The following is a 143,801-nucleotide window of genomic DNA, read 5'->3' on the forward strand; positions in this document are numbered from 1 at the left end:
AAGCTAATTGCAGGTGTAACATTAACATTAACACGTATTCTATGGGAACATGGTCGAGAATATGAAGTAAAATACAGGAAAACAACAGTTTTTAAGTGCTTCACGTAGGTAAGGATTTCCTCGAAACAATAAATGGGAGTGTCAAGGACAATTTAATGATACCATAAGTTTATCTTGGGGCCATTCATCTAAATTAAATCAGTCTTATTTATAAGAAATCATGTTTGAGTTAGCAAATTTTTTCAATACTACAATACCCATGATCCTCAGCCACTGTTGCTATGGAGGAGAAGCCAAACAGGCACGTGGATCAGACTACACCGTCTTCCCTCCACATTTTGTCAAGTAGAATAGCTCATCTTAGAGTTTCATGCCCATCTAAGCCTAGTAAGTGCTCAAGCTGCAAGCTCACATTGTATTCATTCATGTCTATGCTGAAAAATAAAACTGAAACTTCTGCTACTCTTCTGCTTCTATAAACAACAGCTTTGCAAATGCAAATTAAACCATATGTTATAATACATGGAAATAAATAGAAATTGAAGTTTACTATTTTTAAAAAGGTTCCAATGTGTAAGTTTGATTTACTTTGGGTTTTATCAATTTCATCAAATCAATCAGATTTATTAAGTACAAGCCTGGGTGCAAAATTCACTTTTTTTATTAAGATTCATCCTCTGAGGACCATGACCAAATTTCATGGTAACCAAGATATTTCACTACTGACAAAAGTGTTGGATAAGTCATTGCTTTAAAGTAAATATCATAAATTACAATATGAAAAAAAAGTGTAACAGGAAAAGGTCATTTTAAATTTGAAGTTGTTTTGTTTATTTTAACTTTACATGACAGGTATCACGATGCCCCAGAATGGTATGAACTTCATGGGCAGAGGAAGAGAGACGCGTCGCAACACCTGTAGAGCCAATGGTCTGATGAACGGTCATGTCCCAGGCACAGGTTTGGTTAATGGAGCTGCTGTTCACAATGGCTTCCCAGCTGCTGCCACTAGATCCAGTGAGAGCACACCAGCTGGCACACACAACAGTGCCAAACCACAATGCATGGTTAATGGTTATATTAACCATGTGGACAAGGGCAAGAGAACAAAAGCACCACCCCCAAGGACATTCTGGAAACAAAGACGCACAACTGCGGCCACTGCTCATACCTCAGCAGCTGGCAGGGTCTGCAGTGGAGGCACTTCAGGTGGTATCTTGGTAAATGGGGCCACCAGTCTAGACACGTTGCCCAGTCCTGACCAAATGGCATTAGGACCCAGCCTGTCCGCAGCAGCGAAGAACCAGCAGAAGAAGAGGAAATTCAGACATAAGAAGAGGTGTGCCTCCTACCTGACATCTGCTCTGAGTGCAGAAAATGCAAAGTCAGTCATAAGTACTCATCACTGTCAGTTAAATCTCTCCTACGTAACCGAAGTGTGAGCTGTTAAAAGGTAGACAACAGCATTGGTTAAACTGACTGAAAAATGTGTTTGAAATGTTTCAGGCGTGGACAGGACATGACTTGTCGAAGATGAAATACTACCTCTTTATGTTTTTACTGGGCCTGTATCAACTGACAGGAGAGAATATCGAATGCTTAAATAATTTGTGTCTACTACTTTCTCAAGACCTGTTTGCCATTTTGAAAAATATTATTGGCTTTCTTGCTGAGAGTTAGATGAAAAGGTTGATACCACTTTAATTGCTGTTATAATATAAGGCAGCAGCCAATTTAGCTTAGAATAAAGATTAGAAACAGCAAGGCCAGGACAAAGTCCTGCACATAACCACCAATTGTGTTTTAAAAAAATCTGTATACAGATTTAGCAGTCCCGATGAAAAGGAGAAATTTGCCTCATTATGTATCACTGAATATTTGTAATAATCTGACTCCTTTCATAGAGACACTGATTTGGCACATCCTGAGAACTCCACACCCCTACTGATGCCACCACATGAGGAGGAGGACTGGGAAAAAGAGATCCAAGAGATCACCATCACCAACTGGGAAAAGATGTGTTTTGGGGTTCGACCGTATGGTAAATAAAATGTATTTAGCACTCTATTGATATTTCTATGCTGATGCTTGAAATACATATACTAGTTAGTGTATATATATCTATCAGTATTCAGGTTGTATAAATTAACTTGAAGGATAGAGTATTTTCATGGAGGCTATTTTTGGGATTCAGGTCAAGCCAAGTACAGATGTTTTACTGGTTTTCTGCGCCTCTTCCAGGTCCAGAAGACGTGCTTCATTTTGATTTGAGAGATTTGACCCTGAAGCAAAGGGACTCAGTTGACCGACCGGTGACAGCCAATTACAGCCCTTCCGCTCACCACCCACCCCCTCTCAAGTGGTTCTGCTACAGCATTCCCACTGAGCCAGACCAGTTTGCAGACGTTGACTAGTAAGCCATATAGCCACATATGCTCCTGTTTTAGAGAAAAAGTGGAAATTCTGTGTTCATCAATATTAACTGAGGAGTTCTGCTATGAATCTAGTTAGTCGTTAATAGCATTGGGAAGATTTTCTGATTGTTTGACCTAATTAGGGATCCTGGATCAATACAGGTGTTGAGAATATTTGTTTTAATAAGAGATCAGCATCTTTCTTTTTTTCCTCATCTAAAGCATTAGTGGAAGAAATGAAATTTAAAACAGACTCTAATCAAATCCATATCTGTTCATGCAATCATAGGTCAAAGATTCTAGGGAAGTGTCAGGTTGTTTTTTTATCCTAGGTTTTATTTTATATTTTAAATTCAGGTTTTATATTTGTTTTGTATTACGATATATAAATTAGTTAGTCGTGTGATCGCAACAAATGATTTTAGTTAACTGCCATGCTTTGCTGTTGTACTGCTTCACTTACTGTTGATACAGGAAATGGTCACGCATTTACTGTTGCATCTCATGTCAACTTCATTTTGCTAGTCTTTCAAAAATTGAAGTAATAGTTTTAATCCAAAGGTTTGTTTTTGTTTTAAAATACCTCAAATGGGAATTCTGTTGAATATAGAATAATAAGTTTCTCTTTTGTGCTGAACGATCAGTTTTATTGTTCACAACAAGTACATGAAGTAACTAGTTTAATTTCACTCTCATGAGACAGCCAGTCTAAACTAAGAAATTATGGTTTGATTATGTAACAAAAACAAGTCGTTATCTGCCTGTTCAGAACCTCATTTTCATTTTTACAATCACAATAAATCAAATGTTCTTCTAACTTGAGGTCAAACCTTGCATGTCTGTCTGTACCAGTCACTGCTCCAGTCAAAATGAGTTTCACATGTGTAGCAGCACAATCTCACTGCCATCTTACTACATTAAGCAAGTGATTTTCTCATCTCTTACATCTTACTATCTGTTGTCATTGAAGAGAGATTTTCTAAGCAATGACAACTTTTGGCCACTAGATGGTAGAGTCGGTGTAACATTTTATTGTTATTTCCACACACCTTTGGGAGTTCACTGGGTTCATTCCCAAGGACTTGGGAGACAGAGGCACTTACTTGCATACTGTTTAACCCCATTTCTCCCAGTAGTTTTATTTAGAATGTAACGGAAGATGTAGTCGCATGCAACTGTTCCTGCACCGATTAATGTCATCTAATAATACTAAATCATTCATGTACACAGACGCTGTCTGTGTCAATAATAGATTGAGGTTGTAATCTCTGGTATCCACAGTCAATGAGACTTTGTGGTTGAATTTAAGCAGAGTTCTGTTTTCTTTTCTTTCTTTTTTTTTCTTTCTTTTTTTTTTCAAGCAGAAGTATGCATCATCAAATCCATCCCTACCAAAGAGATGAAGCTGCTTTTGAAGTTCCCTAGCCTTTCATTCTATTTCATTGTTAATGTTTTGGGCAAATGTGACTGAAGGAGTGGTGATGACACAGAGACGATGATTTTGTTGTGCCTCTCTGGTACCGGAAGATACTTAAGATGGAGATGGTCTGCTGCATTTTGGATAGAAATTGTTTTTTACAGGAGTTTCAGAGTTAAGGATAGAGTACCAAAAAGAGAAACATGACATGAAGTTGTCTAACATATCATAGGAATGATTCTGTCAGGGTGGAGCATTGTCTCATTAGTTACCATGCTCGCATCACAGCAGGAAGATTGGCATGTCAGCGTGGGTTTTCTCGAGGTCCTGTGAGTGCCCCCCACGGTCTGCAGGCATACACATTTTAGGAATGGAAAATATACAATGTATGTGTGAATGTGGAGCATTTATTTGTGTATCCATGTGAAAGCCTTCTGATAGATTGATGAAGTGTCAAGGGTTTACCCAGCCTCTCTGCCAATGCATGCTGGGATAGCATATAAGTGGCTTATAAGATGCATTTATGGAAGGATGATTGTCTGAATGTTCATTTTACATTGTGTTGAGGGGTTAGTTGCCAGGAATCTGACCCATACCAAATGTCAGTGTTAATTTAGTCTACTCATGATCATTCTTGGCAAACTTGGCTTGCCCTAAAGTTAAAAATCCATTCAAAAGCAGAATTCACAGATGTTATTTATTTGTTTGATCCTCGACAGTTTGATAAATATTTGTGAGCGTGAAGAAGTCTCCCAAAATCCAGACACCAGAAATGTCACATGTCATCACAAAGTCAAATTCTGTAGCTGCTTCTTTGACAGGAAGGTTTGCACTGTCACGGTTTTCACATCCCTGCGACCAGTTTAATTTAGAAATTACTGTAATTCACAAAAAAATGTGCCCATTCCCTCATTTCATGCCCCCCCCCCCCCAACAACCCCATCAATCTGTTCACAGAGTCCATCTGTTATTCATTGTCATTGGAGCAGCTCACATACTAGAGTCCTCTAACTTTTAGCTTTGTGAGAGACTGCTTGACATTCAGAAATCTTAACCAGTTCAGCATCTTTTTTTTTTAAAGCATGTTTGGTTTACGGTGGATTTCCCCTTGAAATGCTGCAGTAACTGCAATTGTCTTGCAGTGCTGTTTTGTGGAGGTGGTGTCAAAGTTACATAGTTAAGAAACAGCATAAGTAACAGCATGTGTCAAACGTGTTGTAATGCTGGGGAGTGATTAATGTTCCATATATGTATGTCCCAATGGATCCTTTCACCACATCCTGTGTTTGGACAAATAAAAAGATATTCTGGATGTCTCTACTGATCAGCCTTGCTCCGTTCCGTGCTTGTAGCTCCTTTTTTAAGTACATTTGCGCAAATTGGAGTGAAATTTGCACCATTTCTACTGGTTCTACACTAATCCACCCTCGTAATAAAGGCCCATCAAGAGATGGGCATTGCAAATGAGCCCAGGCTATAAACGCTGTGGTATGCCAGCAGTGGTTCATGTTATATACTTGTCCATATACTTGTCCCTATACAAATACACATTAAATAAACAGTATCTTATTAGTATCTTATTAACAACAGACCCTTAAGTTACATTTCTCAGGCTTGAGATGACTTTAGGGAACAAGCTCCAGGCCTTCAGGGCCACATGTCTCAGATGTGAATCACTACCAGTTGGTTCATCTGGTTCCAGTGTGACCAGTAATTTAGCATTCAACATCTTTATTGATCTGCCAACATAATGGTTTGTTAGCCTGGCACAGGAAGAGACCCAGGAGGAGATGGGAAGGAGGATTGTGGTCAGCTCAGCCTCCTGCAGCTAAAAAAGCAAACACGTTACAGTAGTGGATAGACATTTGTCCCAAAAATGACAGTTATTCTCACTGTGCGGTCCTAAAACGTTAATCCCTCCTGTTGAGGGAGCAGCCAATTTGCCAGCCCAGTTGTAGGTATAAGTGGTAACTTTGGTCCACTTAAATGATCATTCTAGTTATATTCTACTATTTTTCTTAATATAAAAAAAGACCAAAAACAACATTGAATTGATCCTTTTAACAAGTTATCGGTTGTCCAAAATGATTTTGAAAACTGGTGCTGTAAAAACTTTCTAGAACAACAAACATGTATTTATCTGCCACATAAAATGCACTGTTTACACCTGTTAAAGAAATGTTTGTCAAAAACCAATGCGCCCAGCTGTTTTAGGAAATTAGCAGATTTTTTGTTTTAATTCAAGCAATATTTTCCAGTATACACTCATCATATATACTCATGAAGGAACCAGTGGGCATTGGGGCAAAGTCCACAGAGGGATTGGTGTTAGTCTTTTTATGGAATTTGTTAACAGTAGAACATAATACCTATGTTCTTAATGCTGACTTTCTGTGATGGCAGTTCCAACAAGGTATCAGATTTGAGTTAAAATGTTAACACTGATGCAATATTGACCTATTGTGAGATTCACAAAGCATTTGATTGATTTCAAACACTTGGTAAAGGTAAAATGATTTAATGTGGGATATATTAGATTTAACGTGTAAATGAAGGACTGTTTTTTTCATGGCAGATCTTAAATTTCGTTTCAGCTTATAGTGAAGAAAATGGCCATGACCACAAATAAGCCTAAAACTGAACTGAAACTAAATCTGATAGAAATGCCAGATGTATAGACTTGACAGGGGTAGGTTTAGAGATTGAGAAATATCTCAACTATCTCAATTTGGTACTCTCATTTATATCTCTCTGAGGATGAATTGCAATTCCCTCACTTTCCATAGTCAGATCAAATGTGTCCATTTCTTGGCTATGACTAAATACTTACAAATTACATTTATTTGTGTTTGTATTTAATGTTGATTGTCTGTGTTAGCATGCTAACACACTAAACTAAGATGGTAAACATTATGCCTTGGTAAGAGCTTGTTAGATAAATAATATTGCTGGAGTCATGCATTTGTCCTCCTTTTTTATGCAGTTTGGTTACCATTTGGCAGAGAAATTCCTCTGTTCCTTCTCATTTTTCCATACAAACAGCTTATATTATGTGCTGCATCAATAGGAGCCTGTCCTCCTTCCTCCTTAAAATGACCTCCCGCAGTGCTTGATAAATTGTACACCCAGTTCAGACAGGCGGCTAGCTCTCCATCTCTCCTCTGTGACTCACCTACCAGTCGTGGCTTTTTCATGTCTCTTCAGCATGTCCGGTCATTTTCTGAGCCTTGTCTTGATTGATCTTGTAATGGTATGTTGGCAAATAGAGGAAGACGCCTGTGGTTAGCTAACCGCAGCCAGAGCTAACCAGTACAGAAACATAAATAAATTGGCTGTTTTGGAGAGAAGGTATTCCAGTAAATTAGAACTATTATCTGCAGTCCACTAGTCAAAATTGGTAAAAGATGGAAACTACAAGGCCCTTGGAAAAATTGCCTCACTCAGGCAAGATCCCGCCAGTATTATTTAATTTGGGATTTTTTTTTTTTACAGAAATTTGGCAGCATTAAATTTAATGACTCCCTGGCATCTGAAATTCTCTAAACTTTATGGAAATGGTGGTTAGTATTTAATGGCTTGTTTTAGGCTGTGAGGATGTGAACCCTTCAATTTCTTCTAGTTTCTATAAAGCCATTTGTATTACTCCCAAGAAAAAGTTTACATGGTTTCCTGTCATTGTGACTTGACCCAGTCGGAAGACAGCCAATGTGTAGAGATCTGGGTGACAGACCATCCTGTGGACATAGCTGGCTGGAGGCTACAGTAAAGGTTACGAGCCCTGATGACGATGCACACTGTTTCTTCACTCAGTAATAAATCAAAAATGTTTTGGCTGCGTAATGCTCTTACAGTCCTTCCAACTAGGTTAGCTTGGTACATATCTAAATTCATATCTTAAACTTGGGGGGCTTATATTATTGCTTTGGGGTGGATTGTTCTGTAAGAAATCATTGCCACATCTGGTGAACAGGAAGGGCAAAAGATTTTGCTGAGTCAGAGTGATTGGAATCAGGAGGCATTTGCCTGGAGTGAAATCTTCACCATATGGTGAAACTGGAGCGTTGTATCACTGCTACAAGTGCTACAAGTCTGGTGAATTCACTTCCTGAGCGTCACTGCAATGCAATTCCAAGACATTCTTTCAGTAACATGATTAGCAGCACCCATTTTTATTAGAGGAAATTCATGTTTTAACAGACATTCCTCCCGCAACATATCACAGCTTTGCTAAATGTCAGCCCAGTTTGTATTAGAAAACACAACTGTCGGTAATATAATAAAATGTAATATAAGGTAGGAGTTATAATTAGATTGGGCCATATTTAAATGTTTAAAATCACACATGTCCACAGAGTGTTAATAGAAAAAGGGAAAATGACTGTCGGTGCCTAGTTTATTTTCCAAGGTTTATGTGTTATTAATGTGATATTTAAGAATTTCTGCAGATAGTTTGTCTCCTTTTTATAAAACAAACTACACTTGGTTTGTACAGCTTGAGGTCAGCCTTGCTCTGGTTTAGACTTGTTTATGTTCTTGTCATGGCCTCCCCTGCAACATATGAGTGATCGTTTCTTTTGAATTTGTGCAGTTGGTTATAACAGCTACTGGGGCTGTGTTCAGTCCATACTCGATTCAGTCTATTCTCAATGGTACTACTTTTAGACTGTAAACTACATTATTAGTGAAAGTTCATCTTGAATTATTAAATGTAATGCCTCACACTGAGCTGACTGCCAAGCCCAAAAAGACCTACATGTTTACTATGCTTCACTGAATTCTTCCAGTATCCTGATTAAACCCATATTTCCCATTTTTCTAGATTCTTCTTTTAAGTCTTGGGCAGAACACCCAGTAATTAAAGGGTTATTTGTCTCTATGCAGGCATCATTTAATGCCTGCAGTACTGTGCCAGGCCCAGAAAGAGGCGGTGTTTATCAGCCATGCAGCTACTGACCCTCTGGCCTGTTGGGATGCTGAGCTCTTAGCGCGGGTGCCTGCTACGCACTGGCCTGTGACGACCTGCTTGTCTGGCTGTTTTGCCTACCTGTCTACCTCCTACTTACCCACCTATATCTTTCCTCCTACCTGTTAGCAGTCTTTAACTGACGGCTCTTCTCGTCTGGCTGTCTCAGTACTGCCTCTCTCAACGTCTGCTGTCCGCTTACATTTTTTTCCTTCCCTTACCCATCAGTCTTGCTGCAGCAGCTGCCAGGCTGTCACCCTTCCTTCCTCTCTGGTCGTCTACTGTCTATCTGTCAGCCCGCTTGCTGCCAGTCTGGGTGTCTGGCTTCCCAGCCGAGAGATGTCTGGATTGGTCCTGGTTAACAAGCAACCCTGCAAACCCACCACTCGCATACAAGAACGGAGACAGAGAGGGAGGGAGGGTGAGTGAAAAGGGAGAGGAGGAGGCTGTGATGGATGAAAGAAGAGATAGATTAAAAAAAGGAGGAAAGGAATAGAGAGGGAGAATATACGGTAAGGAGGGGAAGAGGAAGGGTATGGATGAACACATGGAGATAGACATGCGTTTGAGAGGAGCAGGGGGGGATGAGATGAAGGGAGGATGAAGCAGATGTATAGGTGGGAAAGGGGAGTGGAGTGAGTGAAATAAGCAGTGAGAGAAACAAGGCTCACTGCTTATTAAAAGGCTTACACTCGGATGCTATTCCTTTTTATTGAATTGACACACAGACAAACCGTTTGAGGTGCAAAACTGTAACTCTATAGGTACTCCATATGCACGAAAAACACAGACAGTGAGAGTCACAGGCAACCACTTGCACACTCTGTTTCTCTCACACCTTCTCGTATGCATACACTCCAATCCAGGCAGTCATCTAGTTCCTGGCTCTCTGCACACAGTCACTATGATGAGACCTGCATCTGAATTACAGATGAGACCGTCTCATTTGTAAAATTCTGTAGAAGCAGAGCAGAGGTTTCTGACACCACTTCACCTACTTCCAAGGTGCATGAAGAGGGTAAAAATAGGTCAAAAAATACAGAAACACTTGTAGTATATAGAACAACTTTACTGTTAGACCAACATGTTTTGTCTTGTGGCCTTCATCAGCATCATCATGAAACACACTACAAACATTTGAATAAGATAAGTGTGAAGTAAAAAAAGTATAAAAGACAGCTAGTAATCCACACACATTTCAGCCAATGGGGCACCTACAAAGACGGGTTGGGTATATGGACATGTGGCCTCAGGCCAATTGTTGTCCCAGTCTGGCAGAGAGGCAAGGGGAGTGTCCAATAAGGGACATAGCTCACACCATATTTGGTCCAGTGCAACTAAGGGGTGGTACTTGAGTTTGTACAGCAGAGGCCTTAACCCAAAATGTGCCTATTTGATGAAGCATACTTTAAAAAATACTTATTTTTTTAAAACAAAAAACAACAACTTCATGTAAAGTGCTATATAGATTTACAGACAAGCAAAAACCATCATAACAAAATACATAAAACCACTACAAAAGAACATAAGATATGAGATATTTAAGAACCCCTACAAAACCTCTCAATTAATTGAGAAGTCCTCATTCATTCACCTTGGAAATAAACTTATAAAATAGAATATCCAAAATGCTTCTTTGTCTTTACTGGGAAGACTGACATAACCTCCTCTTTAGCTGGACATAATCACTTCTGTGCCTATAAAAATAGAGATGAAATGTCATGTTGCTTTTTGTTCAGATGTCTTGCAACATGCCTTGTTACATCATTCCTCTTAATGGAGCTCCCATGTTCATATGTTGTAAAATACACAACCTTGACTGTACAGTAGTTAAGTTCATCATGCAACATCAGCCTGTAGTCTCTCTTTCTGCATGACACTGTTGCCAAACACTCTTCTCTGACCCCATTTAAAATGAATAGTTTGTCCTTTATGGGCATGCAGTAAGGCTACACAATTAATGTATTAATTGATCCTGTGCAGTCCAACGTGTAACATGCAACATAGTGGTTCTGCAATGTGCCATAGCTTCGAAAAACTAGAAGCACATACAAAAACAGGTGGAACTCATCATTAAAACTTTAGATGTCCAGTTCACATGTTCAGCTACACTCCCACTGTCTTCTCATACAGTGTTGGGTGATTGCTCATAGCATTAGCGTACATGCTATTTGCTGAGCTTGTATTTCTTTGTGTGTATGTGTGTGTGTGTGCGTGCGAGTGTGTGAGTGTGCATGAAAGAGTTCGAAAGAAAGAGGGCTGCTGGATGGTGGGGGATTTTGTATGAGCCTTTCTGTGTGTCTTTGATCGGCAGGGCAGAACCTAGAATCCTCATTCTCCACATTGCTCTGTGGAGCGATAAGAGGAGTTGCAGCTAACTAGCTTATACCTCCCACACCCATTTCTGCAGTACACAAACACACACATACACACACCCTCTGCACACCATATATCACCCAGGAATCTGCCCTTTTAAAAAGATGAATTGCATTCACTCTCCTGTCTCTGTCTGCCTCACCCTCTTTCTCTCTCTCTCTCTCACACACACACACAAACACACAATCTACAAACTAAACAGGCTAACATGTTACCAAATCCGAGTTTCTCAGACCCTCCTGCCGTCCATTCAGAGAAAAATAATCTTTTTTTTCTGCCCTGCCTCGTCGGTCGCAGCCCATGTGTTGTCTTTCCATGCCTTTTGTAGCTGTGGTCAGTGGAGCCATCTTCGCAGCTGTATCCACATTCATAACTAACTTTCCGTAGGGGAAGGCCCATCGGACAGCACATAACAAAGGAATGTGACCTGACTGTCACAGCTGATAGAGATATCTGTGGCCTTGTGTGTTAATTTGCACTCTAGCAGTAGCTGGTGGGGAGTTCAGCTGTTTCTTCCCTTATTGCGGTATCGGGTCAAGCCTTTTAATATTACAGTGGTTGTCCCAGTCAGCCTCCCAGTGTTAGCTAAATTTATTTGTCTGACACATAATCCAAAGTAATATCATGGGCGGCAATTTGGGAAAGTGATGCTCCTAAAAGGTTTTGGAGATGAGAAGTTCCACCTTTCATTTAGCAATGACACACAGAATGCTATATCTCAATATGTCATCTGCTGTGCTGGGATGCAGTTGGAATTTGGTGGTGGCACTTTCTCTTGAAGTAAACATGTCGTGTCATTCATAAAAGTCAAAATCAGTGGCTGTTGACACACCACACATGCTAGTTTTACTAGGTTTGACTCTATTTTTACGAATTACTTCTGTAAAGAACAAAGACAAGACAAATAGAACACTATTAATGTAGAGCTGAAACAATTAGTTAATCAACAGATAATACATTTTGTAATAAATTAATGGTTTTAGTCATTTGTTAATCAAAAATTACCAATAATATCATGCTTATCACTCAGTGGTTACAGCCTCTTATGTAAGGATTGGCTGCCTTTTTCTGTTTTATATCATTGTAAACTAAGTGTGTGTGGACAAAATAAGACCTTCAAAAAAAACCACCTCAGGCTCTCAGAACTCGTGATTAATTGTTTTTTACTTTTTAGAATGATTAAAGATCTCCTAGGATGTATAAAATACTAAGTATAATAGCCACTTTAAAATCTTTAAAATGGCATTTCTTCCTTCTCCCTAAAAAAAGATCCATAACCTATGAATATGTAAGTTTAAATGCTGCACACCTCACTGTAAAATCAATTCTCAGTGTCTATGCGCTAGAGTTTTCAAGTTTTTCACATCCCACTTGTGCAAGTTGAATTTTAGACCAATATTGGCTCCAAACGAGTTGTGATGTCTCGAATAATGATTGTAGGCTCACCTCTTAAAATCAGATTTTCAATGAGCACAGAGAAACATTCCACTTTGAGCAGATACATGTGAGAACAGCTTTTAGTGTTAAACAGTGAAGCTCCAACTGTAGGAACAAGAAGAGTGTAGAGGGGCTTTAATGGAAAAATAATCAAGCGATTAATATACAAATAATTGATGTGATTGAATTGATTTAGTTGTTTCAGTAATATGATTCCTTCATGACTCACAGCACATGAATGTTGAGTTGATACATGGATTTTAATTGGTTATCAATTAGTGGCAGTGATTAGATGTGTAATTGACAGGATTTCCTAAATGATGTCCTCATGTAATGCATACACACTCATTTATTCACAACTCTCTCAAGGATTGGCTCTAGCTCATTCACACTAATTCACTTTGGCAAATGTCCACTTTACCAAAAGCATTCATTCATAATCCAAATCGCTTTCCAGCAATACATCACTGTTGCATATGAAAAGGAAAGATCTCCCAGATACTAATTAACCTGGACATATTTTGTCATAATCCCTGTCAAAAGACCTCTCTTAATGTGCTACACTGACGTAAAACAGAGCAGTCTGCCATTGAATTTTGGCACGGCACGGACAGAAAAATGGGCATCTGGTGGAACAGTACCTCTATGCTCATGGCGGTGTGTTACCTGGCACCGGCTGCATGAGAGATGGCTGCAGGATGGCAGCGTAGCAGGCAGACAAACAGAGGGAGCGGGCACTGTATCCAGGACGAGCAAGGTCGCCGGCAGGTTGATTGAGTGCTTGTATGTGTGGGTGACCTCCTTCGCTTCTCCTCGGTGGCAGAGGAGAGAGGAGAATGAGGGGAGGATGGAGGAGTTAAGAGTGTCTATCGCTGCTGTCTGTTCCAGTTTCCCTCTCCTCCTTTCTCTCTCTATCTTTCTGTCTCTGCCCCTGTAGTCACAGACACATTTGTATTCCCATACAGTCACATATTTACATAGTGTGGTGCAGTATACTTCCACACACAGTTAAATTCACCCTACCTCGCATTCCATTCTTACATAAAATGTACTTGTTGAGTGTACTTTAGTGTGCCTACACACCACATAAACACCTTGGACCATGACTGTTATATAGCATCAAAGCAGCACCCTATGATTTAGAGCCTGCGTTAAGTTAATCGGTGACTTTCTCTTTGTCTCAGCCACTTAATTCGTCTCTGCCAGCCTGTTTTATGCAGGCCATATTATTGTACATTAGCACAGCCATGGTAGCTGCGCAGCATTGATCACACTTAATCACTGTGACAGACGAGCATGTTGGTGAGTCAGCAGGCATGCACGTCCGAGTGTGTCAAGGGGGTCCACCACTGAAATTTAACAGACAGACTTAAAACCTTGCCATCATGTGCAAAGAGCAGGGCTGATCTTGGAGGGCAGGGAGGAAGAAGAAGAAGAAGAAGAGGAGGAAATATTTAAAGTAGTCCTTCGACATGCTGTTCTCCTGGCTGCAGCTTCATATCGAGCAGGGATAAACAATAGAACAAATAAGCATCTTGAACTTTTCCTTTAACAGTGCATCCATTGTTGGAGGTGCTTTTGTTTGATTCTTTCTTCCTTTCCATCCTTGTTCTTCAACCTTTCTCTCTGTCTCTCTCCTCGGGGATCTCTCTCTGTCTTTTTCTCTCTCTCCAGTCTCTCTACCTTCAGGCCTTGGAACAAGTCTTTAAACTCCCACAGCTCAACATTCAGCCTCCATTGCTGTGTTGTGAGTTTGTTTAGCTTGTTTGTTTGTTTTTTGGTGGTTGTTTTTTTTTTTTTTTATCTTCGAACATACAACTTCACAGTGCCATTCAGTCACAAGGGAGTTTTCAGGGCTCCATCATCTGCTGGATTTGGACTATGGCACATATACTAACACCTACCTTCAGGCGTGGTTTTTTAGTACTACGAGAGGGATACATACTTCTTTGTCTGGAATCTGGCCTTCCGGATGTTTCTAACAGGTGCCTTTAGACACCCTGTATCTATGTCTGCTGAGGTATGTAGCTGGGGTGATGTGTGTCCACGTGTGTGTGTGTGTGTGTGTGTGTGTGTGTGTGTGTGTGTGTGTGTGTGTGTATATATATATATGTGTGTGTGTGTGTTTGTGTGTGTGCGCGCGCATGCGTGTTGGCAGTGACTCCTGCATCCTCTGGGGGGTCATCAGGGGCACTCACTGTAAACAGATCTTCATGGACATCAGCAAATCCTCTGACTGAAGCATGTGCTCTTTACCATTCTGTCATTTTCTCTCTCTATCACTCACTCTCACACACACACACACAAACACACACATACACAAGCAAGGACATAAGCACTCCAACTCATGCATTCACACATATTCCTTATCTGTCAACCAGAGGTTTTACTCTCTCTCTCTCTCTGCACCCGCTCAGTCACACAATCTGTCTCTCTCTTTACCCCTTTCCCTGAGAGCGGGGCCTCCTGCTTGCTTTACCGTTTCCAGGAAGCGGGTAAAACCAGTCTTGAGTTTCCCTCCCCTCTGCTCCAAGCTTCCAGGTGGAGAAAATAGACTCCGCTGTCACCCTTGTCCAAATCTGTCCCCACGTTGGAGTGGAAAACAAACAGTGGAGCCGCCTGACAGGTCCAGCGGGACATGAGAACCTGCACACTGTTTGAACGGAGCCCAAAAACGATAAATGTAAAGGTTTTACATTCAAGGTTTTAAAGCTTCACTGCTGCAATTCACCTGGTTCCCTTTCTCCTGCCAATGGCATTCATTTATCACTTCTTTCAACTTCTACCTATTGCCACACAAAGCGTGACTCTGACTCTCTGTCTTACATCACAACCTACTATTACACGTTATTTTGAACTTGCCTTCAGAAATAGTCCATTATGTGCTTGACCAACACAGAGATACCAAGCTGTCAGATCATTATGCTTATTTCAAGGTGTAACCTCTCATGTTGAAAATTATTCTAAATTAAGCTGTGTTGATTCCTAGAAGGAAAGAGATGTTCAGTCACTTCTTAGAAATCTTCGTCAATCATGTCACTGCATTGTCTATCTTCTCTGCGAAGTAGCGCCGACTGCTGCTGAGTCCCGCCTTTTTCCACATCAGGCCACTGTGTCAGCACCACGTAGTGAAGCTGGGCTGCTGCCAGTATGCACAGGCTGCATGTAAATTATATGTTTTAGTATCATTATTATGCAGTTTAATGGCACTAAAGTGGTATCATGTAACCACAAAGTCATTTAAAATGTGTACATAGAACCGGTTATGTTTGATTGATGATTTGGATTAATGACTTTAGGTTGTCAACCACACAACTGCTCCTCCATGACTACTACACTGAAGCATTGATTCTTATAGGTTTCTCCTTTATTTTAGTTGCATATGATTCACAAGAGATTGCAGACCACACTTTCTCATAGAGTTTATTTTGTAACATTGTACGCAGAGTATTTTTTGTGAAGCTGCCAGGCAAAAAAAACAACAGATTCTACGAAAGTCCTCCTAAACTTCTCACACTACAGCTTTCTACCATTTTGGCAGGCCTCTCAGTAAGCAGTGTTTTGGCACGCCTCCCTCATGTGTGTGTGATAGTTGTTTGCTGAGTTTCAGGAAGGCTCACTTTGCCAGCAGGCCTGAAACAATAGAGTATGGTTTTCTCAGCTTGTTGCTGTGCAGCGTAGGCCTTCGCCTGCAAGAGCGAGAGGGAAACTCCAGACTTGCCACCTCCTGCTTCTCCTCCTCCCCCTTCTTCTCTCTTTTCCACCTCCTCCTCTTCTTTCTCCTCCTCTTCCCTCCACCCCCCACTTTGATGACTCAGAGAAATGTGCTTGGCTCAGCTCCCGCTGCCAAAGCGCAAACCGGAGTCTGATGAAAACAGTGAAATTGACAGAAGATTCCTTTATAAGAATTTTGGCTGAATTATGACCTTAAGCTTTTTCAGATGTAGCATGTTCAATAAATGCAATAAAAGAGAAAGATGTGTTGAACATAGATCAAATAGGTTCCTGTTTCTTAACTTATTCCTACATGTTTATGTGCTGTACTGTCGTGCTGGAGCCAGTCGAGGCAGCCAAGTTTCAAGGCTACGTATTCTTGTTGATTTATGTTCTCTTTTGGACATAATGGACATATCAATGCTTGAAATGAATGCCTTTTTGACACGGTGACGTCTGCTTTCAAGTATCAATTCAGGCATTTTACTTTCTATAGAAAGAAGACACCTTTTTTATTACAATTAGTTATCTCACATTAATAAAATACATGTCAAGGCCCAAAATGTCATGCTACTTTTCTTTATATTTGTCTCTACATAAATTATCTCCAAATCCTCAAAAAACGAATCCCATTTTTGAAATTATTATACTTAGTTCATTTAAAATAATTCCCTTTACTTTTTATTCTCATTTTTCATGTAGTATTGTAATCATTGCATGGACCCAGGTAATTAAAAGTGCAAAGGTCTGTTAAAAAAAAGGATCCAAAAAGTCTAAACAATAGAAATTGCAAAATCACCTAAATTAAAAAAAAGAAAGATATGAGATATGATTTTGTGAAGCTTAGTTTTAAAATAGATTTGTTATGCAATAAAACAATAGTCTGTTTAGAGCTGTTCAACAAATCAATATTACTTGAAAAAATACTCTATTAACATTAAAATCAAGTCAGAGTAATTCTGACACTATGTACATTAATACTGTGTCCAGTTGGTAGGTTAGGTACTCTAGGTTTATTACTCCTTTTTTCATTTTGAACATAAAATACTGTAGATAAATATATAAATTAACTATACCACTTATGCTCTTAAAAGTAATAACCAATATATCTCTATATCATACATTTTCCCACATGTGAACCCACATTGGCCACTCTTTTTTACAGTCTCTCCCTCATGTTACTGAGCAACATTTGTTTGTTACCATCAACTCAAATTTAAAACCATGTAAAACCATGCAAACTAAAGCTGGGAAATGATTTGCATCGTCAGTGGGTGTTTTTCTCACAATGAAAAAAATGTCTGCTCCTGAAAATCCAATAAATTAGGGATATGTTTTTTTCTATACAGGCAGGTTTTATATATAGATTAACAGTAGATTTACAGCCATACATTTACTAACTCTTCTTAAAACCATTTAAGATATTAAAAGAGAAGAACTACAATGAAAATTAAATATTTTATCATTTGTAGATTTCCTGTTTGTTACAAGTTGAATTCTTAAAATTCTGTACAGGTTATAAACAAAATGTATTCAGATATTATAATGTATATTCTGCCTAATCAAAGTAAATAATATATCTGTATGAATTTAAGTGTAACGTTGGTAAATATTACGTGGACTTATTGTATGCCAATAGGATGTAAGAATTAATTTCCGAAGTGACTCACTAATGGTTTTCCGGATGACTCTTCATTCTTGCTTCAAGTCTGACCTCTTAGCTTTTCCATTCATATTTTATGTGTTACTGTGGCTAATCTGTCTGGTGGACCTTCCCAACTTCCCCGACTTCCCCATGTTAAATAGCTACGGAATGAAGATTAGAAGAAGTAATTAGTTGTGTGTTTTTGTCCTCAGTATTTAGCTTTAAAAAAGGACGAGGCCTTGACTCAACTTACTGAAAAAGCTCCTCGCCTCATCCATCAGTCTATGTCCCTCTTCCTCCATTTCTGTTATATATAATACACACATATGTATATATATATATACATGTGTGTATGTATATATATATGTGTATGTTTATATATATATATATATATATATATACACATATATATATATATATATATATATATATATATATATATATATATATACACATATATATGTGTGTGTGTATGTATATATATAAATCTGATTCATTATTCCCTTTCTTTCTTTATTCATCACCCACTTCTATATGCCAGAGATCTCACATGAACAACATAACCAAAAGCCCCTGATAGTTTCTGTCAAACTTCTTGTCACGTTCCCTCCTCTCATGAGAGCATAAAATGTTGGACTTACTTTTAGAAATTTGAACAAAAATATCATGTTAGAGACTGTTGCACACAGATGGTTAAATGTGTCGATATCGCAGCAGATTTTCTTGGCAGTGCTTTATAGTGTATTAGGTTTAACTGTTGGCTGTAATATATTTGGCCAACTACAACAGCGCCTCTAAAGCTAGCATTGTTGAGGGGTCCCCCAGGGCTTATATATTGGCCCTGCACAGTTTTCTCCTCTGGAATAACATCTGCTTTGTTCTAGGCTCTCAAGTATCATCCTTCAGATCACATATCTAACCACTGTATGATCTTAATAGCTTGAGCCCACGGCCCTGTCATACGCACACACTGCCAAACACCCACAGAGACACGATCACACAGGCTCACTTGGTCACTCTCACAAAGAGAGCACACACATACGCAGAGTCATGCACAAAGTTAATCGAATGGCTTGTGCAATACTGTTGATAAATCTGTTTAAGGAAATGGCCCACTGTAAAGGAAAGAGCAAGATAACCCTGACTCTTTTGGGTGCTGTTTAAATGTGTGTACGTGAGAAAGAGAATGTACTTGCTTCTTTATCTATGTACTCATTCTGCATTCTTGAGAGTATGTATGATTACACACAATTGTTCATATGCATACTATAAGTGTGTGTGTGACTGTGGCAAGTTATGCAGGGTTTTTTGTTAAAATTGGTGAATCTGATTTGGTCTCTTCATTATATTTGTGCCTTAATGAACATACAGTATATGCAAATGCAATGTAAGCATGTTTGACAAAGCAAAGCGACAACTTGTTTGAAGCCTGCCACAGACACTAGCATCAAACACCACCTCAACTCTTTGCCCTTTAGCCTCTAATCATACACACACACACACACACACACACCTACACACACACACACACTAATACACATATAGTCACACATCCTTGATATATCTCAGACTCTCCCTCCTCCTCTGATTTGCAAACAAAAAGCACACACATCTATTCTGATCTCCTTTTTATAATAGAAAGAGGAAGGCAGAGAAAAAAAATCAAACACACCAGCTTCAGGTATTTTATTATCTCTGCTCTCTCCATCACTGTCAGTTCATCTGTCTTGTACATTTGTCAGACAAGTAAGAAGACACATACACACACACAAACACACACACGCACACACAGGTTGCCTTGTCAATCAAACATCATTGGTTTGTTGAGAATCACATGTTGGTTCCATCTGGACTAAGGTTATAGTTTGTCAGGTCTGGAGAAGAAGGTAGAAGCAGAGTGGAATAAGAACCACTGCTAAGTAATTATTTTTGACATACACGTTTGCTTATATTAATAATTACTCCATAGTCATGCTTAAACAAATAAAGAAACAGATTAAGATTGTTGCTAATGTTGGTTAAGGTGTGGCTTTGGTGCACATGACCTAGATTACAGGATGCTAGATATCTTTATTAGGAAGTTCAACGTAAGAAAGACCGTCTGTGGTTGAAAAATGTCAGGGAAATTCCTTTATGACTCACATTGCATTGGTGTCATCTCGCTCTGAATCAGGGGTTGGTGCAGGGTTTGGTGAAGTCCGCCACCCTCTGGTCTCCTCCTCCTCCTCACCCTGTCTGAGTGTCTAAGGGTGGACTGGCAGTGGGAGAGGGAGAGTGGGCGTTGGGAGACAGGTCTTCACCTCCGCCCTTTTATATTGATATAGAGCCTGGCTGATGACACTGAGTCATCCTTGCTTTGTAAGCGCCCCTCTTTCTTATTAGTATTCTCCATCATATCTCCTGTTCTTTACCACACCCTATCCTTCCACTGTTACACACACTCTACAGAGTGCTGTAGGTTCACACACACACACACACACACGGACACACACACACACACACGCACACACACACGCACAAAATCTGGGTCAGGACCCAATTGTGAGTTAAGGGAAGATTAAAAAGCACCTCTCAAATATTCTGAGAAAATTGGCTTTTTAACAGGGACCCAAAGCCTTCCTGTTTCCCCTCTATGTGAGGATGAAATACACTGTAGCCATCAGAAATGTCATTTTTCATGCTAAGGCAGAGTGTTGCATCATACGCACAGTACAGAACTCCAAATGATGCAACTCATTATACAGATAAGCAAACACAATGGTCTGAAAATACTGTACAATATGGATTCACAAGGAAGAAATGGTTGAAATATGTGCAGGTTGAAATATGTGCACATCTGTCTAACTGTTGACTATTGTCCAAAGTCATTTATACAATTATCATACCTTTTTTTTTTTTTTAAGAGATAGGAATTTATGCGAAGATGTGTGAATTACAGTTAATATGTTACGTTTCGTCCTCATTAATAATTCAGCAATCATTTATCAGTTGCTTCTGCTGTATTTTGATGTTTTTGCTCAGGTGGGAGTGACTATCACACATAAATGTTTTCTTAAATAGTAAAAAGATAAACAAATATATCTGAAAAAACTTCTATTGTGCCAGAAAGACAAAGAAAAATCAAATAGTTTCTGTTAACAAGTGGTTCTAGCCCCAGTTCCCATCTCAACGCAGCATTAAAAATCACATAAAATCAGCCCTTATCCAAGTTAACAGACCTGTACAGCACAATACTGAAAGTACATCAGTATAAATAGATTCAGTCTGTCGCAGGAAACATGCTCCCAGTCACACTGAAATTTTCTCTTCTATCATTTGTCTCTTCTGTCTTTAAACCCTCCACCCTGACAACAATGGATAAATAATGACTTACACCTGCTCAGAGGAGCTATAAATCAACTACATTCAAAATAAGCTACATTTGAACTTAAACATACAGTAACTGGGTCAAATGTCTGCTGTACTCCTGCTACTAGTACAACTTCAGTCCACAGAAACATAAAAACTGTGTTACGTTTTTGGCATGAAAAAATTGTAACATCTGAACTGTATACACACTTCTGGCACATACACTCGTACTCCAACTACAGCATTAAAGGTTAGGTTCACAATTTTTTAGGTCTGGGGAATTTATTTCAAGAATAGGCTTCTAATTAAACTGCCAGCAAAATCCTCCAAATTTCATCAGTTTTATTAGGAATCTAAGAATGAGGGTGAGCCTAATTTATTCTGTGGCTTCCCATCCCAGTTCCCATTTTACTTTTTACTCTTTATGGCACAAATTTGATATTGTAATGACCACCTTAAAGGATAGGTTCATATTTTTTTAAGTCTGTCCTAAAACAATCGTCAGGTACCCATATATAGACAGTCTTACTATTCATACTGACCCTTAGAATATCCCCTCCAAATGCCCTTACAATGTAAGTGACAGGGGTCAAAACCTACAAGCCTTATTTTAAGCAAAAGATTTATTTAACATTTTTAATTGATTTGGGTAATTTAGATTGAAGCTTCATAATAGCTTCAAATAAACTATAAAATGCATTTTTGCACAGATGGAGGACTGAGAACTTTGTAGCCCATCACTTACACTGAAATTGCATTATGAACGGATCCTTTAATGGCCAGTATCAACAGGAAGAATTATTACAACAAGAAAAACATGTCTTCATTTGGGCACCTCACTATTATTTTAGGACTGACTCGAAAAATTGTGAACTAATACTTAAAACTGCCATTCTGACTAGGATCTCCTACAAATAAATATTTAATTGTCAAGAATGAAGAATGCAAACAGTAGAAGTTAGGCGCTTGAGGCAAGAAACATGATGAGGTAAAATGTGCATGTAGCCAATGTAAATATATGTTTGGTGGTATCACAGCAGCTCATAGACCTGAGAGAAATATCTGGAATAACTTTGAGTCACAACCATACTATTAATATATGTAATGGGAATTTTGATTTGCAGTATATGATTTTTTTGATAGGAATATTCAAATCATTTTTTTTTTTTTAAATGTATGTTTTCTCGACAGCAGGTAATGAAGAAACATGCAGAGACAGTTAACCTGCTGGAATTGATGTCAGGAGTAAAGCTTTGTGTAAGTGAATAATTGCCTTATATCTCACAGGTAGAGAGTTTCCCCGAGGGATCACTGCTGCTATCTCCCCGTCCTGCCCTCATCCTCACAATATCAAAGCAAATGTGCTAAATAATTGACTTGCTTTTTGACAGGGAACTTCTCCCTCCCCATCTCCACCTACCTCCCTACTTGCCCGGAGAGAACAATCATGGACAAAAGCCAGCTTTTCCAGGCAAATTAGCTCCAACATTTAGATAAAGCACAAGGTACTTTAGAGGCCTCTTACCTTGACTCCATGTCTTGTTTCATTTTGTTCTGGGCTCTTTCTTGGCTACTTGTGGGAATCTTAGTTAATAGTGACCAGCAAAGACTAAAATTAATGTTACATTCAAAAGTTCAGTGAATAAAAATGACTAAAACTCGTAGCTGCCAGGCGAGTGCCTTCATGTTTAACTCCTGCTTGTGAAAATATTCTCAGAAATGTTTGAACCATAAAAAAAGGCCAAAGATACAGAAGATCACGAGATCAAAAGGCTGTGGTGCGTTGAGCCTCTGTATGAACCTATTATCACAGTCTATAGATGGCATTGACACAAGTGTGTGACTCAAACTCCGTGACCTGCTGAGAGATTTCTCCTATGTCGACCACAAGTGTGAATACTGGCACAGTGCCAGAGAAAACGTGTTTGATACTGTTGTCATGTTACATGGGTTCAGGTAGCAGAGGGGATCGTGAAAGGTCTCTTTAAATCAGCTCACGGATGAGCTGCATGTACATTAATCACTGCCTGAAAGTATTGTATTTAAATATAGTTGTATGGTACCATTTCATGCTGCCATAACTCTGCTCTTGATTTTATTAATTTCATTGGAATTGTTTTATTTTTTTCACTGCTACATTTATTTGAAAAGTTAATATAATAATAATTTACAACTTGTAGTATTTCCTCAAGTAAAGGATCTGAGTCTTGCATGTTGAAACCTCCGATTCAGTTTGTAATACTCAGTTGGTTGCACACAGAGGTCTGTTTAGAATATACACGCAATGAAGATTATAAGAAGAAACAAACCCAGACATCCCTAAATCATTTGGGGATTGCTAATCGGATATTGCTAAAGAAGAATAAACAAATAAGAAAAACTAAGCTGACCAGCCGTTTGTTGGCTAATCCTGGCCACTTGCAGTTGCACTCACTGAATATTTCTCAACCTTGTGAAAAATAAACCAATAAAATGAATAAATCACCCATAATCAGAGTGTAGTTCTGTAAAAAATCCAAAGAAGGAGCGTGATGATGTGTCATGTGGGACAAAAAAAGTAACTGAGGCCTTGTTTAAGGAAGGAAGTCATAGTACTTCAAAATAGATTTGGTTTGCTCGTATGGTTTTTATCTTTTAATCCTGCTTTCTTCTCTCTGCCTCTCTTCACTCGCACACAGACACACACACGCTCATGTGCCAAGGCAGAAGGGTGTGTGATGTGGTGGGAAGACCCCGGGAGGTTTGGCTCCTGATGGTTTCTGGGAGCAGCCCCAAAATGGTGACTTGAGCCACGCTCGGCAACTGGATTGGCTTAATCTAGGCTCACTGCAGCCATGGCGATCTGGTTCTGCCTTGAGATTGAAAGGGGGGGCGTGTAGAAGAAGAGGAGGTGTTTTTATTTGTAAGAGTTAGGCTGGCTAGAGTTGATCGTGTGTGTGTGTGTGTGTGTGTGTGTGTGTGTGTGTTGAATGGGGCTTTTTGTTCCAACGTGACTCACCGTGTTCTAGCCACGGTTGGTGCCTGGAGGGAGAGATGTAGGGAGGGTGAACAGCACAGAAGAGAAAGAGTTGATGTGGTTAAGTCATTAGGAGACTGCATGCTCGCTTTCTATGTCAAGCTTCGGCCTACTTCTCTGATAAATCAATAAGCCAACTGCCTGCGAACGAGACACACAAAGGGTCAGAGTAAATCTATCTTCTGGCCTGCCAAGCTCCACATCATTTTAACTTTTAGTCAACACTGCTACAGATCGTGTGCGTTACAACTGCTAAAAAAGTAACTTCAGTACAACATCAGTCAAACCAGATGTGCATGTGATCGTTTACCGCTGCCTATAGATTTGTCAGCGAAATTCTCTCGAGTCGGCATTCACAATCACTTCTGTCATGGTTCTGATTACTCCATGAAAACATGCATGAAATCAACAAGAATGATTTCTGAGTCATGTTTCTTAGAAACCACTGCTTGTGTTTGTTTACAAGTGTTGGAGCTCAAATAGAAAACAATTTTTTTTCCCACCGCATTTGACTTTTTTTTTTAGTAATATCCATTATGATGAATTACTCCTAAGTTCTTGTTTACCAGAAAATAAGTTCAAGAGCTCTGAAAGAGAAAAAAAGAACACAACCCTGCACTCACTTGTACATTTTTGTAATATACTAATATCTCTGAATTAAAATGTAATTGATTAAATAAATGCCACCTGTTGCTTGCAAACACACATACACACACACACACACACACACATACACACACACACACACAAATCACCAGTTTCTCTTAGACACCCCTCCTTTGTCCCCCAGCACTCATTGTCACCCAAGTGTGAAAGAAACCTCCACTTGAGGCCCACCTATGACCACCTTTCTGGAGCTCTCCAAGACATGGTCACACACTCGTGCCCCCTCCTCCCCTGCACTCCAGCACCGTTTGCCATGGATGTTTCAAAACCATCTGACCTGGCTGTGCTAACGGGGGGCTATTTTGGGAGAGGGATGGCAAAACCGTCTGCTACTCACGACGGCGATCGGAAAAAAAGAGGGATTGCGAAGAGGGAGTGCTCTCTGGGTGAGCTGGTGAAAAGGGAGTCAGGGGTCCTCCTGTGTATGCATGTGTGTGCGTGTGTGTGTGTCCTCACAGCCGACAACGCCAGTGACCAAGTGCAGTGTCGGGGTCATGTGGCGCTGTAGGCCATGGGGATTGCTGTTGAAATCGGAGAGATTTCATCGGTTGCAAAACCCAAACAGACGCTGAAGTTTGTTCTCGGGCAACTCCTTGTTGTCCAGCCTTTCACTCACATCTTTATCAACATTTGTTTTATAAAGGCAAAAGTAGGATGTGTAGCTTGCTGCATAACTAGACCCTGCACATCTTCTGTGGTGATGTCAAATAAGTGTGCTGATGTGCACAAACTTGCCCATGTAGTTTGTTCATGTCTGAGATTTATATGCCCAGCTTATAGAAATTTTAGAATAAATTATGAATTCAGCTTGGGGCAGTTGGCAGACTAAATAGACTAAATCAACTGTGTTTGTTGGCACTGCTAACAAACACAGCCTATAGAGAAATATCCATCATGCTCTTTGAGAAAGAGCCTGATCAACAGGTTGAGCAATGGAACATGTTAGGGTGCCATCTCTATGTGCATGTGAAAGTCATCTACTTGTGTGGTAACTGACTGATGCAAGTAAGAAAACGATGATGGACAAAGATCTGAAACTTTTTAAGTTAACTTGGTTGAAACATTGGGCCCATAGAATAACATTTTAGAATTACTCGAAAGTGCCAAAACTGAATGTGAACTTTTAGCAGAACTGAATAGTGTTAGATTTTCTGATGAGCTTTCAAGGTCTTGGTTTGTGTATTTGAAATCTAAACATCAATCCAACGTATTCAATAGATCTCATTCCACGTCTTTATTAGTTCATCTTACGTGTGTACTTTTAACCTTTGCAAACATGTTGTAATCCCTGACTTGCAATAAGACTTCCTAATTTAAAGATGAGGACATTTTACATTAAACATACACACGCGTGCACAAACACACATACAGTGGGAACTGCTGTGTAGAGTGAGTGGGCCAGTTCCTCCTACTATTTCTCTTAATGTGTCCCTTGTGCTGGAGGTGTGGAGCTGCCAGCATTGTTCACTCGCTACACTGGACGCTAACAGCTGTGTGTATTTACCGATGATAAACACACAAGTTACTGCGGACATTTTAGCCTTGTAGCCACATTTAGTTATTGTTAGCAACGGGTGTTTTTATTGTAGGATATGAAGAACTGTATTCAAAGTTGGAAGGTGCGAGTTTATCTGACTTTGTGCCTTTTGCTGTTTTATCTGTGAGTGTCTGTGTGTATGCTCAGTATCTGGAAGAAATACAGGACAGATAAGGCGTGTCTGCATGTTTGCAAATCCTAGACGGGTCCCACTGGACTATGTAAGCAGTTCCTCCGATGCAGCTCCAGGGTGTGGATACAGCTCCAGGCTGTACGACCAGACCTCCTGATGCAGTTCCTAGGTCAAGCTTGTAGGCATTGTGCATAAGCCTTGGGATGCAGCTCCAGGGCTGGGCTATCTGGCTTTATGAATGGGCCATGTGATGCAGCTACAGGGTGGGGCACGCCACCAGCCTCTCACAGTTAAACTACTTTTCAGATCCATGGCGGAACCACAATTCAACAAACTGGACAAATAGGATAGTTGCCATGTAAAAGATCAGTTTTTCCTTCAGATTCATCAGATGGGTGCTTTCCCACAGTTACATAACTTTCCATGTAGTATATAGTACTGCATACTTGTGATGTGATGAAATTACTGATGTGAAGCAGTGTAACACAAGGAGTCATATGCCCGTTTTAACTCGGAGTGCAGGTCACATGGAATAAAAGTGTCCTCAATAAATAATGAGCTCAGGCAGTTATAGTCAAGCTTCTGGATATTCACCTTATTTACCGAGTGCTCCACTCATGTGAAACCATAACAATAAAGAAGTTTAATAACAAATAAGTAGGAAATACTTAAAATAGCAGCACTACTTAAAATAGCAGCACCTACAGCCGTGAGTGAGAAGCAGGATATCAAAATTCTGTGTAATAAGTATAACACTCCTGAGATCCTGCTCGTGTTCATTGGCTGTTTATTTTATTCAGACCCTGCTTCATGGGACATTTCCTCACAGTTACAGTTTGCTTTATTGGGAGCAGTTAATAATTTGGTGGGGGGATTTGAAGGAATTTTGCGGTTTGCCAAAACTGTGTCTCGAAAACAAAACTCGCACAAACACTCACCACAGATTCTTCAGACATGACTAACAGTGATATCAACATATACCAGATAAGGTACTGAAAACGGCTGCAATTAAAGACTGTCTATTTTGAAGCACGTTCAAGTCATTCCTCTTTCTCAGAGAAAAGTATTTGTTGCTTTTAAAAGTGAAACTGTTTCACTTGCAAACAACAGCATGTGACATCCTGTAAACTCTTCAATGCAGTGATCTAGCTTATCAAATATTGGTGCGAGAGAGCAGAGTATTAAATATGCAAGGAATGTCTGACTCATTATGTCAGACATTGTGTGTGTGTGTGTGTGTGTGTGCGTGATAGTCACATCTTCAGAGAGGCTGAGCTAAACAAGGTTAGTTAGATCATTTACACATTTCTTCTCCCCACTGAGTCTTTAGCTGTCACTTTGCATAGAGAATGGAGTCCTGACTACTCCCGTTTTACATAGCAGTTGAAGCCTGATAACATGTTTTTTTTCTTTCTTTCTTTGTCCAAGAGCTGGGTAAGCTTCCTTGTTTCACCTCAAATATGCTTGCATGATTTAGTCGTTCCATCAGCATTTTCAACCATAGCAGATGTTGTGAATGAGATCGAGTGAAAATATTTTGTTGCTGTTCAGCGTGAACTGATTACCAAAAGTCAAAAAATGTCACCCATACTCAAGCAAAAATAATGAATCACACTTCTTGTTGTCCTACTGTATTTATTAAGCACAGGGTATAAACATTTTGGCCTCCTAGGCTTTTATCAGAGCAGTTAGCATAGACAAATAACATTCACACAGGTGAAGTGGTTACATGAGCCGTCAAGTATCCTTTTTTTTGGATGCATGTCTTCACTAAAAACCCACTAAATGGGTGTTAAACACATTCTTAAAGAAAAAGGATATTTTTCTGTCTGTGGCTCTTAGCCCGGAGTCTCTTTTCATTTCAAATGTTAAGTCTTTAAACCGCTCATACTTTATTTTTTTAAGTCTAAATAATTTCATAAAAGAGCAAGGCACTGTAGTTTTAGCAAATTGAGAACTATTTTCATCTGTGGATTTGGTGCACTGGTAAGTATTGGCAGCACAAAGATGGTGTATGTGGGACAGACTCAAAATAAACTACATGTTCATTGTAAGAAAGCAGATGTCATAATTGCAATAGTGTGGCTCACTGATGTGTTTTTGATCTGTGACACAGAGGGATAAGCTACATCTTTGCTTTGGCTGCACAGACCATACCAGTTAGTCATATCAGTACATCATTGGTTTTGATTTTTCATGTAATTTCTTTAAAAATAATTAGTTAATTAATACCTTTCAGATATGTTTTAAGATGTATATAAAATACTCTACAATGAACAGTAATTTGTGTCTGATATCTTAAAATCTGTAAAATTGTATCTACTATTTCTCCCTCATTGAAAACTGCTGGACACAACATGTCTCATATTTCATTGTAAAGTTCATTCTCAGTGTATGTGCACTGGAGGCTTCAAATTTCCACATCGTATTTGTATAAGTTGAATATTGGACCATAATTGGCTTCAAATCTATTTCTGATGTCCCAAATTATGCTTGTTTGCTTGCCCCTTAAAATGGAATTTTCAAAACTTTCCACTTTCAGTACATGAAAATGAGATGCAAACAGCCTTCCAGTGTCAAACTCTGCACATACATCATTCTACACAGTGAAATTCAAGCATTCACCAATAGGAACAAGAAGAAACATATTTTTGAGTGGAGAGGTACTTTAAAATATGAACGTCACCAAATGTATCCTTTGAAGAATAATAATAAGATAATAAGAATAATAAGAATAATAATAAGAGACACTTTAAATATTAAGCATACCCCTTTCTCCTTTTTTTCTCCAAGTTAAAAAATATCAAATATATAACATGTAATGCAAAGTTTTTACACACAGACAGCAACACAATTCATATTATTTTGAAGAGACTCTTTATTGAATATATTACACATTATTAGAGTACATAATCCAGGAATCAAACATTTTACAAAACCATCACTTACTCCACTCATTTATTTTACACAGCATACTCTACGTTCATGAAGTTATTCATTCTTCTAAGCAGCCTTCACTCAAAGGGACAACCATGTGTCTTTGCATCTTCTTATATACGCCTCGATCCATCCTTTTGGTCCTTCGATTCACTCCACAATTAGCTATGGTCACATATAGGCCTGCAATTCAAAGCTTTTTCACTTGATTTCCATCAGTGCTCTTCGAGACAATTGGCCCTTTTCATATCTTGACTGCGGATGAACCCTGTAACCTTGTGTTAGTGAACACTACTCTAATTTAAAGTGCCTTGGGTGGACTGCGGCCAGCTGCCTGGGGGCATTGCCTCTCAATGATGATACCTTGTGATGGGACGGCCGGCTTTTACACAGACACACATACACATATCCTCACACATCTCTGCTCAGTTTGATTTCACCCTATTGGTTACGCTGCCAGCCTGTTACAGCTATCAACCAAATCAAACATTCTGACAGGATGTTCAGTAGTAAACTTTTATAACCCTGATCTCCACTCCTTTCCTTCTCGCTGGCCTCTGTTTCACCAATTTCTACAAGATACCTTGCCCTTGGTGTGGAGCATTTTGCTTTATTAGCCATTTTAACACTTGCAGAAGCATTTTAACTACCTGCCTATGAAACCTACTGTGCAACATTAAAATATATGGTATTTTCTTAAGTATTAGGATTATTGGGCTCTAAAAGTGTTTCAGAGGTTTTAGTGAAAACATCCGTACAGCTGTAAGTAAGTCCTGTCATACCTGAGATATGGTATATAAGCTATGAGACACACGACCCATTCATCCAACATACACATATCATCATTATGACAGTTAAATGATACAAGTTAATCAGCAAGACACTAAAATGAGATCAGACACACAGATAAATGAGAATTTCTTTTGAATATTTGCGTGTAGCTTTAGGGTAGTGGTCACCAACCCTGCTCCTGAAAAGCTACTGCTCTGCATGTTTGAGGTATCTCCCCAGTTTAACCTGATTCTAATTATTCATTCGTTATCAAGCCCCTGACAAGCTTCAGCTGCTTGATAGCGAGTCACTAATTAGAATCAGGCGCGTTAGAGTAGGGAGATACCTCAAACATGCAGGGCAGCAGCTATCAGGAGCAGGGTTGGCGACGGCTGTTTTGGGGGTAATTGTATGAAAATACAAACCAATCATCCTCAATGAGAGACGCAACAAAAAAAGTCAAAGGCCTCATTCTTGCCTTTAAAAAGAAGTCTCAAACACTTCCTTCCTCTCAGTTAATGCCACTGTCCTTGGGCTAAGCAGCTGATTTATTGACAACACTCCGCCATGGCTGGATGTTTTTAAAAGCAGGGGATTTTTAGCTCAAACATTTTATGGTCTTTGAACCACGAGACACAGTGTGGCGAACGGGATGAGGACCTCATGACTGCCAACAGACATGACAGGCGGGGAGGCACATCCCCCCTCGCCCCACCTCCACCGCACCATCGGCTCTCTCTGTGGGACGCTTTTGTCCGATAAGAGGTCATGCACCACACCCGATTTAAGTCATGTGCTCCTCATTGCATGACGAGCAACACAAGACAACAGGGATGTGTTTGGTTGTGGGCGAGCGAAGACATCAGCATCTGCGTCTGGGTACATTTTGTGCTCATATTAATCTGAGAAACGTATCTGTGTTGTTTGAGTTCATATCTTTTTTCTTGTCTTTGCTGCATAGTGAAAGTATGAAAGCTTGTGCTGGGCTGGAAGAGAGGTGCTCCGTCCCTTTGAGTGGGTGTGTAGGATCTGGGTCGGGGCTTTTTAGTACTTTAAGACCTTAACTCTGCCCTGGGGGACTCTTACTCGACACCCACGCCTCGTTCTATTAAACTCTGGACCGCATCAACATTCCTGAGATTAATTTAGACACAAGCTTTATAGCTACTCATATACACACACACACACAGTATATTATTGCTGTGAGATAAATTCCTACAGCCAGAAGAAAGATGGTCGTCAACCCTCATGTGAGTGATAAATATAGTTTTGATCTGATCCAGTTTATAAAAGAGAATGACAACCACATTTTACAAGTGAAGTCACTAGATTAAATAATTCAGGTACCCCACTACCACATTTGAAAGTGATTCCCAGTCACACTTTCTGGCTGTCTGATGTGTGTGTCACAATGACAAAAATAAGAGAAATGTGTCACTAAAAGATTTACAAGTTTCTTCTTCTGCTTTCGTTGTCTGATGCACCCCAAAACAGACGTGGATGTGAACAGCAGGGTGGACTAGCAATGTAACACTATATTGGGTGTGTATGCAGATGTGTACACACATGGAGTTGATACATATGGTTCACTCTGCCATAAAATTTGGGCTGTAGGACATATGTGCTGACATTTGTAGCTATGCAGATGCAAAAAGTATCATTTCAGCATATTAGTAAGGGCTCTGCTGAAAAAATATAGTGCTTGGTATAGTACAGTTGGTTGTTTAAATCTATGTTGATAATCAATTAATCGTTTTAAATAATCGTTCAGGAAGAAAGGCCTAAATTCTCTGATTCCAGCTACTAAAAGTGACTTTTTATGTTTTTGTTTTCTTGGCCCTCTGTGGTAGTAAACTAAATATCTTTGGGCTTTGGACTGTTGATTATTAGAGGAATCAAGACACTGAAGATGTCATTGGGGTAATTATGATTGACATTGTTCACCATTTCCTGACATTTTATAGACCAAATTACTAATAGATTAATTGGGAAAATAATGGACAGATTCATCAAAAAGGTGGAAAAAGTTGTTAGGTGCAAACCTGTTTGAAGGGTACATGACCACAGACAACAAGTACTTGGCAGGGATAGATACCATCACTAAGGAAAGTGTCTGTTAATATATGTGGGGAATAAGCACTGACTAAAACCACAGGGCGTCATTCATGCAAGGTCTCCCCATTCCAATATATTTTAATATTGAAACATATCCATTATTATTCCCCACCCTTAACCACAGTTTGATTGCCCACCCTTAACCATAATATTATTCATATTAACATTTGCCACTTGTGAATTTTGGACTAACTATTCAGTACAACCAACTATTTCAGCTACATAGTTAATGATCAAAAACAAAACGAACATGCCTTTGGGGAGATGTTGAGGTCATTTTCTCACTCAAGCTGTGATTATTTCACTCTGTCCTGCAATAATATGTAGAATACAATTCATTCTCCATCGTACATTAAGTTCCAATCACTGGCTGTAGCTCCAAGATACTTACTAAGCTACTTTTGAGCTAAGAAAAACAGCCTTGTCATAAATTCATTCAATTAAATTACTTGGTGATATATTCCAAACTAATAGGAAAAAATAGTTGGATTTACAGGGTAGACACATCTACAATGATACAGAATCAGGAGACGGTGGGTTTAATTCGCCTCTGTTAACTATACGCTTCATCTCATCATGTTGAGATGGGGTTTAGGTGATCCTGTCTGAGCTCTGAGGAAAAAAGATACATTTGAGAGTATATACTGACAAATTCATGCAATTGATATATATCACCATCTGCTACAGGATATATACAACCATATATTGATGCTGTTGCTCTCTCACTAAATCTCTTTTTCTCTCTCACTCACACACACACACTTTCTGCTAAGCCCTTAATCACAAACATGCTCATTTCCACCCTACATGTTTACCCAGACAGATCAATCCAGCTGATCCAGCCGCTGCCTGACCTTGACCTTAAACTAACCCTGAGAGAAAGAGCTCCTGTAGAAGGACTTGCTCACTTTAACATACAAATACTGTGGTGCTGACTTGAATAAAATAGTTGGGGACATACTGTCAGTAGCAACTTGTGTGTCTAAGCTGTCCACTGTGGCTACACTCACTGTTAATGGGGTACTTGTGTGCATACATTTGCATGTGTCTGCATGCTTATACTGTATGCACGTGTATTGTTTTTCTATCTGCGCGTGTGTTGGTTTATGGTGGTGCACATACATATACTCCACTGTATTCCATCTATGCGTGCGCCTGCATGCCTGCATACTGTACAAGTTTAAGCTATCTGTCTGTGTGTTTCTGTATTAGTGTGTGTCAGGAGCATGGGTTGTAACTCACTCTGACTGCGAGCCGAGGCCCCTGGCAGGGAAAGCTGTGGGTCTGGCAGGTCTCAGCAGGGCTCTAAAGCAGCTCTGCAGCTCAGCTCTGCTCAGCTCGGCTCCGCTGGTAGTCGCGGGCCCGTCTCCATGTCACTCTGAAGAGGTATTCAAGAGAACTCCTTACTGGGAGGCCTCCAGCGTGAAAACAGGACAATGTCATCATGTCTTATTGTTGGCAGCCATGTTCATAGCCCCACAATAGGTTCTGATTCAGCAAGCTGAAAAAAAGCATTGACATTTATGCCAGTTGATTTTCTTTTGCCATTTTACCATGATGAATGGCAGCACAAGCAATGTTTAAGTCATTGCTGATCTGCCAGCTCTGCCATAGAGAATAGGCAGCAGTGTGGCACCTCTTAAATCTTGAATCAAACTTTACCACTGGCTATTTAACAGTCTCCAAGCAACAATACACCAGATTGTTCATAAAGGCATATGCAGACTATCTATACTGTTTGTGGGTAACTTAAAGTTTCATGACTTAAAGAAATATTCTACTTGTATAAAGTTTGACCAGGATTTAGATGAAAAATCAATTTAATCTTACAATAATACCCATGAAGAACAGCTAGCTTAGCTCAGTCATAATTACGTATCCTGAACATTTTACATTTGTAGAGAAGAGAAACATGGTTTACCAAGCAGTTAACATATGCATCAGAGCTACTTAGTGACCAACAACAACCGGGACCAGACTGTCCTGTCTGAAGCCCCTCAGGAGTCCATACTCATTGTGAAGTTACCAGCTTTGCATAATTACATGATTGTGAAAAATGATGACTCACTAGTTTCCTTTTAGCGAACATGATACAACATGAAAGTAAGACCATTTTAGTACTTTTGGAAGGTGTATTTTTCTCTGTTGACAGTGGCTAGCTGTTTTCCCAGGCTTCCAGTTTTAGTGCTAAATGAGGTTTAACACATTCTGGATCAGTCTCTCTGCTGAATGCACAGAGATTATATTGATATATGTTTTTCTAATTTCCCAAAATATCAGAGTAGTTCTCAGTAGCTCACAAACCTAAACTCTGATAATTTTTTTGTCTTGACTTATTTACCATACAATAGAAGCCCCTGAAAAAAAAAGTTCAGTCTTGTGTAAGTACTCCAGCAACAGCTGTCTCTGTTTGTTTTTTTCTTAAATGTTATAAAGTAGAACTGAATAGGCTTATTGTAACACTCACAACACTCAGTCATCTGGCTGCCACTGAACCTGCATATGAATCATGTCTGTGCCTTACACTCGCTTCAAATGTTCATAGTTCCTCATGGGAGATGAGCAGCAGTTAACAATTCATAAAGTTTACAGTGACATTTTACTGCTATTGTTACTGCATTTTTAAATGCCATGTTCACCTTCATCTTAGTCATTTACAGTTAGACTAATATCATCTTAATCTGAAGATGCTGCCTCTTAAATGTGGATGACTTAGACAGCACACAGCACATATAAAGAGAAAAAAGACAAGCAGAAAGGTGAAAGGCAGAGAGGGTGAATGAAATAAAGATGTGAATATGTAAAGTGGGTGAGTAGATAAAGCTGCAAGAGGGTGAAACAACAAAGAGAGGGTAGTGGGACGAGATGAAGGAGAAATAGGTTGCAGAGGAAGGAGTGTAGAGCAATAGTGAGAGGGAGAGAGAGAGAGAGAGGGAGGTTATGGCCTGGACTCTGACCCAAATTTTAAATATGGTCTCTGACAACCTGATCTGACCACGCCGCTGTGTGGTCTTCCTTTCTTTCCATTCGTTATGGATTCATGACGACCACACATCTCTCCTCTCAGCACACTGTGCAGTCACTAGACAAGTCAGAGCACGTTCATTTAATGCAACATTAAAATTACGACAAACTCGAGGTCGCAGTGTCACAAGATTTTTTTTTCCTGGGGGTTTCAAAAACCACATTGCTCCTTTCAGCATATGCGTGCATCAAACACATATGACACCTCAGGCTTAAAGCAGGCTACCAAGTGTACACTCATGTAATTATATGATACAATAGAGCTGCTTTATAACAGAGTTAGCTTTTCCTGAAGCATTGTGAATGAAAACATTTTTCATACAGGCAGATAAATTTTGTAATTCAGAGAAGTAGGCTGAAAATGTCTTTATGTACCAGAAAGAGAACACTGGGTGCAAGCTTAAGGCTTTGGCACGGCTTGTTGGCATTAATCTTTCTGCTTTAGCTGGTTTGCTGGCGATGCCTTCGCCTGTCTGGTTATTTTATGGCCAAGCAGAAGCTATAACCAAGCCAATTCCTTCAGAAGAAAAAAAAATCAAGATTTGGGGTTTTTGGCAGGGTTAGTGTGATTTTTTAAGACCAGTGGTTTTAATATTTCGTTAGAAAATCATATCACAATGGTGTTCTGTAAAGCTGGTATTATTCTCATCATTAAAAAGAATGAGGACGTCTTTCACTGTAGTCTTTAAGAGGTGTCGATGTACAATTCTTGAATTTATAACCCGCCTGCCTGAATACACATGAGCACACACACACACACACAAAATCGCCTCCTGTTCTGTGTGTTAAGATCGCTGGGAGTTAGGTGACAGATACTGAGAATGCCTCAGCCTAAATTAAGCCCTCTGCTTCATCAAAAACATCCTGCCTTCCTGCTCGGGCTGAGATTGTGGCAACTTCTCATGAGGAGCGCAGGTAAACTAGTGGGAACAAACACACACAAATACATACTCATACACATTTGTAAGGACTAAATAAGATTTTCTGTGACTAGTAAAACCAAAAAATATGTTTTGTTTCAGATTCTTCAGGACAGTTTTCATATTTTCATAGTTTATTATGTATTTTAGTAGGTTTCTGGTAAAGTACAATATTTCTTGATCCACTACTTTTCCCTTAAATTGCAAACTGTCCTGAAAAAAGGAAGTGCACCACATAGACAGACTCCACCCTCTCAAATAAAGTGTACTCTATGGATTCTATACTCTAAATGTTCACATAGGGCTATAAATACATGCACACACATACATGCACACAGATAGCAGATTTGAAAAGACCAGTGGTGAAACTTAACAAGGTGCCTCTTTTATGTGTGTCCAATTTTGCGATAATAACAGTAAAATGCTTTTTATCTTTCAATGTTTGAAGTTAGAGAATAAAATGTTACAAGCAAAGCATAAAACATTTAGAAAACATGATGATTTAAACTACTCAAGCACTTGAGCCAACAGCTACAACAATTTAAAAAGTTATTACAGGTCAGTTATTAATTTTGAATTCTGAAAGGCATCAACCTTCATAACATTTACAAGCAAAGGTTTAAATGCGTGACCTTTAAACACACTGTATTGTCCCACTCTGTTGCAACTTTTCTTTAAGTAAATGTTTGAGCATTTCTTTCCATATGCTCACTGGAAAAGAAACCATATTCACCTGCATGTACGCACAGTCGCAGTATGACCCATATACAGTATGAAAGAGAGCAGAAATTGGGTGGGAGGGGAGCAGGGGAGGTAAAGGACGGAGGGAGGGAGGGCTGCACCACTCTGCTCCAGCTCCACTTCCACTGGTGACCCCACAGCTGTAAATCTGAAAGTAGAAGACCCATTCCTTACTTCTTGTTGCTCTTGGGGTGGGTGGGTGGGGGGTTCGTCATTTTACTCTCCAGCATTGCACATATCGCAGAGAAGAAGTGACTGTCAGTATTTAATATAGACTTATTATGTCCATCTGGCAAGTCTCAGTTAGATGTTAATCTGTTTGACAGTTTACCTTGAGACTTGAGACTTTACCTTGTGTTTGAGTTTACGAGGTAGAGTCTCGATCTTTGTTTGCAGATGTGTTGACTTTTTAAATCGAAAGTATGACATTTAACAGATATGATTTCACTGACACAACAACAAATGTTTAAAAAACAGTGTTTTTGCCTATTTGTGTTAACAGGCAATTAAGCAAGATGTCTGCCTTGAGATTCCAATTATTGACATGTGAGTAAACAGAGAGCCATTGCTGAAACAATAGTTACCGGCAAGCTTCTTTTTTTTTTAAACGCTTGCTCATTAGCCATGTATCTCATCTTATTTACATCCTCTCCAAAGCTTTCTGTGTGACAGTTGCCAGTAAGGAAAAAAATGAAAGAAGAGGGTGAAAACATAACAGAAAACATTCTCGCTAATACAGTCAACTTCCCGGAAAAACTAGACTGTGACCAATTAATTATCTCCATGCTTGCAACCCAACACACCTCCCTGAGCCTGAACCCCGGCAGCTTACACAAAGAACACAACAGTTAACGTGGTGGTTACCAGCTAGCTAGAGCGTAAAATTTGGTTGAGGCCAGCCAGTGTTTTTATACGGCCCCCACTGGCTCAGAAATGCAAGAGTGAATCAAGTTGAGATTGAAACAGCTCCCAAAATGACATTAAAAATATTAATATCTGCAGCGTTACATTGTGTTGCCAAAGTCTAACCAAATAAGTACTTGCATAGTCTGCATAAAATACTGTCAGCTTCTAGATTTGTAGCCAACTTTAAAATTTTGGTCTTTGCCTATCTAATTGCCTGGAACCTGACACTTGGAGGGAAAAACTCCCCACATTTTCAAAATTTTAATGATTTGCTGTTTTGGGCATTGTGAACCACCTGTCAGAGTGAACTGTATCAGCTTTCCTGAAATGTCGGGGCCTGTTTTTTTTTTTAGTTCTATTCAGCCATACATCCCTGTGCAACAATCATTGCTTCAGCTTTAAGAAACATGGTGAATGCTGGCATTATGGGCTACACTTAATGTAAATGCTCTTATTTAGCTAACCAAGTACTCGCCTAAAGCTGTATAACAAATCTACAGTCAGGCTGACAGGCAACTGAAAACAGCACATGGAAAAATAAAATGTTATCAGGTTTGAAATAAATCATGAAATTCTTCATTCTCCTCACAATTTACTTCATTCGATCCTGCCAAGATCTTGCAGATTATTTGTGATTTGGCTACTTTCCTATGCTAACAGCGTCTTTATATTAAATTACGTGTTTTGCGTCTTTTTCTTACGTACTAAGTTCCAGTAAGAGTATAAATGGTCTTCAGATGTTTCAGTTGGTGTACTTACTTGTGTGCCAGGATCAGACTACAGGACTTTAGCTCAACCTGAAAGGCGTGGGGCATGTGGAATAAAAATGAACTAGCTTTAGCCGCAACAGTTACTCGTTTTATCCCATGTGGTGTGTCGTAGTGGAAGACAATTGACGCAATGTCTGGGTCTTCACAGTTTCCCCAAAAATAGACTTGTGGGTCATAATTATTGTGGCCGTCTGTCACCAACTTTGACAGCTTTTGTAATGTTGTGGATTTAAAATAATTCAGCACAAAATTAAATAAGAGCCTTAAATGTTATCATGGCAGAACATCCAAGAGGTTACCAATAGTTTCATATTATAAGAAGTTAGTTTTGTAAGGTTAAAAATGGTTTGCCATTTTAGCTGATTAACATTTGCAGTATTGAGGTATGATTTGATTTTTCCCGTGCTTGTAGCATTTTTTTGTGAATTGGATTATTGTATGTGAGTGAATGCAGTCACTAATAAAATGTGAAAGCACTCCTCAGGTTAGACCACTTATTTTTCTTTTCTTTTTTTCTCACAGAAAATGGCAAAACTGCAAACTCAAACAAATAATTGGAGGAATTGTTGAAATTGTGTTAATTATTCCTGCAGGGACTGCTTTTTGTATAAAAGGGTGCTTATTCAAATTACATTAAGTTGCTCAGGTTCTCTAATAGCTTTTTAGATACAGAATACATTTGTTTTGCACACAGTAGTAAGGGACTCTAATATGGACAGTGGAGAGGGGAGCATGATGGGCTATGAGGGGAATTTGGGTGCGCTGACAAGGCAAAGTTAAGCTGAGTTTATCCTACAAACTCCCATCACCCTCTGACCCCTCCCCCGCCTCCCATACAGCTTTTGCAACAGGGGCGTGTGTAATCTATTATGTACTGTACATGCTCCTTTAGAACAAGTAGATTTATGAAATGGCTGTAGCTGTTGCTAAGGCATTCATTTTTGCCTCCAACTCCTCAGCTGAGGTTGTCTCGAGACATCTATCCTCCCCACATGCTTAATAAAGCCAGAGGCTATTTGACAATTAAGCTACATAGCATTTGAAATCCCACCAGACGTGAGCAAACTGAGAGTGTGATATCAAACGGTGATATAGGTGGTTTTTCATGGCCACATTAATAGTTAAGAATCTGGAGTTCCACTTTAAGGTGTCAGTATGCTTCAAACAAAGTGCTCGTCTGCACACTAGCAGACAGTATCTGAACCATCCTCCTTGCATCGCTTCGATGTTGGAATTTGGAAGACTGAGTTTGACAATTTCTGTAACTTTGCAAACATCAAGTACTGACAAGTATGTCCACTTCACCCAGCAAAGGTGAGAAAGTAAGCAGGACTTGAACCCTCAATGCCTCTTCTTGAATCTTCACACAACTAATTATCCCACTTTTGTCTGTGTGAAAGTATGTGTCATTATCCACTGTGTGTAAAACAGAGTCTGTCACAGTTCACCCCTCTTCTGCAAAAACAGCAGGCCTTTTGCACCACCTTCGAGTATAACATTCACAGGCTTAATCACTTTTGCCTTTGGACATGTTTAGACAGCTTGTTTGTTTGAAGCTTACTGAATAAACGAGATATAACGTGTTAATTAGTGAGCATTAGAGGTGATGGTAGGCGTATTTTGTTACCTTTACATAGCCAGGCTAGCTGTTCCACCTTGTTTCGGGTCTTTACACAAAGCTAACATACTGCTGGCTTTAGCTTCATATCTACCATGCATACATGAGAGTAGTGTTGATTGCCTCATCTAACTTTATACAAGAAAGCAAACATTCGTAATTTCCATAACTGTTCCTTTAAAATGAACAGGATATGAAAACTACAGGAGGATATGTCACAGTTGTTGAGATGACATGATAAGGGGAAGTTGCTAGCACCAATCTTACATTGAATATACATATATGTATGTATACACATATTTAATGTAAGATATATCTATACACAATTTCTGCACGCAATCATACTGTATGTGGTACATTCTGTTTTCATTCACATGTCCACATTACCCAAAATAACCCATTCTGTGTGCCAAGAAGATAAGTCAAGACAAAAACAGCCAAGTACGACAAGAAAACACAAGGGGCACAAAGGAAGAAAAACTGTCAAACTAAATGAAAGTGTCATGTACACACATCTGAATATTTGGGATGCAGATGTAAAAGATATTTACAAAACTATTGGTTTTGGACTCAGATGGGCGCTGTGTTACTGTTCTTATGCCTAAGGAATGAGAAGGAACTTCCAAAAAGGCACATTGCTGGGCTTAAGGTCGCCTCGGGCCTGTCTGTCACATTGTGGCTCCCATCTCTCTGGTGCCAACATAAAGCAGCTCTTCATTCAACACTTTAAAAGATCCACACATTCATCCATAGACGCAGGCAATTAATTAATGTCCACATCAGCTCGCAGAGGTTACATTGAGAAAAGCAATGGAGATGCTGACATTTCTCCAAAGAGCATCAAGGGTACAAAAACACAGGCGCATACAACACACATACACACACACACAATCTCCCTTGTTTCTGAAAACTAACCATGGAAGGATCATGCTGTCCCCATGACTGATGATTTCGCCAACATAAAGACCGAAAAGAGCAGCAACTGATGTTTTCCAAGTGGCTTGAATAACTTCCATTGACAGTTTCGATAGAAGCGGAAAACCTCTTTTCTGTAATGGAAGAAGGTTTTGGGGAAGATGGGTTTTCCCTTTTTGTAATAGCCTCGGAGCCAAGCTTGGCATGGAGGGCTTCTGGACTGGAGGATGTCTGCTTGGGCCAGACAATGGGGATTCAAGTGAGCCACAGCTAGTAGAGGAAAAGATCAGAGCGACCATGAAGCTCTGTCAGGCCCATGATTAAATGAAAATATTCACTTCATCCTCTTAACTACAAATGTTACAAAGTTTGGGGAACTAGCATCTCACTTCCATTGCTATCTCCCTTCTATTTTTTACCACATTGAAATACAGTACAGACCCACTACAATTCACCATTAGTTCAAAAAAACCTGTGTATGGAGGGCAAAATGGCCAACATGACTACCAAAAAGGTTTGACACTCACCACCACACATTTATTTGGTGAGTTCTGGCAGCAGAACACCTTCTTTGGCAAATGATTTTTCTGCCAAAACAAACGCCCGCTTTTCCTCACCCCTTATACACATGAACACACACATTCAATTGCTGACTCCACACAATGGCATGACTGTATCTGCAGCATTAAACAGACATCTGCCAATCGCCCTGCGGAGCTCATTGTTACACAACACGGGGCAAACAAACGCTGAGCCGAGTTCAGCCTCCAGCAGATTTTGCAATGCAAAGAGAAAGTGCGGATGAGGTCTACCAACATGCATCGTTGACCCCAAATAGCCAGAAAACAACTGGAAACCAGTCTGCCTCTGTAGATGGTTGACAAGGGAGAGAGGAGAATATAGGAGGAATGACTTTTCCATATATTTAGGTGGAAATGAAGCTCAGCCTCTTGACTAGGAGGGCTGCATTTCTCTTCATACTACAGCAAATAGTTTCACAATGCAAACATCAACACTGCAAATATGAAGCGGCACTACATGCTTATGTATCTGCAAACATAATCGCTAAGACAAACAGTGGGAGATGAAGGCCGATTGCCGATTGAACTGAACTGGGTGCAGAAAAGTTCAATACCTGTCAACAGTTTGACATTCCCTATGAAAAGTAAACAGTGAGTAAGGGAGAGGGTGAGGGCCAGAGAGTTCATATATCTGGATGTGTGCATTTGTGTGTAGTATACGTTTGTGTGTACACAGTGCTGACCCCTGAGTCTACACATCTCAATTTCGATTTGTGCATGAGAGACAGAGAGACACGCCTCCTGCGCCTATAGCTGAAGCCTAAGAGTCATGTTTGGTGTTTATTTTAACCTTTCAGTCCACATACCACCTAAACTTCCTGTATTGCACAGCACAGCTCTGTTATTATATTTGTTTACACTGGCAACATGGTGCTGCCAGATCTTTTCAAAGGGGACGGCTGGAAATTGTTTCCTTCTGAGGTGATTTATTGACGCTGTAAATGGATCTCTCCCATCAAATAGTTGTAATAGTTTGCATGTTAAGCCTTTCCTTTCTTTGTCCTTAGTAACTACTTGCTAGTTTCAAGCTTGTGATTTACTAGATTGAGTTGCAACATTAAAGTCCCCCTCCACTCAAAACTGTTTTTCTTTTTGTTCCTACTGTTGGATGTTTGAGCTGAATGATTTATGTGCAGAGTTTGACACTTGAAGGCGGTTTCCACATTCATCTGCTGAAAGTGGAAAGTTTCTCTGTGCTAACTGAAAATCCAATTTTAAGGATATGATTTGTGACATCACAAGTAGGTGGGAGCCAATCTTGATCCAAGATTCAGCTTACTCAAGTGTGAAGTGGAAACTTGAACGCTCCAGTGCACATACACTAAGAATAGACTTGACAGTAAAGTAATAAACATTTTGTGTCCAACAAGAAATTCAAACTTTTGAAATTAAAAATATTTGTATATTCATAGTCTGGAATTTTTAATGAGGGATTTTAAGTATTTTATTAATATAATAATATAATTGAACCTTTTTTGTAGAAAAACCATATCAGACAAAGTATTATTCAAAGTAGAATATTTTATAAATATCTTAAATCATGTCTGGAGGGGATTATTAAGGAACATCTTAGCTAGTAAATACAAAGGCAATCAGCTGAAATGAACAGGTCACTATAGCATCAGAAAAAGTAGCATGACTCTACGACCAATAATTACAGTTTTAGGGAGCCAACCAGCATGTTAAAGTCCCCCTCCATTCAAAATGTGTTAGGGTTAGACTTCTTGTTACTTCACTTGTATATTTGATCTTAACTGTGCAGAATGACACAGTTTGAAACTTGGGAAAGTGTGATGTGAAAACTCCCCAGTCCCCATATGAAAAACATCTTTCTGGGTTTTCTTTTAAGAATGAAGAAGGAGTAGCTGCATTTTTAACTATGTTTTTCTTAAAACATTTAACTCTGATTATATTAACATGGCTGAAGCTATATCAAGTGTCAGATGTGTCGACCTAATTCTATTTTACCTCTTTTACTCTTCAGTATAAATGTATCTCATATAACGTTAGTTCGTACAGTATGCAACAGTAACACCTGGCAGTTACATTTTATTCATAACTAATTTCAAAATAACTAGTTTGTTTGGTGAAACCTGTTCTCATTTAATGATGTATACATCTTAACACTCCCATTACAGTGAGGCCAAGAGCTGGTGTAACTGGCTCTACAAAGACAGTGGACAGCATTAAAAGCATCACATTATCTTGGGTTAAGGTAGTACTACGAAGGAGAAATCATCATTGCAATGATGTGATGGCTGATTTAACTCCTCTCTATTTACTTTAGTCATACCAATGCCAGGTCTTGCAGTCTGATTGGCTGAAAGCAGGTCAGGAGGGTTCATTCTCATTTTTTAAGAGGGGTGCTGGTGGGATCCACACAGGGAAGGTCTGCTCCAGTTTTTCTTGCCCTCTCGCTTTTGTCTGCAGTGTTTGCTCTGGATTTGAGTGGTTCTTCTGGTGTTGGGAGCGCTGTCAGCACACACCCTACAGTAATGGCAACCTCTGTTAGACAGATCTAGGACTGAGCCGCCACTGGTAAGAGGGGAGCATAAACTAGTCTCATGGGCGTGCCGCTTTCACCTGTTGAGTCATGCCACCATGGTGCACTCATCACCATCTTCTTTCTGCTGCATATGCACATATTATAAGTTCCAAAAAAAATTATTGCATGCCCTGAATCTTAATGACAGCTGCTTAAGACACACATACACATAAAATAGAGGTGGGTGGATGTGTTCACAATCACACCAACAAACAAACTCCACCACTAAGCCATCTGTTAGTGACTAATTCACCAGCAGTCACATTCAAGGACACCTACAGGTTCAACCGCTGAGTCTCAAGCAGATAAAGAGAAGCTGTGGTGCATGTTGTGTCAGTGGCCCTTTCACCTGTTTCTATTCTCTGTCTTGTCATCACTCAGTACGACTTAGTCATCCAAAGGCTCGCTCCAGTGGCATACTTATCACTGTTAAAATGGGTTTACTCCATGAATGAGCTGTTTTGTAAGCGGAGTTACAGAGAGAGAAAATAAGAGCATACTCAAAATGTCACCCTCTGTTCACTGCGTGCCGTAGATACATATTCATAAAGATATTTTTTTATTTCTCCTCCTTTTTGAAAAGTTCCTTTGATTAAATATTTTGACAGGATTGCCTAATTCGCAGCAAGAGCGGAGAGGCCTGCACCGACTTGCTGTAATTTAAAACCCAACTATAAGCAGACACGGACTGAGGTGAAACTCCTGTTTGAAAAGCCCCATGATATTTACACTCGATAAAATGTCTCATTCTTGATTAAAGCCAGGACTCAAGACTGTCTCGCCTCCCACACACACGTGTTTCTAGAAACTATAGTAGCTACAACACTTGCTGGTACATATTTTCTTACAACTAAAGCGACACCCTGTTGGAACACTTAAAACATGGAGCAGAAACACGCTTAACAGGAGGGCTGTGACTCAGGAACATAGCTGGTAATGGGCCTGGGTGGCACTGGCCCACCCACATTAATCACTGGTCCACCGAGCCATGTTTGAGCAAAATACATGTATATAAGGAAATAAATAAATATCAGCTTGATTTGATTAGTTGACTTGATGTGTGTATTGAATTTGTCGTCTGATTAAAACAGAACTGCTGAAATAAAATATTGGAAGTCTCCACAATGTAATTGGTTCTGACACGCAGACCTTCCTGAGCTGCCGTCGACCAATAGCTGGCTTTTCAGGCAATGTAACGTTAACACTTTAACAATGGCTAAACAAAGTTTTTGACGTGTTATTTGAAAAAAGTTGAGGAAGAAGAAATGCCACTGCCTCCAGCGACCACCAGGCACATCAGCCCAGCCACTCTTTCACTGGCGGTGTAGCATTTTCTCCCAGTCAGCCTGATGCGGGTTCACCCATAGCCGTGGGCAGTAGAGGTGCTGGGGGAACTGAAGCTTATAGGTACATTTGTGTTGTTGCAAGTTTTTTTTTTCTGTCATGTGCAAGCTGGTGCAGCAAAAATAGATACTGCGTTGAAAGATAGTGGAGTGAAGAAAAGAACTGTGTGTCTCACGGACCATTTGACATATGCCAAAACTACTGAAAACGACCACTAAAAACTGTAGTTATTAACTTCACAAGTCAGTGGAAACAGAATTAAACATCTAGCCTCTGAAATAATTTTTTAGACAACTCTGATGGAGCTCAGGATTGGCTGATTTACTCCAAACAATTTCACTGTAAGAACCTGGACTGTGTATGTGACCTTTTGAAAATGTAGAAGACAGAACATTAACCAACATTAGATCCTGACTGATCATGTCAGGATATTTAAATGATAAATAAAATGACATTGCTGTGCAGGTCTGATGAGCTGTTAGATGGTGATGTTGGATAGGTGTTTTGCTGTTATTGCCTTTGTAATACAGAACGTTGCAAAGTAAGCTGGTTGCTCGTTTTTCAGTTTGTCTGTTTGTTCTTTTCTCTGGGAGAAGATGGCCCACCCACTTTTGCATTGGCCCATCCAAAACACAATTTCTGCCTACGCCACTGTTGTGACTCAACATTACTGGGATGGATTTGGCTTTGATACAGGAGTTAAAATACTCAGTTATTATCAAACTGTCACTTGTGACACCCCAAAGTGCACAACCTGGAGGGCACTCAGCTTTGAATGAACAATTTACAACCCTTCCCATGTGAATTTGACTCCCAGCTAACCCCGATCCCCCTTCACTCTCTTCTCGGTTAGTAAGAGCGAGGCTGATTGGTTTTCAGCCTGAGGGAGTGACGGCGGCTGGATGGCGGGTGAATAGCAGCCATGAGGGAAGCACACTGTCAGTCCTGTGATAGCCATATGAGATTCCACATGCTCTGATGAGTAATTCCTCCCTCCCTTCTCCATCACCATGTGGTTCGTGGCCCTGAGTCATCATCCACACTTTCCCTCACTCCCTCTTCCCTTGTCTGTCTGTCTGCTCGTCTGTCTCTCTCTCTCTCTCTGTCTTTCCCTCAATGTGGAGAAGATTCTTCCTTCCTTCAGCAGCGGCCGTCCCACATGGGAAACTCAACAGAATAGCCTCCCTCCGATGACTCATTCACCAACATCGAGAGCTCCACTCCACACCACCCGCTCTCCAGCCACGACAGCCCACCACACCACACCCAGGCCTGGATCCCAGTCCTCCACGGCCTGCTTGCCTCGATATCTTTGCCCTCTCTGTCTTTACTTGTCCATTTGTGTCTTTCTTTCCTTTCTGTCTGTCACTTTCTGTCTCTGTCTTCTTCTTTTCAAGCATGCTCATCTCCCTCAAGATGTCTCATTATTTACCTGTCTTTATTTCATCCAGTCTGTACTTTATATCTTAATACTCTTCGCTGCTTGCCAGCCTATTACCTGCCTCTCTGCCTTTCTGTCTCTGTCTTCCTGTCTGTTCCTTGGCACTCAAACACAAAGTCAAAACACTGAAGGACACAGAGCGTTGTCGACTCCCCTGTCTGCATGTTAAACTATGAGGACTCGGCTAGAAATATAATGACAGCATAATTCATAAGTCTGCCAAAAAGGAAACATTGGTATTGTTTGGTTTAGAGATGCTTTTCATTCTGCCTACGCAGCTCTCTTATAGAGCTGTTACCATTTCCAACTTTGCGCTAATCGTCATCAGCAAACACGTTGTGAAAGTTTTGATGAAACCTCTGAGGTCGCTGTTGTTACGGCTTGATTTCAGCAGCTCCCGTGAGACTTCATCTTGAAATGTGTGTGTTCTGTAATTCAGTAAGCGTGTGACTTTCATGGGTGGTTTAACTGAGGTGAAAATCTCTGGATGTAACACATACATATACATTGAACAGTGCCCTGGCCCTGCAGTGCGACAGGTTGTTAATGTGAAGCCCTACACGCCTCTCAGAGATCCTCTACACGCTGCAACAGGAGATTTGTTGACCATTGCAAGAGCAATAAGGATTTTTAGGGGCATTATGACTGGGTTAATAAAACACAGCTGCCCCTAAAAGTCCCTCACTTTTCTTGCTGCCTTTTCTCTCTCTCTCTCTCCCTCCCTCCCCAGCTTAATCGTTCTATGTCTCATTCCAAACGTTTGAGATCAAACTACAGCATTTGCTGGCTCCTTGAGTGCGATTCGGTGCATAACTTTGGTATCTGTTCAATCGTGGCTGAAGAAATGCAACAACCTGCAGTGACCACAACATCTGAAGTTTGACCTTTTAAGGGGAAACGGGGGGAGGGGATCGGTCATATATTTCACACAAAGCAAGCCTGCTTTCCAGTATTTATGAATTGTATATTTATAATGGCAGAGTTTTATTGGGATTTGCAGTGACGTTTTTAAAGGGAGTTGAATGAGTTCAGAGCAGAATTTCCGAGAAGGAGCGCACTGTGTGTTCATTAGAAGTTCAGCTTTCACAGAGAAGGTCAACACAATACTGTAGCACAGTTTTATATATGCTCGCATTAACATATCTGCGCACTTATAGTTGTGGTCAGTTTGAGAGCTAAGTGAACCCAGTGACCCAAAGCAGAAAGCAGAAACCTGGGAAATGTAGGCAAAATCTATTTAAAGTAAGTCTACAACCCTGCTAACAAATGGTGCGAGGAGAGAGAATATGAGACAGCCGTGGTGGAAAAAAAAAAAGAAAAAAAAGATGTAAGCAACACTGTGCAGCAAGTGGCGAGATGAGTCCGATTGGGCCTTTTAAACAATGTGAAATGCCACTGAGAGAGGCTTGGCAGGCGGTAGCAGCCAGCACTGTTTAATATCACAACTTTAATCAGCACACTTGGTGACTATCCCAGAGCTCCCCGTAGCCATGCTGCTTATTCAAACCAGGCTCATTCCACCAAGCCTCCCTTACTAGGCCCTCAGCTCTCATACTCGTGCTGGCTCCTACTCTCCTGCAGCATATATGGAGAGCTTTTGGCAGGAGTGGTTTTATCTGCTTTCTGTGATGTGTCATGGCGCTTTAGTGGGCTACGTTGGAGGGAATCAATGATGACGGTTGAGAGCATCTCTCCCAATCTGGGGAGCACTCGAAAATAATTTAATGTATTCCCTACATTTGATTTTAAATATATTCAACGATAGACCCTCTGACAACAAGAGGAGTTAAGAGGGTTTGAAATATTTTAAACGCTGTTAATTAGCATTAAGATATCATTTACAATCACAAGTAATTTAATTAGAGCCTTAAAAAGAACTTCAGCCCAGAGCAACTTATTACTTACTACCCTATTACTTATTACTTATTACTGCAATGAGGAATACCAGGCACTTAAAAACAAATGACCTGCCACTGATTTGTTATACATAGCCTAAGAATAACTTATGATCATGGAGTGGCTTTTTAACAAGTAAAGCTGACGGAATGATTAAATATAAATGTAATGGTTTCCCACCTACTCTGACGTTCAAGGCAGCCCGTTTCATTTACAGGACTGCTTTAAGTGTGTTTTAATAATCACCGAGGTCTCGCCGAGTTTTTAAAATAAAAATCCCATGCTTCAGCGAATGTCTTACCTATGTGTCACTTGCAGCATGGAGATGTCACCGTGGCCCTGCGCTCTATTAATTACATAAAGCATCTAGTGTCAGGATGCTAAATTCATTAGTGAGGTATGTACGGCATGCTAGGGTCAGGACAGATATAGAAACAGGCCTCCAAAACAACTTCTTCCCCACTTGACGCACTTGTTCAGCATAATAGAGTATTGCACGTCTCAGGTTTTTTTTTTTTTGAGAGCTCTATCTATCTGTTTCTGCTCATTTGAGTTCAGTTCATGTAGATTTCGAGCTGTGAGCGTGCAAACAGTACAGACTGGGTTCAGGTTTGGGTACAGTTGCGCATTGAAATAAATGAAGATGAAGTTTTTAATCAAGTTTTGAATTTCTTCTAATTTGGTCTATTTTAGTGGCTTTGCTAGGAAAATCATTCTTTTCCCCCAAAAACACTATTAATCAAATCTGCACAGCAGAATTGGGCTGGTTAGATGCAGAGTCACTTTTCTAGAGAAATTACATATGAAGGTTGTTCAACAATATATGCAACATATGGAAGAACTTCTGCTCTGGCTTCCTGTAACACTCTTAATGGGCATGCTTTTCTTTTAGAGTTGGCTGCATGTGAAAAGTTTAGTGTTTGACTAATCAAATGTGGGGGTTTTTAACCAAATTATTAAGGAATGACATTCACTGTTTGACCCTCTGGTTTGTTAAATAAGTGATTTTATATTTGTTTTCTTGTTTAGTTTTACAGCCTGAACTGTAGCCCTGGCATTAAATATTAAAGAACAATCACTGTTAATATTCCCATGATATTACCTGCGGTTTTTAATGAATATATGGTTGTCATTATTGATTTAATTCTTTTCATAGCAATGATGTGATAATCTGCTATAATTATTACAGAGCGTATTATGTATCTGCGGTATTAAATGTGATATCTAGCCCACTTAATAGTGTGGCAATATTCGTACTTTTCCATCTGTTCACTGGGTCTGTTTCTTTCCTTTAAAAGATTAGTATTGTGTATTGTCCTATAAATTGGTGGTCACATGAGCCAGAAACTGGGACTTTGTAGGCCAGTTGAATGAATTGAGGACTCACCTTGCCCGCAAAGACCCAGCCTCTGACACACACCATCATCATCATGATCATCATAATCACCAGCCCCATCGGCGGGGACTCTGTGAAGAAGAAACTCCAAACACCTATGGATTCTGGAAATGTCGTCTGTGCTACTACATGTTACTTCCAGACAAGGTAATGAAGGAATGCGATGGGTTTTTATCTATGGTCACGCCTGATACATACCCAATCATCTGCTGTCTTTCAGTGTCTGGAGAAGTAGCTGCCCCACTGTAGTTACCTGCGTACCGGGCAGGTGTCAGCATCCAGTAGCCGTACGGGGATAGGGGAGATCGCGTAAGACGCGCCGAGTGTCTGGTTGGTCGTATAGCTGCCTGGAGGAGATCGCGTCTGCAAGCGAAGTTTAACTTCACCCGTCCATCCACCGCCAGCACCACTACCACCGCCGCCCCAGTAATATCTGTTCACTTGGTTTTGCACGCATCCCACATTGAGCAAGATTATCCTTTTGGGGGTGGGGGGAACAAATTGTCTTTTGGAATAAGTCGGACAGTCCCCCTGGCCTATCTTTTCCCCTCTATCCAAGGAGAAAAAACATGCAGACGCAACAGTGTCGCGCCTTGTGCCAGTCTCCCCTCCTCCTTCCTTCCCTCCCCTCAAAAAAAAAAAAAAAAAAAAAAAAGGTTCTTCGTTTCCCACCGAGAGATCCCCGGTGCGCACCCAGCACCCAGCCCGTCACCCAATATCCATTCTGGCAAGAGACAGACGGGGAGACACGAAGACGGAGAGAGAAGAAGCCCGCTGCTGCTATTGCCATGCTGCAGCCTCGATATTATGAGCAGGATATTCCCAAACAGCTGGAAGGAGCTGATAGCCTATATGGTGCTGCGCCCTCGTGTTGGGCCCTCCCCAAAATGGACCGGTGCTAAGTGGTAACCTGGTTATTTTCAGCGCGTCACTGGCTCGTCTCCAATTATAGGTTTCCGTCGGAGGGCGCAGCAATGTGGCCCCGTATTTCCTATTATCCTGACAGAGGACTTTAAAACCTCTACACTGAGTTAAAATGTTCGAGCATGTGTGTTTGTCAGTAAGTGCACACATTCCTGCAGTGTTGGCTCCGCTGCGGCTCGTCTGCGGCTCTCTCAAGGTGTTCCCTCTTTTATCGATGCTGTTAGGTTAGACATAGGGTGCGATTTGCCGGAGGGGAGTGGGGGGGATCCCCCCCACCCCTACCTGCCTCTGCTGAATGATTTTTTTTTTAATCACCGGTGTGAACAAAATGTGTATCCCCCTCATACTGAATTATGTTGCTTCACCCATACACTATTTAATATATATCAAATAAAAATGGTATTAAAAATGTAAAAATGAATGTAAAGCGCTACAACATGAAACAATCTGTAGTACAAACAACAATGAAATCAGATATGGACTTTCACTGTCAGCGCTCCTGTGACAATAGAGATACCGCATCCAGGCTACGTGATGACGCCGTAGATGGACCAGGGGTCGCCCCCTGCCCTGCTCCAAGGTTTGCAGAGGGTAAAAGATGGGCCACACGCCGCGGCTGACCCCTCCACAGGAAAGCAGAAGTCTGTCATCAGAGCAGAGTGTTTTCTTAGTGTGGCAGTAGACATAGCTGTACCCTGTTTATTTTTATGATGACAGCACGTTGAGCTGTGTGATTATTTTCTATTCAGTATAGAAGTTTGCTGCGCATAGAGTTGAATTAAACAGTGACTTGCAAGAATGGTATTAAGTGATTTGGCACTTCTGGCTGAGTGGCGCTATCCACAGTACTGAAAGGGGCGTTGGGGGATTTAATTTTGGCATGTTTAATTAGCATTTAACCTTCTGTTTCGTTGTGTATGGTCATCTTCTATGTGTTTGGATGAGCAGATGACATGAACTTCACACCACATCCCCTTAGTGTAAAAATATCGCGATACTTGACGAATTAAATGAAAAAGAGATTAAAATAGTCCTTTCGTAATTGCTTTATTAAAGTTAAGAATTATTTTATAAATGTCAGCGTAACAGCTGCAAGAAACAGCCAAATAAGCCTTATAGTCTCTATAGGGCCACTGAGTGCTGATTTACTTTAATGAATTAAAACAAACGTTTCAAAAACACCCGCTTCTCCCTTATTTTTTCACATATCGTACCCTGGTTATACATCCCCAGGTCCATCACGCCTCTCCTGGTCCCTCCCTGACCAGCAACATGTTAGTATGTTGCGACCCCTGCTGGCAGCGACGCCCCAAGACACTTCATCTCATTTCAAACCATAGACTGTATAAAAGAAACACAAAGCTTTATTGTGTTATTCAGATCACTGAGTGTAGTCACGTGTTGCTACACACGGGGATGTAAAGCGTGATTGTTGTGGAGAAATTTAATAAACATGTGCATATGCTTTATTCTCTGCTATAATGATTTCTATTTTCCATTGTTTGCACTTATTCTTCTGTTCTGCTCTTCTACTTTACATAAGAACACAGCTCTTCACAAACGATCCTTAAGACAACACGGTTTAAAAATTAAAATTTGAAAAAAGTAAAATAATCTACAAGTAAATACTCCCATATTTAATTACAACGTGTGTCTTCTATCTCTAATCTTCTGATTAACATCATTTCACAGGACATCGATGTAGTTCTGACAGTGGGAGCTTTAGAGCTTTTCCAGTGGCTCAAGATAAATCTCTGTGTTGTGATTATTCCCAGACTAAACACTTCAATCTGCCTCTTATTAATTCCTTTTAATTCTGTTCTGTTCTTTTCTATTATTTCTGCTTTATTCCAGTTTTCTCTATTCTGCTTCCTTTCATTTTGTATTTTATTCTATTCTTTCTGCAATAATGCACTTTTCTGTTCCTATATTTTACATTATCTTATATTATTTTCGCTATTTTTTAATTCTTTCTCATTCTATCCAATTATTCTTTTCTGCTGTTTCTATTATTATACTCTAATATATTTCATTATATTCTACTTAATTCATTTATAATTTTCTGTTCTATTATGTTCTGTTCTGCTCTACTCTTGGGATCCTGCTCCACTTTCAGTGTCTGTGGAGACTTCTCATATGGCACCAGTCAGCTGCTTCAGTGTGGTCAAGTGGACGACACATACAGGAAACGGGGCGGTTTCACTTTCAGAATTCAAAGCATGACCTGATGCTTTGTCCTGGATGACCTACTGTTCAGCTAAGCAGCAGTTATATTATCTGTGCTGGGTTCACATTTCCTCCTTGTAAAAACTGTTCTTTTCGCTCCCTGACATTCAACAGCTTTGTAAGTCATGTTAGTGTGGAGTCATTTTATTGTGAAAGGTCTGACTGGAAGCGGCTTGGTTGATTGAGACTGCTATGACACTGATAGTCATGAGCATGACAGGAACGGCCTGGCCTCTCCTAAACAAGACTTTTCATCTCTCCAGCAATAGCACCACGGATGTTTATCCTCATCTGCAACATCACAGTGACATCTGACTCCTGTCGGTGAGTTTTGAGTCCATTTGAGTTCGCCTTCCTCATAAAACCTGTGCGCACTAATCTCTGCAGTTCCTTATTTTTGCTGTTCAGACTCAGGGTCCTGTTGCACTGCAGATTCACATGTGTGGCTCTGAGCTGAGGAATGGTCATATCACTGTGACTGAACCAAATCATGTGAATCCAGTTCAACACTGGAGCAAGTTTAATAGAGAAATGACGTTAGTGTGTGTTGAAGGCGTCAGTTGACCTGTCAGTGGTCCAGAGCAGACAGGGAGGAATGTAAAGAGCTGAGGGCATTAGGACAAACATTAACTCATGCACTATAGCTGAAAGATATATTGCAGCTGTTGCTAAAACAGGGAATAAATACATCATACATTACTAAATACAAGCTGTAATACATCACTGTGAGTCTTAAATAAAAACATCAACGACTAAGTAAAAGGACAGATGTGCAGTCAAATCACCAGTGGCTACTTTCAGTGTTGTGTTATCACATATATTAATCTGTTGGACTATTGTTATGATTTATTAACTGTATGTTTTAGCCAGGCCAGGTGGAGATAATTTTAACTACTTTGCATCTGATAGCTTCATCTGCATCATATTTTATAAGCTTTAGTCAACTAAGCTCTAATTTAAGGTTTAAGTTCACTTTTAAAATCTGCAGTGTAACTTGTGACAATAGCAGCCAAATAAATGTAGTGGAGTAAAAACTTCAGTATTTATGAAGTCATGGAACACAAACTATAACAAGGAAATACTCACATTACTTTACTTCTGTTATTAAAGGAAAAACCGGTACAGGTCCCCCTTTCAGAAAGACATGAGGGGTCAGTGAAAGTTTTGATGAGTGTGAAAATGATGTGAATCATATGCTATGGCCTTCAGTCACCATATCTCAACCCATCTGAACACCCGTGGGAGATTATACAGACATGTTAGATAGTACTTTCCACCACTATCATCAAAACACCAAATGAGGGAATATTTTTTGGAACAACAGTTTTCCCAAATCAAGGAGCATAAAAGCTGTTCTGGTGATACTTGGTGGCCCAGAATCTCACTAAGACACTTTATGCTGGTTTTCCTTAATTTGTCACCCCTCTATATTTATCTATTGAAAATAAAATCAGCCTCTTATACAAATGCATTAATATGGCTGTGTTGCTCAGAAATTTCACTTCTCCATCAGCATTTCTGCTCTTAATTATGACAATGTGCTAGGATAGAGTTCCTATGGACCAAATGATGTGAGATCTCTCAGTTAAAACTCCTTCAAATGAATGTCTGCTTGTGGAGGCTTTCAGTATGCCCACACATTGCTTTCTCCTCGATGCACTCACCCTCTTCTTTCTCTGTAGTGCTGCGAGACCAACAAGCAGCGGATGCAGTCGGTACCTGGCTACAGGCGGCCCTCTCAATGGTCTCTCCCACCATGAAAGCGGTGGTGGATGCTGTATGGGCGGTGTGGAGTATCGGGGCCTCAATCTATGACTACATCAACACCAACGCCATGGAGGAGCGCATCCACGCCCTGGAGAATGTCATCACCATCCACCAGTGTGTGATAGGGCTGCTGTCTGCGGGTGTGTTGGTTCTCTTCACCTACATCCTCTTCAAGAAGCTCTGAGGATGTGTGAGCGAGTGGGCTGGGGGTGACATGATAAGGAGGCAGACTAACCAGAATCTAACATTTGTTTCCAGTGTGGTAAAAAAAAAAAACATCTACCACAGCGTAAAAGGTAAAAAATCTAAACGTGACAGGCTCATAAGAGCTTCTCTAATATGGGAGCGGAAAGCAGGAGGTGGTGAGGGACCTCAGACATCCAGATTTCTTTATTTAGACAAGGTGGTAAGATGCAACCAACACAAAACCTAACACCCTACAAATGATGAGGCATGAGGTGACTTTTTAAAAAAACCTACTTTTCTATCGCCGGAGTGCCACTCTGTTTTGGTAAAACACACTGAGGTTCATGTTCTCTGTCAACATTGCAGTGGCTCTGTAGGAGGTGAGCATGAGGGGTTCACAGTTTGTGGAAATATAAAATATCTGTAAATTTTCATGCAATATTTTATTTTCATGCCTTAAACACCAAAAGGATTCATAGTTCCCTCCAAAATGTTATCGTTTGTGGGGTTAAAGAGGCTGTGAAACCGCATTCCCATCATGATGAGACATTGTGATTCCACAGTTTCTGAAGGCAGATTTAAACCCAGGTTTTTGCAGACCAAAGCTGTTGACTAAAACACATTTCAATGATTCCTCAGGGTAGCTATCTGATAGAAACACAGCACACTGTCTGCACAGAAAGCAGTAAATATCAATGAGCCAATATCTTGCTTTTTTAATATATCAGCAAACCAGTAGATCTCTCAGTAATATATCAAACAATTTTGCCATTAAGTAAAGTAAAGGGATCATCATTAAAAATGTAAATCGCCATAACAACTTCTGCTTTAAAACATCTTATGTTTTCACTAGTTTCATCAATGCCTGACTGAGGTCTCAGCAGAAGTGAACTTTCCTGAAACTAGTGTTGGTCAGTCAGATGACTACAGAGGTGCTGTGATGTCTCAAAGACCATTTTGTAGAAGATGTTAATAAGACGGAGACATCGGGGGGGGAATAGGTGTTATTTCCAGCATTTTGTATCATGGTCCACAAACCTGGCCTCTTATAACCATTTTTAAAGAGAGGCGGAATAAGTCAGTTGAGTCACAGCTCTCATGACAAGCATTTTGAGAAAAAAACCCCACATAATCCTTCTTGATATAAAGTAATTTACAGTTCTTATAGGTAGACTTGTAAGTTAAAAATCATGATGCGCTCATGAAATGCTTTTTTTAGTTAACATTGCATTATACCTCATAGCTTTTACATCACTGTTGACACGACTGCTGTTTAAAACAACAATTTGAAGTGTCCTTAAACATATATATATATCATTGAAAGTTGTTTTTTTTAGCTTGCTGTTGAAATGTTTTATAGACGTGCTGCTTAATATTTATGCTTGTTTTTTTAAGGGTAACATTTTGCACAATGAAAGGCGAGAATCGACATAGTTTTAGAGATGTTACTGTAAACAACTGATCAGTGTATAAATGTGGAATCAGAAATCTATTTTAGCAGATAAAAGATGTTTTAGTGTGATAGTAAACTTAAAAGTAACTTCACTAATCTACCAAGAGAACTGTTAAAGAAGTCGTAGATCACTGAAAACTATTGTTATATGGACCCTGTGTTCAGAACGTGTATGTTTATCTTTGTACATTTATCATGTTACTGTGCCAGAGGGGACCACAAGACCCAGGAATGCAGGAATGAGAGACTGTTTTAATATCATCATAACAGCATCAAAGCCAAATAAATGTGTGAATTCTTCTAAACAGGACCTACTCAGAAAACTGGGTAAAGTTTCCAACATTACTCTGATATCAAATGCATCACAAACAGCTGTATATATAAAAAATGAAAGTTGTATCACAGCTGTTCACAATTTAAGAACATTCCTGCCAACACTTCTGGAACCTTTGATTGAAAATAGACAGGCCTGTTTCCTGATGGACAGCAAACTTCAGAAATGACAATACTTAGTTTCTACTTGAAGGCATTGAAACATTTCATGGATGATCACTGGACCAAGAAGAAGAACTTGCTGCTCCTTCAACAGACTGTTGAACACTGGCTGTCGTTATCCGAGCTTACAGGCCTTGATCTACACAACTTGGACCTTACAAGTGTCCAGTCTGAAGCAGAGTGTATCTAGAAATGAATCTTTCCACACTCTCCCCCTCCAGAAACTTCATGGCTCTCCAGTGGATCTTGCCACAGTTCTCTGGCTGGCCGAGGTCTCCTAGCTCCTCTTGGATGTACTGCAGCCACAAATCTTTAGGAAAATAAAAACAGCAAAAAAATGTTAAGCTAAATTTAAAAAAGGTGAAGATGCACAGTTCCATATCTCAACTGAAATATTTATACTTATCCCACCATCCAGATAATACATTTTTCTTATGTGGGGTCTTTAATGTCTCAGCCCAAGAATGTATTTCCCTCTGATCCTCTAAATTACATATGAGCTGTATCTGCTCAAATAACATGAATATGTCCTTGATACTTGAATAACAAGATATTGTGAATAAATATTTTTGGCTAACATTACTTTTCTTTTGGATTTTTGTCCACATGTTGAACACATTTCATTTCCTCTCACCGTCATCAGAGGTGCCAAACTCTTGCAGGGCCCTCTCATAATAGTCCCTCAGATTATTCATCTTTGGAGTATCCTGCAAGATCAAACCACAATGTCAGTAACAGCTAAGGTTTGTGTTGACTCATCAGTAATACTAATAATATCAAAGTTTAAACTAAACTAAACCCACTGGATGTCTCAGTGTTTTCACACATGATGCACACTACTAGGTTTACTTACTTGTTCTTTCTCCATCTGAATCATTCTGGTGAAAAAGGCCTTGGAAAAGGGACGGCTTTCCTGCAAGCTACAGGAGAGAAAAATGTGTTTTTTTCCTGCTCCACCACACGACACACTTCTCATCTCCAAGAGTTTGTTTTACATTTAAACCCCACAGCATTAATTAGCACTTCCTTATTGTGTTATTTATCTTTTAAATTAATGACATGAGCAGAAAAAGTTGTTTTTTTTACCTTGTAAAGGTCCTCCTAGCTTTCTTGTAGCCTCCAGTGGAGTACGACCAATCAAGGTAGCTCTCTTTCATCTCCATGGCAACAGCCGCTACTGTAGACAGCAGACCTCTCTGGGAACAAACAAGAGAACAATCTGTCTGTGAGGCATTTCCAAGGCAAAAACACTGCAGACACTGAGGGCTATTAATATTTAAGTATTTATCTGCATTATCACTGAGAACAGCACCTTTTCTTGGTTTCAGTGTACAGGACTCTCTCAATGTTACTGACCAGAACAGGAACATGACCTTCTGCACAGCCTCTCATTTTATGGTGCCATTAATTTAATGCTGCACTTCTCTAAAGTCATCAGCACAATTACAAAACTAATGACTGCTTTTCCAACCAAGCACTAACACACAAATGCATGTCTTGATGCACTAAAGATTTACAAGAAACAGCTTTTCTAGCCCGCTGTCATTGAAGAAATACATGCTAACAGAAGAAATATGTGCTAATGAGAGAAGAAATTGGTGGATTTAGGTGGACTACCTTGAAAACGGCTTCTGTTTCTTCAGGACTCTGGTTGGCCACGCTCCACTGGACCAGCAGCTGCCAAAGTGGTAGACTCTCCTGTCGAGTCCAGAAGATGGAAAGAGTTTGACTGAATAACTGTCAACTGTCTACACCATCATTAACAGGTATACAATGTATTTAATGTTTGCTTTACTACTTTTAAGCCTGTTAACACCCAGCACAGCAGCTGGTTGGGATGTGTCAATTAGATCTATGCTTGCAGAATTAGCAACTGAATGTTTCCATTATATGAATACTGTGTATATTACATGTATATTCAGTATCATGGTCTAGCATCTGGGTGAGTAATGAATCACCTGGGAGTACCCCAACAGGTTTGTTATTTTTCCTCAATAATTTGTCCACACTTCTATGCCGTGCGGTACGGAAACACATTATTGTCCAACATACCAGACACAAAAGCCTAGTTGGTTTAACACCGTTTCCCAACACTTGAGGAGCGTGTTGATCTTGAGAGGAAAGACTTTCATAACGTGCAGCGTGGAGTAATCCTCCTCACACAGCTACTTCTCAAGGCCGCGGTCTTGTGAAACCCTCACCATAACAATAACCAGCTATTCTGGTCGCTACTATGTGAAGCCTGTGGCTGAGGCAAAGTGTGTGTTCGTAGTGTGAGGAGTCGGATGTCGTGGGCAGGAAATGTGCTGTGTGTCTAGTGAATGTGAGAAGCGCTCCCGTAAGCTGTAATAACATGAAGAAATCATCAACACTTAATAATAATGGCAAGAAAAACATCATGACTGTGCCCAAATGTCTGAGGTGCAGCAGGGGATTTCTAAGGATTAGCTCATTATACATCTAAAGCCTGTAAATCTATTAGGAGTATAGTGTTAAACAGTAATCCCTCCAAATTACCGTTCATGTTAAATTAAGATAAAGTGAATCTGACTTCAAATAATTCATAATTACACATATAAATCAACTGAAGCTGTGTGTGTGTTGTGCCTATACCTGAAGGCTGCTGAAGTGCACGTAGGCTTAATATAAGACGTCTTCAGGTTTTCTCACGTATAGAGGGGGTCAGAGGAATTCATTTGAGGAAGTTAATACAATGGGAGACTAATTGGGCCAAGGAGATGGCCCACTTATACAGCAGTGCTGGTGTGTGTGTGTGTGTGTGTGTGTGTGTGTGTGTGTGTGTGTGTGTCTTCATTCTCAAAGGACAACAACAGTTACACAAGCACTGTGAACTTAACAGATGTGCTCAGTGTAAGCAGAGAAAATGACCAAACTTGACGTGATTGAGAATAAATGATGTGAAGTCAAAGGTTGTGTGTGTGTGTGTGTGTGTGTGTGTGTGTACCTTGGGATTAATGTGTTTGAAAGCATCCTGGAACAGTCTACCCACGTCCCCGCTCCCCAGCTGCATTAGCGTCTGCAGGCTCAGGGTCCACGTAGACACCGATTGGTTGTAGCGCTGCGTGGCTGCCATGGCAACGCTGGCCGCTCCCTCGACGTCTCCAGATGAAAGCAGGATCTGCAGCTGGTCACATGAAGAGGGACATCATGTTGGTTGTTTTCACACATCAGTGTGGTGGTCATTTTTCCCCTTTTAATATAACTTTTTTTTTTTTTATCAAAGAGAAAGTTTAATAGAGAAGAAGAGTCAAATGAGCCCTGCCTTCCAACTTCAATCCCCTGACAAATAAATTGCAGCTAACCCTAAAACCTAATGCAGTAAACATGCTGTGTGTGAACAGAAAGCTGGCTGCTCATTAACTACAAGAAAAGACCAAACCATTAAGGCTGAACTCGCTGGAGTTCTATGACACATACATTTAATAAGCCATTATCTTACCCATTTCTTATAATAATCCTCCTTCAGCAGTGAGGAGTCGTGGGCAAGCTGCAGCACTCCCAGCAACCTCTCCTGCCTCTGTGACACACACATAAACACATGTCAGGATTTACCCCAGCACACCCTCACTGAAGCTGCTGACATCTTTCTGTGTACATGTTTAATGTTTAATAACTATCAGAGTGATATATTGAGGAGCAATTATGAAGCACAAGTGTTACTTTCAAACTGAAATGTTATTCACTTACGTTTTCTTTCAGTTCTTGGACATTGGTCTTCCTTTTCAGCCTTTCCAAGCAGAAGGCTGCATAGCAAGTCCACATGGGCTCTAGAGTACAATGCACACAAGCACAGCTTTGATTTGTTATACTTACATATCATGTTAGCAGGGAGCAAATACTCAATTAATACAGGGCACCGACAGGTTTCACAACAACTAAATTAAGATGATTTAAACGTACAAAAATGCACTCTGTAATAAAATGTCAATTTGGAACTATTCATTCTCTGTCTGTGTATGTGTGAGCATCTACCTGTGTGAAGGCTCTTGACCCCTTCCTCATAGACCTGGCAGCAGCGCTCCTCCCTTCGGTTAATATCAGAAGCCCGGCCTTTAGCGCTCTGCAACTCCTCCCCTGCACCGGGAGCCTCCAGCTCCCTCTTCGCCATGAAATCCCACGTCACACTCTCCTCTGTGTAGTTAGTTTGTAAGCTGGAAACAAGTGGACATATGTTTGTGCTTAATGAGGAGGTTTTGTGTGTGCATGTGTATATGTGTGTGTGTGTGACAGAGTGAGAAACAGAGAAACTCATTTGTAAGTAAAGTGGTGCCTCACTCTTGCAGGATGGAGTCCTGGAGTTCTTTGGTGAAGTCAAAGATAGCTGCGATATTCAGAAGTGAGATGACAAACTCTGCATCTGTGGGGGGGGCAACAAGATCAGCAACATAAACAAGTGACCAGATCTGAGAACCACTGTTATTCACATGGCTGGGTACCACTGCTGATATCTTAATTCTGATAAAAATCATCTTTGACTAAATTTGGACTTTAACAAAGCCAGCCTTTTGGAACTGTGGTTTGTAATACTGTAGGTTGTAGACCAAATGTGCAGCATTCACAGTATCCAACCAGGTTGTTACATACAGTTTAAATGAGTAAAAACTGATGTTACTGGATTAGAATTTTTTTGTTTTGTTTATGATTTTGAACTATTTCAGCAGACCAGGAGAGGATTGTTTTTTGGGCACAGATGCCTTATTATTTATTTAACAGTAGACAGATAGGAAACAGGAGAGAGAGCGCGGTGTGACATGCAGCACAAGACCTCTAGCTAGGATTCAAACTGGGGTCGGATGCGTATGTGCTCTAACCACTCAACCACATGCGCGCCTTAAAGAATACCTTTGATTTTCCCTGTAGCATCTCTGTAGACAACCTCAGCCAGTTTCCCACTCAGGATCTCTGGAGAAAACTCATAGTCGCCCTGAAAGGTGTGAAGAATGAAAGTGAGAGCTTCTGTGTATACATGTTCATGTTAACTTTTTGCATTTTCTGCTGCTTGTGTTAAATTTTTTTTTTTACACACTCACCATATCCATCTCAGCTTGCTCCAGCTCCTTCTTCTGCTTCCTTAGTTTCTCACAATGCAACAGCTCCATACGGAAATACTATAACACAGTTATCCAAGAAAATTAGAAGAGGGCATCTTGACTGAATTTGAACTAATTTTAGGTCTTTTAGGTCTCTTAGGTCTCTTTTTATAGTCTTTAAATTCACTTCAGATGAATGAAAACAGATTTATTTGCTTCTTTTACCTCCTGGTACACCTTCTTGTTGTTTGGGTGGAAGCGGAGAGCTCTCAGAAACAGGTGTCTGGCACTTTCAGAGGAATTTCTGTCCTCCAGCTCACTCTTGGCAGCCATAATCCACAAGGCTAAAGAGAGAGAAGTAAAAAGTCATGATTCATTTGTATTTGCAGCCTGCTTTGTTCATCCCCAAAATGAGTATTATTACACTGAAATGCAACAGTGTAAAGGTATTACTGAGACTTCAAAACACTTTAAAAACCATCCTGTGTACCTGGTTTGTCGGGGTGGATTGCCAGCATGGCTGAGAACACCTTGCTGATCTGGCCTTTGGTGGCCTAATGAATGAAACCCAGAAGAGATCATTATAAATATGAAAAGACTTCCTGCTGACTCTGTTATGTTGAAAACAGGAGATGAGATCTTTACTCACCCATTTCTTACAGAAAGCCACATGTGAGAGCCACAGCTGCACGTCATCCTGCGGGGAGAAGAAGACATTTGTCTGTTTGCTAGTTTTATTATTTATTAAAATGAAAACTGATTACACATTTTTAGTTTTATCAAGCTATCTGTTTTACTTTGGGAAGGTAAAATACAGCTATACTTACTTTGTTTTTTAGGGTCAGGTGTAATGATGCATTTCAAAAAAGTCATTTTAAAAGACTCATATTTAATTTGACTAAAAGGAATATTGATTATTGTTGAAACCAAAAACTATTAGATCAGTTTATTCCTTTTGGTGGACAGATGTGGCTGAATGGTGATAATGTATAATTGATGTGTTGATGTTATGAATGAAGCTTACATATAGCAGCTTTATAAATACTTTGCATGCAGTACCTTCCACTTGTTTGTTGCTCTTCTGAAGACACTGTTTATTCTGTGGATGATGGGGAACTCAATGTCTTCTCGTTTGAAGTGGTAGTGAATGTGCTGCAAAGGAAACATCAAGCAGAGTCAAAATTCATCCAGCAGCACGAATGATAAGGCAGATAGTTGTTTTCTGTGCGCTCCATTTGTTTTGCGTGTTAAAAAATAGTTTAGATTATTTCTACTATTGAGTTAATCCTCTCCAAAAGAAAACATTAACATGAGATGAATTGACACTAGGTAACTTACCACTCTTCTCTTCTTGACCAGCTCTAAAATGTTGATTTCATACTGTAATTTAAAAAAAGAAAACCTGAAGTGAGTGTTTTAAACATCAAACATAGTCTTTAATTCTTTGTGTAAAAAACAGGATGAACTGAGGTATCAGGATTAGGTCACTCTACCTGTATGTAAGCAATAAAGTCCTCTTTATTTATGATCAACCTGTGCAGCTTGTATTCCAGGGCTGTCGATTTCTTGATTATGGATCTGTAATTGTGAGAATAAACACAGATTAACTTTGTTGCAACTGTATCATTACATACACTCATGGGAACAGATGTTGTGCCGAGCAAAAGAAACATTTCTCACATTAGCCAGCTGAAAGGTTCAGAACAGAAATGTAATACAATGTTATTGTCCCAGAAGTAAGATGCTAGCTTGGCCATTATTTCTCAAGAATGAATTTTTAAGTGCATGAAGAATTTGCTATTTTAAAAAGGGATACAGCCTAAACACCCATAACATTGTTGGTTTTCTGTTGAAACTGGATTTCAGCATCTATGAATATTGTCAATGGTTTACCTAAAATGGAAATCTGACAATCAAGACTTGAGTTTCACCTTCAGTCCATGAATTACTGGCAGACTTATTGGGCTTACAGGTTTTTCTTAATATTCTTTCATATAAAATTGTATTGTATTATCAAACTCAAATACATTATCACTCAACACCAATATTGCTCTTGTACATGATATTACTATTATTTTACTATATTTTTTAATACTACTGTTTCTTTTTATTGCTTTTGTACTTATTATTTATTGTTAATTTTTTTTAACGCTCTTCTATTTTTTACTGTCTACTTTGCTACTACAATAATGTAAATCTTATATGAATATAAAGATCATAGTTGTATATCAGACAATGTGCACACCTGTTCTAATATACACTGAATGACTAACTAAATATGAAAAAAAAGAAAACTAACTAACTAAATATATATAATTAGTATATTCTAGAGTATTGAGGGTTACAGTACAGAGCCACAGTGAGTTCACCCTGAATAAGTGTGACAAGATTCACAAATAAAAACTACAATTTATAACAAAAACAGCAAATAAAGTGTATGCGATTTATTTTATGGTTCATTTTACACCTGGTTCCTCTAGCAACACCTGTGTAGTAGTGAGGGCAGCAGGAGATTAATAAGAGGACACAATTAATGTTCTTGTCATGCTTCTCTATCATCTCTCTGCTAAATCCTGACCTCTGACTAAAACTCAGGCTAACCCTCAGACTGTACAACTGGAGGACGGTGTCTACAGAGCCTTTGATGTTTGTCTTACTTGACTTCTTTCTTGGTGAACAGTCCCACTCTCTCCAGCTGCTCCAGCTCCGGGATCCTGTCCTCTATCCGCTGCTGAACGATCTCCGCCATCGTGTCGACGGTTCAGTTCAGTTCAGTTGTTATTCTGGTGATAATTAAAGTTATTAATATCAATTTTTCACTGAAATACTACCAAAGTAAAGTCCATGGGGCCAATTCTCTCCCCTACACATGTGTGGAAGTTGTGATTAAATGCTTTCCGGTTCCGTCTGCAAATAGTTCCGTTCAGAAACACAGAAAATTATTTTCTTCCCACCCGCATTCTGAGAAGACCCGCCCTACTCTGCTCTGATTGGCTCCTGAAATTCCTAACCTAATCCTATCATCTCACTCTTCATGCCAAAATCTAACCAATCTTGCAATGCAATGAGTACTAGCCAATCAGAGGTAGAGTAGAGCGGGTCTCTAGTCTTGTCGGAATCTGGTCGGAATGCGGGTGTGCGACCAGACTAGACAATTCTCTTGATAGTTTAATTTGGCGAATTTATGTATTTAGGGTACATATAAAATGTATTCGATTTTTAAAGTGCATTGAATAAAAAAATATTAAAAGTAAGGATAAAAAGGTAAGGATAAAAAATGATTTATTAGCACCTTTCATTCAAGAAGTGCAGCTCAAATGACAAGTGTCACATAAAAATAGACATCAAATTACTGTGAAAATAAATAAATAATAAAATACAATAATTAATGTGGAGAAATGATGATGAGAAATAAAACCCACTCGATAATGATGAAATCAAATACGTAGAATGCATATTAATATCAATATCAGTATTAATAAAGTAGAAAGAACAAGGATATAATGTCATAATTAATGTGATATATAGGGAATAAAACCCACTTGAAATGTTTTATTTTTATTTACTTCATTCGATTTGAAATACAAAGTTATTAATGGAGAAATTCTAGCAGAGATACATAAATAAAATCAAACGTGTATTTGTTAATTTTTTTCAAGTGTGAAGTAATAAACTTTTGGTTTCAGAAAAAAGTAATTAAATATGAAACTGTTAATGTGTGCTGAATTGAATCCCACTCATGAGAAAATTACAGGATTTCGAAACTGTGATATGAAGAATAGTTTGTGGCCAAATTCCTTTCCTTTCATATTTTGCTGTCTCACTTTCAAAATGATGTTCATAACCGTGTATCACTTAAGAATGATCATATATGTGTTGAAAAGTTCAGTTTTAATAAGAATGTTTTATACCATACAGTGTGATGGTATTACAAACTAATTAATATACTACAAAGTGGTAATTAGTCTATACCATACCATAAGATGTCACTCATCACTGAGCATTCAGTCATAATAGTAATATGAAAGATAATTTAAAAGATCACTCTTAACTGACTTAAACAGTCAGATGTCCAAATGAACATTGAAATAAATGTGTTTTTCTCTTATAATTCATCTTATTCATTCAGATCATTTGAAGATTCCTTTACAATGTAAGTGATGGGAACCAAAATCCACAAGCCTCCTTCTGTTCAAAAATGTACTTGAAAGTTTATATGAAGCTTCAATCATCCAAATTAGTCATATCAATATATTTCAAAGTTACAGTCTTTTTAGTGCCAATGTCCCTCTTTTTGTTACCAACAGGGAAAAACTGTCCAGGGAAACACAAAGAGGGAATTTGATGCTTAAATAAGCTCATGTAAGATTAAGATAAAAGTTGAATTGAAAGCACATATGAAGGAGACATTTTAATGTATGAACAAGAGGAACTGAAGAGAGGCACACCTCTTTCAGTATTCATTTAGGCTGCTGTTTTCAGTTGTATGCTGTAGTTGATTTTCTAAGTTAAATAATCAAATAGAGGATATAGTCTGCTGTATGCATGCTGAACTACAAACTGTATAGTCTCATGTGAGTGATACAGTTTTAGCTTCATGGTTGTCTTCTTGATCTGAATGACAGTTTCAGTTGTAAGATCATTCTTCATCATTCTTGATGTAAATACAGAGAAGAGGATGAGAGGAAGGCTGGAGGGACAATCCCTCTCATCCTCTCTATGCCGATCTCAGCCACAGACTCATTTAACCATGTGACTCAAAGCACTTGGGTGGGGGACGCTTTCATACCATCAGCCATCAGACTGTACACCACCACAGCTCCCAGTTCCTCCAACTCCCACTAAAAAAAGACTGATGCTGTCCTTACTATGTGAATCCAAGGAACATTGCACACATGTATATAATCTCAGGAACTTCGGCATATTGCACATTTATATATTTAATTTACACATAGATTGTTTACTGTAGGCCTATGTAGTACTTTATTTCATTTCATTTATCACTTTCACCCTTTTTTCCACTATATACTGCTTGAGTCAATTTGAATTGCTCCCAAGGGGGAACAATAAAGATACATTTTAACTTAAGCAGTTTCGGCTAAAGGATTATTCTTCATAATTATTGCTGTGAATACAGTTGGTCAGATGCACATTCGTCTTCTTGATCTGAATGCTGATAAACTCGATTTCCCGCAAAATCGGAGAAAGCGAGAGCGGGTTGTGTGTCATCTTCGGCGGCCGGCGGCCAATCAGAGCTCCGCATTCTGTCAACCCTGACGTGATTGGCTGAGAGCTGAGTACTGCTCTGTTGTTCAGTACAAATTGAAGGAAACCAACAACGACAATAAACTACAAAATAGACAACACTAATTTGATCAAAAATACTCAAAGCATCTCCGATTCCTAGTAATATTTGTGACAATTGAATGCGGGAACCCTCAGGCGTACAGAGGTCTATTTTCCAGTCAACCATGTTAGCATTGGTAGCTAACTAGCAGCGTCTCGTCGCCTCCTCTTCATCTTCATGGGTTTCTGCTGTTGAGTCTGCCAGGCTGGTGCTGGAGGCAGCGAGGCTGACAAATTAATGCCATCAGCCAGGGTGGGTTGCTTTTATCTATGTCCAATATGTACCACATGCCGGCTCGGGCAGGTTTCGTCAATACTGGTTTGAGTAAATGGAAGAAGTACGCTGAAACACCAAGCTAGCATTGTGCCTTTAGCCGAGTTAGCTCGTGGGATTGCTAGCGCGAGCATTTTTGCCTACTGGCTAATAGCTAACTTGTGGTGCTGCCATGATTTAGCTCTGTGATAATAACATGTGCTGTATGTTGTTTCTCTGGCAGAACTCAGGTCATATTATGAGTGGGGCGAGTTGCAAAGCTAACGGCGCCGTGTACCCTGCCTCTTCAGCAATGATAAGCTCTGTGAAGAAGCCGAAGATGGAGCAGATTCAGGCCGACCATGAGCTGTTCCTACAGGCCTTTGAAAGTGAGATTTCACCCACTCGACATTTAGTTATTTAGCTTTATTTTTTTGTTTCTGTTACACACGAATAACTTTACTTTTAAGTGACTTCAACTGGCTTTTAGTGACCCGTTTAACTTCCCACTGCGTTAATTTGTTTCCAGTATCTGCTTATGACAGGCCTGTTTTTAGTTTAACTTGATTTGATAACGTGAGTCCCAGATAGTGTTTGCTATAGTTAACTGTGTATCATGATACTTGTTTTTATGAAGCAATGATCACACTGGTATCAGTTTTAGAGATGTGTTGTATTAATACAGTTTTCCTTAGGACGTTTTTCCTAATCAACCACCACCTGTTAACATCCCTTGTTTTGACATGTTATCAATGATTTGACATAAGGCAGCGGTCCTGAAATAAGTCCTTTTGTAAAGGATATCATGTTCACTTTTTATTTAATCAGTTTTTAGAATGGTGTTGATTCAATTGATGGTCATTTTGTTTAGTTTTGTAGTTTGTGGTGATGTTTGCAATGAACCGGGAGAGGTATATGAAATGCTTTACTTGGTTATGCTTAAGTAGTTCTTGTTGTTTTTTAATTTATATTTTTAACCCCAAATAAGTGTGGTGTAAGTTTTTTATTTTTTCAATTTCCAGAACCAACTCAGATATACAGATTTCTGCGCACAAGGAACTTGATTGCAGTAAGTTAATCACTTGAGATACCTTCTTCTTTTAGTCAGTGTATTTATTACCCTGCCCACTAAAATGAGTAATAATTAATTATTTTTCCCCCTTTCAGCCCATTTTTTTACACAGGACGCTCACCTTCATGTCTCATAGAAATGGTCGATCAAATGCTAGGAGGTAAAAATTTTGCATAATTTCAAATATGATAAATTCTGACGCATCTGTAGATTCACCAACATGGTTTTTAAAGATGATTCAGTCCTTGATATCTGCTCTTTTACAATGGCATTTATTATTTTGTGATGATATTCCTGAATACACTCTGAACTTGAGACTTTATTTTTCCAGGAAAACATTCAAAGTAGATGACATGTTACAGACAGTGGAGAAGATGAAGGGAGAGCAGGATTCTCCAAGGTAACACTATAAGAGTTGCTTTTTTTTTTAGGAGTTTTTTTTTCTTCTTCAGATTAAAAAACTGGAGAAACATTTTTTTAATGAACATTAACAGCTTTTTAAATTTCATTAGTCATATTGTCAGCTGGAGCAGTCAAATCTGAACTAATTTCAACTTTTTCTTTTGGTTCTTTAGCTTGTCTTCACATCTACAACTAACTTTCACTGGGTTCTTCCATAAGGATGGTAAGCACATTTCCCTTTTTTTTATAGCATACTTTTATTTAATGTATTTCTTCAAAGGGAAACGCTTAGCAAATGTACTGGAACATGGTTTATTGGACACTTCTCCGTTCCTCTTCAGCAGAAATGCAAAAAAACTTCAGGGTTATGGCTTCTAGTAGAGCGTCAGCCCAACAGCTATTATAGAGAGATGATGACAAAAATCATGCGTGTTTCTCTTTGATGTTAACCAAGATTTAATTTTTCCTCTAACTTTGATTTACTTGACACACCATTTTTTGTTTCCATACAGAAAAGCCATCACAGAATTCAGAAAATGAACAAAATTCCGTGTCCTTAGAGGTGCTACTCGTCAAAGTCTGCCATAAAAAACGCAAGGTAAAGTGAAATACTATGAGACTGTGAGACTGTGTGCCAGTTATGCAGAAAATTCATTGAGTTTACTGTGTTGTGTTAAATTTGTATTTGGTCATTTTTTCTTTCAGGATGTCAGCTGCCCGATTAAGCAAGTGCCTACAGGTAAAAAGCAGGTGCCTTTGAATCCTGACAGTAACCAAACCAAGTCTGGCTCCTACCCTTCTTTACTGGTCTCCAGCAACGAGTTTGAGCCCAGCAACAGCCACATGGTGAAGTCCTACTCGCTCCTGTTCAGGGTGTCACGCACAGGGAGAAGGGATACAAATGGCCTGGTTAACGGAGAGGCCAACGAGAACATCGGTAGGAAGCTCCTCATAGTCTGTGTGACATCCTTTTTGTGTTAGTGTAGACATAATACAATGTGGATTGGGGTATTTGTATTGTATTATACCTGAAATGTGGAGACGATAGCAATGACTGGATGCATGAAATGGCTCAATGTATTTCTTGTGCGCAGATGTAACAGATACTCCTAGCAGAAAGAAGAGAAGCTCATCACATAGAGAAGAGGGAGACACCACAGAGACTTATGTTGCACAGATGACTGTCTTTGATAAGAATAGGTAAGTGTTTGTGACGTTTGGGTTGATAAAGCTCCTTCTGTTTGTTCCCCTTGACCATAAATCTGACTTGTTCTCTGCAGGAGATTGCAACTGCTGGATGGGGAGTATGAGGTGTCAATGCAGGGGATGGAGGACAGCCCTGTGAGCAAGAAACGAGCCACGTGGGAAACCATTCTTGATGGGAAGGTAAGGAGGGGGTTCGCAAAGTGTGTGACCTCCATTGATCCCAACTTTCACTCGGTTAACCTTGTACTGCATCTTGTTGAATGTCCCGCAGAGACTGCCACCATTTGAGACATTTTCTCAGGGACCCACATTGCAATTCACGCTGCGTTGGACAGGCGACGCTAGCGGGAAGTCCACTGCCCCCGTGGCAAAACCTCTTGCTACCCGAAACTCAGACAGCTCCAGCCCCATGGAGACTCGGACTAGCAACCACCGAGCTGCCCTCATGAGTAAGTACAAACACACCACAGGGGGTCACTTGAATTTTATTTTTAAGATAAGGTTAATGTGGAAATACACTGATGTGGATTCTGTATTACATTTAAGAGCAGGAAGCAGGGAGATACATGTTAGTAAAGATGGGAAGGGGCTTTCATAATTCCACATTCTACCTTTTATAGAAATGAGTGTAAACGTGTTTTACAGTGAGTACCAAACAAGCAAAGCTGAATGAGTCGTGGTGTTGGATTTTTCACCACCTGTGATGTTTGTGTGGGATGGTCTATTTGTAACTGAATCTGGCAGAAGGCACTCTTGAATCATAACTGTTGGGTCCCTTTCAGACAAGCAAGTTTTTTTGTTTTTTTTAAACATTTTGATAAATGTGTGTAACTAGCAACCAGCAATATGCATGCCCAATATTGTGTCACGTTTAATTCTATTGGGGCTGCATGAAATAGGCAGTGGAGTTTGTTATGTTTTATCTGTCATTAAATTGATAAGATAAATATATTACATGCTCCATAGTGATGCTTAGACAAGTGAGAAGTGGAGTCTGGCCTCCCTCCTGCTGTCATTGTGTAAGTTGATCAATCATTTAAAGCCATAGAAACATTGATTCAACTGCAAAATAACCTGTTACACGACTATAAAGACATCTCTTACCATATTTGATCAGTGCTGTTGCTGTGGTGAGAAGGAAAGAGGGCTTTTGGACCCCTTAATGTGTCAAACAGCAAATAATGCACAAATATTGCTGTCATCTTTTTGGAGCAGATCATAACAGAACCTTAATATAATGGAGACCTATGTTTTAAATGTCCTAAACAGATAGATAAAGCTAGCAATGTTACAGATTCCATGTCTGAAAGGGACTTTAGCAACAGTCATACATGCGCTGTCATTTCAAACTGAGGATGTCATTGGAAAACTCTGCAATATTTTACATTTTTCTCAAATATTTCTTCAAAAACTTAACTTGTCCATCTGTTCCCGTCAGCAGTGAAAGAGTCAGTGAGCACAGACATTCAGACGAGGAAAGAGCAGGTCCTGTGTGAGCCGCGGCAGAAGCTACGTATATTTTATCAGGTACACCACACAACAGTAAAAGGAATACAACTGGGACAATCATTACAAGAATCTTTTGGTGAGGTGGCTGAAAAGCAAAGCGCCTGTGTGAGCTTGTTATTTTGTTGTCATGGTCAAAGATGTTGGATTTGCTGTCACATTTTGATACCTTTTTGGAAATATTTTAATTGCTCACCAGGATTTAATTGTGGACTATTTTGACCCCTGTTTTCAAGGGGCGTGGTTACCAAAATGTGACCGTAACTCTGAAATAATGCAACATTGTTTTTGAATCATCCATTCATAATACATCTACTATAGGATGACCTCGTCTGATTTTACCATGTAGTAACTAATGTAATCTGACAATCTTACCCAGTTCCTGTACAACAATAACACACGGCAGCAAACGGAAGCCAGAGATGACCTGCACTGTCCGTGGTGTACCCTAAACTGCAGCAAGCTCTACAGCCTGCTCAAACACCTTAAACTCTCCCACTCCCGCTTCATCTTCAACTACGTGGTAAGTGTGTGTGTGTGTGTGTGTGTGTGCTCGGACTGCTCGTTCATCATAAGGTATCACCAGATTTCTATCAACTCTGAAGTAAAACTGAATATAACAAAGGGACAATTGTGGTCCGTATTTGTTGAGTGCATTTGAAGTCATACCTCAGTCACCTCACTTCATCACATACATAATGTATACTTTATGGTATATGGGAGATTGGAAGCAATAACATACATTAGACATCTTCAACATAGCCACTGTACATAGGTTAGTTTATGAGCTGTAAAGGGTCAAATACACTCTAATTAAATGCCGTATATTTACCTAATAACAGTTCAATTGATTACATTCAGTACTTACAAACAATATTGTCTTTTTTTCGATTTGTTAACACAAAATAATGACAGCCCTTTATAAATGAACTTTGCAGATGTATTGAAAAAAATGACTGGTGGCTCAGTCTGCATCATAAGATACTCTGTAATAAATTACTCATATATGGATTGGGGGCAAAAAACATAATCGGGACATTTCAGTCAATAGGTGATAGTAAAATGTGATTGATATCGTGGGGGTTGCTGCTGGGACAGGACCTGGTTCTTGATTTGTAATCCAGAAAATAAAAAACCTGGGAAAATGCACGCCAAGTGAAGTGCCGGATCCCAGAAGGCGAGCACATTCCTCAACAGTTACCACTCAGTCACTTGTAGATCATACATCCTACGTTGTAACTGTCAGAAGAACCCTGCCTTAAATAACAAATCAAATAAATGGCAAAGCTGCACACTCATAACTCAGCTGTATTTATCTCAACAAACGAAGATCATAAAGTTTTGACAAATGGCTTAATTCAAGAAGCCATTTACTATAACTTACTTTTGCACAGTTTTCAGACCACCTTCATTCTAGCCAAGTGTGCACCTGCTTACTTTTGTATTTTGGCTTCAAATGCAAAAATATATTTGTTTAATTTTAACATATTTTTGTTTCACCTGCAGCCTCACCCCAAAGGAGCAAGGATAGACGTGTCCATCAATGAGTGCTATGATGGCTCGTATGTTGGCAATCCTCAGGACATCCACAGCCAGCCGGGCTTTGCTTTCAGCCGCAATGGCCCAGTCAAGAGGACCGCAGTCACTCACATACTGGTTTGCAGGTAAACTTGTGATTTCCTAAAGCATCATTCATGTTCAATGTCAGTGCACATCAGACACTGTAAGTAACTTATTTTAAATGGAAATATTAATTAACTTTTAATCAGCTGTTTTATTAGCAGTGAGTTGGATTAGAGGGACTTCGCAAGAGGGTGACCCTAAATTGTCTCAATCGACTGTTTTCTCATACAAAAAAATACTTAAAAATAAAGACATTTTCATTGTAATCATAATTAAAATTTGGTGTATAAAGTACTGAAAATTACGAGAATATATATATATATATATATATATATATATATATATATATATATATATATATATATATATTTTTTTTTTAAAACAGGGCCCAGCATTTAGTAAAAAGTATATGTGCAATTACAGCATACATTGTGTATATGCAGGATTTGTTTTCTCCCCCCCTTCCTTCACTAGGCCCAAGAGAACCAAGCCAAGTCTGTCAGAGTTCCTGGAATCTGAGGATGGAGAACTGGAGCAGCAGAGGACCTACGTCAGCGGACACAACCGCCTGTACTTCCACAGTGACAGCTGCATGCCCCTGCGGCCCCAGGAGATGGAGGAAGACAGCGAGGATGAGAGAGATCCAGAATGGCTGAGAGAGAAGACTGCCACGGTGAGAAGCTGTTACTCACTTCATGTGTCCGGCTCCACTGTGGGATTAAACCATCACACCATTTATGGAGATATCAAAAGTCCAGAAAGTCACCAAAGAGGGGAAAAAACTGGATAATACACTCTTCAGCCTTTGTAATAATGCGTCACAGAGACATATATACTTTTTATATATTTAAATATATGTATTTTGGTGTCTATTACCATGGCAACAAATAGTCAATGCATTTGGGTCAGCCCTGTCCCCATAAATAACCTACGGTTCTCAGAATATAAACCACTGCCAACATTCCACTCTTCTTCAGCTTGGTATTAAGACAACATTTTTATCACTTAAGTAATGATTTCCTGAAGCTTTTAGCATTTCCAGCAGTAGAATCAAGTCTCTAGTTCTGTTATGTTGGTTTCACTGTTGTGGCTAACATGGAAATGTTGCTGAGTGGTGGTGGCTGACCGCTCTTTTAGTATTTTGGTGGAAGCTGTTTCAGCAGACCATGTTTGTTCTGCAGCTTACATGTATCAGAATGTGTCTGTGTTTTACTCATTTGTCTTTTTGATTTGTACAGCAACTGGATGAGTTCACAGATGTCAATGAAGGAGAGAAGGAAGTGATGAAGCTGTGGAACCTACATGTCATGAAAAATGGGTATGTTCAATATGTCACTGAGACACACTTTTTGCAGTGTTTATATAACTTTACTTCTCTATTTTGATGGGTAACTTGCTCATATACTGGAGAGAATTTCTTTGCCGCAGTGAGAAACTGGATAATTAAATATTCATGTTCCAAAAGTTGCTTCATCAAAAGGGAAGAACTGGAGAATATTAAGACACCTTTCCAGCTGCTGAAAGTGAACACTCAAGACAAAGCAAATGACTGCTGCTTAAACAGCTTGATATGGAATTTGCCACAAAGCTTTGGAAAGGATGTCTGAAAAGCTTCAGGAGAATCTGTTGAATATACAGGTGTTGAAGAAAGAATGTGTCTCCCTCTATGCTGTGACCTGCAAGAAAATCATGGATAAAAGTCCTCTTGTATACCAGGCAGTGCAGCATATGAGCTCCCTTGATTATGTGACCATGAATGTGCAATAGCAATATTTGGGAAACTCCTACAGGTTCTCCTCAATGCAGGATGGTACACTGCCTCCGAGTGTGGCAAAGCATTCTCACTGCATGTCAGTGCAAACCATAAAGACTTGTGACAGAGCAGAGTATGCAGTACTCATGGACAAGCTGCAGTAGAAGGAAGGTACTGAGCCAACAAGGATGTGTTCATATAAAACCTGAAGGAGAGGACTCTAGTAGCATTACTAAAGCCCTACTGAAAGTCTTCATTCAACACTGCAAAGGAGCAAGAATGAGGTATGCGAGTACCCAGAGGATAAAAAGAAAAAAGATCAAACTGCCAATGAGAAGAAAAGAAAGGACCTCCACCATGAAATGGCTAATGTCAAAGCAAAACAGCAAGGAATAATACCAAGCCTTGAATCAATGCAGAGGCAGTCAGGGCAGAGAGAAAACAGGACTTCTTATTACTGTCAAAATCAAATTCCTATCGCAAGAGTGTGAAAGAAAAGTGAAAAAAAGAGCTGACGGCTACTGAAAAAGCTCAGAAAACCCTGCAGGAGAGTGTCAAGAGATGACACTAAAGTCAATGAGGAACATTTTTATTTCAATGAGACATTTGCTTTGTTTTATATGCAGGATGAATGATACAGGAGGAAGGGCGGGTTGTCCACTAATCAAAAGGTGGTTAAATCCCTGACTCTTCCAGTCTGCATGTCCAATTATCCGTAGGCAAAATACTGAAGCCTGACTGCTTCAGATGGCTGCGCCATGTGTGTGAATGGGCTCTTTGGTTATGATGCATTGTCCTGGTGAGCTTGTTGGCACCTTGCATGACAGCCTCTGCCATCAGAGTGTGAATGGGTGGTTGTTGACATGTGTTGTAAAGCACTTTGAGTGGTCGATAAGATAGTGAGGCACTGTATAAATGCTGCTCATTTACCTTTTACAGTTGAATGAATGTTTGTGGCCAGAGACATTTCAATGCTATTTAGTTCTATTTGAGCCAATTTGTTAGACTATACACTGATCTCTTTGATTTTTATTTAAGTAAGGCAGGTGCCAATTTTGCTAGCTCTTTATTTTTTTACTTAGCCAAATAAAAAAAAGAGAACTTAAAAGAGAAAATTGAGGTGAGAGTTGCCCAAACCATGATTATGTGGTAATAATAATAATAATAATAATAATAATAATAATAATAATAATAATATGAAGTGCTGTACATCTGCAGGTGTGTTTGCATCATTCTATGATCAATTTGTTATATCTAAACACATAACAGATGATTTCATTTCATTTCATTTCATTGATAAGTTATAGATATAGACTGCATGTCTTTTAAAGCCAACTTCCACAGATAAGAACATATCAGTGTTGTAGTGCCATCCCTGTCTGTCATAGCAGCTAGATCATCACTTAAAAAATGTCTAGGTAAATGCTAGTTCATGTGTCTTATTTATATCTGTTGTCTACAGCTGTTTTATTGTTGGTACTCACACAAGGACTAAACACTTCTGCCCTTTTTGTTTTCCCTTGCAGTTTCATAGCAGACAACCAGATGAATCAGGCCATCATGCTCTTCGTGGAGAACTGCGGTGCCCACGTCAGCCGCCGCAACCTCTGCCGCAACTTCCTCCTGCATCTAGTGAGTATGCACGACTTCAACCTGGTGAGCACAGCCACCATCGACCGTGCGATGGCCCGTCTGAGACAGATCCAGGAGGAGCTGCCGGACACTGAGGAGGAGCATCAGGACCAGACTCTGGTAACAGCAGGAACCTGCAACGGCAACGCGGTCACCTCCAGTGGGGGAAAGCAGGGCAAGAGGACAAAAAGCGCCCTAACAGACTGATGTAGGCTGGATGGAAGGATGGATGGAACAATGATTGTCTTATTGTTTTAGTTCTGTTTTTGTTTTGTTTTTTTCCTTCTTCAATGAACATTACCAACCCTTTGGTGCTTAGATAGGTGGGAGCAGAGGATCTGACTTGAAGCAGACCAGTATACAAGGTAAAAAGAAGTTTCTGGAACTTGAGAACTGAACCAAATATGAACAATATAAAAGTGAATCACCCGCATCTACACAAACCAGGATTTTGAGGACTGGATGATGTAAGTTGAACCTACTTAATATGCATTTTGTAGGAGCCACTTGAAGTATCTGTCTTTGGGGTGAGCGTGAACAAACTGAGAATCCTTTGATGTGGTGCGACTGCCCTTTGGTATGTCTTTGATATAGACGGCGGTTATCAAGACTACAGTTAAAACTGTACTGGTAACATTGTCACTCTTGATTATTTGTACACATACACAATAACCTTGTTGAAAACTTATCATTTTAGCTGATTATTTTAGCACTTGGTGTTTTGTATTTAGAAAAAAAACTTACCTTTTGAAAATCAACTTTTTTTTTCCTTTTTTTTTAAATTCATGCTGCACCAAATGTCAAAAGCAGCTTTTCCACTGTCCTGAGTGGAGAACCTTTAGTGGGTTTGAATTCACTGTTGTGAATGACGTTTTATTTGAAGAGAACATTACGGTAAATATCTTCATTTTTGGAGCATATAAAACCTGTAATGCTTGTGTTTAGGACCCCCAAAACGGTTTGTGGGTTTTGCTGGTTGGTTGCCATGACAATAGTGTTATAAGGCTTGGATCCTGGGTAAAATAATTAATTGTAATTAGGGTCCAGGCTGAAAGTCAAGTACTTCATCACTCTTTCACCATTTGATCTGCATTGATAATGTAGTAGCTCAAGGAAAGCCAGGGAAATCAACTTTTTCTGAATATTTTCTTTTTCTTAAGATTTACTAAGACAACCAGCAGCACATCACCCCATGTATCTTGTAGAGTGTATAGCATTGAAGATATAAATGTCAACAATTTTTCTGATGATGCGGGCACCTGTAGTCTCTTTCACTTTAAAAGTTTGAACACACAATGTTTAACATGTTTGGTTTTTTTTTAACATGGGTTCTGCGTATCAGTAGCCGATCGACAGAAATTTGTATACATTGTAATTGCATCAAATGTTTAGCCGTGCCCCGTTCTGAATCCAATAATTAACAGATTGCAATTCTTCTCTCAAAGCAATATGCTGTTTATTGGATGGTTGGTTTTCAGGCCCAACTCGGTCGTCTGTCCTGTTAGGAGCAGTTTATGCCAAAGGGGATATTTTCATCAGTCTCTTATTTCTATATATTTTTTAGTGTATATTATTTTGTTCATTCCATGGCAAGTTTAAAAAAAAGGCTGTAGTTGTGTTTTGTAGACATAAATTGGTGATCATCACCGCTCATTATTTCATCCGACTTCCCTCGTGGACAACCAAATTAACAATATATTTTTCTCCCTCCATTATTCATTGAGGGGTTTCTGCATTCATTTTGAGAAAAAAAAGGGAGACGTAGTCACAATTATTGTCAAAACACCCTGTTAGAAATTGTGAACTGTACACTCTGGCTAAGGGGTTTTTTATATTTAAAGAAATAAAACACATTTGTCCTTTTATTATTTGCTGTAATGTTTCAGCGATTTTGGGCTCAATGAGGGGGGGGGGCACCTTCATTTGCATCATGGTTTCTCTCTGCTAAATAAATCCAGTCAGGGTGTCCAGCAGCAGAGGTGGGCCACCTCACCTGAAACTAGCAACATCTCTACCATATAAAAGAATATATTTTTTATGTAAAGTAATACATTAAAGAAAAAAAGCCACTATCTTCAGAGTTTCTTCTGTCCAGGTCTTCATGTACAAAGTTTATTACAAGATGAGATGCGTGAGGATGTGGATGGTTTACCACCGCGGCTAAACCTTTCCCTGGGTCAAACTCTGCCAGTTGTATAATAAACCTTTTTCAACAATACGATTTCCTCCAGGTTGAAATCTACATTATGCCTTTTATACATTCAACTCCTGCAACTAAAAGTTAACATATAGCTGTGGAGGTTTCAGTTGCATAGCTGTTTTTGTTCTTGATGAAAAGTCAGCTGCAGGTTATGATTTTAAAATGACAGAATAACAACTCAGTGACCTGCTTCATGAAACACACAATTAATTATGATAAAAATGTTTAGTAAATAATTCATTTGAGTCTTAGTACATTTTCCATATTCATGCATAAACAAATGTGAAAGTGCAGCATGAGTGGTTGATCATCAGTCCTGAAAAGAGCTTTTCTAAACTCATGATCAATGATGTTTTCATACTGAATGTTTATATCCGGCATCACTGATTAATCCCATCGATAGGTTAGTCTGTGCAATGTCATAAAAGAGTGAAAACATCTCAGGTTTGTATGTGTCTTCTTGGTCTAAACTTCATCTCAGTGTGCTGCTCTTCAGGGGATGTCATGACCTCACTGTCAAAGCCCTCTGGTTATTGGGTAGGGAGGAAGGACAACCTTGATGGACAGTCGAGAGACTATTCACCTTTTTTGGGTGTAAGTACACTGAAAGTAAACAGTGGCTGGTTAAACTTATTTTTAGGTGTCTGCTATCAATCTACCAAGTAAGTTGTTTTGATTTTAAGGGGTTTAAAATACCCAGCTGTTGCCTCAACAGCAATGCAAATGGACATAAGTGTGCATCATAAATATGGCACCGTGTCTAGCTCCTCCCTGTGATGGTCCACAGCTGGTCAGCTCCTCATGCTGCTGTGAAAGCTCTTTGTGAAACCCCACATATTTTCTCTGCTGCTGGATATGCACATTTTTTACTGACATATACTCTCAATCACTATTTTTTTTAATATATTACAGTGATCTACTTTGTTTTAGTTCAGCAGCAAAACACAATTTCCTTACATACCAAGTAGTATGATCAAGGAACATCCCCGCTGCACTAATAGTTGAGTTTAAAAAAAAAAATGCTAAAATTATGTCCTGCATTACATTTAAAGTTAACCCTCCTGTTATGTTGAAAAAAAAAATCCATTATTGGATCAAATTCACCCATGCTGTTTAAATACCCTCACAAACAGAAGAATAATCAATTCATTTAAATCAAAATTTTATTTTATAGCTTGTCAAAGATCTCAGAAAAAAGATAATTTGATGTAAACACTATTTTTTAACATGAATAAGATTAACGTTAGGTTTAGTCTCATCGTGTAGTTGACACGGGTTGATCATGGGAGCTTGGAAGTATCAACATCCATGTAATAAACGATCTTTGGCAGCACAAAAATCGCGCGCACGTTTTAGACGTCACTGAAGATTAGTTGGGCTGTTTTCGACATAAATAGCAACATATGAAAGGTTTCAGGGGTTTTATGTATTTACTTGTAACACTCGTCAAGTCGTGCTTGTGTGAGTTTGGCTCAAATACGTCGCTAGCTTGGGCAACGTAAGAGAATTGGTCAAAAGTTTTCGTCGCGGCTGTGACGCCCAAGCGCCAAATCCAAAATGCCACCGAACAACCTCTGAATATTTGCTGCTTTTTTTGCTATGCGAAACAAACTCAAACTAAGTAAAATAAGTAAGGATGCTTCGTGTACAAGTAAAAACCCTCTGCGAGCCACCGAGGTGATAACGTTATCAGATGAGGAAACGTCACCGGTTGTAAAAGACAAATGTTTAAATGTTGCTGAAGGAAGCATCTCATCCTGTAAAGCTCAACCCCTGCAGGAGAAGAGGAGGGGGTGTCACGCTAAAGACATTAAAATCGCTCCTATTTTCTTACGTATAACACAGCAGGGTAAGGGTAAAAGGAGCAGTGATGGTGGATTTGATCAACCAGAAGAGGAGCTGCAGAAATCAGTGCTTCTTCCTAAAAGTGATGAACAGAAAAGTCGGTTATCATTACCTGCAGGAGCTCACCTGACAGAGAGGAAGAGGTCCTGTAAATGGCAGTTGTCATCCTCAGCTGTCCTCGGCTGCCTGGAAGAAATACAAACATCTAACCCAGCATTTCCAGTCCAGAGAGTGTTTGGTTTTCTTCAGGAGAAAAATCTGGGATCCTTAGGTGACACTGAGCACAACAGTCTGCTATTATTCTGACCATTTATAAAAACCTGTTCATTTAACTGACCTTCTGTTGCTGTGTCTTTCTCTACTTCCTGAAGCAAAAAACCCTTCATATTCAAGACAGAGCTGGTTTCAAGAGAAGAGGAAGCGGGGACATGAAAGCTCTCAGAGGGCATCTAAGCGCCCGAGGTCTAGTCTTACTACTACAGAGGACACCATTGGTATGAGTCATAGTCACCTGTCAGTGCAGGATGCCCAGGAAAGTCCCGTCCTCTCGGTGAAGAAGCAGCCCAGAAGCAGCAGGCTGAGCCGAACTCACAGATTGAAGCAGCGATGTCAGAGTGTAGGCCTGGTGAACAACTGTGAGACAAATACTGAACACACAAATCAGACAGAATCACACAGCGAGTCACTCATTACCTGTGGCATTCTCCAAAGAGGTAAAGCTTTTCGTTCACCAATTTAACACATTTTATGTACTTTTATTAACATGAGATATAACATTTTCCCCTTTTTTTTGGGTTTAGATTCCAGTTTTGAGGATGAGCTCTGGACAGACAAGTACAGTCCTCAGCATTCAAGTGAAGTCATTGGCAATTCTGCTTTGGTGAATAAATTGCACAGGTGCTATTTATATAATTAATAATATTATATCATTAAATAAATACCACCATCTGATCTGTTATATTGGACTGGAAATCAATGTGAGCATAAAGATTTTTCCTTCTCTGTCATTCAGTTGGTTGAAGAAATGGAAACTAAGAGCCGACTGTGAGGAGAGGAGGAAAAAGGAGGAAAGAAAACAAGAGGAAAACAGCAGTGGTATGAGCTGTAGCTTTTCCTCTCAGGGTCAAACCTTTAATGTGGTGTCTATATAACAAGTCATGAACAAGCCTGATGATTTCTCAGTATTCATATGATAGTTTTTTGCATTGAAAAAGTATCACTGTCCTTTTTTGCAGATTCGTGGGACTGTGGAGACTTCCAGGGTGAGGCTGGGATAGAGGGAGAAAGCTGGGAGCCACCATGTAACACCATGTTGATTACGGGACCTTCAGGTGTGGGCAAGACTGCCTCAGTGTATGCCTGCGCTCAGGAGCTTGGCTTCAAGGTTGGAATCAATATATTTAATTTAGATAGTTAAAACAAAGATTTAAAGAAGAGAAAACAATTCTGGTTCTAGCTTCTTAAATGTGGTTTCTTTAGTGTTCTATGATAGTAAACTGAGTATCTGAGGTGGTCAGCACAACACATTCTAGATTGCTTTGGGAAATTGTGTCCATTTTTCACCATTTTCTGACATTTTGTAATCAATGAATCAATAAAATAATCAACAGATTAATTGGTAATGACAATAATGAATTCATTGTAGCCCTAATTTGAATCAGTGTTTCCAAAAGCTGTTAATAAGCTTCCATATTTATATCTATGAATGAACGTATCTGTGAAGCACTCATCATTTCCACCGAACGAGTCTTAGTATTAACTCACCCCTGATGGCTACATTCAGTCATTTAATGGTTCATACAAACATAATGCAACTAGGCAGATACTTAGTCGACTTTACAATGTGCATTTGTTTTCTTTTTATAAGCTGTAGATTAGACTGATAACTTACTGTGGTAGAGGAATGAAACTGCCAATGTCAAAAATTGGATATTGGGGTAGTGTTGACAGATTTATATGGCTCTTACCAAAGGACCAAAGGAGTTTCATCAGGTTTTAGACATCAGGCCATAAGCCATCGAAAACATCCTTTAAATTTGATTTCTCTTCTTTTCTCACACCGCACATTAACTCAAAGGTATTTGAGGTTAACTGCTCGTCACAGCGCAGCGGCCGCCACGTTCTTTCCCAACTGAAGGAAGCAACCCAGTCACACCTATTGGAGACGTCGGGGAGAGATCCTCTGAAACCTGCTTACTTCAACAACTACAACACTAAAAGCTGCTCACACAGCTCTGATAATCTACCTGGTATGATATGACTGATAAAGATTGAGCCCTAAGTTTAAAATTCAAATAGTCATACAAAACCTCTCCAAGGTTTGCTTTGACAAATCTAAAAATATCAGTCAGAGATTTATATTCTTGTATTTTAACAGGAAAATCTGTGGCTCCCAAAAATGTAATCTCCAGTTCAAAGAAGAGACCAGCACAGAACCGCAAAGGAAAAGCTAATCCAGCCACAGTTACTTTGGCAAACTTCTTTAAGATGAAAGCCAAAGCAGATCACTTACACTTTGGTGGCCTGTTGCTGTCTGAGAATCCAGACAGGAAGAAGCCAGACAGTTCATCTCAAGGCTCCGATCAAACAGTGCCACAGATTAAAAAGACGGCCACATCACTCATTCTGTTTGAAGAGGTAAACCATTTGGCAACCCTGCACTGCAAAACCTGCAATTACATTAAACCGTTTTTTGATCTGGCTTGATCATTTCGCAACTGTCGGCACTCGCAGGTTGATGTCATATTTGAAGGCGATGTTGGTTTCCTCCCAGCCATCAAGACTTTCATGACGACCACAAAAAGGCCGGTCATTCTGACCACCAACGGTAAATGCACTCACTAATTTAGAACAGAAAAGATCTAAAGACAAGCGGTGAAAACAAATGTCTTTTTCAGATCCTTCATTCAGAGAGAGATTCTGCTGCAGCTTGGAAGAAATCCATTTCAAGACACCGTCAGCAGTAGGTCAAGCTTTTATCTCCATTCTGGTATAGTTTCACTGATCTGCATGCTTATTACCTGAAGTGAAGTAGCTCTACACGTTTCCTTAATTTTTGAGCCAAGAACATCACCTAAAAAAAACACACACACTTCAGGCTGGTCACTGCAGTATTTAAGCCTCTCAACACATACAGCAAGAGCTTATATAAAAATGTCTTCCCAGTTTGTCATTAAGTCTTCTACTCTGTTCCCAGATGAATGTGTGTAGCTACCTGCAGCTGGTGTGTTTGGCTGAGAATGCCAAATTGGAGTTGGACGATGTTATCAGCCTCCTCACGCTGACCCGAGGTGACGTCAGACGCTGTCTACTCCAGCTGCAGCTCTGGGTGAACAGTGGTGGAGGACGGACATCTCAAAGTAAAGAACCGCCTTGTTTACAATATTAGTTGCTCTGAATAGACTGCAAAGAAATCCTTATGAATATGTATGCAGATTTGTATTTTTTCTTTCAATTTATTACATTTTCTATACTCAAATGTTGAAGGGGAAGACAGTTTAGACTCCCAGCTTCATCGACATGACGCAGGCTGCTCTGCCAGCCTGCTGGGTCTCCACTCTGTGACCCAGAACCATCTGTTGAACCTCCTAAAGGTAATTATTGATAGATTCATTACTGTGCATACATTTCATAAGCCTTTCTTCATCTGTCAATAATTTCTGGCTTTGATTTTTCATCATCAGTCCTGGACTGACTCAGACATGAACAAGCTCCTGCGGCTCCTTGCTGAGAGCTGGAGAAGAAATATGCCTCTGCTCTACTCCAACCAGGAGCTTTTTCTACCCATCAGGGCCAAGGGAGCTCCAGTCCAATACCTGCACAAGGTGACCTCTTTTGGGCAGAAAAGTGAGCTGGCACCCTCTGACAGCCAGCTGGATGGAAATGTTGATTCAATGGTAACAGCAGCAAACAGCAACTCAGTCAGGAGTGTATCCAGGCTTAGCAGAAGGAAATATACTTCATCTGCATTTAATGCCACATCATCTTCCAATTTGACAGAAAAACCACAAACAACCTCATTAACTTTCCATGCAACTCATTTTAGAGCCCTGAGTTCAGATGACAGGACTGAACTGAACGCAGCCAAAGTAACAACTGATTGTTTGGATGCCCTGACTGACTTCTTTGACTTCATGTCATATCTGGATGCCACAATACCATCTGCAGAACCACTTATTTCAGACCCATGCAGATCAGAGTTTGTCTGGACAGGAGCAGAGATGAAGGACAGCTTGCTGGATGAAATGAGAGAGGGGGAACAGGAGGGCCGATGTTGTCCCCAGGACATGTTGTTAGATATTCAGGCTGCTGTTGAGGGTTTGGGGTTTCGCAGATGCTGGAGGAGAGTGTCTGAATCGTGGACCGAAGCCCAGAGATGCATAGAGGAACTGGGAGGCACAAGGTGGGGGAGGCTGGTGGAGACACCGGAACTTCCTGTGTCTGTCAATAAAGAGAGCCTCAGCTATAGTTTTCAACCTCTCTGTGCACCAAGGTGAGTCTATTCTCCATTTCAACTTCTGAATACTGTTACATTTTCAATTTAACACCATTTAAGGGTTTGTCATTACTAGACAAAATGATGGCCTCTATTGTTTTAGTTGTGATCCTGTTTAGAAATTAACACTATGCTAACCTTTGAACTATTTATTTAGCATTATTAAGCCTTTATTTAGCCTAAATTACCATTTTAAAATGTCTCGGTTCCTCCACCACATATAATGCTCCTGTCTGTACCCACAGTGTGTCCCAAAGGAGATATGAGCTAAGCAGGACAGTACTTGGCAGTCAGTCCTTCAGTCTACTGGGGAATAGACAGGCTGTCACTGTGGACTACATGCCTGTCCTCCGCTCCATATGTCGCTCTCAGAGACCACAGCAACAAAGAGAGGAGCCAGCTAGGTAAGCCAGACACAACACAGATTTAAATTCATTTCCATCTTACAAGGGTTGTGGTCTTTAGAATGATAGTGCTATTCTTAATAGTGAAAAATAGTTTACCTCCATTATAACAAACCTAGTCACACCCTGGTAGTCGGTGTTGAGTGAAAGGCAGATGGTGGTAGTTGTATCTTAAACCGCAACCGTTACCTCACTCAATTACCTTTTTAGTTTTATTGATGCTAAGCAAGCTAATTTTATCAGTTACGGTAAGTCTTCCACTTAAATCATTGTATTGTCATCAAGTAATACAACCTTATTCCAACGTTAGGTGTCTGAACTACCTCAGCAGCAAACATCTGGGCCTCCCAAGGTCAACATTGCAACGCCTGGCAGAAGACTTCTCATAGAGAGCAGTCCGCCAACAAGGCTGTTACACATCATATCTTCACTCTCTCATCTTACTACTGTCAGTATTTATTTTACTGTGCATTTCATTCATCAAAATACTGTGAAAATTAATTTATGCAGTTGAGATATGTCCATGTTTTTAGTCACACATAAGCGCAACCGTGAAAAGTAAATAAAAATCTCTATTTTTATAAATTATTGCTTTTGAAGTCTTGTTGAGGTACTGATGTGGATTTCTGGTCAGGTCAATATGTTTTTTCCATTCTCGGGGGGGGGGGGAAAGGGTATTGAATAGTCCATAAAACACAAACCATTTGGATTTGGAAAACTTTAGACAACAATAAAATGGCAGAAAGCTTTTCAATCAATCAATCAACTGTCTGTGATAGACAGCAGAAATAACAAAGTACTGAAACAACCTGGTAATCTTAACAGTAAGAATTTATAATGAAGGGAATAAACCATAAACCACTAAATGTAGTAGATGGGTGCAGAATGAGGTAAAAATCCTACAAGGACTCAGAATGCCTCTAGTGTTCATCTTAGTGGATGTAGTGCGAGGCCGGATCAGTCCACATCACGGCTCAACTGGATTCACTGAGCAGCTCGTAAAAAGCCACGGCCTGGAGCAGGGCATCACACAGTTGCTCTCCTCCTCTTTTGCTGTTGCCCATCTGGAACGAATTCCTGTACTTCATCAGCAGGTCCGAGGGGATGTTTATTCGTGGAAACTTCTGTGTCACCGACTCTGTCATCAGCTGTCGAACTGTCTGAGCACCGCTGGTCCGCGACTCGCCCACCATCAGTCCAAAGTGACGTCCCACAGCGGTACGCATCATGTTCAGAACTCTGCAAAGCCCAGTAAATTCATGAAAAAGGAGCCACAAACAAACCTGACCTTACTTTAAATATAAATGTGTTAAATACTGTGCAAGTGTTGAAGAGCACATTTATACATTAATATGCTTTCTTGTTTATTCGCTATTTTGGCTTTTATAGTCAAACAGATATTAAATCCCTTTTCCCCACCTGGGAGGTATGTTGGTCTCCACTGGGATGTTTCTTGGCTCCAGCAGAGCAAACAGCATGGCCTCCACAGTCCTCATGTGGGCCATGATGGGGAACAGAGCTGTATTCTGGACTGAGATGGATGGCTTCTCTATTATGTAGAAGTCAGCAGATGGGAGGACTGACACAACTGCTGAGACCTGTTAACAGAAAAATACATTTCAATATGGATTTGTATTATCTAGTGTTAGTATTTTTAATAGAGGTGTGAATTATAGTCATACTCACATCATTCAAGTATGCAGAGGCCATGTATGTTCCCTTCAAGAAATTAGGACAGTCATGCTGCTGCCAGTCAAGCACTGCCATCCCACGGTCCACATGTGCCCAGGCGACTTTATTAGTCCCACATACTAGTGACACTATGGTATTAGCATCCTGAGTGAACAAACAAAGTGGTCATAGTAAAAAAAGATCCTGCTTTCTCTCTACGTTTCACATTTAGGATGAAGATAATCAAGAAAAAACTCATTCATATTCAAACCAGCTGTATGCAAGCATCTGCATTTATTGTGTTTTCCCTTTAATTAGCCACATGTCTGTATATCCCCCAGTGTTAAAAAGATAGGTTCATAGTTTTTCCAATTCTAGCACAAGACAATATTCAGTTGTCTGAATGAAGACTGAAATAGGTTCCTCCTGCTAATGCTGGCCATTAAAAGATCCAGTTCACATGTGATTTTAATCTAAGTGATCAATGACAAAATACACATTCCTCATTTTGTCCTAAAATATATTTTTAAAAAAATCAATCAAAGCATTCTGGCTTTTTTTTTTTTTTTTTTTTTTTTAAATCAGGCAAAAGTTTTTTTGTTTTTGGAATAACATTACTTTCCTGTTTCCTGGACAGTGTAGATCAGCAATGGTAGTATAGTAATGAAAATTCAAAATTTAAAGATATCGACTTGGTTTTACTCATTTAGGCGGCTGAAGCATCATATTAGTTTCAGATAAACTTTTAAACAGTGGAGGATTGTAGATTTGGTCCTACATTACTAAGAGTATATTCATGGCCAGTATGAACAGGAGGAATGATTGAATGACAGCAAGATAAACAGGTGTCCGTGTTCACTTGGGCACTTGACTGTTGTTTAGACAGGCATGAACAATTGTGAATCTGTGATTGAACAGAGCAGAGCAGCGGTATGAAATGTGTAAGGGACTCTAAGAAAATGTACTGCAAGTCAACAACGAACCTCACCTCCAACCAGGACCTGTCCACCTCCGGCCTGATGAACTTGGCCAGCTGAATCTTCACTTTCTTTTTCTTCACCGGGTTGAGGATGGCGTTGAAGACCACTACGGCGCTTTTGTGTTTGAGCAGTGGGACATTCACCACGCTCTCCAGCGTTTTAAAAGGTCCGTTTTTTGTCCTGTACTCCACAATGTTGAGCGACTTGCGGCCTCTAAGCAGCTTGACACCGGCCAGCTCCGCCGGTGAGGCGTTGTTGAGCAGCTGCAGGATAGCGTCCCGCTGCTCGGGGGTATAGCAGGCATCCAGAGGCGCGCCGCTGTCCTCTTTGCAGGGCTCGGAGGAGGAAGGGGAGATGGTGGCGTTCAGGGTCTCAAAGCCTGCCACGGGAACTCGGCTCCTCCAGCAACAGGTGCACTGGAGATACCGCAGCTCCAGCTCAGGGGGGGAGCCGTGCTGAGGGCGCCGAAATAAGCCGGACTGCCCCGCATACTGACCTGCAGAAGACAACACAAGAGGGTTTCCAATGAGCCAAGTTAAACTAGCCTAACATTCACATCATGCACAGAAAAAGGCGAGTGTAGGAAAAACATGAGAGCAACAAACACCACAGCTACTCGCCTCTCTGAGCAACCGACGACAGAAATCGCCTGGCGACCCACATTGTTTATAATCACAGTAAATAAAATCTATAATTTTGCCTATTTGACATCGTGCATGTTATGCCCTTCCGTTGTTGTCCGACGCTTTGCAATCCACCGGTGTAGCCCAATAGCACGCCATCCTTTAGTTCCGTCTCCGTTGGTTCCGCTACGTGTTATACTGACACCTGCTGTATGATTACTGTGTTACTGCTTTCTGCATTACTACAGAGCTCCTCTCAGTTCAGTAACAAGGATTTTAGAAATTAGTTTCTGATACGTTTCAGAAACATTTGACCAGACATTAACAAATTGTCTATTTTTAAAAATGTAAATGTTTTATGTATTCGGTTGAAAATGTAATTTCTCAGCGTGATATCTAACTCAATTTTCATAGCCCTTGTCCACAGTAAGGTCATACTGAAGCATTTTTGTGGCTGAAAAATAGACAAGTATGAATATTCTGAGTCTGAATATACTGTAACCAGAATATAAAGTATCCATCATATGTAAGTTGTTAATTGTTGAGTGTAAACATCCCTCAGGTTGCCAACCCCCCCAGTAATAGTACAGAGGACATGACCTCAGTGCCTTCATGAGGACAGCATTTGTTTTAACAACACTGTTAGTGTAATTTTAAAAGGCTCATAACAATGATGGACACACACAGAATTATCAACCAACTTTGCAGGTTTATAGTTTACAAGTTTTTCAGCTTACTTATACTTATTGTTTTGGCTCTATATAATACACTGTATTTCACAGTTTCACTGTATTAAGAGCATAGTGCCTGATGAAAAACAACTGCAGTATGGACCGTTATATGAAGCAGAATCTATCCAAAAGTTACAGTTTAGTTCAGGTGCATTACCAGTAGTTACAGAAACAGACAGGTTTACTGGTCTCTGAAGAAAAAAGACTGTTTGCTGTGTGATTTAGGTGAAACTGATGGCAAAGTCCATTTATGTGATTTATTGTTCATCATATGATGATTTAAATGCTACACTAATTAGTAAAATGTTATTTGTTTCTCGATAAATTATAATAAGAAACCTGAGTGTTTTCGGAAGGGAACCTTTTGTGGGGTTCATTTATAGAGCATGGTGGTACAGAAAATAAAATGTTGTTTTTGCAAATGTTATGTTTGACAAATGTTTCACCACAACAACTGTATTCTGGTGTATTGTTAGTCTACGTGAGCTGTGCAATTGTATTTGCATTCCACAATAACCACCCACCCAACCAACATAGAGTCACACTGCTCTCAACAACCTGGCTTCAAGCAGTGGAACACAGCTCTAAAAAACCGCCTGCCTAGTGCCAAACACAGATGAAGTAACAAGTAAAGCTTGAACGCCTGTTGAATGTGTAGATGTTTAGAAAGGGAGTTTTTTGAGTTTTTTGCTAACAGGACTTTATTACAGCAGACAAACTTGTGACAGTAGTACAAGCACATGTATAATACTGTTTTGCTTACACATTGTTTATCTTTCCTGTGGTCGCCAAAATAAATCTGCACATAAAAAGGGAACTTAAACCATACTAAAAAGGCAGAAAGCTCAGAGCAAGCACCAACAGAGTAGCAGTAGCAGAGTTACATTTTGGTTTCTTCCACATCATATTTAAACTATATGATAGGCACTGTCCATTTCTGAGCAATTCTTGTTTCTTGTGTAAAAAATATTGGCCAAATAAAAACTGTAAATTCTAACTAAATTCCATTATGCACTCGCCACTAGCAAGTATTTTCAAGTATTTTTACAGAAGACTTTACATATTGTTGTTACAGGGTACAAGAAAGTTTGTAGTGTGTTTTTGTTATATATATATATATATATATATATATATATATATATACCTTATATTATATTTATATGCCAAATATTCTTCAATAAACAAAACTTTACTTCAGATAATTCAGCCCATATTTACAGCTTACGTCTTGTAACATGATAACATTTTGTCCACACCAAACTCTATGAGCTATATACAAGTCAATCACGTTGTGAACCAGTGACGTGCCTTTCACTTCCTTTCTCTGTTATTTCTGGACCTCTGCGTTTGTGTGCAGAACAATCAACTTCATGATGCTGTGCTGGTAAGAGGAAATGCTGGGCCACCACGGTGTAACTGGGCAGGGAGAAGAAATGATGTTTTTCACCTGCTATAGAGCAGAGTAGATCTGTACCATACAGTGTGTAGGATCAATATGGAGTCAACACCTAGTAGTTATTTTGCTGGCACTCAACTGTCAGTCTGACAGAAGCAATATAACCTTCACCTATGGCTAATCTGGAGAGAAATAACAAAATCCTGCTTGATTTGGTGCGACAGCCAGATAACAATGAGTGTGCTGACTGTGGAGCTCCTGGTGAGTATAAAAATATTCATAACCTCAATCTATTAATTTTAATAACAACATTAGAGTTGTTGACTTATTTTTTTTCTAACTATGAGTATGTTCTCAAAGACCATTATCATGTTACCTGATTTCAGTGTAAATTAAGTTTTCTATACAAACATTTAAAGAATGCTAACGATAGCCTGAACCACCAGGTTATGTGGTATCTTTTGTTAACAGAACGACCTGCAGAATAACATTTTTATAGCCAAGTCACATTTTATGATCAACTTAATAAGGGGAAGTGGTGGCTGCTGTATGTGATATGACCTCAATGTTCCTCCTATAACTCCCGACAATGTGTCCTTTCTGTGTGTGTGAGTTGAAAAGAGTGAGAAAACATGTATGTGTGTATATATTTTAAGACAAACAAGACATCATATACTTTGATTTATTTTGTTGTATTCTACTTTTGCCTAGAAAAGAGATGGTTATTTGTGTGCTTGCTGCTCACACAACTACAGTTTGTACTGTATTTAGTTATAAGTAAACATTGTCATCATTTTTACTTGCAGACCCTGACTGGGCTTCCTATACTCTTGGTATCTTTGTGTGTCTGAACTGCTCAGGAATGCATCGTAATTTGCCCGCAGTCAGCAAAGTGAAATCCATACGTCTGGATCACTGGGATGATTCACTAGTACAGGTATCGATATGTAGTTTGTATTCATCTTATGTGAATGACTGATAACATGGAGGGCATTATATTGAAAGGTGCTCCTAATATTTTGCCCCAACATGTATGTTAATGCATTTGACAAAATATAAGAAACACCATTCAATATAATGCACACCAGTACCAACCAACCAACCAACCAACCCACCAACCCCCAAGAAGAATTATCACCTTTCTGACAATGTCATTAAAAACTGAGCATGTATAAGCTTTGTAAATGTAGATTTCATGGCAGAGTTGTATTGGATTGCATTAGATTGCACAGGTGTACCTTAATGAATTGGCCATTCACTTGAATGGAAAAGTGATCTCAGACTTTTGCACCACATATATATCACTTGTAGTACCAGTCAAAAGTCTGGACACATTCACTTCAATGAGAAAGTGTGTCCAAACTTTTGACCGGTAGTGTATGTCATTTGCACCTTAAGGAATATTTCCCTCTGACAAAGCGATCTACAAAAATGAACTCAAATTTCTGAATATTAATTGTTGTCTAGTAACCTTTTAAATCATCTTGTGGTTTCAGTTCATGCGGGAGACAGGAAATTCTGCAGCCAAAGCTGTTTATGAGAAGTGTGTCCCTGCCTTTTTCTACAGGCCTCAAGAAAAAGACTGTGTGTAAGTGATTTTCACTGCATCCAACATCCATTGACCCCATTAAATCTGTGGAAGTGAAAAGTGTAGACTTGACAAATAGTCTATTTATTTTTAGTAAATGGGAATGTTGCATACAGAAAGAGGAACACACAGTTGGTTGGGCACCAAGAGGTTGAGTAGCAAGGCAGAGCCACCAATACAGACAGCATGACTCATTGATTATAATGGCTATTTTGCTGTACTTTTAGGGTTCTTAAAGATCAATGGATACGTGCAAAGTATGAGAGAAGAGAATTCACAGGAGAAAACAATTACATACAGCAAACGTATACCTCAGGTAATTATTCTAAAAGTATTCTCACACCACATAATTCTTCCTAGCAGCAATGTATTCAGAATTCAGGATTGCAGTTTGCAGATGTCTTTTTATTGATTTGATGTATTTAACCTAGACCTCTTTGAGTCAACACTATGGAAGAAAGGCAAAGACAACAAGCAGTTTCTCAAGAGGATCTTTTCACTGTCCAAGAAAGACTTCACCCTCAGATACTTCATTAAAGAGGATGTAAGTAGTTTCTTTGCCGTATGACTATTTTTAATGCACATTTTTTTATGAGCATACTTGGGTTATAGTCAAATAGTCATTTTGCATTCAATCTTTTAAAATCTTCCCTCAATCTTCTCACTGAAAACCAAGTCCAAGACTCCTAAAGCTGTCATCAGCATGAAGGACCTGAATGCAGTTTTCCAACCAGAGAAAATTGGTAATGCTCACGGCCTGCAGATCTCCTATGTGCAGGACGAACGCACGAGAAATCTGTTTGTTTACCATGAGGATGGAAAAGTGAGCACAGTTGCTATTTATATCTATTTATCTAATAATTTAGTCCATATCTTGATTTAATCTAATCAAGGTTTATTATACTTCATTAGAATCAAGTTCACCCTATATGTGCCTGCCCAGAATACAGTTTTTACCTAAAAGGTTTTAGATGATATACACTGATTTATGCATTTGTCTTCCTGATATGCTGCCCTATATCTACCCCTTTATAGGTCATTGTATCCTTGTTCAATGCTCTTCGGGCAACACGCTTGCTATACCTTCGGAAAATAAATCCCACTCTTCATGACAATGACGTGAGACAAATTTTCAGAAAATGTTGTGTTCAAATGTTAAGGTGTAACTTCTGTACATTTAACAGTGTCCTCCATGTTTCTTTGCACAGTTAATACCTCATATAACAGGAACGTGCCTGAAGGAGGGGTACATGGAGAAAACTGGCCCAACGGTCTGTCAACAATCTGAACTTATTACCCAAGTTGGTACCACTTCCTTTATAAAGCGTTTATATGCATTAATTAATGTTAAATAAATAATTTACTAATGCTGTATAGATCATTTACAAACCATTAATAGGAAGCATTTTAGGTTGCCAGGTTGCGAAAAAATCCCTTCTTTCTATCACAACATTTGTGTTATCTTATTCTTAAGGAAGACACATGCAATGTTCAACCACTTGCAGGGCATCCAGACGAAAATCCATTTATTAACATTTTTTTAACATTATAATCAATCAATCAATTTTTATTTATATAGCGCCAAATCACAACAAAAGTCATCTCAAGGCGCTTTACACATAGAGCAGGTCTAAACTGTACTCTTTAAGTTTAATTTAAAGAGACCCAACATTCATAACTGCAGACTTTATTTTCATTAATGACCTAAAAACTATAACCGCAGTCCTGATGAGAATCGGAGACATTTGACCCTTTATTAATGGTTCATAACCATTTGTGGTAGTCTGCTGTTTATTGAGGGACATACACAGGGCTGGAGCTAGGGGGTGGTTTTGGCGACTGCAGCCCTGAATGTTTTGTCAAAATCCCTGAATCTTGAACAGTGACTAAAACCAGCTACTGACTGAATTAGTTTATAACAATTGTGATTAAGAGTGAAACTTTCAAGACATTACAGTTGAGTCAATGTTACAGAGTGAAATGCAATTAAACATGTAATGATATTAAATATAATATAAATGAAATATTTTTGTTTTCATTTTGATCTAATTAGTGGCCTACAATTATAAATCCTTATGAATCATTAATAAAGAGTTAAATGTTTTACACTTTCTGACAAGTCATCAGGTCTTTAGTTATTAAAAAAGGGTTACTATTGCACATTTTCTAAGCCATCAGGTCTGCAGTTATATCTAATAAGTCATTAATGAAAATAAGTCTTTAGTTATAAATGTTGTTACATGGATCTGAATGTCCTGCAGCCCTTTCTAGAAGGTCAGTGGTTGAACAATACATCATAGTACATTCCTAAAGTATTGGATAAAGCAAATGTTTTCCTGGTATATATAGGATGGATTTTTAACAACATGGCAACCCAAAAATTATTCTAATTAATGTTTTTAAATGATCTATAAAGCATTAGTTAACGATTTATAAGCCTTTATTAGGTCATTAATTAATGGTTATAAACCCATAACTGCCTTATCAGAAAGTGGTGTCCAAATGTTAATTGGATTTATTTACATTTTTTACATCTTCCAAACAAATTCTCATTATTCTTTCTGTGTGTCTCTCTCTGTCTCTCTGTCTCTCTCTCTGTCTCTGTCTCTCTCTCTCTCTCTCTCTGTCTCTGTCTCTCTCTCTCTCTCTCTCTCTCTCTCTCTCTCTCTCTCTCTCTCTCTCTCTCTCTCTCTCTCTCTCTCTCTCTCTCTCTCTCTCTCTCTCTCTCTCTCTCTCTCTCTCTCTCTCTCTGTGTGTGTGTGTGTGTTTTCAGCAACGGGAGCCATTCAAGAAGAGGTGGTTCACACTATGCTCAATGAACAGAAAACTACTATATTTTAAGTCCCCACTGGTAATGACTAGAGAATATCACAGTTTCTACAGTCTTTGTGAAAATAAATGAAAAAAGCATGAATATATAAATAATAAATGAAACATTATTCAAATAGTAAGCAACAACTCTAATACTGCATTTTGGAAGTGGACAACATTTACATCAAAATATTATGTTTGTAATTAAATTCTCTTGTTTAAGTGTGTTGCTGAACAGTGTTTTCATTGTTAGGATGCTACAGAGTTGGGTGCTGTCTTCATTGGCACAGAGAGCCACAGCTACTCTGTTTCAGAGTACAGCGGCCGGAGCACAAGAGGAGGCCGCTGGCACTGTGGCATCACGCTGCAGACTCCAGGGAGACAGTTTGTGTTCATGTGTGAGCAGGAGCAGGAGCAGATTGAGTGGCTGGAGGCCTTTAGAAAGGTCATCTCTCAACCCATGACCCCAGAGGACTATGCTAGTAAGATACTGACCTGGCAAAGGTCAACTGATAACTTATTATCAAATGCAATATATTAAATCATGGTTAATTACATAATGGCTCTATACTCCATCTTAGTCTGTGTCTTTTTCTTTGTCAGATGAAGCCAACCTGAGAAGGGGGAAATGACTGGAACTTGTTTTGCAAAGGTCCAGGACGCAAAAAAAGAGAAAGTATTTTTTGTGACATGCTCCTGAACTTTTCAGTGGGGATAAAAATGGAGAGAAACTGGCTTGACTGCTCGACATCATTATTAAATGATCAAATCTGACACATTGCAGAGGTTACACTGTCTGTATTAATTCACATATTGTATTTATTTAGAAGATGAATGTACATTTTGGAAATAGTTTTCATGTTTTGTAGCGATCTAGTATTTTTTTTCTGTTTAACTAATTTTGTTCATACAGTAAATATTGGGTTTGTCTTTTTCTATTCACACACTTTCATTTTAGCTGTCTGTATAGTTCTGGGGAACTGAAAGGACATTATTATACATTATTTTGAATAAATTTGCACAGTTTCACAATTGATTTGTGTATTGCATATTTTACCATTTTAAGAGTGTATGCACAGTGTATCCATCATCCGTAAGACAGATAAAGTATAGTGTAGTGATGTATCACAGATGACCAATGTGAAATATATTATGAGAGGCCTCTATTCAAATGTCTCTATTATCATGTGCAATGGGCAGATTTAGGTTGGACTATTGTCCAGGCAAAGCAGCAAACTGGAGCTCTAGATCCATAGTGGTTTAATTCAGTCCTAGTGATGAATTATTTCCACCTATACTTCTACTAGTGAAATGCCTGTTCATGCTCAAATTAAAACAAAGTGAGTAAAATCACATTTTTTAAAAAGAGAAGTTAAAATTGAGAACAATATATACAATACATAAATTGTAACGTAACTAAAACTGGTGGTGTTTGTGTGAGAGGGAGAAGCTCCTCCTCATCCCCTGGTGTAAATGTTGTAAATGTCCTGCAGGTTTTAGGAGGGTGGTTCTGGGGGGCCCTCCTAAGGACCAAGAAGTGCTCCTGTTTGGTGCCGCTTCCCATACAGGTGTGGTGATGCTCCCAGACAGGGTGCTCTCTCTGGTGCAGGTATGAAGGTTCCTGAAGACCCTACGAGAGGAACTTAAAGTCTCCCAGGCTTTCTTTACCAGAGTGTTGACGTGTCAGGACCATGGCAAGCCCTGTGTGATGTGGACAACAAGATATTTGAAAATGCCCACCCTCTCCACTTCCACTGTTGATCCCTAGTGGGTAGTAACTCCTCTGCTGCTTCCTGCCAAAGTCCACCATTGGTTCTATTAGTTTTACTGACGTTTTATATCTGAATTAAACATGTGCTAAAAGCTCACTATTATATTTCACTATCTTATTGTATGGCACAAAAACGGGTTAGGATTATATAATTTACAGGATCTGTGTGTGCTGTGTATAACTGCAACTTTAATGCTGCTGTTTAGTTTTCCTGCCTGTAGATGGCGCATGTTGACAGAACAGGAACTCCTGAGCTGGAGAAAAAGGTAAGACATCTCACTCTGCGCCATTCTCTTGGTACCACGAGACTTTGAGTGGAGTCGAATCTGAAATAGTCAAAAAGTGAGATGGCTGTCTATATTTTTAGTCACAGGTTGTTATCATACTTTCTTGATCAGATTACTTATTAATTAAGATTAATATTCACGCTTGCCGACTGCCGTACGTCTAAATTGACGACTTTTAAAAACCTTTGCGCGATTCTTTTGTCGATATACGATCTTTGCTAGCTCTCGCTGTCAGCTGAAGCGGAGGGGCGTGGTGCAAAGCACGCCCGCTAGCGTCCTCTTATTCAAGTTCATATAAGTAGGTTAGCTAGGTGAACACAGCAGTGACAGCTCTGTTTGACTGTCTGTTCCTGGCAAGCGGAATATAAACTAAACACACCGCTTGTACCTTGCATATCCTCCGGTTTGTACTTACTCTACTGTCCGCTGTGAGCCACCGTAGGCCGGAGCTGAAATGCGAACGTAGCTGTTAGCGAGCGAGCCAGGCCGCGGAGAACTGGCCCGGCTGTACCCTTCATCCAGAAAGGAGCCTAAATGTGTCACACAAACCAGTTTACCGAGTTGAATCTCGACGCTGGAGAAGATGCGCAAGGACGTGAGGATATTACTAGTGGGGGAGCGTAAGTGAAGCTAACAATAACTTACATTGTACTGTTTGCAGAGTCAGCTCCTGGCATTCACTTCACATTGATGCTACCAGACGGGCATGTGATGATGACAACCAGTCACACTAGTCTCTCATGACGATTTCAGTTAGTTAGCTCTCCTTTACAGCATTATTTTGTTATGTATTGTGTTACTCTGTGATGTGTTGTTGGTCTGTAAGTCATTGTTATTGCCCCTATCTTGGCCATGACGTTTCATAAATAAATCTCAACGGGACTCAGCAGTTTCAATGTATGTAGGCTTGCAGAACAAAGGTTGTACTGACTTTGAATGCATGTCATTTAGGACTTATGTCGACCTATAGAAAGACGGTCAAGCTACTAAAAGCAAAATGTCTGATTTTCTTGAAAACACTGCAGAAATGCGTCAGTACTACAACAGGGTCAAAGAAGTTAATACTTTTTTAGATGTGTGCACAGAGCTCTGTACAACTCCAGCTGTCTAGGGACATCTGCTTGTCAAGGGTTTCCTCTGGTCTCTGAATTCTTGTGCACTCCAGACACCAGATTTAATCTTCCTGAATCTATGCTCTCATGATATATTTGTTTACTATGACCTTTTAATATGATCTTAAAACTACAGGTTTTTAGGTTATGGAAGGTTTCTGTCCTGGTAATAGAAAGTCACAAGGAAAATATTAAAAAGCAGAGCCTGCACGAAAGCTGCAAATTCATAGTCACACATGCACACATTAAAAGTTGCCCTGTGGTGTCTATGTATAATGTATAATGTGAGATCTGTGTCCCAGCCACATGGCCTGAATAGCTTGTTAAGCTCAATAATTGTTTTCACGTTCATTTAATGAATGATGTATTTTCAGTGTACGCTAAGGACAAAACACCCACTTACTCTTCTTGTCTCTTTCTCTCTCTCCTCCTGCAGCCAAGGTGGGAAAGACGTCTCTCATCATGTCCCTGGTCAGCGAGGAGTTCCCAGAAGTGGTACGAATGAATTATTCTTATGTTAGACATGCATTACAGCGGTATGGAAAACCTTGACGATGTCGCTCCAATTCCATTAGTGTCTGCCTTTGTAGAGTTTCACACAAGTCTGATCTGATTGTAATTATGAAGTAAATCTGTCCGTATAAAAGTGACAAGCAAGTTGTGTCCATTGCAGGTTCCTTACCGAGCTGAGGAGATCACCATACCTGCAGATGTCACACCAGAGAGAGTTCCCACACACATTGTGGACTATTCAGGTAAAGCAAGACCAAGACTGTTCCTTCGTTTGACTATGTAGTGAGTGAAAAAGCTTTTCATGCCATTTTAACATCACTACTACATATTTAGTTAACATTGGAAACTCTTTTTTTAGATACCTTTTTTTTCATCTGGTAAGTTGAGACAGAAGAGCACTTTCCTTATTTTTATTGAAGTGCATTTGTCTTGGCTTTGACAGAGGCTGAGCAGACAGATGAGCAGCTGTTTCAGGAGATTGCCAAGGTCAGTTAGTGCATTAAGTATCTCCTTTATATTTGGGAGAGAAGTGCTGAGTTCAGTAAAAGCCTAATGGATGTCTCTGTCTATCCCTTACCTAGGCAAATGTGATTTGCATTGTGTACTCTGTCAACAACAAGAAGTCCATAGAAAAAGTGAGTTACTTCTGCTGTAAGCATTTCCATAATTTGTTTGTATAGCAGTTAAACAGTAAAGTTTAACATTAAACACTGTCTGTGTGACTGCATGACACTCTGATTAGGAGGTTTATCTCATAGTAGCGTTTGTCTTTTCATTTTTTTTCTACCTTTGCTTTGACTGGTGTAGGTGACCAGCCATTGGATCCCCCTCATTACTGAGAACACAGACAAGGACAGCAGGTGTGTACTTCCGTGTTCTTTGCTATTGTCACTTCAGTTTTAGTTTGATGAAATATGGGGAAGCAGAGGAGACACAATTCTCATTTTGTGTATGTGCGTGTCACAGCAGAACCAACTCCTTCCTAATACTAACTCCCAACCCAATGAAAAGTCTGCAAAAGACTGGTCTCTGTTCTACTACAGTTTAAAGTGCTGACCTACAGTGTAGTCACAGAGTGGAAATATTCACAATTGCCTCTCTGTAAGGTAGGAGCAGCAGTGGAAATGCAACACTTCACATGAGCGGATTCAGCCCCCTGCGTTAAAGAGTCACAGCTTTTCTGGGAGAAAAATTGCCATTGTGTACTTTCAGTAGCTTTTAAAACATGTTAACTGTCTTGGAGCTATCATTAATTCTTCGGTGTGTGTGTTTATGTGTGTGTGTCCAGGGTTCCTCTGATCCTGGTGGGGAATAAGTCAGACCTGGTGGAGCACAGCAGCATGGAGACCATACTGCCCATTATGAACCAGTACAGTGAGATAGAGACTTGTGTTGAGGTGAGAAACAGCAAAACATTACCATCAAATAGAGGATGATTGGCCTGATGAATACTTCCATATTCAAGTTAAATGCTGTAGTAATGCTATTTATTCAGACAATAGACCGACACAGATGTGTTCCCCAGGAAACAGGAGGTTGAAAGGGAAAATGTTTTTTACATGCTAACAAACACTATAAAACTTATTTGATATGACCTGTGAACCTTTTTTTTCTCCCTGGCTTTACAACCATTTCTCCTATAAATATATATTTATGTTTGTGATTCTCACAATCAGCCAAAAGGAACACATGTGTTTCCCTCATGTCAATCTGTCAGTTGTCAGTAATATGATTTTGAACTATGTAAACTTTCAAGCTGTGGATATCTGCAGCCTATATACTGAATTATGAGTCGTCAGTTTTATTAATTCTTTACAACGACCTCCTTAATGGGTGCTTGTTTTTTTTTTTTTGCATTTTTACTACTCAGTGTTTACGATGTGGCAGCCCCACAGTGTTTGATGTGCTAGGTTTCTGTTTTGTACAGTAATGTTGAGTATGATAGGTGACAGTAGTGACCACAAACTGTCACCGTAGCAGTGACTGCTCTCTGCTATCAGGGCGTCATCTGTGGGTTTTCAGACAGGTTAATTAGACCAGCGGTGTCACTGAGACGGATCTTGTGTGTTAATACCCTGTCTGGCGTTTACTCAGCTCACACACACACATAGAGAGTATATACAGACCAATACACACATAGAAACACACACAGTAGGTAAACAGGGATGGCCTTACTTACACTAGCTTACCAGTGCATGTCAGGCTCTATTGATCACAGGGTTGCAAAGGCTTTAGGGCTGGTTTGCTACAGTATGTTTATATAATTGCAATATTGAAAACTTGTGTGCATGTGTATAACTAAACCTTCTTTTCCTGCTGTTCATAGTGTTCAGCGAAGAACCTGAAGAACATCTCAGAGCTGTTCTACTATGCCCAAAAGGCTGTTCTTCATCCGACAGGTCCCCTCTACTGTCCGGAGAAAAAAGATGTAAGAGCGAGGATGAAAGTGTTTTTTACTCAAGTTGTGATTTGCTCTGATGTTTCTGTCACATCTTCAGGCATGCAGAGACTTTTCCAAATAGAGACATTTGGTTATGAAATCATTCTTTCTGAGTGACTTTTGGTCTGCTGCGTTTGTTCTCAGATGAAGCCACTTTGTGTAAAGGCCCTGACTCGAATCTTCAAAGTGTCTGACCTAGACAACGACGGTATCCTCAATGATAATGAGCTCAACTTCTTCCAGGTAAATCAAATGTTGCAGATCAATAAATTCAACAATAATTAAAAAATTTAAAAAAATAAATTCTGGAGGTTATTTTTTTTGTAATTTTGAGAAGGAGAAACCATTCCCTCTCTTGTGAACAGAGGCATTTTTGCTAGTTTTCAAGTATGTCTTTGTCTGACTTCCCACAGCGGACATGCTTTAACACCCCACTAGAGCATCAGGCGTTGGAGGATGTAAAAAATGTGGTAAGGAGGAATTTGAGCGATGGTGTATGTGACAACGGACTCAGTCTGAAAGGTAAGAACAACTTGGCTGACCTCCTTTTCATGTTTTTCTAGCACAGAAACCTCTCACAGTACTCCTGGCTGTGTTGTTTGATTATTTCTGTGTCTTTTTATTTCTGTAGGCTTCCTATTCCTTCACACGCTGTTCATCCAGCGAGGTCGCCATGAAACAACTTGGACAGTCCTCAGGAGGTTTGGATATGATGATGACCTGGAGCTAAATCAGGACTACCTCTTCCCTCCGTAAGACTCTGATTTAACACCTCTGCCTTTTTTTTCTCTTCAGTAATATTAACTGTCTTCATATCTTGGTTTTTGCTGTTTGAATATGACTAACCTTTTCACACTGTGGTATTCATCTTCACCCTGTTCAGGTTGAAAATTCCTCCAGACTGCACCACAGAGCTCAACCACAATGCCTACCTCTTCCTGCAGAGCGTCTTTGACAAACATGATAAGGTACAACCCTGCAAGCATGACTGCTTCTGTATTTACTTTAGCTTCTGCCCTTTGGCAAAGCTTACAGGAAGAGGCTCAGCACCTAATTCTGAATGAAACCAAAATACTCTCCTCCTGCCAACACTGACCACCCGCTGAGGAGTTGAATCCTTGCCACTGAGGAGGGATTAACAGGAGAATTAGAAGTGACATAAGAATTAACGTCAAAAAAGAAAAAGAGAAAGTGGTAGCTTGTGCAAACGTGTGGGTGTGTTTCACTCCGTGTTGGTTTTTGTAGAATTGACAGGCAGCTTACCAAGTGGCTTTTTTTTTTCAGTGTCGATTTGTTTTCCTGTGTACAGCTAACCAACCTTTGTGTATCTCAGGACCGTGACTGTGCCTTGTCACCAGATGAGCTGAGGGACCTGTTTGATGTTTTTCCGTACATGCCCTGGGGCCCAGATGTCAATAACACAGTTTGCACTAATGATCAGGGTTGGATCACTTACCAGGGATATCTCTCACAGTGGACGTAAGTAGGCATTTAATTTATTTAAAGGCTCCATGTGTGGATAAGATTCCCACAGATCCTTAAAAAAATATTAAATAACATTTTCAGAAGGTCCAAAACATCTTAAAAAGTCTTATTTATAATTATGGTAGATTTTAAATTTTGAGATGATGCCTAGTTGCCTGAGAAACTCTCCACAGGATTCACACTGTATATATAAACTTGCGTCACTTTTTATCCAGGTTAACAACTTATCTAGATGTCCAGCGATGCCTGGAGTATTTGGGTTACCTCGGTTACTCAATAATTGCTGAGCAGGAGTCCCAAGCAGCAGGAATTACAGGTACTGTTTTATCTTTTCTATATTCATGATAGGCTTTCAAATCATATTAAAGTTGATTGTAACATCACATTCATGATTCTAACATGGACATTTTAATTTTAATTTCTTACTTTCATTCATTTTAATGATAGACCCGTTGAATAAATTGCTTTATTGAATAATTTTCACATCAGTAGTTACCTCTGACATAGCGCCAGCAGCTAGAGAGTTGCTGCAGCTGGTCAAACTGAATGTTGTTGCTGTCTGACTGCAGGCATACTTTGTGTACAGCAGCAGTCTCAACTAATCCTCTGATACCCGTGTGTGTTTTGCCCCCCTGCAGTGACCAGAGATAAGAAGATTGACTTGCAGAAGAAGCAGACCCAGCGCAGTGTCTTCCGCTGTAATGTCTTTGGAGACGTTGGCAGCGGCAAGAGTGGCTTCCTCCAAGCCTTCCTGGGTACAAACCTCATGGTAAACAGAGATAAACACTAACATTTTAATGGAGGCTTTGCCACCATACATATTTTCACTGGTGGTTTTACTCTCTCATGAACCCACCCCACCCTTACAGGGCTAGCAAAAACAAACCTTTATATTTTAGTGAGTAAAACATACTGTATATGTGAACTATTCCACTAAAATGTTTCATGTCAGAAATCTCTTATGTTTAGCACATATAACATCAAAAATACACTTTCCTGATGTATTCTTTTTCTTCTTTTCTCAGCGCCAAAATATGATAAGAGAGGAACACAGATCCTATTACGCCATCAGCACAACCTATGTTTACGGTCAAGAGAAATACCTTCTTGTGAGTATTACAGTTATTGCTTATTGTTGCATAATTAATGGGTATTTTTGTATCTAAATAACATTTTTCTAGTGCTTGTATAAAGCCATGATTAGTATGTACAGTATATGTGTACTACAATGCACTGTGTACGGATTTCTCAGGCCAGTGTGAGGGTGGCTGTGCTTACCTGGCTGTTTGTATAAGCTTCTTATCATGTCCACCTAATGCTTTTGTCAAGGAAGCACTTATACTTGCATGACAAAGGCATCGGCATTATAAAGCTTAACTTGCAAAGTGTCTGTATTTCTTCCACCGTCTTTTTTACACATTAACTGATGGCATTAGTAAACTAGGCCTCTACAGCCAGCAGAGAATAAGGTTGAGACTCTTCCACATCTCCTCTCTTCAGCTTCATGAAGTGTTCCCCGACTTCGACTACCTGTCTGATGCTGATCTGGCCTGTGACATTGTCTGCCTGGTCTATGACGTCAGCAATCCTTACTCCTTTGAGTACTGCGCCAAAGTCTTCAAGGTAAAACTATGTGGGCATTTCTCTCGCTGAGTTGAAAGAAATGTGTTCAACCCTTTGTGACTTCATCTTGACATGTTGACGATAGGGCAGAAAAATGTCTGTTTCATATAATGCTCTATCATTTATTTTGTTGTCATAAATGACACTCTTCACGGCAGTATTTTATGCTGAGCTTTTTTTGCACTTACAGTAACATAATGAGTGTAGTTGTCATCAACCCAAGTACTTCACCTAGTTCACTATCCTCTCCTTAAATCTGAACAAATGATGGACAGATGACAGGGGGTGGGGACGTGCATGAACCAGAAACTATTTATTCATTGAATTAGCAGAAAATGTGCTATATTGTGATGTGTATTATTACTTGGATATGAAATTACCTCAGGATACAAGGTTTTTGTCTTATCGCACAGTCCTACCCCACCATGATCTTTCATTACATACTCTTTTATCCCCTCAGCAATATTTCATGGACAGCAAGATTCCATGTATGATGATTGCAGCTAAGTCGGACCTGCCAGAGGTCAAACAGCTGTACGGCTGCAGTCCTCTGGAGTTCTGTAGGAGGCACAAGATGCCACCTCCACAGTCGTTCACCTGTAACACTGCAGATGCACCCAGCAGAGACATCTACACCAAGCTTACCACAATGGCCATGTACCCGTACGTATACACTACACATGATCTAGACTTGTTGAAATTTGCAGAAGCATTTTTGTTCCATTTTCCCCAAATGGTAGCAGGTGTAACTGTAGTTTTACAGTTTTGAAATACAATTTACTAATAGACTGAAGTCTGATTTGACCAAATTACAGCTGCATTCAACTGATAGAATGTACAGTATGGGAAATATGTTCACCATATTACACTATGTCTTTCTGGTTTAAAATTTACCAGGATATTCAAAATCATAATCTACCAGCTAATGGATAACTAATATGTTAAGATGTGATACTTAATACAGACTTTTATTTTTTGCTCCTGATGTCAGTTTGGTGACTGCAGTTTTTGAAATGCAATCTTCGACCTTCTTTCAAAAGACCAAATTTCAAATGTCCAGTTTTCAACATTCTTCTGTGTATCTGTGCCAAATGTCCCATGCCAACTTCTCTCTCTCAGCTTGTTTGTTTTTCTTGGCTTAATTTCTTCTTCTTAATAGCTTTCATGGACATGACTTTGTGGTTGCTGATGTTTAATAGACAGTTTTGTATTTTCATCTTACATTTTGTTTAGTACTTCTTGTGAACTGAAAAGGATTTGCTGGTGTGATGAGATTTTGTCTGGTTTCACTATCGCTGAAAGATGGTGCTATTGTTGTTCAATGGTCAGGAAGGATTAACCTAAACTTAAAAACACAAACTGTGATCAGAATTTTACAGAGTGGTCATAGAGAGATAAAAAAATATATATCAAGGCCACGTTTTACTACATTGAGCACTTGAAATGCTGTTGCAACCACGCAAGACACAGTTCATTCCCACAGTTTGATTAATTCATGGACACAAGACACAGCTGACAAATAGCTCTTATCAGTGTCATTGAATGAGTTGTATACATCTTTATGCAGGGTGGATTAAGACATACTTTAGCAGCTTGTTGATAGCCTGCCTATGAGTTCAACATTGGCTTTATTATGGTGAATAGATTGATGCCAAGTTAAGGTTGATTTTATAGACTTAATTGTCAATGTACAGTTAATGCACTTGGGAGCTCACTGCATCCACACCTAAGAATATGCTGGTGTGTGAACATGCCTCACATAATCAGGCTTGTAATTTTAAAATATGCACTGTGATGTAAGCCCATGAAACCAATTAGCTGTTAATAAACCTCTGCTATAGCTAAAACATGGTGATTGGTATCCTGATCTAGTAATCTAAGTAGTATTTATCATTTGAGATGCAATGATAGTGATTGAATTGTTGATACAGTTCGGCTTTCTGTATATACACTTATCTTGTGTGCAGAAAATATAATTTCGAGCACTCTGTGTAGTAAAACAACTCTGGGGCTCCGTAGAATCCAAAAATATCTGTGGTTTCTGAGACATAGCTCCCTGCCTCAGATAAACTCACTCCTTGTTGAGATGTTTCTTCTCCTTGCAAGTGTTGGTATCTGATATCATGTACTGCTGTCTACATGCATTAACAAAGTTCATTGCCCTCTGGACATGTTGCTTTCAGTCTGATGCCACAGTATTTTGCACTGTGGGTTTACCTACTGAGCAGGGATGCTGATCTCTCCCAGAGGGTCACACTCCTGCGATCATACTGCAGTTCACTGTCAACACACGGCACCACTGTGCACATCAAACAGTTGCGTAATTAAATGAAAGCAGATTTGAATCCACAGCCTAGTCAGCGACAGACATATTTTTTATGCTCCACCATTCTTTGGTAGTTTTTCATTTTTATAAGAATGTTGCATACCCCATTGGATTTATTGTTCAAAGAACTAGTATAAGAGACTATTTAACTATTAGAGTCAGAAATAATAGGACGTTCAAGTTTAATAATCTCCTTGAATAACTCTGAAGTCTAAGACTGTAGACATACTGATACTAGGGCCGGGCAATTAATCGAAAAATAATCAAAACCGACATTTAGAAACTCTAATCGACTTAACCTTGGTCATGTCAATGAATCGTGGTGTTCACTGTTGCCATGACAGTAAAGGTTGCATATCTTTAAGGAATTTGAAAACTTGTCTCCAGTGATCATTTTAATCCAAACCATGATCTTTACATAGTTCTAATCAAGTAAACTTTAACCACAGCGTTACACCATAAAACATTATTTTCACTCCCTAAAGATACTCATGTGAAAATATCACAACATATCGTGTGAGGGCAGCAGTTTAAAATACAAAACAAAAGAAACTGTGAAAATACATAATTGTTCATCAAGGGTGGAGATAATCATTCATTAATCGTAATCAAAGTTAAAAGTTTAATTAATCATGATTTTGATTTTTGACATAATCGCCCAGCCCTAACAGATACTGATGTCAGGTATCAGTCTGATATCGACTCAAATAGCTTGATTGGCTATTGGTGACATTGGGATGATCTGGTATAGGATACAATTATTTTTATAAGTAAAAATTCAGAAAACGTATATCTATGTATTTACATTTTGTTTTACAGAGTTAGGGAAGCAAAGTTTAAATCAAGCCTGGGTGCATCCCTATCCAAGATAAGATCTGATTTAGTCAATTTGAAAATGCTTTAATTAGAAAATGTGTTTGAATGACCTTCTAGAGATTAGTGTAGTGATTCATCCTCCTAAATATATCATCATCTTTCATGGATCTCAGCTTTCAGATGAGGCTCTAATAATGGTGGTGGCATGTTTTAACTCAAACCATCTTTTCTTTCCCTTGTGTGTGTTTTGGGTGTGCTGTATTTGGCTGTGTGTGTGTGTACGTATATGAACTGTGTGTTGGTGTTTGTCCTCCCCGTATCTCTCCTCAGCCATGCCAGGCTGCGCTGCATGTGCACTTGTAACCGGTGCACCTTCTGCTTGTGTCAGAACTTCCTCAACTCTGAGCTGCTGCAGACGGTCAGGGCCAAACTCTACACTGTGGTACTCAGAAGGTCCTCTTTACCTCTTACATTCCTTTCTTCTTCCCATTCATTTTTTCTTCCTTTTTTTCTGCCATTCTTTGCAAAGTTTTCTTCATTTTGTTCCATCAGTTTGTCAGAAATTAGAATAAAAGTGACATTCATCAGCAAACCCTTTTACTTACTTCTAAGTCCCTCTTGTTTTCTACATCATTTCCTGCCATTTCACTCCTTTCTTCTTTTTTCATGCTGTCAGAGTCCTTTTGAGCTCATTTTTTCCTCTGAGAAACCGCTCTGATATCTTCATTTCCTTTCAGCTTTCTTTGATATTCCTCCCAGGTTTCCTTTTATTATTATTGAAAGCACTTTGAAAGCATTTTGATTCCAGTCCCATTGTCATTCATTTGATGTGGTATTCCCTGCTGCTGATTTCTTTGCTTGTGCTGCCGTTCCTCAGCTGTATCATCCAACAGAGATGTCATAACTCATGTCGGTTCTTTTTGTGTCATGTCATAAGTATAACCCTGCTAGCTTCTCATCTGTATGTAATCTCCATATTTTGAGGCTTCGTCCCTGCTCTGTCATCAATTCGTCCATGTTTTTCTTCATGTCTGTTTTTCCTGTTTACATTTACCCTCTTTGCAATATGTTTCACTAACAACCGAGACTGTTTTCATTCATATTTGTTTAGAGATATAAATTCAAGAGAAATAGTGTTTTTAGTTCTTCACAAGCTTGTGCAAAATATGTTAACTCTTTGCTATCCTCCCTCTCTGTCTCTGTGTACAGGCTTTAATCTTGCTTGCTTCTCTTTTTCACAGACACATGAGTCAAGCAGATCTAAAGAGCTCGACCTTCTGGCTGAAAGCGAGTGTCGGGGCCACAGTGTTTGTGGTGCTGGGCTTCGCCATGTACAGAGTACTGCTCAAACCACGGTGATTCTGCGACACCTGGGTCCAACCCCCCTTTACACAGGGTACATATAGAACTATTTTGACCAGTCCCACCATAAGACTTCCCCACTTGTATTTAGTAAATTTATGGAAAAATCTGTGATGGATTTATTGTAAAAAAAGGTCCAAATACATTGAAAACAAAATGTGTGCAAGCTTACCTTAACTTTTATTTTATTTTTTTGCATTTTCTTTCCATTTTACATTTCTCTTCTTGGGGATAAAAGAGAAGGAAGAAAAAATTTAATTTTGTACCAAAATTGCTAATTTGCTTAATCTGTTTCTTTGCAAGTATTTGCAAAGTAAAAAATAATATATTTATATTTATATTGAAGAATAGAGGCTGCTAATGAGCCGTAGTGAGCTACATCTGAGAGTCGCATAAATAGCTATTTTTTTGGTTGCTCGCTGATTTAAATAATGAACAACTCAGTGTCACTTGTACTAGGGATTATGATGTGAGGGATGCAGTAGAATCCATGATTTTATTAGAGTGAACAATATGTAAATACTGTATATAACATAGTGGATGTACATTTGTTTGTCATTAGTCCAAAAAGGTTCATTTTTGATTCACATTCAGACACTAAATGCAAATAAACTAGTTCAACAAACAGGTCATAAACTACACTAAAGGTTTCACAAACATAAGCATTGATTCTCAACACTGACAGATTATTGGTTTGCCTGTCATGGCCAAACGTTTGGATGCAAACTTTTTCTTTTGATGTTTGTACATCTGAGCAGGTCGGTGTTTGATGAACGGATGTGAGTATGTGGAACGAAGCTGCTCTCTCTCATGTCTTCCCACGTTGGTCACTTTACTTTTCATGTGTGTGTGTTTGTGTACTAAAATGAAAATATACACTACTGTGTACTGCATGCTTCATAATTTCTGACCACATTCCATTGTGTTAAGGATTGCTGTATAAAAATGACCATGCCAACTTCTCCACATTGCTTGCAAGCTCTCAAGGATCCATGGATTCAGAAAAGTCTCATGGTCTTTTTGTTGGACCCCCCCTGTTGATCCCTGGTTAGCACTCCTGGTTGCAGAAGATGCAATCATATCAGTCCGTTATCAGTTTTCATGCAATTGTACCTGCCTGCCATGGTCTTCAGTTTGATGTATTGACTCATCCCTGCCTTTCCAAAAGTTTACAATAAATAAATGTCTGTTACATCTGGTGTGTTGGAATTGACTCCTTTCATTTTACCAAAAATCTAATTGTCTTAGTCTTGCTTGCTTTTCAGTCAAACATTTTTTAATACAGCCCACAATAGATAGTGTAACTTTGTTGTATGTATCGCATACACATCAGGTAATGAAACTAGTATAATTCTCCTACCTCAAAGATGTCCAATTGTTACTCCCATGAATCCCAGCAGTCTTTTTTTTTTCTTCCACTGTACGAAGCATTTTATCACTATGTAATTCATACAACAAAACTGCGCTATTAGTTGCAGGCTAGAAAATGTTCCTGAAATGTTTTTATTCTTTTATGTATTTCTGAATTGCATATGGTCTGTTTTAATAAGGTTGTATTTCAGTCTACAGAGCACTGCAGCAGAGGGAAATGTGTTAAGGAACATGATGAGACCAACAATTTTAACAATTTTAAAGACACACTTGTCAATTAGTTATTACAATCACAGCTTCTATATCACTAAATCAACTATCCTCGACTGTTCTCAACAGAAATCTGTCCAGACTAGATGAGAACTTGCATCCAGTGATTGTAACAAGCATTTAATTTGGTAAGATCTGTTTAAACACAAGAGGGCAGTGTTGTTTCAAAAAAGAAGTGTAAAAACTAAGTTACCGGTTTCATTGGCTCCAATGTAATGTATGTTTTACAATTGAGTGGGAAAATAACTCATGTCTGTTCATGTGTTTAAAAAAGTATAGCAGCTTCCACAACAAGCCAGTCTATTAGGGGAGGATGAACCAGCATGGCATGTTTAAGTGGTCAGTGATATTGTACAAGGTGAGCCTTGAGAAAATGTGTAAGGAGTCACTTTAAGAAATGTCAAATTGATGATTAACATATCAGATGCCAGATACGATTGCACTGTGTTTCAGTATGATACCAAAATATAATCAAGGCATCATCTCCATTTAGGAATAAGGAGCCTTCCTTCTGTCATGGTAATTAAACAGCATCTTGGGTCATCACTGTCAGCCAGATCAGCTCAAAATATCTAATACTTCTGATTATTTAAAATTTTAATTGGGAATATTTTCAGCTTAATTTTCTCAGTTTCACTTTTTCGTAGCATGTTTCACATGACATCACAAAAAAGAGCAATAATATGATACAGAACATACAGAGTTTACAAGCTCTTGAATAAACTACTCATTTATTTACTGGCATATTAGTCTGAAGCAGCTATCGCTTGGAGCCGCTGGGCAGTTTTGAATCACTTATTCATGAGGGATGTGACCGAGAGGATTATGTCTGGTTTACTCAGAGTCCTGACCTTGAATTTTAATCTCTTCCAAAATTTTACATTTAGACTACTCACTAACCAACAAACTTTCTCAATAACACAATGTAAAAATGTGTTAAATGAAGCAGTAGGCTATATTAAAAAGACCCAAACCTATTCTGGGTTATTAAATCCACAAGACATCTGAAGAGTTGTCTGGTGCAGCTGCTTTGTCAGGACATTTAAAGCACCAATGATTTTCTCCCTAATGAGTATCTGTAACTATGTTAGGACAGACACTGTGCTGCATGAGAACGCCTATTTATCTATGAAAATAAAGCTAGTGCTAGTGCATACCGGTAAAGTGTGAACACAACGGGCTTTCTTTAGAATTACCAAGAAAACACTTTGTGCCTGCCAACAGCTTTGAGAGAGACTCCTGTGAAAATAAGGTAATACTCCCCAGCTGTTAATTTATACACCAGCCAAGTTCTCCCACATAGCAGGTGTTTTGCTTATCGCTTTCATTCTTTCACCCTCTTGTTCACACTCTCTTCCCTCATCTCCCTCCATCATCTTTGCCTGTCACGTTACAGCTCCTCAGCTAATTTTAGCACATGACTTGTGAGCACGTCAAAGCTTATTTTGTCCAATTAGCTGATTTTAATGGAAATTCCCACTGATGCCTTTAGCTAACAAGACCATAATTCCCTTCACTCGCTGGTAATATGAAAGATGGTTAGATAATATTTTTCGATCGGACGATCACAAAAGAAATTTGCAGCTTTTGTCTGTTGTAAAACCTCCAGGACATGTTAAGTTCTCTCTGTACACAGCTTTTAGTGTAGTCTTCTTTGAATTAAGGATTTTACTTCCAGGCAGTAGGCAATTTAAGGGTGGATGCCATCCTGCTTGTTAGCAAAATGACCAAAATGTTTCCCCCCTGTTAACCCGCCATAGCCTCTCTCCATCCCCTAGTAGCAGGGAGAGTGTGGGACAGAAAGGTTGTTTAATAATATGTTAGGCCAGTCTGCCTGACTCACTGATCCTTTATTTGACTGAGGTTTATGCAAGTTAGAATCTAACAATGGCTTTGAAATATCAGTAGCCTAACTGAGCTGTGTATTGATAAATCTGTAGTACTGAAGTCGCAGATGGATTTGTAATGACACCTTTTTCTCTCAGTCCCCAGCTTCTGTCAGTTTTGTCTTGGATATATAGTATTCTCTAAACTATATACTATAAATAGTCAATTCCATACTATATTGTAGTTCATATAGTACCTTAGAAAATAGTGTCTCCTTCGTGATCAAAGTGACAAGTAGCAACGTGTGAAGAGACATCATAGAGATACACTGCGTCCGCCGGTATAACTGAATACAGAACTGAATCAATTCTTAACAGAAGCAGACTGACTGGTTTTGCAATATAATTCAGAATTTTGAATATGCACTTAGAAAATAGAAACTACTTATACTGTAACCAGTATTCCCAAATGTCTTCAAAGGCCACCATCCCCTTTGTTAAAATTTCACAAATCGACCACTGTTTCCAGGAACAGCTGAAAAATGTTGTGTTAATTGTGAAGTTTAAAAAATTCTCATGAAGTTGAATGTTTATGCCCATAAGATGTGCATTGCATCTGTTATGCAAATCCCGGCAGCTTTATGCCCCGAAGTCCTTACATTCTATTAATAAATGTGCAATAAAAGGCTCTCACCTCTGTACTGGCTTTTTTTGTGCATAGGCTTTGTTACTTTGAAATGTATTGTTTAAGCTTTAATGATTATTATCATGTGGGAGGTAAAATTAGTTATTTTGTGCAGTTGTTATATTTTTTAGTCATCTGCATTCTGATCTGACCCTTTTGGCCATGTAGTTTGCTGACTCTGTGAGTGGTGACGCACAATGGCTCCTGGGTGTTTCCAAACAACATGGCAACAGGTAACAGACAACAGGCTTCAAATTTAAATTTATGTCACTGTGTAGGAGTCAGGATAAGACCTCCAGGGTTTGTAATATCAACTGGCCATATTGTTTCCATGGCAATGCAATCAAAGAGCTGGGGGTGTTTCACTAGAGGGATACTGATCAACCTACACACTACAGGTCACACCACAATAGCATCATTTCTCCTTAAAGATGCCTTCCAACCAACTATTAAGTGTGTTTGATGTCTCACTAGGTGGGTGTTTGTCTATAATGGGACCCCATCATTTTAGTGACTCTTGCAGCAGACCTGGAGGGAACAGGTTATATCCCCATAAAACAACCTGGAATTTACAAGCTTGGACACTCCCTTCTTCCTAAGTCTATAAAGGAGGATACTGTGCAATTTAGGAATTTATGTATGCTGTTTCATTGGGACACTTGGTATTTATAACATGAGATGAAATACAGTTAAATGTGAATGAACCCCAAATGGAAACTGGGCCATTGCAGCAGAAAATATCAGGATACCAAAAATAAAATTTAGCAGTAAAAACATGCTGAATTGTAACTAAAGATGACTGAAACTGTAAAATCTCATATGTCGCTAATGTGTGGAAATACAGCAACACAATCAATAAATGCATTTAAGAAGAAGAAGAAGGAGACATTAGTTATATATAAGAATAATTGTCCTCTAGCAAGAAGTGAATTTGACATTTTGGATGTTAATCACATTTGCACTTCACTTGGTGCAGACTGGAAGAGGGTGTAGGGAACGATTGGCACAGCATCTCACCAACAGACCTCTTACTGTGTGCTACCTGCGTCTACGTGAACAACGTGCTAGTTTTAATTCACTCCTGAGTAACCAGAACCACTATTGATCCAGTGTTTTACAGAACATTTACAGAGACGATTTACAGTGTTATGATAAGCAATCACTTACAATCACTTTTTTCTATTGTCTTTTAAAAATGTACATATTCTTCATTTTGGTTCACTTCAGAAAAATTCAGCAGCTTTTCCATTTACACTGTAAACCATCTGTCACTTTTCATACTCTGAACAGTATGTGTAGATTGATAGATAGATGAAGGAAACAGCCATTTGAATTACAAAGTGTGAATGAATGGGGCAAGCTGAGGTGTTTGACAGATGCAGAGAGAGAAGATGAAATGTAGAACTTACTTATCGGCAGCACAATGTAGAGAGCAACAGAACGCGACTGCTTGGCTTCTGCGGGCATGGCTGCATACCTGTTGATCGCTGGAAAAGCACAGAATACGTTTTCATTATTTCTTTGATATTCAAAGGAATACTTTGAAACATTGGAAAATACACTTATTAGCTGTCTCCCTGAGAGATAGATGAGAAGATTGATACTTGAGTTGTCTCTTTGTGTCCGTTGTGTTTTTACTTTTGCTGCTCTTTTCATACAGACATACTTACATTCTGACTCTGATCCTTCCTCCTGCTCCTGCTCCTCCTCCTCTTCCTCATGCTCCTCTCCCATGCTTTCCTCCTGCGTATCGATCTTCTGCCTCAAACTGGTGAACACCGACTGAAGCACGATGGAGTCTTCATATATCTGCTCACATAACATGAGAGAAAACAGCTGGATGTCATTATCATCGTCATGTAGATAAAGATTTCAGTGGGACAAAGACAAAATATTCAGCCTGCATGATTACAATTACATTCTCTGTTAAAGGGAGAAATTAAAAGAAAGGACTGAAAGAACGTTTCTTCCATGAAAGACATAAGCAACTGCTGGGCCAGTTAGCAACAAAATTATTCATTTTTCCAGGTTTCATCTAAACTGAATATGGTATGGTAATTATGGCTGTTTAAATGATGAAACTTGGACCTTGCTGAGGGCAGCTATATGAGTTTCTGTTATGTATAAAAATACCCAGTGTGAGAGGTGTCATACTATCCTAACTGAACAGTAAACAATAGAGAGGAGGAAAGCAGGTATTTGTAATCTTGTAATCTGTGTTAATGAGTGATTATTGTATACAGCAGGTCTCACCAGTGATCCCTCAAGGTTAAAGGTTTGAGCATTTTGGAAGAGCAGCATGACGTCTCTCTCCAGGTCACCCAGACTGCGGTAGCAGTGACTTCGAATCCTCTCCTAGAGATGGAAAGGAATGAGTCTGTACATCACTTTATCTAAGAGAGAGTAGAGACTTTTGTTTTTAGAGTTCTATACTTTGCTGCTACGGTGACCAATTTACCCTAAAATAATGATTTTTTCTGATCTTACCTTGATCTTCCTGAAGTCTACAGGCTTGCGGATCAGTTCGTAGTACTCTGGAAGCTCTTTTAGAGATGGCAGCTGGATGAAGACCTCGCTCAGCTGACGCCCACTGGCACTGCAGGAGTCAGGAGATAACATCATCCGCATATGAAAGATCCCCATAAATGACTGAATTCATCACATAAAATTTCCCTTTTTTTTTAGTTTTTTTCTATGTAAACTTTAAACAGGAGAGATAAGATCATTGTAATCTATGACTAAAACTGTTCTGATGATGATGCTCTCCCCTTATTCTCCTCCATAGTGAACTGTTTCATCCCAGTTATAACAATGAAAGCTGGGAGATTGTCCTCAGTCTCTAGTTGAGTGAAGTGTTTAGAGACTGACCTGTTTGGTTTTGAAAGTTAACTTAACGGTTGAACAGAAATAGCTAGTGATCATTTAATGATGCAAAATATTGTAACAGCATTAATACTGAATTAACATTTCCTGTTATGTCTAGCAGACACCATGTGTAAGTGAGATGTGAAATCTTCTCACACTCCTCACATAATCCTGTCCTAACATGACACTCATTCTGTGGTTATGTATCAAATATCAAAAATCTTACCACACCTGTAATATCAGTTAATACACACCCAAGAACAGGCAGACAATTACCTCATCGCCTACAGTCAGTGTGTGTCAAGGACTACAGTTCATTTCTGCTACCTGTCTTTGTACTTGATGACAGCGTCCACAATCTTCTTCATCTTCTTCTCTGCCTCTTTCCATCTTCATCTTTGTCTCCTTGTCCTTGTCTCCTTGAGGAAGAAGAGGGGCCAGGTAGATCCAGGTCACGGTCCCTCTTCCTCTTGCAGGTCGTCTTTTTGTGGTGCACCTCTTCTTCCATCTCTTCCAGTGTTCCCTCCTCTATTGCCTGCTTGAGAGAAATGAAGAGACTCCATATACTGGAAGATGAAGAAGAGGAAAAAGAACAAGAGATACAAAGATGTAGGGGGAGGATTTTGATTGTTTTGAGTTATGGCTGAAAGTGAGGACTTCATCAATGGATTATTGATGTGTTAGTATGAAATGTAAATTATCTTTGGAATAAAGACAGACCATGAACTGGTCAAACTCCTCCTCGCTTCTGGCAATCATCTGGTTGACCGTCTCATCGTCTGGGACCTCATCCTCCTCCTGAATACAGTAGACACACATTGGCGAGCAGAGCATAAGAAAGAACACATTTTAGAATTGTGTGTGTCGCTGGTGCACGCACACACATTAATGCGTAGGCATACGTCTTGGCCCCAGACCTCATCTTGCTCTTCATGCTCCAAGATAGCCTGCAGAAAGGCCCTGCGCTCATGACTGGAAGACTTCTGGTCGAACATGCCAGCTTATGTTCCCCGGGACCTATGTTCCTAGTTCGTAGTTGAAATATAAACAGCAGCAGTGTTCTTTTTAAATCAACAAAATATAACCTCTTAATACACGCCCCTATTTTTTTATGTTTTTAGCCTAAGCGACGTCATACACCGATGGAAACCTCAGACTATTGGCTAAAAGGTTATCAACTTCATTTCACCGAATATTTCCATAGGCTGGAACAGCTGTCAATCAAAGCCTAGTTGTCGTTGTCGTCGGTCACATCACAGACATATAAATAATTTTTTATGTCTTTATATTTAATCTTTATATGTCTATGGGTCACATGTCCTCATTGGCTTTGGAGGCATGTACTGCCTGAGCACTGATTGGCTTGTGAGTGGTGTCGTCAGAAGCAGGAGAGGCTCACGGTCGTAAACATCTAGTCACGTGTACTCTGAGATGAACGTGCAGGTCAGGAAATGACGTAAACGGACCGTGTACGGTTTGTTATTTGTGTTATTACATTTCGTGTTGGACTAAATACATGTTGACATATTGAGGAAAATATTCCAGTTTATGGAAACGGATTTCATATTTCACAAGAATGGATACTTGGCGAGCTGTACAGAAAGTCCTGAGTCATAAGATGATCGTTGTGGATAAAGGGAAGACTTTGAAGGTATGTAGCATTATAGCTGTTCTTACTTTAGCTGAGTGGCTAGCCGAGCTAATCGCTAATACTATTACGGCTGTGAGCAACCATACAATGTGTGAGTGGTCTTGAATGAATCAGGACAATCTAAGCTTTCTAACAATGCACGGCATGAGTATATATGTTTAAGGGTTGCTGTTTAAAACATTCAGAAGAACGTGTCGCTACCTACTAACCATCCGTCCCGTCCCGTAAGAGGAACAGCGTGCGTTAAGAGGATAAACTGCTCTTCATTCATAGGAACATACACTCTGCCTTTTCACTCTAGAATACGGTGTGTAATGTGTGTCTATGTGTGTGTAGTGTGTGTGTTTAATCCAAGACATGATGTAGTCATGCATTGGAGTGGAGGAATGTTAGCATTGATGTGGCAGGTACAGAATTACGAGTTGGTTTTTTACATTGATCAGAGTCAACTGACTCACTTGCGTTCCTGCTGCCTGTACCGCTACTCGTTTTTTGTTTTCAAACGACGCATCGACGCACAGTTTTTGCGTCGACGTATTTTTTGCGTCAGCGTAATCGATTACGTCGACGCGTCGCCCCAGTCCTAAATTGAAGCTGATAAAGACATATATGAGGTCCACCATGAGCCAAGAGAGGCTCACAGGACTGGCCGTTATGTCAATTGAGCGTGATGTTCGCCGGTCTTTGGACATGGAGGACATTGTGGTTGCCTTTGCTGAAGCCAAGGCTCGCAAACAGCAGATGTAGATATTTTGCATATTTTTTAAGGGTTAATCTTATATGTGTGTGTGCACTTTTATCTATGTTGGATTTTATATTTAATACCGAATTTGCAGTTTGTTTATATGTTGATTGCAAATGTTCAAATAAAATAAGTAAATATACTATGTGTGCAGTAGCCTATATGCAACATTTGTAAGCAGTATTTGCACTGTTAAGAAATATTGTATTGATATAATGTGTGGTTGAACTTCAACAGTGTGTCTATGCTGTGGTTCCTGTAGGCTTTGGGCGGGCGGGGCGTAGGTTTTTTTTTGCTGTGGTCCAGGGGGTGTCGGCGGCGGTGGTGGTGGGGGGGCCTCCAAGTTCATTTAGCTTGGGGCCCCCAAATTCCTTGAAACGGCCCTGTGTTTAGCAGCGGCCAGGATTTTCTCCTCAACACTGTTGACTGTGCAGAGGCGCAATACACGCACCTCATTCTGCTGGCCAATTGTACCATTACTATGAGGATGTGTTGTTCCAGATCCTTTCTGTGTATACAAAACACAAGAAGTGTTGGGTTTAAAAATAATTGCTGACACTCTGCTTCCTAAAAGGCTTAAATGATCAACCTCCAAAATAGTGATGGTGTATGTCAGCAGTACAGCTGCTGTTTAAAGATTCTTATTTTGTGCAGAGGGTGCATGCTGTCCTGGCTGTATCCAGTAGGCCCTGGCTGTGAGTGTCCAGAGGAGCTATTTATTATTTGCTGCAAATCAGTTTGGACAGAGTTCACAATAGTTAAAAAAAAAAAAAAAAGAAAGTTGGATGGCATTGTCCTGAGACAGCATGTTGATGGTTTAAGCTGCTGAATAGTTTTTTGGTCAACTGTATAAAATTCTGACATAGCAGTTGGGTTATTCCTGGGTGATTTTAGGGATTGCAATTGCTTCATTTGTATTGTTTTGCTGATTTGTTAATATTTAATCTTATGGATTGTATTCATAAAGTGCAAATTCATTGCACTTTATGAATACAATCCATAAGGAGTTCTGGTGGTATCTGTTTAGGGAGAGTTGTAAGCTTATCAACCATAGCAAACAGAGTGCCAGTATTGATGTTCTTATTAATAATGATAGAAAAGTGTCGTTGTAGCCTTCAATAATTCATGGTTAAAATGACAAAGGCTTTGTTTATTGGGTACAAATGACCAAACGACGCAAATAAACCATCTGAGCCAGTGAGAGAGACTGACAGCTAGCTATTCTTAGAGCCGGAGTTCCTCGAAACCCCTAAGCGGGAGCGGCTGGTGATCCCTCCTCACCGCTGGTCAAATCTCTCCCTGCCTCTCCGCCCCCACCCTCTCCCTCTGTCTCCCTGTGCCTGGAAGGACGCATGCGGCCAGACTCCTGGCGTCTCCTGGAGCTGAACCAACCATCCCGGGGGAGGCGGACAGTGTCCCCCAACCGCCTCCTCTTCATTCAAGGCTTCTTGCCGGCACACTGAGGAGAAACCAGACGGATGGCCCCGCGCTGCACCGCAGAAAACAGCGTGCCAAATATCATGACGCACCAAAAAAATCGGGCACTTGCTTTGACTTCTGAGTCTGTCATGTGACTGTGCCCACTCTGCTTAAGTCGAGTTTCACCAGCTCCCCTGGACAGAGCAGCCAGGTGAGACTTGTGCGTCATTCAGTCCGGTTTGTCATTTCTGCTCTGCGTTTCATGTCGTTATCAGCATTTGATGATGTCATTATTTCTTTCAGATGGATCTGCGCTCCGCTGCTGCTACTGCGTCGCATCTCGCAAAGTGAAACGCTCTACAAATGTGCGTCCCCCTGCCTCACAGACTTGGACCGCTGCCTGAGCCTCTGTTCTTGATTAGGGAACATTCAGGCTTCTTTCCAGCTCTGCAAACCTCTGTCGCTGCTGCTCGACAAGACTAACGATGTGGTGGAGGGTGGTGTGACGCCGCAGGGGGAGTTTATAGCCAAGAACTATTTCTAAACTATTATCAAATCAACTTTTCTTACCCGGATGGTTTGTTCGCCGATTGTGAAAATGCGCTGGGAATAACTGGAGGGCACGCAGCTCTTTAATTTATTGCTATTTGTATTTTCGCTTGGACTGATCCAAATTCCAAGAAAAGAGATGAGCGAGTAAGCATGGTGCTCAGCTTTTACATCTTTTGTTGTTGCTGACGCACTTTGGGAGCGAAATGGGATTGTAAAAACTATGGGGAGTCATTCCTGAGGATTGAGTCGCTTCTCTCCACGGGTGTATGGAGAAGAGCAGTCCGAGGATGACGGGTGGAACCCGGGAGGCGCCGGTAAACTCCTCTCCGGCGGTGGCGGCCAACGCGGAGGGCGAGGAGATCGAGGTTTTGGAGAGCACCGAGGTTCTTCCCGTGGCCCCAGAGGACGTAGGTTTACACACAATACAGAGGGACGCTTCAATGCACATTACACCACTCTTACCTTTTCACAATTACGCAAGAGGAGCCTGAGCCTAAAATTAATTTTAGAGGGTTATTTATATAAACGTCTTGGACTTATAACTAGAGTTTTACAGTGATATCAGAGGCGATTTAAAATACTACAGAACAAAAAGAGGAGCACAGTTTAAGAGGGAGTCTATATGCACACTGCTCTTCCTCCATTAGTAGTCTCAGACTTTATGATAAGGAGACCCTCACATATAATGATCTACACTTTGTTACCCTATTATCTTTTTTCTGCGGCTCATTGACCACAATGATCAGATAATAGCAGCATGTGATTGCAAGACTGCAATTAAGGCAGATGCGCGCAGAGCGGAAAGTCCTTTTAGCCGGGATTCATCATTTCCAAACAGGTGCTCCACTTTGCTGTGGCACCTGTTCCTGAGATTTTTTCCCCGTTTTCTCCTGTCACTCTCTCACTTACTTCACTTTGCTCTTTTTTCTTTCTTTGTCTCAGCAATGGAAGTCTCTGTTTGACAAGGTATGTACTGCAAGAGAGTACAGTGGCTTGAATCTTTGTCCACATGCATGTTTCACTCCTTGTCTTCTGAGGTAGGCCTACTCATCTATGTGTGAACTGTGCGAGACCTCTGACTTAATCTGTGTAATCAACTTGAAGCAACACAGATGTGTTTAACAGATGAAACACTGCAGTGTCTTGCTTAAAAGTCATGAAACATGGGGAAAATGTTGGAAGAGCACAGATGCAATATTGCACTAAAAGCAGAAGGGAAACTGCATAAATTTACGTTTTAATGTGAAACAAACTAGGAATACTGGTTATAAATTACATTAATGGCAAATGTTGCCCATGTATCATGACCACAATATTGTAATTATGCTGTAACATCTGTCACTAATGGAAGTAACTTAAAGCTGCAATATCTTGGCGGCAAGATGTAATCGTGGGAAAACTTTGAACTTCAGGATTCATAAATCATGAGTCGTGAAGTTATCGGAAACTTCACACAGCTTGCTCATATTTATCAGCCACCCCAAAGAGGTTAAACAAGACAAAAATCTAACATTAGTGAGTCTTTTGTTTGTCCTACAGCGCACTCCCTCTGGTTTAGGACACAATTTGTACATCACTAATACATTTTTATTAGTCCCTAACCAGAAGTTCATTTGGCTGAAAGTGGTGGCTGTACAGAGTCCCAGCTGGTGGAGAATAGACACTCCTCTTTCTCTCAGCCTCAGTTTGTGATTCAGGTTGATTCGAAAATTTTATTGTTAGATCAAAATCTTGCCTATTGCAGCTTTAAATCTTTTGCCTGCTAAGATAAGAATCACAGCATGTAACATGTAACCAAGCCATTGCTTTGTCGAGCCAAACTCCTGCAGAGAGGCAAGGGTATCAGAGCAGTGCAAGCACATTGGAGGTTTTGGGTGTGTCGCCTGCTGACATTGACCCTGATAATGCAATTAGGGTGATACATAATACAGGGTTCATTGATCTGCCAGCAAGGCCAATTTTGTAAGAAACACATGCAGGGGTATACACACACACGCACACATAAAGATTATACAGCAGAGGAACCCCAGGAGAAAGGAAGCACAGACCAGCTGATCATGCAAGCAGCAGGTCGGACTGACAGACGGCAAGCGGACCCCATACAACTACACACATACACACACTGATTTATGTGTACGCAGTCACCATGCTGTGGGACTGCTCCAGCACCTGCCCACCCTGGGGCCCCCTGCTCTCTCCTTGGGGGAATTATATGCATTTGTGTGTGCAGGGGGTTAGTGGGGATGTTCAGGGTTGAATCAGAGGCTCGTGTCAGGCTCACGCTTTCAGGGGGAGACTGAGGTCCCATGGGATTAGGGGGAAAGGCGAGTTGGGGTGTGGTGTGTGTGTGTGTGTGTGATGTAGCATTTTCTATGAACGAGCATTAAGTGGGCCTCTCAATCCGCTGTCTTTATGCGTGTGGCGGCATGGCTTTGAATTTCCTTAAGTAGACGTATGTCCCAAAAAAATGCGGGTTTGTCCAAATGGCAAGGTTGGTGCCCAGTCTGGCAGCAACAAATGTCCTTTCACTCTTTTATTCTCCTTCCCTCTGTCGTCCTCACAATGAGTTGCTCCATTTGTCAAGGGGCTGACCCCGGAGTCCCCCATGCTTTTCTGAAGTGACTAAGGAAGAGAAATGATGGGCCGCTGAAAACCAGGAAAAGAAGGACTTTAAATCAGTCTGGTAGCCTGTGTCACTGCATAACGGACAAAAGATTATTCTTTCTCAGAAATAAAGAGCAAGTCCAGGCTTCTTTATTTAACGGATGCAAAGACACACACACTTGCAAAGTGCAGCTATGTGTGTAAGTCCAATGTGTTTGTGTAGTTCTGTTAATTTGCCAGCAATATGAGAGAGCAGACATAAAGTAACCCCTCTACAAATGTAAACAATGACACTGTACGGATAGAGTTTTTATCCAAAAAGTTTTCCAATTTTGCCATCATTCATCTGTTTACACACATCTTTAGGCCTTTAGGAGTTCTTGCTGAAAACACTTTGACCTGGAGGTGGGAGGTGATCACAGCATTGGAAACCACACCTTTCCAATGTTGGAATTAGGATTGCGTCCAACATTTTGTTTGTCAAATTGACAAACAAAACTTCATGCAGTGATTTCCTGGTGTGCAGAAGTGAAAAAGCAAGTTTCACTCCACTCTATGATGACAGGTTTTTCATCCCGCCTTTGAGTGTAGCCATTTGGAATAGCTGTTTTTAGATGTGGTCAGGTGACACTTTGTGCGATCTGGTTTGTTTCATGGATACCCGTCTGTACACTTACAAACTTCCCACAAGCTACAGTTTGACCTTCTAGTGACTGTAATTTATTCATTTGAATAAAATGTTCCAGTGAGTATAATGTGTTGGTGAAACAAGATGTCCAGAGATGAAGACAATGATGCATCTCTTGTGTTAATCAATTTTGTCATCACTGCCTTGTCAAATGCAGAGCACGTTCTATTCTGTCTACCCCATGAGGGATGTTTACACAGCAGAGAGAAGGCAGGATCATTTTTGGACTGTGGCTTTTCTCCAGCTTCTTTAAAGCAGTTGAGCTGTGTACAAAACCCTCCCCATTGTATCCTTTTTACCGGCTCCCATGTGTTCTGGGTACATACAGCTATCAATATCTGGGTTCAGACCATTGGTGGCTGGAATCAAAGTGCTGCGTCGCTCTGTTCGCCTTCCCCTTCACTCCTCTCTTCTGTCCCTGGAGAGGATTTTGTTGCTGTATAAGTGCTTTCCTCCTCTGCGTGCAGGAAGTAAGTGAGCAAACCTCAGAATGCTTTGATTCATGTTCCCCATCGCCTGAAACAAACATGAGGACTGAACACAGACAGAGGCAACGTCTAATGAAGCAGAGGAGATGCTGTTATAGTATAACAGCTGTACTGCCATTTAATCAAAGTGTCCCAGCCTCTGTCTGTCCTGTACAGGCACACAAGTCAATCTGGACTGCAGTCATTATACCCAGATTATTGACAATATACTGTATGTATCATTCAAAAGGAGAAACAGGATCTTTGTTTTGAAGTCTCCATTCTGAGCTGATTTGCACTGAAGTGCCCCGTCGTGTTGTTTTTTTGAGGATTTTGGGGGATTTGGAGATGGATGTGTGTCCAGGATTTATCTGATAAACCGCATTAAGCATGTTTAGATCTCAGCCCGATATCAACCAAACGTGTGTTTTGTTCTCCCGGAAAGTCACCTCAAACAGATTTCCTTGTACAACTGTGACTAAAGGACCTAAATTAGAAATGTTTTAGAAGAATCCCTGTCTTTTACTTCACCAGTTTGCCGGTAAAAAGTGGGCTTCTCTGTCTTTCTGTTGGAAATTACAGGAAGAGTTTGAAGAGTTACATCTACATCTATGGTGCACAGAAACAGAAAATCATTATTTAAGAGGACTAGGAATGTCCCAGTGCTTGTAAACCCTGAGAGTGGAAGTCCCCAGTTGTACAGGCTGGGAACCTAACCTGCAACTCAGAGTAGATGGAGCACTTGTAGAGACACGATGTGTACAGACACTTTTCTGTCCAATAGAAAGCTGCACTTTTAACCCATGTGGCTTCTTATTGCCCTGGAACAGGTACCTCTGTCAGTTGTGGTGATATAAGACTTAAAGCATTCATACTATCAGTGAAAAGTAACATTTCTTTCTCTAAGCTGTGTGCATGGTCATTATGTGTGACCACATTTGCCTTTGTGTTGACAGCCTGCTGCTGATAGCATGCTGAAATGCCCCAGGCACGCGTCCACAGTAGCTTAGTGATTAAACGCTTTCACATGGCTGCATACTTTCCATCAAAGTGTTTTTCCTTAATATCTTGCTTGGTGGCAAAAGGCTCTGATTGTGAACTGTGATCCCTAAACTCCTTGCTGGAACTGCGCAAATTAAAGTTGTCTAGGTCTTTTAGGAATGTCATGTAGCCAGAGGGACTTACTCATGGTGTACTGTTATATGGAAAACCCTTTATTAGCAATGTGATGCATGATTGGTGATCATTCTGTCATTTTTATACTAAAGTAATGACAGTGGGCTAGTCTAAGAATAGTCCAGCCAGCAAGTGATTAATTAAAACAAGCAGAAATTCAGTGTTGGGGAAGCCACCTGTTCCCAGTGGGACTCGTGTTTCCCAGAGTTTCTGTTGTGCGTTTCAATGAGCTTGTTAGTTAGACATTCAGTGGCCAACACGGAGAGAAAAGGAAGGTCATTATTTAAAGTTGTTTTGTCTGGCTTTGCTGTCTCACCTCATTATCCCGTCACAGCACTGTTGGCACTGTCTCAATGCTGCTTTTTTTGTTTAAGTGCACCTCAAGTGAATGAATGTTTAGGGGTGCATGTATGGATAGCATGTCTCATCACCCTGTCAGTTTTACCTACATTAAATACAACAGGAGGTCAGTCACAGCAATTATTGATGGCAACAGTAGAAGATATCTTATAGAGTTGTGATGTTACTCTTTTTTTTTTGAGTTGGTGGGGATGTCTGCTCTCTTACTGTCTCAGGTGCATCAGTTCAAAGACTCATGTAAGAAACACACCAGCAGGAACCTGCACATTGTGTGAAGGGTTGAATTCCAAGAAATTTGAGAAGAGGTGAACTAATGGAAAAAAAAAGATATTTTACTTACATCACAGAACTGATGGTGGTGGTGTGAACAAATATTTCCAGTCTTTTTTCTGCCCCTTTTTTGTCACTTAAACATGTATTAACTGATTTTTTGGCCACTTTGGGGGAAGGGGAAATGGACTGTGAACACAACAATGATATATCTTCAGCAGCTAAATTCTCAGCTATGTTCACCACTTTGTCTGTTGTTTGGTGTTAGTCTGTTAGCATACAGTGTGTTTATGAGAGCAGCTACCTTCTGCTGCTGAAAGAAACACAGATGAGTGCTGTGAGAGTGAACCAAAGGCCAGAAAACCAAAATAATGAGCTGAAAGATGCTGAGATGCTGCGTAGAGGTTAGATGAACTGCAGAGACCGGTGACAGTTCTCTGTGGGTTTATCACTATGTAGCAACCCTTTTTCACATAAAAGTAGCCAAGTGATCTATTGTTAATGAAGGATTTTTCCATCATTTGGCCTCTCCTTGGCTTTGTTTCATTTATGTTTTGCAGCATCCCTTTGGTCTTTTTCTCTTTTATCCATATTATGGTATATTTATGTGCTTATCAGTCTAATTGCCATTGACACATTCACAGATGGTGGGGTCACAGTCTGTTGACCTGTCATTTAACACTACCCCAGTGATTGACACCAGCTGAGTCTAGGAGATAAATGGTAAAAGGCTGCTTTTATAGCACTTTCATCCAAAGCACTTTTATAATGTTACTGCTGCTCACTCACCCATTCACACACACACACACACACACTCACACGCCAATGGTGGCAAGCTATCACACTGGGTGTTGGCGCAACCATCAGGAGCAATTAGGGGTTCAGTATCTCCCACAAGGACACTTCAACATGTAGACAGGAGGAGTCAGGGATTGAACCACCATGCTTCTGATTGGTGGACAACCCTCCCTATTTCCTGTCAGTTCTACTACAAACAGTTTGAACTGCGCGGCCTTGATTTATTATCATAAAAGCGGTTACAATCACCAAACTGCACCCCGCCCCATTGTATTAAAAAGCTGTCGGGCTGTGCGGTGATGAAATAATACGCCTCAAACATTTTCATTGGAAGATTTAATCAGAGCTCATCTTTCCCTGCTTGTCTGCATCTCCCCTGCTCAGCTCTAAATAGATTTCCTTAATGAAAGGCAAAGTTCCAGTTGGCGGAGTGTGAAAACAGCCTCTGCTTTTATGCAGAGTTAAAAATAGCTGCTATGCCTGTCGATCTGTAAATGGGAGAAAGAAGACGTGCCAGTTTACCCGTAATTGGCTACAGTGTGCAAACTCATAGCAACCGTGGCATGAAATCGAAGTGTCTCTTTTGATTGCTGAATGGCCCAGTGATCTGGCAACCTCCATATGTTTTGTGTCTGTGTGTGCTCATGCAGTATGTTTGTACATACAAGGCCTAAAAATGTTAACTCATTACTAGAGGTCAATGGAGGGAATGACAGCAAGCAGCATCTGCTAAATACAGTATGTGTGTGTTTGTGTGTAGTGGAGGCTGGATATTCCTGTTGCTTTTCAGGGCAATCGGCAATGTGAAATTTGACGGAGCCCCTCATCAAATTAGCACTAATTTGTCTGCCTTTATCTTCTCTTTCATCTGTCTCTCACTTCTTACCTCTTTTTCTCTCTGACTCATCTTTTTGTTCTGAAATCCAATCCCCCATCAGGGTAAAGTGGATGACACGGCAGATGTGCAGTCTCAGTCTGCTCATCAATGCTTTATTCACGTCTCTGTTCATTGGCTCTGTTTACTGTTCACAACCATCAGTTCATCAGTTTTACGGCACAAAAACTCAAGGGTTCCAAAGGGAAAACATCTAATTAGGGTTTAATCAAGGAGCTTATATTGTTTTCCATAGAGGTTACACATTGTGTCATTGTGAATTCAGTGGGTGTCTGTGTCACTGCTGGCTGTAACCTACTTCTGTTTGGAAGCATATAATGTTTTTGTCATTGCAGTTTACCAAACTGATGGATGTGTGATTGTTTTGGCCCTTGTTAAACCTTGTTCCTAAGCAATGTCCACAATAAGCTGGATAAACCTGAAACACTGTTTATGTGTGAATCCTAACAAGTGCTTCCAGGTCTTTTTCATACAGATCTCTGTCCAACCTGAAAGGCAAACACCATAGAAAAATGGCTTACTTTCTTGTTCTTTGTCCTATTTTAATCAGTAAAAAAACAATTTGTGCCTGGCAGCAAATGTCTGTTAAAAAGTGTAAAAACACAGGCGGCCATATTATGAGTCTCAGCTGACTGTCTCCTGATCTCTGTGATTAAAATTAAGTTACTCTCCCTTACATATTTGTCTGCTTTCTGTTGTCACACAGATAAACAAGTATGAAATAGTGATTTGTTTTCAGTTTATAAATGCTACCAATTTACCAAGTGAACAGTACTTGGGGTCAAATCACTGAGTTGTGATCTAATCGTGTGACAAAATCTACACAATTTCAATTATAACTTGTCTGACATACAGTGTCTGTATGGCTGATCAGCTTTACTTACATTTCAAATGGGTATTAACAGAGAGGGTGACAGAAATGTGTGTCCCCAGCTTTTTTTGCCACCAAGCCAAAGAAAGTGCCTCAGCAGTGAGCAGGCATACAGCATTGTTTGCCAAAAGCTGATTTTCCCTGTCCGCACTAAATAGTAAGGGCTGAGTATTCAAAATCTCTTCTTTTCTGTGATTAGAAAAATGCTGACTTAGGGTCGATATATGTTCTTACAACATGTTGTCTGACCACATTGGAAATCAAATGTGTTTATTGTTGTTCCAATTGGCCACGCTAGAAAGCACAGTGAAAAGCCAATTGACACAGAGAGGGGAGGGGGATGAGTGAGACCCAGTGTCATTTAAAAATGTGGATGATGTTACATGTTTTCAGAAAGTGTTTCCTGGAAGGCAGTCACCTAGTTGCACTCTGTTGTTAAAAGGCAACAGAAATGATTAATAGTCAATAGTTAGATAGTCAAGAACGAAATGAGAGAGCTCCATTCTCACCTCTGCACAGCTAGCCAATCGCTGTGTGAAGTGAGTGTGAATGTTGGATCATCATGTTGGAGGGTTACAGAAATGGCTCTGCAGAGCCACCCCTACTCTGCTGTTGGAAAGGTGTGAGTTTCTGAAGCTATTCGACCATCCCACAAGCTATTCAGGAGCAGTTTATTGGCCTCTTTAGTGTGGACAGCAGGCTAGAATAGAGAAAAAGCCAGTCATTTAATTGTCTGTATGCCTGAATTTAACTAGTTTAACATGCTGAAAAGCCAGCCGTCATTGAGATGGTACAATACAATAATCATTCTAAAAAAGGAAAAACAGCTCATGCTTTTGGACAGTCTTCGAGAGTATTCATAGTGACAGAATTAATTGGAAAATAATTGGAAAAAAAGAAAGAAAGGGAAAATTCGAAAATTCGTTTTCATCACTTCTGTACACGTGGCCAGTCGTGAATGTTGGGATTAGCAGTTTCTGACAAAACCCTCAGGAAAAAACTTATTTGGTGTTGAGAGGGTTTCAGACAATGTTCGAGCATCCAGCAAGCACTTAGGTTGAAGCACACTGACAGATGCAGATGTACTCTATAAAGCTACAGGTCAGGGTGCCAGAGTTAATTATTGTTGTTAGATTTTTTTCTTTTGGGTTCACACATCTCAATATTTGCTAAGTTGAAAAACCTCTTCATTACCTGAAGATTACCAAACAAGCAGCGCTGTTTCCTGCTTCCTATTTCAGCCTGTCACTCGGATCCTCGGGGGATCAAAGATGCATTGCAGGTCCATTCATTCCTTATGACTGGAACTGTAATACCTTCCCACAGGCTATAGTTACAGAGCTGTTGACAGAGTGCTGTGCTGGCCGTGACCCATCACACCAACACCTGGGGGCTCTGTGTGTGTGTGTTCGTATGTGCCTTCATGCTCATATGAGTGTGTGACAGACTTGTAGGCCTGTTGTTCCTCTGTTTTCTAGCAACGACTCAGAGTTTGTATGAAATGGAAAATGTCTGTTGTTTGTCACCAGACTTATATATAACCCGCACGCACGCACGCACGCACGCACGCACGCACGCACGCACGCACGCACGCACTTATTTTGGGACACATTTCTGCTCCACAGGCAGTACAGGTCCACACTAATGTCTGGCAGGTGGACTGTTACAGGTACAATAACCCTGTGTTTGCTGCATGCACCTGTTTGTATGTGCACGTGCGTGAGGGCTCGTGTTAACTGATTTCTGCCTCTTCAGTCAAGCACTGCCCATTAGGGAATGTTACACACCGAGTGTACAACTCAGCCAACTGTTTGATTCCCCTCTGTTCTCTCTCTTTGGAAGAACAGTTTAGTCTTTATTGAGACAGATGGCATGTTGATGACCAACGCAAAACGAATGCTGACAACTACTAGCACAGATGTATATGCTTGTGTACGCTAGATTTATAATACCAGCTACACTTGCTGGATTTGAGCTCTAAATTGTTTGCCGGCTTTTCAGATCACTTTGTCTTGCTATGTGCTCAGCTGTCCGTGAAGCACTGTTCTAACAAACCGTCTCACCAGCTTCTCCCTGTTTATTCCTCCTCTTCCCTTCTCTCCCTGGAGAGTTTGCACTGAAGTCATGTCAGATTGTGGTGTAGACGAGATAATGCGAGGCGCTCATAATTCAGAGGTAATGGCATTTTTCACCGCTTCATATACGCCCACGCTAAACCTGTAGGTAGAGCATTTCATTTCACAGCAACGGCTCTCTATGGATTCACTACTCTCATCTTCTAAAAATTATACTTTTGGAGCATTTGTTCTCTATTTTTTCATAGAAATCGGGAGAATATTACCTCTCAAAAACATCAGATATAAGCAAGTGCTTGTTCTCGCATTTGTGAAAACATTATTTGTCTTTCCGCAGATTTGCCTTTTCTGGTTTGTGTTTACATGACAACTATCTAGCAGCTTACTGCTTTCCTTGCAACCGTCAAAGCAACGTCTCTTCACTTGACAAAAAAAACAATTTCCACATGGCACAAAGCAGGTTTGTTCCCACTCAGCTTTTGGGCCTGTGAACAATTGTGATGAGCACAGTAACTTCGTTCTATGCGACGAGCACTGCGAAATTACGCAAATAAATTAAGCTCAAATAAGTGGCTTCCCCCAGAATCTGTGGTTGTCCCATTTTCAAGATCATAGCGCCTGAAGAAAGTGAGAATGACACTGTTTATATTCACACAATAGTCAAGTTGCAGTGAATAATTAGGGAAAAGGATAGCTTTTTTACATGGTTTCACACAGGTCTGCATGCATTGATATTGATTCATTTATTCAGTTAAGTAGATGTGGTGACACTCAACTTTGCACTTAGATATACCATAAATGGCATTTTTCTCTCTTTTATTGCACTTTAGGATATCATAATAGTTACAAAAAGAAACTTGAGAAAAGAGAAAGTCATAAGGTGTCAAAATAAAGTAGTTATATCACCATAAAAAGACTTAATATTAATGAATGAACATATTGAGTTAATTAAGTTAGATCAGATTATAATTATGTAAACATCACCAGTGTCCTTTTCAGGACAGAAAAACTAGATTTTGGCCTTTTAAATAAAAGTAGTCAGCATTTCTGGGATATCCTGGCTGTTATTGTCATTGTCATGGCAACTTGGCCTGGCCCATCACACCAGGCTCAGCAGATGCCCAAGGTGAGCAACAGTGCTCAGCTTTCGTTCCTACTCTGTCCCCACCGTGTCGTCTTACAGGGCATCGCTGCCAAAGGCTGCCAGTGGGGCCAAAGTGCTGAAGTGGCGGACTGCGATACAGAGAAACCACATCACACAACATAAGAAGCAGACCTGCAGAAAATATAGCCACTTTTGACCCTTTATTCCCTGATGTGATATTTATCTACACATCTTCTGTCTTGTAGCAGTGCTGGTGCTGGTGTGTATTCATGATGTCTTATGATTCTTTGATGAAGGCTCATGCCTCATAAAAATAAGTCACATATCGAGAGGGTCCTAGTGATAGTATGAATTTGTTATGTTTACTATGAAAGTACGAAGTTCTGAAAAGATTTGATTTCCTTCTCTTAAGTAGATCCATGGCCCAAATGACATATGAACAGGCATGCATATGTATTTGATCTTAAAAATTCATTATGTGATTTATAATAAAAAAATCAACAGAAAGTTAATCAGCTTATATTTTTATAATCAATGTATCATTATTTTAATATTTCAAGCCAAAATCATCATCTCAATGTGGTGATTCATTGGTTTTCATCATACATGACGAAGTAGGACAAAACAAGAGATCTGAAGATGCCACCTTTAAACTAAATGTTCATTATTTTCTAGCATTTAATAGACCAATTGTTTAATAGAGAAAATAATCTGCAGATTTATAATTTTTTTTGTGATTAACATTTTTTATTTTCATTATTCACAATAACAATGAAACTGCAGATTTATAATTGATAAAAAACAGTTGTTAGTTGCAGCCATATTTGCCACAATGCAATCATGTTTTTGTGTAGAGATAAGTCTAGAGAAGAGGTACAGTACTATATAATTGCGCACTATACTGCAATTGTATACTGTTTTGGGGCCTAAATATCTTGTGTCGCTTGCTCATTACGTGGTAGAGCAGATGGAAATGCATTGAAATTTAGAGGTTGGGTCTTTAAAGGGAATAGTGAATGCCAGAAATATTACCCATGAAGTAGGGATGCATTGATCCAATATGTATACTCCCAAAGCCAGTTCCAGTATTTCACCTCATGGTTCCTGCTGATTTGAGTACTGATCCAATACCAGCACTCTCTACTTCTCAATGTTATAGGTGTGTTAAGAACAGTAGATAACAAGATAGTATTACATTTGGAAGGATATCCGCCTGTATTCTTTACAGATATACAATGGAATGTGTGTTTTCTGTGGCAATTGAATCCCAGTGTGTCCCTGATGCATTTTGGGTATACTCACATTCATATTTGAAGCTGTCTGCTTGGAATCGAGCCCCCAAACTGCATGTAAGTGCTAAGTGTGAAAACAGGGCCAAGGAGAGCCTTTAGGCTGTCCTGTCCGGTGACAACACTATCATCCTGACAGTGTCACTGTGTCTAATAGAAATCTTCTCAGAGTTTCAGGGGAAGATGGAGAAAATTCTTATCTTTTGTAGCTGGGTTTACTGCAGCCTCGGCAGCAGATATAGCAGCTCATCAGGGTGCCAGTCAGCGTCTGGTGCTGAGAGTGTCATTATGATAAGAATTATCTGCTTCAGGGGAACAGCTGCCACGGTTGTGATAACTTACAGTTCCATTACAGGTGGAATAAGGATCCCTGTTTATTTGTCACTTTTACAGCAGAGCCTTTCCAAAATGAACCAAACTTTTTAAATGGGGCATAGGTAAAACTGTGGTCCAATTACATTTGTATTGTTTGGTATTGACATCTTTAGTGAGGGTCAGTAGCAGTATGTGGTGTGGGTACATGTGCATATTTCTGTTTGTCTGTGTACTCTAATGAAACAGTTGTGTGTCATTGTTCTGGTATTTTCTGACTAAAAAGTGAAGTCAGAGTCTGCAGCTCATTCCATTACCTTGACATTCACCACAGGCCTCATTATTTACTGATTAGCCAGTGTTGGGGCATGTTACTTTTAAAGTAGCTAATTACATCACAAAGTTAGTGCCAATAAAAAGTAACTAGTTACATTACAGCATTACCTTCTGAGAAAAGTAACTTGTTAGAATACTTACTGAAACCAAAACTCCTTGGTAATTTCTTGCACATGTTGTTTTAGTTAAGACCTCCTTTAAATATAATTCCTCTACTATCATCACACAGCCAATCCTGGCCCATAATCTGTAAATCTTTACACTAAGAGCAGGAATGACAGACACAATGTCCCATTTACAGCTCTTTATTGTAGTAAAGTGGCTAGACTTCTCAAACTTATGCCCACATACAAGTTATAAAACTACCTACATCACTTGCAACAGGGCAACAGGCTCTTGTTACCTGGGCACAACTTTCACGTCACTGTAATGTTCTTGCTCCTTTTTCCTCCCACAAATTCAAAATAATGTGAATATTTCCACAGAGTGAATTCTGTCCCATCTTGCCATCTTGCTCGCTGAGCTGCCGTACACGTGTGCAGTGATATAACCGTGGCACTTAGCCAGGTGCCTGCCTGCCAAAAAAGTAGTAACGGTGTGAATTTATGGCATTTCTTTTTCTTGTGGGGAAAGGTACAGGAGTAGTTGGTTAAAAATAATGAACTCCCTAATTAACACACATGGTTTAATTTCTTTAACCTGCAAGAAAAATATTGCCAAGTTGTGATTTAAAAGGGAGTTATTGGACTGTTTCTTGTCCAGGTGCGGTGACTCCCTGAAAAACAACAACTTTTTGCTCTTTGTTTCTTAGATGAAACAAACCATGTGTAATCTAGTATTTAGTGAGGTGCTGTCAGGCAGGTTATCTTTGGACAGCCAGGCTAGCTTTTTCCAGTCTTTGTGCTATGCTAAACTTCATGATTTGGTGAAGATGTGTATATTTTGGCTGCATGAAGGCATGAAATCTGCCTCACTTCTTTAGTACCCTGAACTGCCCTCTCTGGAATTCCCCCCCTTCCCCAACTGCAGTAATGCAGTTTGAAAGAACTCCCTTCTTCAGTCTTGAAAGGAAAGGGGAGCTGTTCATAGAGAGTGCATAGATTGTTTCTTGCTCGTTGACCTCCGAGGATTATGGGAATAGGATTATGAAGTAGAGGGTGCCATTGTGGGGCTCTTCACCACCACCAAGGATCAGCAGACAGCTGACTGGCTGACAACCTGAGCTGATCATAAAAGCTCCTGCTCGAAAAACAGCACAGGAAGTGAAATGTCAGAGGGTGTTTGTCCCTCTTACTTTAACAATATGGCCTCTCCCCTCCACAGCCTCAGGCTGAATTCACATGAAATCACGTCAGTCCTCTCATTCATTTGAATGGGGGTAGTGCGTTTAAGCTGTGTAGGTAGGGGCCCTACAGCAGCTTGCAGTGAGAAAGTTGAACAAAATTCATAGCCTGCAATCAGAATGATCAGAGCTGTAGAAACCTGCCATGAGGGAGGATGTTACTAGGAAGAGGGGAAGATTATCATTAATCTATCATTAATTTATCATTTGATAATGTTAAGAGTAAATTTAGGCTTTGCTGATGGCTCCTCAATTCATTTTAAAAAGGATGAAAAGAGAGAGAGAGAGAGAGCAGCTGTGGTCGAGGGAGCTACAGAGTGAATGAAGAAAGTGAGTGGTGGTAGTAAGAACTCCAGTGAATGAGATAAATAAAATCTTATTTTCAGATTATTTCATTGTGGTTGCAAATAAACATGTCCACACTCCAGCACACCTCCACACAACCCTACAGAGGTGTGTCGAAATGCCTGATCTGTTCTGAATATGGCCTTATCCTTCTGGTAGGAGAGGGATTCTTGCTGTAGATTGACAGCCAGTTTGAAGGGTCCCACCCAACTCAGATGGCAATCTTGAAAATGTTTCTGACAGCTCCACCAGTTCCACTATCCTCACTCCCAGCTTTGCTCCGCTCCCTATTTTTCTTCCCTTTTCTTCTTGAGATTTGAAAAAAATAAGTCGGGGGGCCTCCCCTTGGGGCAGCTCCGGCCTAAGGTCCATTTGTCAGCTATTAGAGATCATAAATCTCTACGCTGAATGGAGCTGCTGCCATCAGTGGTGCAGGGTTTTGATGGTATTGTGGGGGGTGTTGACCTCAGGGCAGGCCTGGAGCAAAACAAGGGACTGAATGGGAGAGAAAGACTGCCTGGGGACGGTTTGTTAAACAAATGTTTCTCCCCTCTTTTTGTTCCCCTTCTTACTCTGCAAAAAGCTGCCTGAATGCTTGTAGCAGTGAAGGAAAGTTTGATAGAAGGTCTGGCTCGGTTTTAATGAAGGGTTCTCACCTCTGTGTAAATGGGAGGTTTGCAGCGAAAAGGTCACCAATCTCTGTCTTTGTTTCTGTGCTGACCTGAGTCTGCCCTGTGCCTGAGTGACACGGATACTCCCTCCCGGCCTTATGTGTGTGTGTCTGACAAGGATTTTGACTTCTGTATGTATTTTTGCAATTCTACTTTTGTTTGTGTCTCAGTGAGAGTGACATTTATAGCTGCACTAGTTAAAGCTTTCCCTCCATGGTGTGTTGTGGATCTGCATCCTATGTGTGTCTTGTTGTGTGTGTGTGTGTTTGAGTGTGTTTGATTGTGTTGACATGCTTCTCTCCAGTATGAAAGCTTTCACAAGCAGCAACAGGGGGTAAAGTGTTTATTTGAACACATGCTAGAGAGCCTGCTGAGGGCTGTTTGGCTGTCTGCTGCAATCCTCTCTGCTTCTGGAGGCACCCTAGGGGCAATACAGCTCTCCCTCTCATTTAGTCTGTCTCTCTGCCCTCTTTTCAACCATCAACCAGTCTGTCTCGCTCCATCTTGCCTTCTGTCACACAAAATCAAACCATGTCAACAGTAATGGAGATAATTTTGAAAAGTTATGTTTGTTTGTTTTTTGCTTGCATGTTGTCCTTCTATCTGCTCTTAAAATTGATGTCATTTCTCGCAAGCTCTTAAAATTGAGGTTTTTGAAAATGCTCGGTAACATGCCATCTATGCTGTTTAAGGGCAAAAGATGCTGACATGCAGTCAGACATTCACAATCATACAGTAGCAAACAAACAGGATTTCTGTAGAGAAAAAAAAACAGCTTTGCTGACAAAACACATGAGACCATGGATGTATCACACGCTGGATGAGGCATCCCAACATGGCACAAAATGCATGACTTCATGTGCAAATGAGAATTTTACTGAGGAAAGAGGGATCCACTTGTAAATGCACATTTATGTAATATAAGTAAATGTATTCACTTTTCATGTTAAACAGACATCTGCCAAACAGCTGTCAATATAGAACAAAACAATGATTTCAATTTTAACTATCAATTATCACTATATATTAATTACAATGATACAATCATCAGAGATCTACCAGTCAAAAGTAATTTCTATATTGCATCTCTTATTGTATGTCCAGTCAGTCCCTCTTGATAAATGCATAAGAAACCTCAGACACTGGAAGTTGGTCTGGGTCTTCAACAGACTCCGGTGCATCAAAACATCATGACAGAGAAGGACATTGCCCCTGGTAGTGATGTCATGTAGGACACTACAGGAGAGTATTATGTTGCATGCTCCTTGTGGTTCCACTCAGAAGTAGTTAAGGCATGCAGAGCACCTCTTCAGAACTCCATTTATATGCTCAATAGCACATCTTGTTTTGCAATGAGTGGTGTTGAAGCATGCCTGCTCAGGTGTGTTTGCTGCAAGAAAAGCGGTCATCAGCCATGGTGGGAGTGTAGACACTGTCTCATGGCACATCATGGACAAACCCAGACCACTTAACAGTGCAGTTTGTGATGATGTGGTCAGCATCGCCCACATCAAATTGATGTACTATATGTATTACTACAGTCGATAACCCCAATAATGTTGAGCATGTTCCCCAAAAGAAAAAACTTGTGCTTGAAATGACCAATCAGGTCATCCTTTAAAAATGAAACACATTGATTGCAGGCTGGATACGATTGACACAGCTTTCATCACATCACTCACAGTTGATATATCCACTCCTATTGTCACCAACAACATGGTAGAAAGTCCCAGATGCTTAGAAATGCGGAGCAATGGCCCAGTTCCTCCATGGACAGGGTGTGACTCCTTCCAGTTCGGCATTGAGGTTTGACCTGTCAAGGTCTGCAATGCATACAATACATTGTAGTATACAGTTCCTCAGTGGTTACCAGTATGCTCAACATACACCCTTACAGTATCCTCTCCTACCAAAATAGTGTTGGAAATGGACAATACCTGTCATGTCTCTTTAAATTAGATGTCTGTATAATTGGTCTTTTTCAACACACAACCATTCAACATCAATTATTTGGCTTGTATTCAATTAAATCAATCATGCCCAGGGCTTATAAACTCTATGTTCACTACACCACAGAGGTGGAACTATGGAATCAAAGGGACCTAATCTCACTGTTGCAGAAATCCATGCACTGCTGGAGGATATTAGGTTCCATTATGCCTCAATAGTTGAATGTTTTAATTCCGCTAAAGGGGGAGAAGTGACTAATAAAAAGTTAAAAAAGACATTTTGGTTGATATCACCCAGAATGTGAATGTCATGGGTTGTGGCTAAAGAGGACCACAGAGCAAGTGAAGTTTAGAAGGAAGAATCTGGCCCATGCATTCTATGTGTTGTTCTTTATATAGCTAGTAGCCTACATTGTGATATAAATGTAGATATAATAGATTTTAGGTCTAAATTAAATCAGACTGTTTAGAGCACTGGTTGTCCAGATTTGATCATCTTGAAGTTTGTACCTGTATCATTGTGATCCATTCCAATGTTCCTTTAAAAACCTGTCACAAAAGTAATTTTACCTGATCTTGCAAAACATGGGATTTCTAAATCTGGATAATTCTGATTGCTCTGATTCAGATTGAACTTTTTGAACAACTAGACCTTGGTGGAACATAATTATAAAAGTTTTCTTTATTTTGTCAGGATTCCTAGTAGTGAAAGATAGACATTGTTGTCAATATCTGTAATAGGGTTACAGTAATACTACTGTTTGCGCTTTGGTCACCCTTTTGTATCATAGCTGAGCCGTGTCAGACTTGGTTGGACAATTTGTATTGACCCATTCACACTGAGAGCAAAGATGTTTTTATTCCAGGTCACTGCGACAGTCGCCTGTGGCTTCAATCACAGCACCCAGAGCCTGAATGAAGAGCAATCCTTGTTTGTTTGATATTGCAGCATCTGTCCAAAAAAAAGCCCTGATGATATTATGACTGCATCTTATCTCCCTGAGAGTGCTTCTACTGCAATTGCATTAAACCTGCAGGGAAGGACTCAGTTTGTAGAGGGGAAAACAAGCTCTGTGCAAGGAAATGTGTGTGTTAATGAATCCTGCAGATATGAGGCAGAGACAGAGAGCAAGGAAGGTGAGTCGGTGTGCAACCCTCTCATGTGGTGCTGGGTAATAGATCTCAGTGGCCATTCGTGGAGCAGGCTGCTGTGATATGGTAGGAATTAGTAGAGATGTCGGTGGAAAACAGACGGATCAAGCTGCTGGCTGATCAAGCGTATAGATACTTAGATACATATAATTTGGATTAAGATGCTCCAAGGTGCTATCAGTTCCTTTTATTCACAGTTAATTACTCAAGCAAGATGAAGAGGACCGCAAAATTATTCACAACAGTGAGTGGGCTGGTTGCAGGGAAAAGAAAGGTTGCACTTTCTGCACCTTCTAATATTACATCAGGTTTGCACAAATATGAGTACAAGCCATATCAGCACAGCACACATGATTTAAGGACTCAGGATCCATTAAGGATACAGTAGCTAATAAATAGCTGAATAACTGTCTGAGATCGCCTAAAGCTTTGAGAGAATGAGGCACTCATCATTATCTCAGTTAGATTGCCTGCCTTGGCCAGATGGACTGACATGATGAGTCTCAGATCTATTTTTCTGATGTTTAGCTGATCAAGGTTTTCATTTATATGATCTAAAGTGGATTGATTTGTTGCATCAATGCTATTGTACCTTTAAGGAATAGCCTTCTTTAAATAATCTTGTTCTGTCCATCTTAAGCATTTAAAGCATCTTAAGACTGAAGGTTTTCCTCCCTCAGTCTTAAGAATATGAAAAATGATTAAATATCTGGGAAATGTAACAATGTTTAAAAAAGGTGAAACTATTCCTGGGGTGTGGATGTTGAATCAGGGTTTGCAAATACTGTTGAGGCTGCGTCAGTCTTGATATACAGTATATGTCTAAGCGTGTCCTTGTAGTCTGCATGCTCATGTGCAGCACAGTGAAGGGTTCTGATGTCCAGGGATTTAAAGTAATACCTTAGTGTCGGACACCTATCCACATTTCAAGCCTCATCGATGTGTGTGTGTGTGTACATGCCCACTGAAGACATCTTCACACTGACCAACGTTGCTTGGTTACAGGCCAGTTGGCAAGGAAACAGTGACGGCCCATTCTAATTTGTGATAGCCGCATATGTGTATGTGTATGTGTATATTACAGTGCATGTGTGTGTGAGATGAATAAGGTTCAACTGTCAAGCAAGGCAGGTGACCCAGCGTGCCGTTGATTAGCCCTGACAGACACGTCAGTCATCACTGCAGCCACCGTGAAACTATGATAGAAAACCAATTCAGGTTAGTCTGAAATCCACGTCTATAATACTGATTGAATGAGCAATTTAGGTGGCTTACCTAGAAAATGTTATTTTGCAACTAAAGTGGTCCAAAATGTTAAATTGCTATCTGTGATTCTGATTATTTATATGTATGTATTTATTTTAATAATATTCTGCCATTTCTGAGAATGTATATTTAAGTAAGAGTATAAAATGATTTCAGCCAGTACAGGAGAGTTGTATGTTTTGGAGCATTGCAGTTAAAAAGAAGGCTCGTGAATATAGGCATGTGAGTGTACTCTGTGTTATCTTTTTTACTTTGAGGAAGATGGAGAAAAAGAGAAAAAAGGAGAGCAGAGATAGTACATTAGACTGCTTGCTAGAGAAAGCAATTATCTGTGGCAGACTACGTGCTTTTCCCATCACAGAGGACAGGAGAGCAGAGGAGAGAGTGGGATATAAAAAAAGAAGACAGAAGAGGAGAGGAGAGAAAGGGAGGTTGAGGGAAAGAAAGTATAAGAGGAGGAAGAGAGAGAGAGTGAGATACTGTGGACAGCTGGACCTACCAGTCAGTTCTCTTTGTGTCTGCTGATAAGACTGAATATAGCCCCAAAAGTAATGCCATGGACTCGAGATTTCACATTTTTTTGCCTGATATTAGGACTTTGACTTGGTATCACTTGCAGGAAGAGATGATGTGTCCAGGTAGGAAGAGCTGCTCCACTCAGAGAACATGAGACTCAATGCAGGAAGGAGGTGGATTTGATTCATGTTTGTGCTGGTGAGGTTTTTTCCCCCCATCTTTTTATTTGGGTTCATTTAATATGAGTGTGAATGACTTCTTAGAGGCTTTATTTAAGCGCCAAATTTTTAACTTAAGATGATTTTGGACACAAAGTTTATGCTGACTCCCTCATTGCAGCTCTTCCATGAACACCTCAACATTTGAGCCACTTTACCCATTAGTTTATTACTTTGTTTACTGTTACACTACTATCATGTTGTTTATGGTATTCTTATGACTACCATACTACTTTCAGTCATTTTTCTACTTTAATAATAAAAATAAACTCCCTTCTCTCGCTCGTTCTCACTCCACTTGTAAGTCTACATATCTTTTTGAGTCACTGTCCTCTCATGCTTGATTGTCCTGCCTCACTTGTGAATCGCTTTGAGCATCTGCCAAATGACACAATGTAAATGTCAATGTGTATTTATGAAATTATTGTGCTTCTACACTACTTTGAAAAGCGGGAGACACAATATGTTTAATGTTTCCAGTTGTATGGCTTACAACATATTTGTTAGTTCCCCCCCCCCCCCCCCCCAAATGACCATAATGACTGAAAGATGCTTTAATTTATCACTAAATATGTTACATGTTCATATTCATCATCTCTTCATAGCAGCCTGTGAAAGATCTACATCCTACGGTGGCCCAGGCATGGAACAGTGGCTGTTCAAATGTTAAGGGAGCTCCTCAATAAATTTGACACATAAGAAGCTATATCAAAGTTTTTTTTACTGCTAGGATACACAATATACATTTAGCATGCCAAATGACAAATAAAACAACTCTACAATGTAATGGAATTCAACATACTATAAGAACCAGAAAAGCTTTTTGCTTAGAATCATAGAGAGGTGGATTTAAATAAAATGTTTTACACCAAACTTTCAATTTAAAAATTACAAACAGTATTCACCATTAACACCTGTTAGCGATTACTCCACATCTTTTGTCTCTCTTCCTGTTCCTGTGTCTCTAACACTTCAAAGCAGAGTGGACTCAGTCTGCTTGCCGTCCTATACAATAATCACCTCCTCACACAATAAGCCAAGGAAATAACAAGTTCAAGTGTGCCGTCTGTGTAACACTCAGTCTTTCACCGGGAAAACACTGCTCGTATTCAAACACGAGTAATGAAGGAAAGAAAGGAGAGTGGGTGAGGAAATGCTGGAGGAGCTACTGTTTAATGAAAGCGCATTATAAAGGAGTGCTGTGCTGGGAAGAGCGTGGTCCTCTCTCAGCTTGTTGATCTTGCTGATGAATGCTAACTCAGATGTTGCTTAATTGACTTGGTTGGAGCCCGGCTAAAGGGGTATCCTATCAAAGGTAGTTTCTAGTTCTATTTCTGTCCAGCTGCCTTTGCTATTTTTTCCCATAATAAGCAACGTCTGTGTAAATCAAATTAAAATGTGTAAGTGGTGCGATGTTATGTTGTCCTGTCAGAGACAGGCATATCACTGTTGATGAAATGACAAATCATCAGGAGAGTAAGTGTTGAAGAGCAGCTTCTGGTCAGGTGCTTCATATTACTGTCAAATACATTATAAAATACATTCTTGCACACAAGGAGGGCTGTGGATTTGGTCCCCAATCAATTACATCTAAAATGCATTATGAATGATTACAATGGGAAAAACATGTCAATGTTCATTTGGGCACCTAACTATTGTTTTAAGACAGACTTTGAAAAATGGTAATCGTGAACCTATCCTTTCATTTATCCAGTTTCCTGAGCTCAAGCAGGACTGTTTGTACAGACAGTGTAC

The 143,801-nt window shown here is 39.8% G+C and overlaps 7 protein-coding genes and 1 long non-coding RNA gene across 10 annotated transcripts; 4 read left to right on the forward strand and 4 right to left on the reverse strand.

The window, feature by feature from the left end:
* Positions 1-29,532: 29,532 nt before the first annotated feature.
* Positions 29,533-50,876, reverse strand: LOC128374234 (uncharacterized). The gene is made up of 3 exons (XR_008322971.1): positions 50,785-50,876; positions 33,732-33,867; positions 29,533-29,786 (listed from the first exon to the last, which is right to left on the reverse strand). It is a non-coding gene; the product is annotated as an uncharacterized LOC128374234 (long non-coding RNA).
* Positions 50,877-57,275: 6,399 nt separating this feature from the next.
* On the reverse strand, positions 57,276-65,547 carry utp6 (UTP6 small subunit processome component). The gene is made up of 19 exons (XM_053331187.1): positions 65,346-65,547; positions 64,182-64,266; positions 64,027-64,068; positions 63,748-63,840; positions 63,338-63,385; positions 63,179-63,242; positions 62,914-63,032; positions 62,689-62,766; positions 62,501-62,582; positions 61,934-62,015; positions 61,631-61,809; positions 61,346-61,425; positions 61,098-61,175; positions 60,603-60,782; positions 59,255-59,335; positions 58,724-58,833; positions 58,491-58,557; positions 58,272-58,344; positions 57,276-57,947 (listed from the first exon to the last, which is right to left on the reverse strand). Exons 1-19 carry the CDS (start codon positions 65,435-65,437, stop codon positions 57,793-57,795), a joined length of 1,788 nt encoding a protein of 595 aa, XP_053187162.1. The 5' UTR covers positions 65,438-65,547; the 3' UTR covers positions 57,276-57,792.
* A 2,453-nt stretch (positions 65,548-68,000) lies between these two features.
* Positions 68,001-79,340, forward strand: suz12b (SUZ12 polycomb repressive complex 2 subunit b). 2 transcript variants are annotated; one of them, XM_053336965.1, is made up of 17 exons: positions 68,001-68,287; positions 68,532-68,676; positions 69,310-69,356; positions 69,455-69,519; positions 69,691-69,759; positions 69,935-69,984; positions 70,274-70,359; positions 70,467-70,698; positions 70,856-70,961; positions 71,042-71,147; positions 71,239-71,416; positions 72,409-72,494; positions 72,853-72,996; positions 73,980-74,137; positions 74,571-74,769; positions 75,335-75,414; positions 77,376-79,340. In XM_053336965.1, exons 1-17 carry the CDS (start codon positions 68,273-68,275, stop codon positions 77,686-77,688), a joined length of 2,079 nt encoding a protein of 692 aa, XP_053192940.1. In that variant the 5' UTR covers positions 68,001-68,272; the 3' UTR covers positions 77,689-79,340. The 2 variants fall into 2 exon arrangements, with proteins under 2 accessions (XP_053192940.1, XP_053192932.1); XM_053336957.1 differs by having other exon boundaries at positions 68,002-68,287; positions 72,406-72,494.
* A 1,940-nt stretch (positions 79,341-81,280) lies between these two features.
* Positions 81,281-86,814, forward strand: atad5b (ATPase family AAA domain containing 5b). The gene is made up of 14 exons (XM_053326702.1): positions 81,281-81,797; positions 81,898-82,239; positions 82,327-82,423; positions 82,539-82,621; positions 82,762-82,910; positions 83,604-83,775; positions 83,904-84,163; positions 84,260-84,353; positions 84,424-84,488; positions 84,723-84,885; positions 85,013-85,119; positions 85,210-86,018; positions 86,267-86,425; positions 86,736-86,814. Exons 1-14 carry the CDS (start codon positions 81,281-81,283, stop codon positions 86,812-86,814), a joined length of 3,096 nt encoding a protein of 1,031 aa, XP_053182677.1.
* Positions 86,815-87,089: 275 nt separating this feature from the next.
* Positions 87,090-89,829, reverse strand: tefm (transcription elongation factor, mitochondrial). Its single transcript, XM_053333781.1, has 5 exons — positions 89,697-89,829; positions 89,085-89,572; positions 88,112-88,261; positions 87,845-88,023; positions 87,090-87,664 (listed from the first exon to the last, which is right to left on the reverse strand). The coding sequence occupies exons 1-5, from the start codon at positions 89,737-89,739 to the stop codon at positions 87,400-87,402; spliced, it is 1,125 nt and encodes a 374-aa protein (XP_053189756.1). The 5' UTR covers positions 89,740-89,829; the 3' UTR covers positions 87,090-87,399.
* A 1,948-nt stretch (positions 89,830-91,777) lies between these two features.
* Positions 91,778-96,908, forward strand: LOC128371635 (arf-GAP with dual PH domain-containing protein 2-like). The gene is made up of 11 exons (XM_053332002.1): positions 91,778-92,087; positions 92,633-92,763; positions 93,323-93,414; positions 93,642-93,730; positions 93,846-93,958; positions 94,091-94,237; positions 94,450-94,533; positions 94,623-94,685; positions 96,188-96,265; positions 96,479-96,707; positions 96,829-96,908. The coding sequence occupies exons 1-11, from the start codon at positions 92,000-92,002 to the stop codon at positions 96,855-96,857; spliced, it is 1,143 nt and encodes a 380-aa protein (XP_053187977.1). The 5' UTR covers positions 91,778-91,999; the 3' UTR covers positions 96,858-96,908.
* Positions 96,909-98,600: 1,692 nt separating this feature from the next.
* rhot1b (ras homolog family member T1) lies at positions 98,601-111,152 on the forward strand. Of its 2 annotated transcripts, XM_053332689.1 has the most exons (20): positions 98,601-98,903; positions 99,832-99,890; positions 100,069-100,150; positions 100,351-100,394; positions 100,490-100,543; positions 100,716-100,768; positions 101,197-101,305; positions 102,235-102,336; positions 102,493-102,591; positions 102,762-102,870; positions 102,980-103,100; positions 103,232-103,316; positions 103,682-103,827; positions 104,049-104,149; positions 104,472-104,602; positions 104,859-104,942; positions 105,334-105,456; positions 105,917-106,119; positions 108,929-109,051; positions 109,840-111,152. In XM_053332689.1, exons 1-20 carry the CDS (start codon positions 98,867-98,869, stop codon positions 109,955-109,957), a joined length of 1,983 nt encoding a protein of 660 aa, XP_053188664.1. In that variant the 5' UTR covers positions 98,601-98,866; the 3' UTR covers positions 109,958-111,152. The 2 variants fall into 2 exon arrangements, with proteins under 2 accessions (XP_053188664.1, XP_053188673.1); XM_053332698.1 differs by lacking the exon at positions 108,929-109,051.
* Positions 111,153-115,075: 3,923 nt separating this feature from the next.
* Positions 115,076-117,972, reverse strand: LOC128366059 (transcription activator BRG1-like). Its single transcript, XM_053326713.1, has 9 exons — positions 117,880-117,972; positions 117,698-117,775; positions 117,434-117,543; positions 117,305-117,367; positions 116,600-116,708; positions 116,366-116,467; positions 115,783-115,921; positions 115,522-115,599; positions 115,076-115,089 (listed from the first exon to the last, which is right to left on the reverse strand). The coding sequence occupies exons 1-9, from the start codon at positions 117,970-117,972 to the stop codon at positions 115,076-115,078; spliced, it is 786 nt and encodes a 261-aa protein (XP_053182688.1).
* Between the last annotated feature and the right edge of the window lie 25,829 nt (positions 117,973-143,801).

The sequence above is a fragment of the Scomber japonicus genome, chromosome 2 (assembly GCF_027409825.1).
Source record: "Scomber japonicus isolate fScoJap1 chromosome 2, fScoJap1.pri, whole genome shotgun sequence".
In the NCBI taxonomy this organism is placed as follows: Eukaryota; Metazoa; Chordata; class Actinopteri; order Scombriformes; family Scombridae; genus Scomber; species Scomber japonicus.

What these genes read in the sequence shown, in the direction of transcription:
- atad5b (XM_053326702.1), top strand. Translation starts at nt 81,281, where the DNA reads ATGCGAAACAAACTCAAACTAAGTAAAATAAGTAAGGATGCTTCGTGT. An exon ending in ATTTCAAGACACCGTCAGCA is followed by an intron (nt 84,489 to 84,722) that starts GTAGGTCAAGCT and finishes CTCTGTTCCCAG; the next exon opens with ATGAATGTGTGTAGCTACCT. An exon ending in ATCTGTTGAACCTCCTAAAG is followed by an intron (nt 85,120 to 85,209) that starts GTAATTATTGAT and finishes TTTCATCATCAG; the next exon opens with TCCTGGACTGACTCAGACAT.
- LOC128371635 (XM_053332002.1), top strand. Translation starts at nt 92,000, where the DNA reads ATGGCTAATCTGGAGAGAAATAACAAAATCCTGCTTGATTTGGTGCGA. An exon ending in GATACTTCATTAAAGAGGAT is followed by an intron (nt 93,959 to 94,090) that starts GTAAGTAGTTTC and finishes CTGAAAACCAAG; the next exon opens with TCCAAGACTCCTAAAGCTGT. An exon ending in TATATTTTAAGTCCCCACTG is followed by an intron (nt 96,266 to 96,478) that starts GTAATGACTAGA and finishes TTTCATTGTTAG; the next exon opens with GATGCTACAGAGTTGGGTGC.
- rhot1b (XM_053332689.1), top strand. Translation starts at nt 98,867, where the DNA reads ATGCGCAAGGACGTGAGGATATTACTAGTGGGGGAGC. An exon ending in ACACATTGTGGACTATTCAG is followed by an intron (nt 100,151 to 100,350) that starts GTAAAGCAAGAC and finishes TGGCTTTGACAG; the next exon opens with AGGCTGAGCAGACAGATGAG. An exon ending in ACCACAATGGCCATGTACCC is followed by an intron (nt 106,120 to 108,928) that starts GTACGTATACAC and finishes ATCTCTCCTCAG; the next exon opens with CCATGCCAGGCTGCGCTGCA.
- suz12b (XM_053336957.1), top strand. An exon ending in GCACAAGGAACTTGATTGCA is followed by an intron (nt 69,357 to 69,454) that starts GTAAGTTAATCA and finishes TCCCCCTTTCAG; the next exon opens with CCCATTTTTTTACACAGGAC. An exon ending in CTACATGTCATGAAAAATGG is followed by an intron (nt 75,415 to 77,375) that starts GTATGTTCAATA and finishes TTTCCCTTGCAG; the next exon opens with TTTCATAGCAGACAACCAGA.
- LOC128366059 (XM_053326713.1), bottom strand. Translation starts at nt 117,972, where the DNA reads ATGTTCGACCAGAAGTCTTCCAGTCATGAGCGCAGGGCCTTTCTGCAG. An exon ending in GTCATCAAGTACAAAGACAG is followed by an intron (nt 116,709 to 117,304) that starts GTAGCAGAAATG and finishes TGACTCCTGCAG; the next exon opens with TGCCAGTGGGCGTCAGCTGA. An exon ending in TAGACTTCAGGAAGATCAAG is followed by an intron (nt 116,468 to 116,599) that starts GTAAGATCAGAA and finishes TTCCATCTCTAG; the next exon opens with GAGAGGATTCGAAGTCACTG.
- utp6 (XM_053331187.1), bottom strand. Translation starts at nt 65,437, where the DNA reads ATGGCGGAGATCGTTCAGCAGCGGATAGAGGACAGGATCCCGGAGCTG. An exon ending in ACTTTATTGCTTACATACAG is followed by an intron (nt 64,069 to 64,181) that starts GTAGAGTGACCT and finishes TTTAAATTACAG; the next exon opens with TATGAAATCAACATTTTAGA. An exon ending in GGTCAAGAGCCTTCACACAG is followed by an intron (nt 61,426 to 61,630) that starts GTAGATGCTCAC and finishes ATTGTACTCTAG; the next exon opens with AGCCCATGTGGACTTGCTAT.
- tefm (XM_053333781.1), bottom strand. Translation starts at nt 89,739, where the DNA reads ATGTGGGTCGCCAGGCGATTTCTGTCGTCGGTTGCTCAGAGAG. An exon ending in CCTCTGCATACTTGAATGAT is followed by an intron (nt 88,024 to 88,111) that starts GTGAGTATGACT and finishes TTCTGTTAACAG; the next exon opens with GTCTCAGCAGTTGTGTCAGT. An exon ending in GAGACCAACATACCTCCCAG is followed by an intron (nt 87,665 to 87,844) that starts GTGGGGAAAAGG and finishes TGGGCTTTGCAG; the next exon opens with AGTTCTGAACATGATGCGTA.